The sequence below is a fragment of the Vipera berus genome, assembly GCF_964194415.1.
Source record: "Vipera berus genome assembly, chromosome: 1".
NCBI lineage: Eukaryota > Metazoa > Chordata > Lepidosauria > Squamata > Viperidae > Vipera > Vipera berus.
Window position 1 is genome coordinate 102107969 of NC_138202.1, and position 144179 is coordinate 102252147.

The 144179-nt window shown below is 39.9% G+C and overlaps 2 protein-coding genes across 4 annotated transcripts; one reads left to right on the top strand and one right to left on the bottom strand.

The window, feature by feature from the left end:
• The first annotated feature begins 15083 nt into the window (after window positions 1-15083).
• On the top strand, window positions 15084-30185 carry RIC3 (RIC3 acetylcholine receptor chaperone). Of its 3 annotated transcripts, none has more exons than XM_081325233.1 (6): window positions 15084-15295; window positions 22591-22820; window positions 24055-24133; window positions 25698-25791; window positions 28123-28271; window positions 28793-30185. In XM_081325233.1, exons 1-6 carry the CDS (start codon window positions 15151-15153, stop codon window positions 29287-29289), a joined length of 1194 nt encoding a protein of 397 aa, XP_081181359.1. In that variant the 5' UTR covers window positions 15084-15150; the 3' UTR covers window positions 29290-30185. The 3 variants fall into 3 exon arrangements, with proteins under 3 accessions (XP_081181359.1, XP_081181361.1, XP_081181360.1); XM_081325235.1 differs by having other exon boundaries at window positions 28979-30185; XM_081325234.1 differs by having other exon boundaries at window positions 28126-28271.
• Window positions 30186-40390: 10205 nt separating this feature from the next.
• On the bottom strand, window positions 40391-108081 carry TUB (TUB bipartite transcription factor; the record flags this gene model as incomplete). The annotated part of the gene is made up of 12 exons (XM_081313809.1): window positions 40391-40524; window positions 42814-42985; window positions 44566-44664; window positions 51554-51668; window positions 52866-52978; window positions 56129-56320; window positions 59202-59323; window positions 61088-61252; window positions 69630-69767; window positions 76035-76197; window positions 77993-78044; window positions 108044-108081. The coding sequence occupies 12 exons, from the start codon at window positions 108079-108081 to the stop codon at window positions 40391-40393; spliced, it is 1503 nt and encodes a 500-aa protein (XP_081169935.1).
• Between the last annotated feature and the right edge of the window lie 36098 nt (window positions 108082-144179).

The following is a 144179-nucleotide window of genomic DNA, read 5'->3' on the forward strand; positions in this document are numbered from 1 at the left end:
GTCCAAAAAGACTCACTTCAAGGACAACTGGTCATCTCAGTATCAACACAGTGTAAGATTCCAGAAAAGGATTTGATTGGCTTCCCAATGTCTAGCAAAAGGAGGAAATGTTTTCCTTTTCATCCTCACGTCCTTTGTCCAGCAGGCGTAGAGTTAAAATTAAAATACCGTCCAGCTTCTTGAGTATCTTTTTTTTTACTCAATAGTAGTTTTTCCAAACATACGGTTATTGTGACCTTGTAAATTGTCTGCTGCTTTATTTCCTTCATCTGTCGGCAGACTTAACAGCCTAGATTTACGTTGTTTAATTTATCTCCTCATTCCAGCAATCATATTTAATCCAACTCTTTCAAAACTATGCTCACTTTACTGTGTAAAGAACTCATCGTATGTTTCTAGGGTGAAATTTGAAAAGTGCATCATCATCATCAATTCTATATTATCGCTACCGTATCTTTTTGAAAACAAAGATTTGTTGGAAGAATATTGCAATTGCGAAGCCAATCTTTCTGATGCTGGAAAAAGTAATTTCATATACATGTAAGTACCATTTTTTGCAGTTTTTCACTGTAATTTGTCACATAGATGCCAAGAAAGTTAAATGTATTCTGTTTTCCCCCCCAGTTGTCCACATCCTCCTTTGACTGTTCAGATATCTGGTAACCCTAATTTTACAATAAATAAATGATTATTTATTTATTTATCAAATTTAGAGGCCCCCCATCTCCCTGGCAGAGTGACACTTTTACTTTTGCACTGTAATACGTGCTACTGGTGAATAGTGCAAAGTTTGAAGCATTCCATACCTTTATCAAAGAATCAAATTGAGGGGATTAGTTGATGGCTAGTTTAAATATTTTTATATATTCTAAAAAAATTAATACATTTGCAATTTCATCATTAATACTATGAAGTACAGCCATCCCTTCTCCCAAATATTGCATTCTATTATATTTTGAACCAACCTAGAACTAAAAAGAAATTTCCCAATAGAACAATTAATCAGTGGAACGGCTTGCCTTCAGAAGTTGTGGTTGCTCCAATACTGGAAGTTTTTAAGAGTTTGGACAACCATTTGTCTGAAATGGTATAGGCAGGGCTTTTTTTCTCATAGAACGCTCAGAACGGAGTTCCGGCACCTTTTTTGGATGGAACCTTGTAGGGTAGGCAAGGCGGGTTGTATGACATGTGTGAGTTCCGGCACCTTTTTCTTTTACAAAAAAAGCACTGGGTATAGGTTTTCCTGCTTGAGCAGGGGGTTGGACTAGAAGACCTTCAAGGTCCCCTCCAAGTGTTATTTTGTTATTCTGTTCTGTTATTCTATTAAAGGTCAGACATGTCATTTTTCCCAGGGGGAATAAGAGATGTACATTTTGCCCATTCTTACTTTTATGTTAGCCTTCTGTGTTCCATGTGAGCATTTCAATGACACCGACATTCATTGGTTGTATCAACCATATTTGAATTTATACAAACCAACTTGTCAGAATAGGCTGCAATAACAGCTTGATACAGTTTTTCTTTCCCTCCCTCTTATACCAAAGAGAATCAAGGCAGAACAATCTTGAGTTTCTTCCAAACACCCTTCCTGCCTTTCTAGGCTAAGCAGTTATTTTTGCAATGGGTGCTGCGTATTTTTCTCACAATCATATTTTATCTCCAGATTCTACACCTGGTGCTTAATTCTCAGGGAGGGGTGGGCCATCACTGTGGGTCAGGCTAAGAACCAGCTGCCTCCTAACCCTGAATCAGGATGCTGTTGTGGTTTGTCTGTGGGGATGGAGCTGCAGCAAGGGTGAGCTTGTTGTATACTTGTGAGAATCAAATATAGGTAGTCCTTGACTTACAACAGTTCATTTAGTGACTGTTCAAAATTACAACAGCACTGAAAAATGTGACGTATGACCGTTTTTCACACTTAATGACCATTGCAGCGTCCCCATGGCCATGTGATCAAAATTAAGACAATTGGCAACTGATTCATATTTACGACAGTTGTAATATCATGGGGTCCTGTGATCATCTCTTTGTGACCTTCTGACAAGGAAAGTCAATGGGGAAGCCAGATTCACTTAACAACTATGTTCGAGAGGGAGGAGGCAGCGGGGATGGAGCCGTCCCCCGACAGCCGTCAGACCCGTGCTCTATGACAGCGCTGAAGAGCAGGAGGAGGAACCCATGGTGAGTGCGCCAGTGTATCCCTTTGCGGTTCCGGTGGTGTTGGTGAGTCCACAGACAGGGCGAAAGAGGGAATACCAGGCGTTAATCGACTCGGAAAGCACACGTTGTCTTATCAGCCAGGCTGTGGTGACTGAAGTGGGTGTTTAGTTGGAGCGGTTGGCCACCCCACTTAGGTTCCAGCAGGTGGACGGGTCCCTTCTGGTGGGGTGCCCGTAACCCATGTGACAGAACCCATCCGACTGGAGATGGGTGAGCATTGGGAGACCTTACGTTTCATTGTGGTGCCCTCCATGACTGAGGCGGTGATCCTAGGGCTCACCTGGCTGGACAAATGGGGCCCAACGATCTGGCAGGAGGGGGGTTACCGTCACCTCCACCTTGGGATGGGACCCCAGCCCCCGGGTCATGCCCTTGCAGGACCAGAGGATATGGTCGGGCACCTGCCTGACTAAGACAATATGTTCCTCCACGGTATTAGAGTAGATGAGGATCGTCGAAATAGACAAGAACTCCGTGGTACAGATGTTCATGCTGGTTGATCAGCTGCATGAACACTGCAGGAGCCCCCTGTAGTCCGAACGGCATCACCCTAAATTGGTAACTGCTGAGCGGGCAGTTAAAGGCTGTCTTCCATTCATCACCAGCCTTGATTCTTACCCTGTAATACGCCTCCCTCAAATCCAATTTCGTAAAGATCCGTCCCTCAGCCAGGTGGGCTAGTAGATCCTTCATCAGGGGAAGTTACTAAGTGAACGACTGCAGTGATTCACTTAATCACTGTGGCAAGTAAGGTCGCAAAATGGGGCAAAATTCACTTAACAAATGTTTCACTTAGCAACAGAAATGTTGGGCTCAATTGTGTTCGTAAGTCAAGGATTTCTTGCAGGCAGGATTTCGAAGAGGCAGAGGAACTAGAGATCAAATTGCCAACATACGCTGGATCATGGAGAAAGCTAGGGAGTTCCAGAAAAACATCTACTTCTGCTTCATTGACTATGCTAAAGCCTTTGATTGTGTGGATTATAACAAACTGTGGCAAGTTCTTAAAGAGATGGGAGTACCAGACCATCTTATTTGTCTCTTGAGAAACCTATATGCGGGTCAAGAAGCAACAGTGAGAACTGGACACGGAACCACTGATTGGTTCAAAATAGGGAAAGGAGTCCGGCAAGGCTGTATACTGTCGCCCTGCCTATTTAACTTATATGCAGAGCACATCATGAGAAAGGCAGGGCTAGATGAATCAAAAGTTGGAATTAAGATTGCCGGAAGAAATATCAACAACCTAAGATATGCAGATGATACCACTCTAATGGCAGAAAGTGAAGAAGAACTAAAGAGCCTCTTGTTGCAGGTGAAGAAGGAGAGTGCAAAACTTGGGTTGAAACTTAACATTAAGAAAACCAAGATCATGGCATCTGGCCCTCTCAATTCCTGGCAAATAGATGGGGAAGAAATGGAGGTAGTGACAGATTTTATTTTCCCGGGCTCCAAGATCACTGCAGATGGGGACTGTAGCCAAGAAATTAAAAGACGCTTGCTCCTGGGGAGGAAAGCCATGGCAAATCTAGACAGCACACTAAAAAGCAGAGACATCACCCTGTCAACAAAAGTGCGTATAGTCAAGGCTATGGTCTTCCCAGTTGCAACGTATGGCAGTGAAAGTTGGACCATAAGAAAGGCTGAGCGCCAAAGAATTGAGGCCTTTGAACTGTGGTGCTGGAGAAGACTCCTGCGAGTCCCTTGGACCGCAAGGCGATCAAACCGGTCAGTCCTAGAGGAGATCAATCCTGACTGCTCTTTAGAAGGCCAGATCCTGAAGCTAAAACTCAAGTACTTTGGCCACCTAATGAGAAGGAAGGACTCACTGGAGAAGAGCCTAATGCTGGGAAAGATCGAGGGCAATAGAAGAAGGGGACGACAGAGAATGAGGTGGCTGGATGGAGTCACTGAAGCAGTAGGCGTGAGCTTAAATGGACTCCAGAAGATGGTAGAGGACAGGAAGGCCTGGAGGAATGTTGTCCATGGGGTCGCGATGGGTCGGACACGACTTCGCAGCTAACAACAACAACAACAACAACAACAAGTCAAGGATTACCTGTATATTTCATGACTGGAGCTTTTCTTGAGTTACGGAACCTCTGTGGAGGTGGAGGGAAGTAGAATATCACTTGTGGCTCTGATCCACAGCAGATTTATTTTTATTTGATAAGTGCAGGTGGCCTGTCCTAATATTCGCTTTGGTTCACTAGAGACGTTTCTGGGCAGAGGAGGAGGTTCAATGTTGAGGTCCTTGGTTTGGTTCTTAGGCAGACCTTGTAGTCATTTGAGTTTGAGATCCTTGATTTAGTGCGATATATGAGCCCAGATCCTGTGGTTTGTTCAAGCAAACCGTGACCTTGTAAAAGAGCATAGCTTTGTTGTTGGGTGTGAATACAGCCATTATGCAATACAAGGAGCAAACCTAAACTCTGAACAGAAAAAGAGCTTTGGCTACTAATCCAGGAACAGGAATAAGCAGTGATGATTGTCTCTTTTCTGGCATACGCATGTGATTAGAGTCTTGGGCTGCCTTTTGACCTTGATTTTTAATTGCTTTTGTTTGCTTGCTTGTTTTTTTCTTTAATTGCTAGCACAGCACCCTCCAATCTTTAAGTGCAGAAGATTGATGAACTGATTAATTAACTGACTACTTCTGTTTTTTTCCAGGACCCTATTAGCGCACACACTAAAATCTGCAAGTCCAATGGCAAAAAGTGCTCTCGGTTATCTGTGTCTGTTAGTTGTTCTTCAAAAAAAAAAACACCCTAAAAGCTTCCTATAGATTTATGGCATTGTAACTTTCATAGGACCTTTCTCCACTGCTGAGTTTAAATGGTCTCCACCCATCCTTCAAACTTAGCACTAAATTAACCATCCCCATTGTCAATCCTATCTTGCCTCTATTGCCCCTGATCCTGGCACAGCAGTCCCAACTTTGCCCTAGAGGACAAAAGTAAAACTAATTTTATCCAGTGAGATTGATCTTGGGTGTTTTCAGAAGGGGGGTGGGGGTGGGGAAGACTATTATGACCTTGATACAGCTAAGGGTAAGTCCACTTGTTTCACTCCAGCACTGAAGGTGAGTTGAAGGCAACATCATGGAAAAATGACACAAACAAAATGTATTCCTGCCATGGTCAGGTGTAAGTCAGGTGGAAAGACCCAACCCTTAAGAGTGCAATTTTATGCATAACTAATCTGTAAGTACAGACTGATGGTGTTTTTCCAGATCTTACCATCAGCATTCTAAGTAAGAAGGTCAAAAATCTGCCAAATACATGTTCAGCAAGTTCCTATTTTCTTCCTGAAAAAAGGAAAAGTGTGGATAATTGATGTGGCAATACCAGAGGATAGTAGAATAGAGGACAAAGAATTGGAGAAGATCAGAAAGAATCAAGATCCGAAAATCGAAACTGAAAGACTATGACATAAACCAATTGTGGTAGTCCCAATGATTATTGAATGCCAAACCAAAAAAGTGACAGCTGAGTGCAATTTGGAAAGTGTAGATCAGCTTTATACCAGGCAGAGTTTGTAAAATCAGATTTTTGCTTTTCAGATTAGCAATTAAGAAAACATGAATGTGAAAAATTTTCTTTGTATGTTGCTTTAGAAAAAGGGTCTGGTGTTCTATGGAATGTTTTGTATGAGGATGAAGGTTCATTTTCTGAACTAGTGGGTTGGTTTCCAAACATTTTGTTACCAGGCTAGGTGATATCTTCAGTAGGATTTAGGGGATGTCAGTATCAGTGTTCTTCTATTTATAAGGCCATGTGGTCAGTAGGTCGTGTGATGGGTCAGGTGTGGGTGTGTCAAGTGAGGGTCTTGTGATGGATCTTGTGGTGAGTCAGGTGTGGGTCATCAGTGGGAGTCTTGTGATGGAGAGATTACATTAGGTGAGGGTCATTGGGAGGTGAAGTACTGGTTGGGGGGGCTTGTGTGGATTGGTTGAGGGTTGGTGCTGTCTCTGATTAGCTCTGTGGTTGATTTGGATTCTGAGGGGTTCATACATAGGCTGCTTGTAGGTCAATGTGTCTGTTGATGGCATTGCTTGTGGAGTGCCAGGCTTCTATGAACTCACGAGCATGGTGGGTGGTAGTGTAGCTGATTATTTTTGTGTTGATCCAATTGTACTGGTGCTGTTTGGTGCCGGTGTGGGTAGAAATTAAGGATTTGGGATTGTGGCGTTTGACTGCCAGCCGGTGTTCATGGATCTTAGTTTTTAATTGATGTGATGTTTGTCCCGCATAGAATTGGTTGCAAATGTTACAGATGATTTTGTAGAATACATTGTTTATTTCATCCTTGTCTTTGGTTCTGAATAATTCCTGGTGGAGCATGGCTGTGGGTTTGTGGGCTATTGCTATTCCTAGAGGTTGGAGAAATCTGGCTGTCATTTCCGACACACCTTTTAGGGTTAGTTTTTGCATGGTGGTTGATTGTGTGATGTGTTGTGATTTGGGTGCTGTGTGTCAGAATATGAAGATAGCTGTTTAGATAGCTGTTACGGAGAAAGACATCAAGCAGCCATTTCTCTTCCACTTTTCTTAGTGTTGTGGTACTGCAATGTGTCCTGGCCTTTCTGAAGAGGGTCTGGACACAGCTTCTTTTGTGTGCGGTGGGGTGGTTGCTTGCAAAGCTTAAGATCTGGTCCTTGCACATGGGTTTGCAGTAGACACGGGCTTCCAGTTCTCCATTGTCTAGTCTCATGTCAATGTCCAGGAATGGGCGTCTGCTGACTGTTTCCTCTTCATGTGTGAATTTGATCCTACGGAATATTTATTTAGTAGGTGGTGTGTTCCTTCAATTTGGGAGTGTTTGATGATGAAGGTGTCATTGATGTAGCATGTCCAGAATTTTGATTGGATGGTGGGTAGAGCTATGGATGTGAGTCGTTGCATGACTACTTCTGTTATTAGATCTGATATGGGTGATCCCATCAGGGTAGCCTGTACTTGCTTATAGATTTTCCCATTGAACTTGAAGTATGTGTGAGGCATAGATCCAGAAGTTTCATGATGGTTTCTATGGACATGGAGTGTTTTGTGATGGCATCATCTTTGTGGGTATGGGGTTTAGTGAGTAGGTGGTATATGGTTTGTTTAGCCAGGTCGATGTCAATTGAGGTGAAGAGAGCGGTGACATCAAAAGAGACTATGGCTTCTTCCTTGTTGATCTTGGTGTGCTTGATGTATTGGAGAAATTGTTCTGGGGAGTTTATTTAGTTGGTTGAGTCATTGATCAGGTGTCTGAGTTTCCTCTGCGGGCTTTTTTCACTACTATTGCAAATGTTTTGTATTTTTGAAACTTGCAATGCAATAATGATAGCATACAGTAGAATTAAATCATGATTCGAAATAAATAGAATGCTTAGTAAATAGGTCAGCCTTGAGCAGAGAGTAAGATAAGAATAAATGATGTCCCTGTAGCTGTTCATTTTATTGATGGATTAATGTATATGAAATGCTTGTGGTGATATTAGAGGTGTATTGGTTGGGGACATGAATGTATGCATACTCTTATGTGCAGATTATGATGCATTGATGGCTGAGGACCTGATTGATTTGCAGTGAATGTCAAAGTGCATTATGCAACAAGGAATGTGGATCTGAAAACTGAGCTAGTAAAGAGCAAAGAAATTGTATGTGATGGAGTAAAAAAAAAGGTAATGGGGTCCCTGCATATTTTATTCCTCTATTTGTTTGCTGTCTATATGAGTTAGTGCTCATCTCCATTTCAAGGCCATTGAGCCAGCACTATCTGAAGATATTTCCACAGTCATGTGGTCAGCATGATGTCATGGAGCACATAAGTGGTACCTATTTATCTACTCACATTTGCATGCTTCCGATCTGCTAAGTTGGCAGGAGCTGGGGCAAGGATGGGAACTTATCCTATCACGTGGTGCTCGGGTGTCCAACCAGGGCTGCCGGCTTTCCAGCTGACAAACCCAGTGTCTTAACTGCTGAGTCATCATGCCACCGTCATGAGGAAATAGCAAAAATGATTATAAGTTATACGTACAAGGGGAAACTAGAGCAAAGAAAAATAATTTGAGTATCTTTGTAGAATATTTAGTAAAGCTGGAAAGTTGAGAATTTTTAAGATACGAAAATGTCGGCAGAAATAGACCATAATCTCCTGCAAGCAATATTTATTCAAAGAAATGCAAGTGACTGTGTTTAAGAGTAGGTTTCCACCATTTTCATTATATGGAAGTGGAAGTTGGGTATGTTAGGAATACATGTGGTGTCTACCAAGGACACTAAGAACAAGTATTTGAGTGATTGTGGATTGAATATAGAAGTGAATGGCCAGTACGAAAGAAGTACTTTGAGGTGGCTAGGTCATATATAGAGAACAAATGAGCATTAAACTGCAAAACACTTACATAAAGAATGAAGAGGGAGGGGGAAAGACACCTATGGCTAAATCAAGTTGATTAATTCCTCAAAAAGATGGGTGAAAAGTCTGAAAAAATCAAAAGCAGTATTCAGACATAGTTCAAGCAAAAATGGTTTGGTATGGAGAGAGACAGCAAACAGTTTGGGTGTAAAATGCTATAGTTTTAGTTGTATTTCCTTTTCTTTTTTAACTTACATGTTTCTTTGATTTAGTATTTCTTACTTCTTTTTTATCTGGTCACTGACTAAAATAAATATCTATCCCTCCTATTTAATTTTCTGCATTTTCTATAATGTTGTATATCTTGAAAGAATACTGTATACACCTTACAAAATAATTGCAATTTAAAACTGCAATGTGGTTCAGTTCTGGTTTAGCACAATACATGGACTCAACTATTGTGTGGTTTGCACTTAATGAAGTAGGCTGATGAAGTAGGCTGTGATCGTACAGTTGTGTAAGTTTGTTAAGATTTAAGGTATCATAAAACATTTTTAGTTGGAAACAATCAACACAACATGAACTAGTTCATGGCTTCTTTCAACTCAACTTTGAAGAAGCAAACATGCAGAGTGACAACAGTATAATTTCAGTTTTTTTCTTTTTCCTCTAGCTCCCCATAATATTCCATTTACTGAAGAAAGCACATTTACAATTCACTAAAATCCAACTGAATAACATTGTCAAGAAAAAAAAGCTTTGATTAAGTCTTAATTCTTCATAAGATTTTAATCCCCGGAGTTCAGGATTGAGTAGCATACAAAGAAGTAAATAAATAAAATGAAGTAGAATGGCATACATGGGAACACAGAGGAATTCAGAGTTGCAAAATCATGTTTCCATTTTCCTTTCATCTGAAGAACAGATACACTAAGCTGGGGAAATGTCATCAAAGAAAAAGCAATAGTAAACTCTAAGAAATGGATGGACAGGCCTCTCTCTTCTGTTGTTTTTTTTTAAAAAAATACTGGATTTCACAGACATCAGTCACTGTTCTCACTATTATGAATATGTATGGAAAATCATGGAAATCATAGTTCTTGAAAGCAAATGGAATAATAGAAACACCCTCATCAGCTTGTTGCAATTTACTTTAGCATATTTGATGCTTCTGATGAAGTTCCACATTCTTCATTAATTCCTGGCACATTTAGCTGACTTTTTAAAAGTTTTGCATACAATATTGGAAGTGCTTTAGTCAATGATCATCCCCATAAAACTGCAACAGTATTGTAAATAGACTGCGTTGTTGAGCATTAGGTATGACAGAAATATGCTCCTGGAAGATGTATAACTAAAATTAATTGTTGACAGAAATGGCTTGTAGAACAAGCATTCTCTCAATTTCAATTTGGAAGAATTATCATATTCAATGAATTTGTGGGAAATAGGCATACTTCAGAGTTGCAAAGAGAACATCTATATATATATATATATAATTGCTCTCTCTTCCTCTAATACGCCTGTGCTTCATTAGCAAATGGTTACAGAAAAAGAAATCATTACGGGAAGTGTTCCTGGGTGCTTTTCCAGAGGGATGCTGCCATCTTGTGCTGCTTCTGTGCACAATCCCATTTTCAGGATTTGGCATTTCATTAAAGGATTCTGCCATTGAGCGGTCAACAGATATTACAGAATACATCATTGTTTGGAACCTGAATTCATTTAGTAAGAATTTTGTTAAACTAAACCACGGTCTATTTAGTTCATCTTCTTCTTTCTCCTCAGTGGATATATAGCATCAGATACCTTGATAGCCAATGTCAGGAATCCTTGTAAGTAGCAGCTTCAAAAAAATGTTATACCTATCATTTCCAACTAATTCTCTATTTTTTTCATGGTCACATATTCTTAGTGTCTTCTCTTCTTAAATCCCACAATCACTCACCACTGGCCAATGAGAGTTGAAGTTCATCAACATCTAGTACTTCATTAATTTCCCAACTAAAAGGTATTATGTTTTATGGAAAATGTTGTATATCATGTAGATTAAATTTTAATCCAGTATTTTTTGCTGGCAAGACCATCTTGTTGCCATTAAAATCAAACTATTGATGTTTTCTCAAATTGTTGAGAACTTAGATTTAGATGTATCCTCTTACTTCCCCACACTGTCCTGTATGTAGAGAGCACCTGTGATTAAAGTTAGCATTATTAGGTCCCTTTAATCAACTGTAACAGTTTCAATGATAATCAACAGTATCATTAAATATAAGAACATCCCTATTTCATAATTAACATAAATGTTTTGCCTAAAGTGGATACAAATGTAATTTTGCCTGGCTCCATTGGCAGATGGTATGAAGGCAGCATTCTGTGATTTCTAGTATATTTTAAATGCATCCTGCAGCAGAAAGAAAAACAGTGATTATCAAAAAGTCAATTGTCATTCTGTCTTTAGAAAAATACCCATTAAAGATAAAGCCAGTTTTAATTAGATTAAGTATCCAATTACTGTAATTACATTTTTTTAAAAAAAAATCACATCATGAGGATGACCCTTTTCAAAAGGGTTGCAAGAATAATTAGTGTATTCATATTAACCAAAATGTATTGGATAATATTTATACCCAGTAGGCAAAGTACATTACACATATTTCACCTTTGGGGAAAGCTTGTAAATGTTTTGGCAGTAATATGAATATTTATAGGCAGGAATGTGCTTTAGTAAGATTATGTGAGAAAGCATTTATATGCTTACACTTTTTACCCAAGGGTAAAGTATACATAAAATGTATCACAGAGATTATGGATATGCAAAGTACAATTTAAGCCTGGGAATTTTATATTGGTTTGTTTAATTAATTGGTGCTGCCTATTTTTAATTTCTGCATCCAAAATGACCCAAGAATCCAAGTGCAGGTACCTTTTTTATTCAGTGACCATGTAAACAAATTTGGCAATGGAGGAGACAAGATGCAGCATTGAACTTGGGCATTACTTCAAAGCAACCTGTCTTTAGAGATAACAAAGAACAGGAATCTGTCCTTGCTAAGAACTGAGGGAATGTCATGGTCATTCTAAGTGGTTATTGTCTGTTAAGCATTACCACTGCCACTAAGCTAGGATACTGATTTTGTCTCTGGAGGACATAATTTATAGGTCCCCCTAACTCAGCGGTCTTCAAACTTGGCCCTTTTATGATTTGTGGACTTCAACTCCCAGAATTCTTTAGACAGGCACGCCAGCTGAGGAATTGTGGGAGTTGAAGTCCACAAGTCATAAAAGGGCCAAGTTTGAAGACCCCTGCCCTAACTGAAGAAACTATTAATCTTATGCATTATGCTGATACAAGTTTTGACATTCATACATCTTCTTCAAGGATATATAATTCATCTTGGGTATAACTGCTCAAGCTTAAGGTGAGCGAAGATACAAACTTGCTGTATATACCCTGAAGGGGATATATACTTATACTAACCACTAGAGCAGGGGCAGGCAACCTTGGCTCTTTTATGACTCGTGGCCTTCAACTCCCAGAATTCTGGGAGTTGAAGTCCACGAGTCATAAAAGAGCCAAGGTTGCCTACCCCTGCACTAGAGTATTTGACTTCTGTTAGAAATATGTTTGGAACCTGTAGTCCTCCAAATATTGCTGAAACAACAATTCCCAGCATTTTCCAACATTTGTCATATTGTCCAAGCCTAGTGGAATTTGTTTCATTCTGTCGGCCTCCAAGGGTTTCCCATAATAGAACAATTATCTTTCTTCCAATGGCAATGCAGCCTGCATCTGGAAAAAAAAAGCAGCACGGACATTTTTAGGAAGAATAGGAAGATAACTTCTTAAAGTCTAATAACATGCAGAAATTGTACTGCTGACTCCATGAGATACCTGGACATTTACTCTAAAGATATAGCTTTTTTGAATGCTCCCCATATTCATATGTAAATAGCAGAGACAGTACAATAAATATAGGTAAAGATTCCCCCGCACATGTGTGCTAGTCGTTTCCGACTCTAGGGGCCGGTGCTCATCTCCGTTTCAAAGCCGAAGAGTCAGCACTTGTCCGAGGACGTCTCCGTGGTCATGTGGCCGGCATGACTAGACGCCAAAGGCGCACGGAATGGTTACCTTCCCACCGTAGTGGTCCCTATTTTTCTACTTGCATTTTTACGTGCTTTCGAACTGCTAGGTTGGCAGAAGCTGGGACGAGTAACAGGCGCTCACTCTGTTACACGGCACTCAGGATTCAACCCGCCAAACTGCCGACCTTCTGATTGACAGGCTCAGCGTCCTAACCCACTGAGCCACCGCGTCCCTCACAATAAATACAGTATAGACTAATACTTAAGATTAATATAGACTTAAGGATAAGATGTAGCCAATAAAAAGTAACACTGGACTTAAACTGCACAGCAGATTCATTTCTAGGGTAAGGGTTACCAGGGAAATACATGTATACAAAATTTGTAGGGATTTGCCATGGAAATGCAGATCAAGGTACCATGACATTTACAATCTTGTTACATGTTGTTGCATATCTTTTCAGAACTGGAGCCAATCATTTTGCATTTGCTCAATAAGATACAAAGGTTGCATCTACATAACAAGAAAAGTCCTGATTTATATGTAACTTATCCCTTCTCACTTGAGTACGCATGATGATTGTGTAGACACAACCATGTAGTTTTCTTAGTAACTTCACAGTGGAGTCTCTTCCTACTTTGATCCTCAGCTAAAAGTCCTTTACCAAACCATGCTCTAAATTTATTATATTTGTGCCCAAATCTATACCTATACCCAATCAAAACATTAAAAGCAATTAAGCATCTATTCCAAGTTAAAAAAAAGAACTCTAAAGAGCAGATCCAATTTTACTATAGAAGAAACACGGCAGTGATGTCTGCTCTGATCATCAAGATGCAGAGACCAAGAGGGAAGGATAGGAAGAGCGATATGGCCATCACCCTCTCAATTCAGTCTTTTATACCAATTTTCATGTTCTGTCACTTCCCACATGCTGTCATATTTCTGTACAGGATGTCACTAAAGAAAACTCCTTTTAAAATCAATTTTCCAATCCAACTGCTATTGACATTATGATGGAAAGTTTTATCAAAATTAATTAAGGTAATCATCTTCCTGACATACTAAGAGATGAAAAGAGGAGAATAAATAAAACAAGAAAACTTACACCAGAACTCGTTAGATGTCCAATTATTCTTAAAAAAGCAGCAACAACTTAAATACAAAGTTTTATTAGGTAAAAGCCTTACAATCATGAAATTTTCAGAAGAATCAACTTCTTTCAACTTTATTTCTTCCCATGAAAAATATACTAAGCGGATCAAATAGATGCAATCTTTTTTCATTTAAAGCACTTACAGCTTTCTCTTGTAGAATTACCCCAAGTGTGCTCTCTTTTATCAAGTTGCTTGATCTATTGACTTCTCTTATTATTAAGTTATCTCTTTAGTCTCCTACCATCCGGTAGGAGATATAGGAATATAGCCAGCCATACCAACAGGCTGAAAAATAGCTTTTATCCGTGGGCTGTTAGGCTTTTAAATGGGACATAATCCTATGTAGAATTGACTTGGGAGGCCGGTGTGTGGTGTAGTTGGTTCACATAGTGTGGTGGGATGGAGGGTTTGTTGTCACTGTGTGTTGGGGGGAGAGAGCACGGGGGGGGGAGGCTCAGCTAATCTCAATGTACACATGTTGTACTTTGACAATAAAGGTTTATTATTATTATTATTATAAGTTGCTTGATCTGTTGACTTCTCATGCTTGGCTCTGCTTTCACCCCATCAGGTATACCAGAGAACAAAAACAAGAGACCAGGTTTCTATGGAGATTCTCAGTCATCCAGGTCATAGTTATCTCAAAGGTGCTTTTTCACCAGGCAACTGGACTTTCTTGTTTTTCTTTGAAGACATTTCACCTCTCATCCAAGAAGCTTCTTCAGCTCTGACTGGATGGTGGGGAAATGGAAAGATTTATACTCCTTGCAGACAGCTGTTCATTTGCAATATAAATTTTCTAAAAAAATGAATGAATGAATGAATGAATAAATAAAATAAAAATAAATAAATAAAATATCTGCACGGTTTCAGCTCCAGGCAAGGGAAGTGGTGAGTGCTGCCACCAATCGGTCACAACAGGCGGGGCACCCATCAATTGGACAGAGCAACCTTTGCAGAGGAGCAGGAGCACCAGCTTTAACTCTAGTTAAGAGTCCAAAGACCCGGAGTCTTCTTCAAGTGCTGCCGCTACAACGGCGGCCCAATCATAGCAGAGCGATTGCTTATATCCCCGCCTTTTCGAGTCAGCAGCAGTTTTCTATTGGCAGGCCCTGCGTGGACAACTAAAAGCCTCGCCGTGTCTTCCGAAGGTGCACACGCGCGCACGGCCAGGGCTCCTACGCAAGCGCAGCAAAGGCACGCTTCTCTCACGACCCTGAACTCTATGGTAGCGCCGTGCTTAGTGCTGCAGGGAGAAGCGGGTGGATGTGACGCTAAAGGGAAATAGGCCGGGTCGATCCCGTTTCCGGTTGTGGCCAGTGCGAAGTTGTTGCCATGGCGTATTCTACGTTCCGGAAAGTGGCTTTGGCTTCTTGCTTAGTGTTGTGCGTGTCGCTGCTCCTACCGAAGTTTTTCCGTTCGCGGGGCTGGAGGCAGCCGGAGCCCTCCAGTGTCTCCCCGTCCACCGCCACGCCCGAGGGTAAGAGGCAGCTTGCAGGGCTCCCCGGAGCGGCTCCTCTGGATCTTTTCCTAGCATTTGCGAAGGAAGCTGCACGGAAGACGGTCGCCCTCTATTTCGCCTTATGCTGCAGAGGTTAGGCGTCTAGGAAGGATACAGACAACAGTGGATCCCCGCTTTATATTGAACAATAATTAATAATCCTCGGGAAAATGATTAATGTTGAACTGTATCTTTGATAAATCCTGAAAAAGTGCGAGGTGAGAAAGAATAGCAGGTGTGGTTGTATCTCTGGGCACAACCATACGTATTAGAGTAGGTAATACAGTAGGTAATACAGCAAAGCCATCTATATATAGCCCTCAGCTAGTCTTTTCCAAATCTTCAGATTTGCTTTAATTCCCCAAACTGCGAGCCAGATTGGCTGGGAAACCTGGAAGTTGCAGGCTCAACATATCCTGTTTAGGTTGGGATAGAACAGGGGTAGGCAACCTCGGCTCTTTTATGACTCATGGACTTCAACTCCCAGAATTCCTGAGCCAGCATAGCTGGCTCAGGAATTCTGGGAGTTGAAGTCCATGAGTCATAAAAGAGCCGAGGTTGCCTACCCCTGGGATAGAAGGACTGATGTTGCCCTTCTTAATTTTTGCAGTGGCATTTTTGGGGCAGCAAGCTCAAATATTAGAGTAGGTGATACATTTGAAAATGTAGGCTGTTAATCTGTGGATTCTTGTCACAAGGGGCTAAGGAATGAACAAACCATGATTCTCACAAAGTAACATTTTAGTTTTAGTCATTTTTCACAAAGCTATTAAAGTCTGCCAGTTATTTTTCTTTTACCAAAGGCGCCTACGAATTTCTAGACTAGCATAAAGATGTAAAGGAGGAGAGGACCGAAGAATTCACCTTTTCACTGGTTGTCTCATCATTGTTTGAAGCAGTGCCACTCTAATTGGTACAGTTGAGTTTTAGTCAGAGCTAAATAAAATTACCAGTTTGATCTGTGAATTACTTTAGGTCTTTGGGCTGTAGATCTAAAATGTTATTACTTAGAACTTTTTCCTGTATTCTTTGTGCCTGTTCAACATTCAAAATCTTCTGTAAACTACATTATAGGAAGTGTGAACAAAGCAATTATTACTACTAAACTAATTCCATACACTTGCATTTACAGTATTTTATCTCAGTGTTTGTGATCCTAAAATGGGATTAAGATAGCAATAAATTCAAAATATATTTCTAAGAAAATTTGTTTTATTTCATTTCTTTGAATTATTTCATTCATAAGCACTTGTTTTATCTTCCATTGCATTAGTTTCCTACCTTTTTGTAATGATCACAGTTATTTTCATACATGTTATGTTCTCATGTCCATTATTATTTGCTGATTATACAATATTTTGGATGTTTTATATTAAATATAAATAAATATAAAGATTGTTCAAATGACCCACAATGTGTTTTCCTACTTATTGTTTTCCTCAACCCTTTTTTACTGGACATGCATCACTGCCATTATTCTAAAGTGTGTTTACTGTTGCTGCCCAAATCATTTAAAATATACATGTATAGGGAAAATGGTTATTTGTATTTTAATATAGCTTATCTGCACCCTTTGAATCTTAGATGTCACCACCATATCATTACTCCCTCATGTCATTTTTAGAGTCATACTTTTACTACCAAAATGGAAGCAGTAAATATTTTTCATTGCAACAGAAATTCAATAATATTTCTATTTCAGTTACATTTCCATAAGCCATTATTTAAGCAAGTTCACCTTTTTATTTTATATTTTTTTGTATTTAATTTGGGAGAGTTAACAATGAATATATGTTTCTTGGTCTGTTTGAATGGCACCAATTTTGATGAGATACTGCTTATTATGCTTTTCCAAAACTAAAGAACTTCAAGATCTGAATATTTGCATAGGCAGATGGATATAAAATGTGTATGCATTCTTCTTGAGTTGGTTTTAGTTATTACAGAATCAGTAATTTTAACTACTGATAATAAAACATGGCTGCAAAATATAAAGGTTAAAAAAGAGAGCCACAATCAGAACATTTGAAGAACACTCAGTTCAATCAACGATTTGCTGAACATGTGGTTATTTCCTTTCTTTTAATCTTCCAGTAATCTGTATACCTAAGTGGATAAAAGTATCTCAAGTTATTTATGCTTTGAATATGTCAGTATTCAATAGAATTATAGTTTTGTAAATGGGGAAACCCATTAGTTTGGCTGAAATTTCCCATCAAATGCACTGCATAAATGATAATGTGCAACAAGATCATTGGAGATTAATAAGTACTAACTTTCTCCAGAATTCTTAACTAATAATTCTTACCAATCTTTCATTGGTTTTATGCAGTATTTACAAGATGTTTTTTTAGAAGAAGATTCTTCTACACATTTGGAAATATCTTTGAACGGCATACCAGCAGCAGTAACAATTAGAGGGCCCTAGTGAACAACCACTTAAATATGAGCCAGCAGTGTGCTGCAGCTACCAAAAACCCCAGTCCATTCCTAGGCTGCATCAACAGGGGTAGTATCAAGATGATGTGAAGTGATGCCGTGGTAAGACCACACTTGGAATATTGCATCCAGTTCTGGTCACCACGATACAAACAAGATGTTCAGACTGTAGAAAGGGTGCAGAGAAGAGCCAACAAAATTGATTAGGAGCCTGGAGGCTAAAACATGATGGTTGCAGGAACTGGATATGTCTAGTGCAGGGGTCGGCAACCTAAAAAAGAAAAAGAGCCACTGGGAACCGGTTCCATCACAAATTAAAGAGATTTTAGATTTTAGATTTAGATTTATTGAGATTTTTATACCGCCCTTCTCCCAAAGGGACTCAGGGCGGTTCACAGGGCATAAATATAAACAACAGTACAAACATTAAAAGATAATTAAATTAATGCCCAAGTTAAAACCAGAATAATAAAACAAACCTATAAAAAACCCAAGTACCCCCATCAGGCCAGACCCGCTAGTTCGAATAAATGGGTCTTCAACCCGCGACGGAAGGATCGGAGGTCTGATGCCATCCGGAGCTCAACCGGCAGTTGGTTCCATAACGCCGGAGCACCCACAGAGAAGGCCCTCCCCCTGGGGGCCACCAGTCGACATTCCTTGACAGGAGGCACCCTGAGGAGGCCCTCTCTGTGGGCGCGCACAGGGCGGAGGGGAGTCGACGCCGGCAGCAGGTGGTCCTCGAGGTATCGCGGACCCATGCCATGTAGGGACTTAAAGATCATAACCAAAACCTTGAACCTTACCCGGAAGACAACTGGTAACCAATGCAGCTCACGGAGCAAAGGTGTAACATGGGAGTACCGGGAAACTCCCAAGACAACTCTCGCGGCCGCATTCTGTACCAGTTGGAGCCTCCGAGAAGTCTTCAAGGGAAGTCCCATGTAGAGAGCGTTACAGTAGTCTAGGCGAGAGGTCACGAGCGCATGAGTGACCGTACACAAGGCCTCCCGGTCCAGATAGGGCCGCAACTGGCGCACCAGGCGAACCTGGGCAAAAGCCCCCCTAGTCACGGCCACTATGTGATCCTCCAAAGTGAGTCGTGAATCTAGGAGGACTCCCAAGTTGCGAGCCCTATCCACAGGGGGTAAAAGCTCACCCCCCATAGAAAGAGGTGGAACATCCCAGGTGTCTCGGGAAGCCGGAATGTACAGCCACTCAGTCTTGTCAGGGTTGAGTTGAAGTCTGTTCCTCCCCATCCAGACCCGAACCGCCTCCAGGCAACGGGACATCACAGCGAGGGCATCACTGGGGTGGTTTGGGGTCGAAATAAAAAGTTGGGTATCATCAGCATATTGATGATACCCAACTCCAAAACCACGAATGATCTCACCCAGCGGTTTCATATAGATGTTGAACAGGAGAGGTGAGAGGACCGACCCCTGAGGAACTCCACAAGCGAGAGTCCTAGGGGTCGACCTCTGCCCCCCTGCCAACACCGACTGCGAGCGTCCCAGGAGATAGGAGGAGAACCACTGAAAAACCGTGCCTCCCACTCCCAATCCCCTGAGAGGGAGGGAGCCGCGTGCGTGTGTCCATGCACGCGCATGCGCAAAAAGGTTTTTTGCGCATGCGCGGACGCACACGGCTGCCATTTTTTTAAAAATGAGATGGAACCGGTTCCCGGTTGCCCGACGGCGACGGCCCGTCTGCAAAGCTGCCGCTTTCGGCAGCTTTGCAGACGGGCCGTGGCAGCTTCCTCAAAGAGCGGCGCCCCTGCCCATTCCGAGAGGTGCGCGCGCACCTCTCCGAACGACCGGAGGTGCGCGCGTACCTCCGCGCGAATGGGCAGCGGTGCCGCTCTTTGAGGAAGCTGCCGCGGCCCGTCTCAGCTTCCTCAAAAAGAGAGGCGCCCCTGCCCATTCCGAGAGGTGCGCGCGCACCTCTCCGAACGACCGGAGTTGCGCGCGCACCTCCCCAAACCTTTGGGGAGGTGCGCGCGTACCTCCGTGCGAAGGGGCAGCGGCGCCGCTCTTTGAGGAAGCTGCCGAAAGCGGCAGCTTCCTCAAAGAGCGGCACCGCTGCCCCTTCGCGCGGAGGTACGCGCGCACCTCCCCAAAGGTTTGGGGAGGTGCGCGCGCAACTCCGGTCGTTCGGAGAGGTGCGCGCGCACCTCTCGGAATGGGCAGGGGCGCCGCTCTTTGAGGAAGCTGCCGCGGCCCGTCTGCTAAGCTGCCGCTTTCGGCAGCTTCACAGACGGGCCGCGGCAGCTTCCTGAAAGAGCGGCACCGCTGCCCATTCGCGCGGAGGTACGCGCGCACCTCTCCAAAGGTTTGGGGAGGTGCGCGCGCACCTCCGCCCATTCGGGGAGGTGCGCGTGCACCTCTCCAAACGGGCGGTGCCACTCTCCATTTGGAGAGGTGCGCGCGCACCACTGCCCGTTGGAAGAGGTGCGTGCGCACCGGGCGGCTGGGAGCCGCAAGAGACGGCTCAAAGAGCCGCATGCGGCTCCGGAGCCGCAGGTTGCCGACCTGTGGTCTAGTGTAACAAACAGAAGAACTAGCAGTGACATAATACCAGTCTTCCAATATTTGAGGGGCTGTCACAGAGAAGTAGGGGTGTCAATCTAGTCTCCAAAGCACCAGAGGGCAGAACAAAAAAACAAACAGATGGAAACTTAGCAAACAGAGATACAACCCAGAACTAAGGAGAAATTTTCTGACAACAATTAATCAGTGGAATGGCTTGCCTCCAGAAGTTGTGCTGTATATGCTCCATCACTATAAGTTTTTAAGAAGAGATTTGACGGCCATTTGTCTGGAATGGTATAGAGCATGGGAATTCCTGAGCCTGCTCTGGGAGTTGAAGTCCACCAGTCATAAAAGAGCCAAGGTTGCCTACCCCTGGTATAGGGTCTCCTGCTTGAGCAGGAGTTGGGTTAGACCTCCAAGGTCCCTTCCAATTTTATTATTCTGTTAATATGGAAAACCAGCAAACCTGTCTTGTCTCAATAGATTTAATTTCTCTAATGGCAATCATACTGAAAAACATTATGGTTTATTTTGGGGGGGGGGGAATTTATGGACAAAAATCAGCTCAACTGTGTGGCGACCTAACTGCGGTTTTATCATTTCAGGCCTAATTTGTTCTAAGTAGCTATAAATTCAAAGGGTAAGTGCCAAATTAAGCTAAGAACTCCTGTGCATCTATAGTAATCAACATCAAAAGTTTCTGAGCACATTCTCAAATGCATACTAATTTCAACATAAACTGGAAAGAGCCAGTTTGGTGTAGTGGTTCAGACTCCAAGCTAGAAATGAGACCATGAGTTCTATTTTTCCGTTAGGCCCAAATTCCGATAGGTGATCTTAGGCCAGCCATACTCTCTCAGCCCTAGGAAGAAGATAATGGCAAACGGCTTCTGAAATCTTGCCAACAAAACTATTAACACAAAAAAGAAACAAAAAATGCTGAAATTGTCCAACCCTGAAAACCTTGATGGTCATTGCCAAACTATTCTCAAGTTTCTCCAGTGTCACTAATGGTTGATAAAAAGTTTCATAACTTGGGAAACCTGAAAATGTCCTAAAATGTAATTTCAATGCCTGCCCTTGACAAGTTCTGGATAATTCTATTTATATTTTAAAATGTATATACCGGTACATATCCTGACTTAGCAACTGGTCGCTTAGTGACAGTTTGAAGTTATGATAGATCTCCCCAGAGCTATTTACATCCAGGTCCAGAGTTCTAATTGCCACAGGTCACATGATCGCATTTGAGTGCTTGGAAACAAGCATGCATTTATGGTGGTTTGCAGCATGCCATGGTCACATGATTGATTTTTAGCGGGGGGGGGGTTTGCTGGTTTCTGGTGTTTACTTTTGGTTTCTGTCAAAAAACAACTATTGAAGAAAACAGGTTCGTTTAATGACCACTACGTTCACTTTATGGCCACCACAAAAAAGGTCATAAAATTGATCATGGAGTGACCCGTTAACAAGAATCATGACTTACAACCATGAATTCTGAGCTCAATTACAGTCATAAGTCAAGAGCTATCTGTAAATTGCAAAACTAACTGATCTGATTGGCTTGGTTATTGTTGATTTGAGTTTTCATCTTCATGAATAAGGGGAAGAAGCAAATATACTTCTATACCTGGGGGTGCTAATGTATCTTTTCTTTGTTTAAAAATGTTAGTTCAATACATTTTTTCTTCCAACTTTTCAACTTTAACTTTTTTTGCTACCTAAGGAGAACAGCAGTATTTCATGTAAATTGCGAACATTTGTTTTAAACAAGCTATCGGTATCATAGCTTATTACTGCAATTTTAAGCATTCCCAGATATATTAAACTATCTAGTGTCAGCTCAAAATATGTGTTACCAATTCATGGAGTCATTATCATTTGGAAAGACTGTTATGAAGACTCTATTCAATGGCTCCATTTAGCTTACAGTATGTAACCAGACATGTTAACATTTGGATTTCACCTATTGATTAGGATGTAAATAAAAACAGTGTCCTATTATAGATGGATCGACAAGACTATTTGCTTTAATTAATAGCTCTTAGCAATAGCACTTAGATTTATATACCGCTCCACAGTGCTTTACAGCCCTCTCTAATCGTTTTACAGAGTCAACACATTGGCCCCAACAATCTGGCTCCTCATTTTACCAACCCTGGAAGGATGAGGCTGAGTCAACCTTGAGCTGCTCAGGATCGAACTCCTGGCAGTGAGCAGAGTCAGCCTGCAAATACTCCATTCTAACCACTGCTAAGTTCATTTTCTTTACTGAATACATCTTTATGATTTGATCTTTTTCAGGAAAAAGCAGTGGCTACTTTCCTCCAACAGCACGTCCCCAGATGTCTCCAGAAGTCAGACCACCTGCTTCCCAGTTTCCAAGATCTCACCTTGCTGAGGCTATTGCCAAAGCCAAGGGCGGAGGTGGCGGAGGAAGTGGAGGCAGCGGTACTGGGAGAGGTCTTGTGGGACAGGTCATCCCAATATATGGATTTGGGATCCTGCTATACATCGTATATATTCTGTTTAAGGTAAGATATTTATCTTCACCCTTAAATTAATTCTTGTGTCAAGAAAGTACATGGCAAATCGTGGGTCTTGAGGTCACGTTACAGGAATCTTTATGGTAAAGACAATATTTATTTTTCCCCTGTAGAAAATTATAGAAGAAATGTAGAAGAAATGGCTGAGCAATAAACAGATACATTCCATCAATTGTTTTTGCTTCTGTCATTGTGGAACCTAATTGGTGCTATTTAAGAGCAGTTAAACAGCCAGCACATGACAGATTCTGATGTTCAGAGTTCAGCCTTTGAACTGCCAGATATTCTCCCCCATTTAAAGGAAAATAAATAAGTAAGGATTTAAAGCTGAAACTGATGCTCTCTGTAGAAATGTTGCACATGTTAGGGACAAATATCAGAATATCTAGTTATTTTCCCCCTTCTCTTTATATAATTTGCATAAAACATTTTGGTAAATAGAATTTCAGTGGCTTCTGTCAAGTTTTGCCAATGTTTGTCCATTTTTTTAAACAGAGTTTGAAACTGTTCATTTAAGGATGGCATCCAGTATTGCCTAATCAGAAATGACAATCCTACAATGGAAATATCTCTTCCTTTTGGCAACCTCTTGCTCTTTCTGAGGAACCTTTCCAAGGACATGTAGGAAGATTCTAGTAATTGGGAGCTTATGGAATAGTTGATATTGCACACATGGGTACTTTTTCAGGCATTGTCTCACACTGCAACCAATTAGTTTGGAAATATGGGACAGAAGGGGAAAAATTCATATTCTTTCTGACTACGCAATATACTTTCTGCCATTCTGCCAAGTAGCACTATAAAATACGTAATCTGTTGCTTAGTCTTTGTTTCACTTTAAGCATAACAAGGAACCAGAAATACTTGCCAAAATATAAAAAAGGACCTTTTAAGACTGAGTTTTGAGAATGTGATTTTAAACTAAGATCAAACCATGTTTTTCAAGGCTAATTCATTTGTTAATTTATAAGTTTAAGCCAGAGATTCCTCAGTTTGGTCATCTTAAAACTGGAAGAAGATTTTTATGACTTCTCCTGGTATACGAAAGGGGATGGAAATGGAGTTACTAAATCCAAGACTTACAATATCAACAATTCATTGATATAATTAAAATAATAGTTTCTAATTATGGTTAAACTGGCCTTTTTCTCATTCTCATGAGGCTTTTTAAAGATGCTATTCTCACTCTTTCTACAATAGTAGCTTTTCTTCCAATTAATAGCTTTCCTCTAAAGGGATGATCTCAACAGCCGAGCACAAATGCCCTCCTTCAACACCTGGAAATAAAAACCGGAATATCAGTAAGTACCATTTCAGATTTGAGATAGAATTTGTTTATCTGTGTGGCTTAAAAGACCCTGAGAGGCTTACTATGCTAAAAGTCAATACAGTAATAAGGAAGTAAAAAATAAAATAAAATCCAGAAAATCCCTCAACAAAATTCTACACAGGGACTTAGCATGTACCCTAGCCCAAGGCTTGGGGAAATAACCAGGTTTTCAGAGCCTTCTTCAATATTATCAGGGTTGGAGCTATAGAATGTCTGGGGGGATGCTGGGTCCCGATAGATGAACCTGATTAATCAAAGGAACCCAGAGTATACCCACTCCAATTATATTTATTAATGAAATTTATATAGTCACCTATCTAACAAGAAATGATTCTGGCTGGTGTACAATAAATAAAGAAGAGTAGAGCTATAAAACAAAACATTAAAAAATATAAACAACGTTTTAAAAAAGTAAATTAAAGGTAAAAATATATCCAGGGAGAAAGAGAGAATGAGTATATCCATCTTACTAGTGGGGCCATGTAAGCACGTCTCTGGTTTTCAGGACCCCGATGCCTGGAACTTCCAGAACATCAGAAAGATGGAACTGACCTAATTGGAGGGCCACAACATGCCTTCCTCCAGATCTAATGTGGTAGGCTGTTGTAACTAGGGAGAGGTGGTCCCTCAGATAACCCAGTCCCATGCCAAGCAGAGCTTTATAAGTGATAATCAGCACCTTAAATTGCATCAGAAGGTCAACTGACAACCAGTACAACTTGCAGAGCAGTGGTGTCACCTGGGCAGGCCAAGGCATGCCCATTACTTCCCACACCACTATATATGAAGCAGCTATAGCTTCTGAGTGGTCTTTAAGACAACCCCATGTACAGAATATTTCAATAATCCACTCACGAGATGACTAAAACATGAATAAATGTCAGAAGGGCCTCCCAGTCCAAAAATGTGTGTCTGTGTGTGTGTGTGTGTGTGTGTATTGAATATGTCTGAACTCTTCTACTGTATATACAAGTAGAAATGTTCTTTGCTTCCTGAAGCATAGTATAAACCATTTTTACTGTACTTCTATTCTTTATATGTTTTACAAAGAATGAATCCCCATCTTTTTGACTGATTGTACTGTATTTATTTTTCACACAGTCCTAGACATATACGTTTTAAAATAAATTTTACCCCAGCCAGTGAGATTTATTCTTGAGACAGGCTGTAACCTTGTTTCTCCTTCTTCTCATCCAAAATAATCATTCATTTTCTTCTTTTGCTGAATATTATATGTGTCACTAGATTATGTTTCTAACCATGATAGAGCCTTGCCTTTCTTTAGGCAATAAAAATCAGACAGCGAAGAAAAATTGAATGCAGCATATATGATGCTTCTGGCTTTAGGGATAATCCTTTCCCCCTCTTTTTCTGTTTGGAAAGAATAAAAGATAAGTCTGCTTACTAGCATTCATGGTTTAGAACAAATTCCATTTTTTCTTGATGTACATTTAAGACAATCCATGCTCGTTTAGTGGACTGAACTGCTTCAGCTGCAGCTAGTGACACCTCCTGGAACTGTGTTTATATTACAGCTGACTATGAACTTGCTCAGCTTCAAGATAAACTGAGAGAGACCGAACAAGCCATGGAAAAAATAATCAACAGAGTGGGACCCAACTGTGAAAGGTATTGTTCTTTGTTGAACGCTCAGTTTTTATACTTACATACAGACCGGGCCAATTCACATTTTCAAATGTTAAGTTTCTGGTCTTTCTCTCCTTTCAGAGGATGAGCTGTCTTTGACTTAATCTGAACTGATGTGGAAGATATAGTGGGAATTTTGGAGGAAAGCAGATAAATAATTGTTGGAAATTTGGTATTAAGACAAGCTAATGTACTATAATGCAATTGAAAACAATTTTAATAAACTTACAGAATTCCATGGCAGAAAAATCTAATGGAAAAAAACCAAAATTACAGTAGAGGGAATTCTTTCAAAGTGCAAGTGCAAACAATCCCAAAGTTTGTGTGTTTTTTTAAAAAAGGGAGACATTTAAAAAAAAACAATAAGACTGGACAAATAGTTGGTGAAGGTTACAGACATATATAAGAGTTGGGGGGGGGGGGGGAAAGGGAGAAACCACCAAGGAAGACTGCAACAAGACAGGTGGACCAGATTTATAGAAATGCTAACAGGGAAAGCAAAACTCAAAATGCCCTCAGGCAAAGGAAAGATGCCAATGACAAAATGAATTGCTTCAAACATATTCCAAAGTGGAAAGGGTAAGAAGAAGACAACTTACCAACTTTTCAGTCCAGTGACCATGCAAAATGGTCAGTGATGGCTTGGTCAGAGAAGAGGTGAAGGGGAGGCTCTCTTGAGCAGTCAAAATTACTCTTTTCTAAATCTTTTCCACCTGCCTGACCAAATGCTAAGTTGCAGTGTCTTGAAACAGATTTATTTATGCCATTCCCTTTCTAGATGAAATAGCGAAACCAATATTCAAAATGAAGCAAAACCGCTTATCATTCCATTTCCTTTCAGAAATGAGTCCCACGTAGCCATTTTTAAGAACAGCCATGCCATTTGGGATGGGGGATAATCAGTTGAGATGACAGCAGTCCCCCTAGCGGGCCCACGGCTCTTTTGACTCTGATGGTCATTCCTCACTATATCACAACTTGAGTTTGAGTTCTTCACCCTAATCTACAGCTTCTGAGCCGCATTTTCATTTGTACCCCATCCCATTATGTGGCATGGTGATGTTTTTTTATTATTATTATTTCTTGAGAGAAAGTTGGACAAGCATTCTGAATGCTTTCTTCTTTCTTGTGATATTTAATTAGCATGGGAGAAAACGATAAAAATTGTAAGTCACTCAAGAGATGAACACATGTAAAAGGTCCCTCGTTCCATTTATTTCCCAATGGCCAATGCCTTTGGGTCTATTGTATAATTATTTAGTGTCATTATTTTCTTTAGCAATAATGTGAGTCACTAAATAAATGGAAAAAAATAGACCCTCAGTAAAATATTTGGGACATTATTTTAAGTCAGTACTTTTTAGTCCCCTGTCCTTTTTTAGTTCCATTGTTTCATCTTTTACCTCTTTCAACGGAATTGTGCTGATGGAAAGGTAGCAGAGACCTTTCCTTGCACTAGTAGTACAGGTGACAACCAAAGTGTGACCTTCCAGATACTACCGTACTTGACTGCCACTCCCACCACTTCTTCCTATTGGCCATGTTTGCCGGGATGCTCAGATTTCATCCTAATTCTGATTTAGGGATATTTTGGACTATAAGAAGCCAGAGTAGTCTGATTTCAGAGGATGGGAAATATTTAAATGATCATCAATATAATTGCTTTACATGTTGGTCATTGTAATAATTATATTTGGGCTGAATCTAGAACAGCTGAAATGTTACAATCCGTATCATATCAAAGTTTGAGTAAAATTTATTTTTCTCCTTAAAATTAGACCACTCTGTGGCTGAAATATATTTGTGGAGGTCAGTTTAAACTAACCAACCAAGATTTCCTGTTTCAAAATAAGCTACCATGAAACTTGGGCCATCATCTCTCCTCCTCAATTTCACATGCTACAAGACAAAAACAGAAGTTTCCACTTCTGGTCTAAAACTAATCAGTTTTCTCTGGCATCTGAATCTGGGAAACTGTGACTTACCTTCTATCTTGATTCAAGTCGTTGCATGACATAGTAGATGTTACACCAAGATATCAGTATTTTCAGTGCCCTTCCTGTGAGAGCATTTAAAACATACTATGTCACTATGTAACCTCACATATTTTTTCTGTAAATCATTCCTTCTCCCAAGAAGGAAATTGCAGTGAACACTCTTTTTTTTCCCTTTGGTATTGAGATTGCCCGCAAAGACTTATGGAATGTGAAGTTCCCCCCCCCCCAGGAACCCTCACCTGGACCATTCCATTAAAAATATGTATAAATATTGCCAGACACTGCTACTGGGTGTGTTTTAATTCCTATTCCACAGCAGGTCCCCAAATGTCACAACTGATCAGGAGAAAAGACTTCTTCAACAACTCCGGGAAATTACTAAAGTCATGAAAGAAGGCAAACTCATTGACAGCATCTCCCCAGAGAAAGAAGCAGAAGAGGCTCCTTATATGGAAGACTGGGAAGGTTAGAGTGAAGCCTGCTCAGATTCATACCTTACCATTTACTCCCTTTATAGTGAAAAGGGCACTTTGCAGGTGCAAAGTGAAGTGTCTACAGGTACCACATTGCATGTCTCCAATAGATAGTTGACTCATGGCAACTACTTGGGCTAATCTTGGCAAGGTTTTTCAAAAGTGGTTGCCATTGCCTGCTTCTTAGGGCTAAGAAAGCATGACTGGCATAAGGTCACCCACATGTTCAAGGTGGGACTGAAACTCAGGGTCTCCCACTTTCTAGCCTGGTGCCTTAACCACTGCACCAAGCTGGCCCTCCTGACTCCAAGTAAGCTGTGTTAATCTAGAATTCCAGCAACACTGGCTTGAAAGAAAATGTGACTGCAATTTAATGTTGGGTAAATGCATTTACCACACGGCTTCCCCAAATTCCCAAAGTCTGGAAACTTTTATCAGAAATTCTGATAATATTGGGAATAAGTTGTTTGGATTCACTGCATAATCTAAGATCAGTTCATTTTATGTCTTAAGGTTATCCAGAAGAGACCTTTCCTGTTTATGATAATTCTGATTGCTTCAGGCACAGACAGGACACGATTCTGGTAGATTGCCCAGATCCAAGCCAGCCTTCTGCTGAAGAGATAGCTGAGCGAATGGAGTTTCTGGACAGTGAGGACTGTTTATATAGTGAAACCCTTTTATCTGCTCTTGCCATAGCGAACAATGGCTCTGCAGCAGGACCTGAGAAGAGCCAGCAGACCACGTTCAGTGCTCAGAGTGGGACTGGCCATAACTTTGAGGAGTGCTACTGTTGCCACTATGAAGAGGATGATCCTGCTGTTCTAGCAGAAAATGCAGGATTCTTCTCTGATAGCTGCAGCGAAACAGAAGAGGTAGTCAAAGGGGAGCTGCCGATGGACTGCGATTATGGAAATATGGTATCCACAGAGCAAAAGGATGAGGATCCTGATGAAATTGGTATCCTGAGAAAGCGAAATACAAAAGTCACCGAGTTGCTAGGACACTGAGGATTGTGTACAAAGAGGTCACTTCCACAGACTGTGATTTTTGCTTTTTGGACCAAGCTTAACTTCTCTGTTGTGTGCCCAGTTGAAATCTTGCAACAGTGTTCTTTGTCTCCCTTGCTACGGCCTCCAAAGATTTTGAAAACAAAATAATTTTACATAGTTTTTTTATGCACTTTTCTTCAGCTTTTGCCTTCAAGAGTGCAGCTTAGGTTCACTGCATTAACCTAGTCCTGTAAAAAATGCAAAAAGCAATCCAAGAAAAAAAATGTTCTCATTTTTCTCAGTGTATTTATGTATTAAGAGCAAAACTTGTCCTACATAGACTGATGTGGTTCATTTTTAGTAACATACAAGGGCAGCAAACGATCAATACAATTTAATCATTATATAAGAAGTACAGTTTAGACAGATTTCTTTGTTCATTTTGCTAAGAGATAAAAACCTTTCATATCTTAAAATGAAGAAATTACAGCATGCAAAAGATATTTCATAGGCCATTCAGTTGATGTAGTGGTTTGATTCAAATTTCCAAGCTGAATCTCTGAAGGGATGTGAAATATCAAATTTAAATAGATGTTAAGACTGTCCAGTGATCTGGATTTGAATAAGAAGAGATGTGTTGGATCACACAAGAGTATGACACCTTCCTGTGATTCATTAAAAATGGCCTCATTTTTATAGGATTGTGCAGCTGCTGCATGGAAACCTGCGCTGCAATCACACAGTCCTGAGAACAAATGTGACTGCTTCCTAAATGAGTTTACAAACGGACACTGAGTTTGCATTCAGGCTCCTATGGATTCAAAAAACATGACTTGTGGGTCAAATTTGAAGTGTTGCACATTGATATTGGATATTTGTGAATCAATCTGGAAAGAATAAATCCTAATTTGGAAATTTAACAAGTTTTTGTGCTTTTCTTTCCTAATAGAACTGAAAGTCTAAATTGATTTTCCCAATCAGTTTGGAAGTAGAAGAGGTGCATTTTTTTCACAGGTTCCAAAATCTGAATTGGTTCAAGGTCAATTTGTACATTCCTTGTACTTCAGTATCACCCCATCCAGAAAAATATCAGTTGATCATCTGGCCTGGTAGCCAGAATTCTCCATAATTGATTGGTTGCTTCATTCAGTCCCAGCTGGGACTTTCAAGATATATTAGGTTGCAATTTCTATTGTTTCCTGGCAGTTTGATGAATTGCCATTGGATGTGAAGTGACAGGAATTTTTCCCCATGCAGTGACACAGATTGGGGCATCTAAGTATCTTTTTCTCTGTCTAATTAAAAAAAAACCAGGTGGTTTCATTTTGGCAAAGATTGCTAATATTTTTTTAAAGGAAACAAGCAATCTTGCTCATCTCACTGGTAGCTCATTGTTTGCTATCTTGCTTTTACACTGATGGTTTCTATCACATCTTGTCAAATTACACTTCAGCCTGAGTATGTTTGGCTATAATCTAGATGAAACAAAGTCAGAATAAGTTTTGCAAAAACTGACACAGAACTTAACAGCATTGTGAAAATCTTAAGAAACTAGGGGCTTATACTTGATATTCAGGATAAAACTAGATGATGGATAAACCAAGCATTATTATATCCCATTTCTGCATAGTTGCAGAGCATTAATAGCCTAATACACTGGGATTTTTTATTTTTATTTTTTTGCTTGATGATTTACACACTAGTGACTTACAACATTTGCCCAGCATCACTCAGCTACTATCAAAGTGATGTAAAGCTTTCCCGCATTACTGCCATTTTGAATAAGAGTAGATGATCCCAGAAGATGCTATAAATTACCGTGCAGAAATGTCCTTCGTGTTAAAATTCTCTGTAAATTATAAATAATTGGTTTTTAAATGTGCTGTTTTATGCAAGCTTGCCTTCAAAGGAATACCCAAGAAGGAAGAAGGGTCATACTACATCTGCATTACAAGAGAATATTTGAAGCTCAGGGCTGAACTGTGGGGTCCTTGGTGCTCTCTAAGCTTGATTGTTTGCTTGCAGATATTTCAGTGCACTGATGATGTTACCTAGCCAGGTTATGTAACACCTGCAGGCAAACTATCAAGCTCAGAGAGCACCAAGGACTCCATATGCCTGCTTTGTTCAGCCTAAATATATCTCTTTGTTTTCAAGTCAGAACGGGAAAGACTGAGCCAATGGACATTGGTTGTAGCTAATTCCAGGTGTAATGTTTGGATAGGTTCCAGGAATTATATGTCATGGCATTGTTGGGAAGCTTAAGGAAATTGCCTTAGATTTTTGTCATTTACTTATTGGAAGAATATATTTAGCTTTTGTAGGTAGAACTTCTTTATGATCACTGAAAAATGTTTTTACAATGACTTCACCCTTCCTCACAACCTGGTGTCTCCCAATGTGTTGGAATGATATTTTCAATTCCCAACTAGCATAGCTATTGGCTAGATATTGTGGGAGCTATAATCCCAACAAATAAACAGCATCAGATTGGGAAGGGCTATGAACAGTTTTGTGCCTTATCAGTTTCTACTTGAGTTACAAAGGCATTAATTACTGAAAACTTTAAGAAAGGCCTTGTTTTGTGAAGTCCTCCCATTCGGCATAATTTCATGGCTTGTGCTGACCCCCTTGACACAATAATAAAAATAGTACAGGTAGTCATCAAGCCCAAAATTTCTGTTGCTAAGTGAGATGTTTGTTAAGTGAGTTTCCCCTCATTTTACAACTGATCTTGCCACAGTTGTTAAGCGGAACACTGCAGTTGTTAAGTTGGTAACAGGGTTGTTAAATGAATCTGGCTTACCCATTGCCTTTGCTTGTCAGAAGATTGCAAAAGGTGACCACATGACCACATGACCCCAGGACATGGCAACGGTCATAAATATGAGTCACTTGCCAATTGTCTGAATTTTGATCACATGACCATGGGGACGCTGCAATGGTCATTGAGTGTAAAAAACGGTCATATGTCACGTTTTTCAGTGCCATTGTAACTTTGAACTGTCACTCAACAAACTGTTGTAAATCTAGGAATACTTGTAATAGAAATGCTGTATTATTCTTCTAAACATGGTATTTTTATTTATGGGGATAAACAGTAAGAAAAAAATCCAGCACATTTTTTGTGTCTCTGGGTACAAATGTCAATGTTAAAAATACAGAATCAGTTTCTATTTTTCTATTGGTGGCAGCGTGAACGTTTTCCCATTTCATGCTTTAAACAAATGACAGGCAAGGTTTCAGATAAATATTTTATATAATTCAGCTGGACCAATCAGCAAAAATTCAACTGAAAGAAGTTGGCATTTGTTAAAATCCTCCATGCAAACAGGAAGTGCCAAGACTACAGCTGAGGCAGTTTTTGTTAGAAAAGTAAGTAATTTTAATTTACATTCTAAAAGAGAGAGAGAAATAGAAAGTGATAAATATGGCTGTTTTGAAAAAATACCACCATTGTTTGAAACAAATTCAAGTTTTAATTTTTTCTGCAGATTTTTCTGTATTGACATATACTGTAATCTCTACAACATACACAATGTAAATTATGTGAAAATACCAAATTAGTTATACACATAAATAAATACATTTGCTTCAGAAATACCAAAGTATTTTTTTTAAAAAAATCGGCATCATAAAACCACATTTTCTCAGATTTATCTAAAATTCTATAGAGTTTGAAACAAACGAAAGAATGCCTGACTGCTTAAACAGGACAAGACAGTCTTGTGCAAATTGACATAACACATTCTAAGCTTTATGCAAAAATACAACTGCTTAAATATTTGTTCTTATTCATAATTGTTCTTAGATGCCCCATATCCCTCCCTCCTTAACTCAAACACCATTTAAAACAACTTGAGACAGAAACGTGGTCAAAGTCTATTAGAATGATCATTGGTTTGTTTTAAGAAAGGCACAGTGATGAATTAGAAGGTGTTAGCCATGAGAGAAAGCATTGCTAGCAAATTTTGTTCACTTGCACTTCTGGTTCTGCTTTGTACAACTGAGAAGCCAACTGACATTTAAAATATATGTGCACATACATATTTTTGAGGAGGCAGTTAAATCTAAATATTTTACCTCGATGCTACACATTTGTCTGCAGCCTACTAGCAATATATTTTCTATATTTCACCAACCATTTAAGTTTGTGATGGGATGGACCCTTCAGAGTAACTGAATATCAGCATTTTGGCCTGGCAGCTTTTGCCTCAATCATAATTGGGATTTATAATCTTACCTTTTTCATTGCTTGCCATTTTTCAAGCCAAAGAGCAACAGCGAACCATTAATGGTGCAACTTCTTGAGTGTTGTATAGATGTGTGTATGTTGATGTTCTCTACAGATGGCATCTGATAATGAGGCACAACAAAATCTTGATGCTCCGAATCTCACTGAATTTTGAAGGGGTAATGTGAGTACTGAGAGAGGACGGGAGTCTAGCTATAACTTTTCCCAGGAACCCCCACATTTCATAACGTCTCAGAAAACTGGAAATGTTCTTGCCAGTTTTCTCAACAATAACAGATTGTTGTTGATGCAATAGTAATGGGTTTCAAAACAAACAGTGTTTATTTTTCCTTTTTTTGGCAAATCAATAAAAGTCTAAACAGAAAAGCAGCAACAATGCCAAACAATGCTCATATTACTTTTGAAATACACTATAATTCAGTGATAAAAAAAAACTATGGTCCTCTATGCAACGTTAGATTCAAAACCAAATCAGCTCTACTCAGAATGGCCAGAGATCAGGTTATTTTACATCAACCCAATTTATTCCTAACATGACATTAAGACTGACATAAGTTTCATTTTGGCTCAATTAAAATTCAGGGATTTATTCAGAAGGATTGGAACTAAGTAAATAGTAGAAGGGCAAATTCCCTCCAGTGAAGAACTGCATTAACATTGTTATAAAATTCCATAAGAAGGGAAATGTTACTAGGAATATTGTTCTGAGTGAATGTATAACAGCCAAGATGGACTTCACCCAAATATGTTGAACTGCAACCCTCAAAATGCCCTTAGTCAAGCTATCTAAGAATAATAGAGTCTCTATCCCAAAATCTGGAAAGCAACAGAATGGAGAAAAAATGAAAAAAAGGGAAAAGAATACATATACATATGTCAGATATCCTTAGCTTCCAAATAGGCCTACCGTGAGCAGCTGTGTTGATTTAGCTCACTTCAAGGGTATGTTGGTTGACCAGCACCTTCCCCTGGCATGTCAGTTCCTGCTGCACTAGATTCAATTAACAGCACCAAATCATGATATTATTTGTTCACTTTGAACTTAAGTGATGTTTGAACCAAATCTCAGCTTCTTCTGAGATCTAAACCACATTGCATTAGAGAGGTTCACCTCTTAGTAAACAAGCAGAGATCTGTATTGGGAATATTTCTTTTGGTAAGCACCAATGTGAATTTTGATTTTTTTTTCCTTTGGAAGCAGTAACTAGAACAAGACCTGCTTGTTCTCTGGGACAGGTCTACCCAACAGAGCGGAACTAGAGTATCAATGCAGTTGTGTGACTATTTTGTCGGAAATAAGGGTCACTATTCTTTAGGTTTTTCTCTGTGGTTAGAATGGCAGTCTCAAGATTCAAGAAAAAGGTATGAACAAGTTGCAGAATAAATTCCATTAAACAGTAATTCTTAGAACACCATAAGAAAGAGGAAATGAAATATAATTTCTCATGTGTTTTACAAGCTGGCTTTAATTTATTTGCTTTTAATTTTCATTCTGATGGTGCAGCAGTGCTACGCCTTCTTAATCTTTCATATCCTGACATTTACACAACCATCTTGGTATTTCTGCAGCCGAAATATTACAAAGAGAGCTAAGCAAAGATAACAAATTGTCTTGACTTGAAAAAGTATAGAGAATTTCTGGCTAACCTTCTTGATGTGCTTTATTCCAGTTCTACATAATATATGGAATCTGACTTTTAGACTTTGGCAGAGTTTGAACAGTGTGGAGAAGAGCTGAAATTACTTTGTACGCTTTATTCACTGCACTCTGTTTTTGGCCATGACTAAACATAATTCCTTAACAAAAGTGCTTTTAATATTATGGAATAAACATCCATATCATTTCTCATTTTTCAGTGACAAAATAGACAAACTCTGAAACATTATGACAACTCCTTGAATTCCTAAAATTAGTGCCAAAGATATACCAAAATTACAAAAGCACGTGGAACTATTTACACATCCATGTACATATGTTCCGAGCATTCAAAAAAGTTTGTGTTTTCTTAATTCTTTTACACTCTTTCCCCTGTTCACATTAAAGACATTTTTCAAAGTATCATTGATGCCCTACAGTATTTTTCACTAGACGTCCACAAACTCAAGTCAAACTGGGTGAGTGCTACTACTTGGCTGCTGACCTTGACTTGGGGAGTTTCTCGAAGACTTTTGATGAGGATGAAAATGTAGCAAAATATTGAAAAAGTAGTCAACACCTAATTTAACAAACAGACCTGGATTATTTTATTGAAATATGGAACTCAGAAAAATGTAATGAATAGCCTGCATGGGTCAATTGGAACATGGCCAATATTAGCTATTTTGTTTGGTTACTCTTCAGAAGGGTTAGGCTTAGGATTAGGTTTAGGTAGAAAGCTCTTGTAAAGAGCGATCATCCAGCTAACGTACTTCAAATTAAGAAAAAAATATCTTCTCTGAAATTCTAGAAATATTTTATAGGAATATAAGCAAACTTGGCTGACTTGGATTCAGAGTCCTTCGAATCCAATATCTCATTTTGCAAAATGGTTAAGATTCAATAATGGAGAATATCAAATATATTCAATATTCTCCTTTATTAAGATTATTGGTTAAGATCCAGTTTCAAAGTTCGCAAGTGGGCCCATCCATCTATGATATTCTACCAAACCACTAGCCATCTGATGAACTGCATACCATTAATATTTAGTCAATATTTTAAAATCACATTAATCAATGTTTTGCAATGCAATTTATGAAGGTAAAATCTGCTACACGCAAGTCCGTATGTTGCTTAAAGAAATATTTGCTGTACTGAATTAAGGACCAATCAACGCAGTTGCATGACTGACAGGAGGTAGTGAGGTGGGTGGTAGGAACATTAAATCCACTTTTTATACCACACATGCTTCTATTCCTAGTTACCAGAAATAGGTGCCCATAGAATCTGAATGTTTTATCAGAATGACCAAACAACTTTCACAAAGTCATAACACAAGCTCCATCCATGTAAAAGAAATTGGCAGTTTGCATCCTCAATTAAGAGGCTCATTTCATCCTTTGCCCGCCTCTCCCTTTTGATCCTTATGCTACTATGCCCCCTTTGCTTCTCTTGCCCACCCCCCAAACATCTGCATTGCTTTAAAACTGTCTAATGACTGACATGGTGAAGTACACAGATAATCTGAAAAGTATAGAAAACAGTGTCCCATTCACAATGTGAGTTTTCTTATGATTTGGGGAGGAAAATGTAAGATTAACCCAAATTATTTAAAGTACAAATCAGAAAGTAAAGGTTGCTGAGCTTGCTTTTTACAGTTTTCAGTCAAATCAGTAACAACAGCCAGTAGGCTGCTCTACACACAAACACCCACACAAATATATGTATCTGTACTAATGAGAAAATTATTTCTACTGTTGTTTAACTCACCTCAATGAAAAACCACCTATATTTAGGCGTTTTCTTTTTTGCAAAAACAAAGGACAAAAGATATGCTAAACTTTCCAACCCTGCCCCAAAACAACTTTACAACTCTCTGAAAATCATCCAACCTGCTCCCAAATGATGTCACGATGCTTCCCCAGGGTCAGAAAAACAATTGAAAACAAAATACGTAGCTCACAATCACAAAATTGCAGCTCCCCAGCCGCCGTTTAGATCACTGCAGATAGACTGGCTCAAGGAAGAATTTATCCATTACCCAAATTTGGTAGGAAGGATCATTGAGGCTCCCTTCTTTCCAAAAGCGTCAAAATCAAAGCAAAACAACAACAACCCAGCAATACTTTGAAATCTTATCTGTTAACAGTTCCTTAACTCAACTTGCAAGTATTCACTAAGAGAAAATTGAAACAGCATAAAATTAAAATAGTCCAGATAGGGACAAGCATTCCTCTTTGTGAACCCTTTTCAGTCTTGAACAAATGTAAGCCAAACAAGTGAATTTTATTTTCATATCATACAATAAATTAGATAAGGCTTCATCAGGCTTAGAGTTGACCCATTAAGATATTATGACTAAATCTTAGCTGAAGAAAGTCTGTTTGATTTCAAGGAGTTTAAATACACTAATACACTCATACTGGCAAGACTAATTTTTTATGACCAAGTCATAACATTTGAGGCCACAGCTTTAAATATACTTCCTAAGGAGTAATTCTAACCAGTACTCAGAAACAAGTGATATTAACTGCAAGGGGGCTTATCCTCAAATAAGTTGTCCAAATGGCAGCCTTAGTTTAAATAAATCTAATTTTGAGTGCACTTATTAATGAAAGATCGCTGCAAAATCTTGAAATGGATCTTCATGTATTCCACATTCTGTAATTACTTAACTCTCTGACTTACAAGTCTTTTCATCACAAAGTGTGTTATTGTACAAAAATTGTGGTACTGCTGGGTGAATTAGCTTTTTTTTAAAGGTTTTTCTTCCGCTGACAGAGTGATCACTTCGTCTTTGTCGTCAATGTTCTTTAATTTGAGAGAATGGCAGTTTCAAAGTGTACCAAACAGATTGCATTTTTGCATAGAGGTGTTCACAAACTACAAGAGGACCATTAATTATCTAAAACAAAAGAAGATTCACAGACCAACCACCTGCATTTCTATGCTGATATAAGCATCAGCAAAATTGTAATCAGCACTGGAGGCATCGGCACTTTGTCCTGTGCATCGGCCAGAAAGGCAAACCTGCTAAAATTAACCCAACAGCCCTTGTAGAATCCAGTGAAAATGTAGCCAAAAAGTATGTCTCCCCACCCCGCTTCAAATCTGGTACTGCCGAGTCTTAGTATATATTCCATGTATACCAGTCACATGCAATGTCACATTGTGGGAAACAGTCACAAAACTAATGCTAAATGGTCAGATCCCCTTCAAAGCTGATTCTGATTTCAAATTTTTAGTACGCTTATGTTTCCTAAAACAAGAAAGTGAGATAAGCCAGAGCTTGCATTCTGAAATATAATGATTTGTTAGTAATAAAAAGGCACAAACATGCATACATACCGGTAGTTATATCCAGAAAAAGTCTTCTACAGATAGAAGCATCTCCCTCTATTACCGGTAGTAGGAATAGTTTGATCCAGCAGAGGTTTTCTTCTGGCAGAAGAGATGAGATTCTCTCTCTCCAGGTGTTTCTATTAGGCCCTCCAAATCTGCTCCAAAATTTAATGGAGCCTCTGCAGTAGGGAAGTCCGTATAATTGGGGGCTGCAGAAATTGCTTTCTATGTAATACTCTCTTTTGCTACCAATATTATTTTGAAAAGGGGCGCCCTGGTGGAGCGTCCCTTTGCTTTGGGACAATGCACCAACAAAATAAAAGCTCTAATTCAACCCATCTGTTTGAAATCAAAAAGGCATTGCAATTAATTTCTGATTTTGGAGGCTTTCTCTGCATATAACTTTCAGTACAGGTAGTCCTCGATTTACAACGACAATTGAGACCAGAATTTCCACTGCTAAGTAAGCTGGTGCCCAATTTCATGATCTTTCCATCCTGTAGTTGTTAAGCAAATCACTGCAATTGTTAAGTGAATCATGTGGTTGCTAAGCAAATCCAGCCTCCCCCATTGATTTCGCTTGTCAGAAGCCAACTGGGAAGATCGAGAATGGCAATCACATGACCCTGGGACAACACAACTGTCATAAATATAGTTGCCAAGCGCTCACATTTTTATCACGTGACTGTGGGGATACTGCAAATGTCTTAAGTGCAAAGACTTGGTAGTAAGTCTCTGTATCCTCGAACGGTCACTAAACGAATCAATGTAAGTCAAGGACTATATTGGGGCAGAAAAAGAGCAAATACCACTCACTATTAGTTCCAGTTATCTTCTGAACAGTTTCTTAAAAGAGGCAGCTCTATCAAGACAGGTTTATTCAAAGACTTAGAAGTCATTCAATTCATTTACAGCAGATACAGGTGCTTTATTCAATGTCAACCCTTCACCTTTCTAGACCACTCGTGTCTACCCAAAGGGCAGCAGTTCTCCAGGGTAAAAGACAGAAAATTTTCTTCGACAGAACACGCCACACATGGGACCTGAGACATCATACAGGTTTGAAGCACATTTTCTCTTTCTTTTAGTTAGTATAATGATTCAGCATCATTTCTCTCATCCATTTGGTGACTTTGCATGATCAAACTTCCCTTCTTAAAAATAAGCGTGAACTGACATCGGAAAGTGAGACTTAAAACACAATCTATAAAATAACACCTTGGAGTACAAGTGAGTTGTGCAATATTAACTTGTGCTTCCGATTCCCTCCCCTCCCCCCATTCCATTCCCCATCAGGATTAAAAATCTATCAGATTCCTTCCCACATAAACAGTATCACAAATCAATTTCAGTCCTGGCTTTGAGAGTAAATGCTACCTTGCTTCTTTCTTGAAAAAAGTTTGCATCTTTCTCACAGTCTTATGTTTAAGATGGGTGACACAAAATTCTCAAAGGTGTGAATGAAATCTTGAGGTATCCTGACAGCCTCCGAATATGTCTTTAAATCCAAAACTAGATCTGTGTCGCGATAGCTTTTATGGGTTTAAAAAAAGACATCATTGATCCCAATGGTGTTTTCACTTAAGCCACAATGATGTGCATCTTTATAACAGAACTGAGGACATTTAGGTAGGACTTCTGTTTATAGAGCTCCGATGCCACTTCCAGAAAAATAGAGAATAGGCGGGGAAAACATTCCTGAAAGTCTTGAATTTTTAAAATATTTTCTCTTCATCAAAAAAGGTTGGTCCTTCAGAAAACAAATTTTACCTGCCTCATAAGGATGTGTGACCACTGATGACACTACAGAAAATGTGGAATGTATCTTTTCTTCTTCCAGTGGCACATGGTTTTGGCTGTAGTGAAGTTTAGGCATAACTTGTTCACTCACAAGCCAGCTTGCTGTCAAAACTGGACAGTGCAATAGCAAAGGCTTGTACTGCACACATAGGATAATTATAATCCATTGTAAAAATATCTTCTGCCACACGACCAAACTGCATCACTATGTAGTCGGCTGAAAGAATAAAGAAACATAGATACATCACTATGGCTTTTAACACGTTTTAGACTATGTGAATAGTACTAAACCAAACTGTAAAATTAGAAAAAAGAAGTAATGTGTATCTCCTAGATTAGCTGAAATCTGAACTAGGACACAGCGTTCTTCAGAAAGTAATGAAATGCAGGGCAGCTGGAGAATATGAAGCCACAGCAAAATTAAAAGTGTACATTCAGAATTGAAGTTTGACTAAAATTAAACAAGTAGGACTTGCCTTTATATTACAAATCACGCAACTAAGCTAATTCAGATGTTTAGACTATGTTTAAGGGGAAAATATTTGATGTAAAGATAGTAACCAGAAGCTATTTTAATGTTTATATTTTAATCACCAGATACTAGAGTAGAGAATTTAGGGTTAATATTGCTTTTACTGATTTTTTTTTAAAAAATATTTTCGTTTCTACAAGATCAAGTGCATTTATTTTAGAATAGTGGTGACACCTTTGTAAATCTAAATTTTAGTAGTGATTGTCAATTGTTTCTCAAGATATTATCAGTCTACTTTAAATTATTTCATCAATAAAATCATGAATTATTTCATCAATAAATGTTGAATTTTAAATATTATGACAATTTGTAAATTCTGCTTATTTACTTTTTGGGGGGTGGGGTTTATGTAATTCATTTATTTTGTTCCTTGAATGTTTTAAAATAGATAAAAAGAAATGTTCTGATAAAAAGGGAAAAAAAGAAATGTTTCCCAGCTGTGTGGTATCTGGCACTTCCGCACATGGCACAGATATTCTTATAAATGGCATTCTTTATAAGCCAGGAAACAGAAAAGGATCCAAAAACGTTGGTGGGATGAATAGAACAAAATCAGAAGACAGCTGCAGTGCCTGAAAAAGACTCAGCAAGCGACCCTTTTTCCTCCCTTCCTTTCCTCCTTCAGCTTCCATATTGTTAAGCTGGCAGATCCCCCAAATAGCTGCCTCCCAACATGCTTTGCGAACACACTGCTGAAAGGACAAAATTGAAGTCTGCCAACAAGCGGTTAGAGCAAAGTTAGGATGTGGTGAATGAACCAGTGAACAGAAGAACGACTTTCTAAGCAGGCATTTCGGGGGGGGGGGGGGCTTTCATCAGACTGATGATGTTTCTTCTGGCACACCAGAAGAATGGTGAAGGCACACCATCTGCCCCTGCATTAAATGATAGGGTCAAAACTTTATAGATTGAATTAAAGAGGAGAAATTTTAAAAATATGCACCCCACCAGAAACTATGCCTCCATTATAAAGATTCCACCTCTCTCAGAAATAATTATTATATTATGGTTTGTCGCACAGTCAGCCAAATGTCCAGACTGGATTTGGCATTTTTATCCACCTATCAAATCCTTCCCAATGTGATCTGGGATAGACAGATGTGGATGTTTTATGGCCTTAATGGTATCGTGACAGGACGTAAGCTGTTTTGAATAAAGCTGCCTTTTGCAATTGACTGACAGTGATTTTTGTCACTGCTGATAGTGTTCAAGTGATGTTCCAATTGTTTTGGGATTGCACCCAAGGTGCCTATTACTATTGGTGCTACCTTTGCTTTCTTTTGCCACAGTTGTTCTATTCCTATCTGCAGGTCTTTGTATTTTGTTATCTTCTCCAATTCGTCCTCTTCTATTCTGCTATCTCCAGGTGATTAAATTGTACACCGCCCAAAGCCTCTTTATGAGGATGATGGGCAGTTAAAAAGTTTGATATATAAATAGAGAAATACTGCCACGTCCTTTATCCAGACTTTTTTGTCTTTTGTTATTGACAAGTTGTTAAGTCTGGGGCATTATGTGGCAGGTGTTATGGAACGGGTAAATTAAATTAGAAGCTAAATTAGAAGCTGTTTATATGCTACTCTGAGAACTAGCTATTAGTGCCTTAGCTATTCATAACCCTAACCCCAGGTCCTTGAGCATAGATGGACTATACTTCAAGTCAGAAGAACAGAGATGAGAATTTTAATCTGAAAATAATTGAAAATAACTCATTAGAAAAGATTGCCTTAGATTCCACCCTTGCTAAAAACTTCATCAAAACATCAAAACAAATGAATGACAACCATCCAAATTGTCCTCTTCATAGATATGCTATCAACATCTGAGAACAGGAAACTATAGTAAGAGGAATACAACATGAATTTTGGGTTGAGGAAACCTAACACCTCTTTGATATCATTGTACAAAGGACTTAATTAGATTTCAGAAAAGCAATCTGTTTCCAACAAATTTAATTAAAGAAGCTATACTTACGATCATTGTCGTGAATAATTTGGAAGTTTTTCACAGAGGCCTGTGTTACACGACCATGGAAATTTAAAACGTAAGACTGAGTATCATCGTTCCAGACTGGAGTTTTGTTGTGCAGCTCAATGACACTCTCTGTGTTTTTATTTTGCCATCTTGAGAGGAGTGTTTCATGTTCCTATCAGAACCAAGGAGAGAAGCTTGGGTTCCCAGCAAAAATCTATCTTCCGCTCTTTGTATATATACCAATTTTCCATTCCAGTGTTCAAAACCACCCTAAAATAAAATCTCTGGCCCTCCCAAATCAATTGCTTAGGTTGTCAGAACCTAACTCCATTTGTCATTGGGAAGCATACTGAGATCAACTAACAAACACTAACACTGACTCTACTGCATTCTAGCTTATAACAGGAGCCAATGAAAAAGAAAATTAATAAATAGAAGAATAAATTTGTATTTCAGATGGTTTTCCTGGTTCACTTTTAAAACACGCAATTTTTTTTTAAAAAAGCTGCACATATTGTGCTGTCATTTAGGTTTTTCTCTCCATTCTCAGCATTTCTGCCAGAAGGACACTGATTGTGTGAACATGTAACCCTAGTACCGTCTGCAGAAGAGCTTGCGTAAACCTTGACACTCAGCACAGGGCTTTGAATACAACTTTTAGCAATCTTTTAGTACTGTCTGCAGAAGAGCTTGTGTGAACCTTGATACCAAGCACAGGGCTCTGAACACTATTTTAGCAAACCAACTCCTGCTGTTGACAAGGGCACGTTAAAAGTCAACATGCATAAATCCAATGAATACAAACCAATCAAATGATCTGTGGCCAATCACAGATCTAATAACTGTGCTAATAACTACAAATTAGCATATGCAGTATCTGCAATAGAGAAATGATTAATATCTTTCATAGATCTCAGATACACTAATTTGGGAAGCTACTGATCCCTTTAACTGCTTATACAATATAAGGGAATGGATTTCCAGAGGTCCCACCTCACCTGGTATTTTTTTCTAGTTTATGATAAGTATTATTTTCATCTCCTATCTCTTTTCCCTAGCTTGACAAATCTTTTAGTCATAACAGTGATAACAATTGTGGTTAGCAGCAGTCTGAGTAGTAGTAAATGGCTTTCTCTAGTTTTCCCTCTGGGTTGAATGAGGGTCTTTATGACAAAGTTAGCAAACCCCTGACTTCAGAACAGCCAGTTCAGGAACAAATGGAAACTAAAACCCCAAAGACCCGCCAGTCTCATTTTAACATGACAACTGGGCATTAAAAACCCAATCTACCTCTCAGGGTTGCTATGGAGAAATTGTTAGCAGAGCAAAAACACAATTTGGCTTCTTTCACTTCCTGGAGGAATGACAGAATGTAAATCTAACTAATAACGAATCCAAGAAGAAGAGATGGGATGAATTTTCTATTTTTTTTAAATCATTTTTTTTCAGATTAAAACAAAAATAAAAAAGCTGTTTTTTCCCACTGCAAAGAATATAAGTTATGCCAGAATCCGGGATAGTGTTATAGTATCTGCCCACCTTCTGTATTCAATCTCCTTTTTTTCCTATTCCCTGAATTTGTTCTCAGTGGCTAGGAAAATATTTGTAAACAAATTCTGGGCATACTGTTTCTTTACCTATGAAGAAGGAAATTAAAAAAAAAATCAATGTCTCCCAGGACTGGCATGTAACTGCATCCTTAAACTTGGTTGAGCTAGCTTATGGTTTTTGAGATAATGGTGACTGACTTACATTCCGTGGTCTGATGGAAACTCTCTCATGATCCATATTCATTCCGGGTATGATAACACTCATTTTACGAGGACCCTTAAATCCCAAAACGTTTGTTTCCTGTTTTAATACAATATGATAAAAATACTGAAATAGGCCTTTATCTAAGAGGGAGGAAGGGAAGGGAAGGGAAGGGAAGGGAAGGGAAGGGAAGGGAAGGGAAGGGAAGGGAAGGGAAAGGAAGGAAGGAAGGAAGGAAGGAAGGAAGGAAGGAAGGAAGGAAGGAAGGAAGGAAGGAAGGAAGGAAGGAAGGAAGGAAGGAAGGAAGGAAGGAAGGCATAAATATGCACAAAATTTGGTACCGGCTACAATTTAGTTGTGAGATTAATGATTTATTTTCAACAGCAGCAATATCAACAACATAAATTAGCACTTTAAACATTTATATAGTGCTTTGATCATTCTATTGTATTTGATACACGCCATGGTAATCTACTAAAGTTGTTCCTTAGCCTGATGGTCTCTAATTAAGGTGACCACATGAGCATTCTGGAAATTAAAATCCAAAACACTTGGGGGGCACCTAGCATTGCATCTATCAGCCAAAGTTGAGAAATAGTGGTTGCCTATGTAGGACACGGGTGTCAAACTTGCAATGTCACGTGGCGTGTCGCGACATATCGCGACTTTTTTCCCATTGCCGGCAATGGGGTGGGCGCGGTTTTGGCGTGGCCCATCCAGCCCGCAGGTCGGCAGTTTGACACCCCTGGTGTAGGAGATAGATGGGCTCAGCTCTTAGCCACCTAATTTTATATCTTAGAAGAGCACCATATTGAAAAATATGTGAAAAATAAAGAGGGGAAAGCTGCAGGGGGAAGGATTCATGCTTCTATCTTAATTTACTTCTTAGCGTAGTAAAGAAGTCTAGGCAGGGTACCTCTTGTTCCATAATTCCCTCCACTGTAACTGGCAGTTAGTGTTCAGATTCTGCTTATTGCTTATCTGAAGCAGATTTGAAAGTGTCAGGACTGCAAAATCCATCTGCTTATTTTTGTTATTACACTCTTTTCAACAGAAAATTAAAAGCATTGTAGCCAGTTGGTTAATCATGAGCAGAGCTCGAAATAACAGTTTTATGAAACTGATCCGTATTTAAATGGCCAAGAGATCAACAACAGATGGTTTCTCCTTCCAAATGCGATTCTATTTCTAAATGAACTATTTAGAATTTCTCTACCACTGCAATTTTGACAGTGACCATTAGGTGCCGTGGCAGCTGTGTTAATGACCAACAGCAACAAGGAAATTTTGCTCAATTTTGCTTTTACTTAAATAACATAATAAAAGGTCTCTGCATCTAGGATTTAATCAACAATTCAACCCTTAATGGATATGGGTCAGTTACAATAGAATAATTTGTAAAGATGGGATGAATTTTGGAAACTTTCTGTATGAATAGAAAAAGGTTTTATTAAAATGCATAATGCAGATCTTCTTACTACCAGTGCTATTATACTACCATCTTCTAAAAAGAATATTGGAATTTATTGTGTATGTGTGAGCAAGAGCAAGCTGCTTGAAAAAAAAGCTCTGCTTCTTCCTTTCCCTCTGATTTGAGCCTTCTCACCAGCATCAGTGTGGCAGAGTTGCCAATAAAGCTGCAACCTTGACACAGGTGTGGGAGAAGGCATGTGTTTTTCGGCTCTGAAGCCACCAGCAAACTGAGTACAGCAGCCAAATGAAAGGACAGTTTTTCCTTCAGAAGACATGGATGGTCCAAAAGAGAGGAGGGCGGGGCGGGGAGGGGGAGAGAAGTACACCAGCCCAGCAACACAGCACAATGCAAAAAAGACGCAAGAGCTGTACATGCCAGCCAGTAAAAGAAGAAATTTCAGAGAGAAGGGACTTAAGACAGTACAGCCTTAAGAAACATTGATACATGCTAGTAATGCTATAGAGTATAATATATAGGTACAGAGTACAGTAATCATAATCGTAAAGTTGGAAGGGACCTTGGAGGTCATCTAGTCCAACCCCCTGCTCAGGCAGGAAACCCTATACCATTTCGGACAAATGGCTGTCCAGTCTCTTCTTAAAAACTTCCAGTGTTGGAGCATTCACAGCTTCTGGAGTCAGGTTGTTCCACTGATTAATTGTTCTAACTGTCAAGAAGTTTCTCCCTAGTTCTAGGTTACTTCTCTCCTTGATTAGTTTCCATCCATTGCTTCTTGTCCTGCTTTCAGGTGCTTTGGAGAATAGCTTGAGTCCCTCTTCTTTGGGGCAGCCCCTGAGATGTTGGAACACTGCTATCATGTCCTCCCTCGTCCTTCTCTTCATTAAACTAGACATACCCAATTCAGGCAGCCATTCCTTATATGTTTTAACCTCCAGACCCCTAATCATCTTTGTTGCTCTTCTATGTACTCTTTTCAGAGTCTCAACATCTTTTTTACATCATGGTGATCAAAACTGGATGCAGTATTCCAAGTGTGGCCTTACCAAGGCATTGTAAAGTGGTATTAATACTTCACGTGATCTTGATTCTATCCCTCTGTTAATGCAGCCTAGCACTGTGTTGGCTTTTTTGGAAGCTGCAGCACACTGCTGACTCATATTTAAGTGATTGTCCACTAGGACTCCGAGATCTCTCTCACAGTTACTACTATTGAGCAAGGTACCCCCTATACTATACCTGTACATTTGGTTTTCCTTGCCTAAATGTAGAAGCTTACTTTTCTCACCACTGAATTTCATTTTGTTAGATAATGCCGTGTTCAAGTCTGCCCAGATCCTCCTATATCTTAAGCCTGTCTTTTGGAGTGTTGGCTATTCCTGCCAGCTTGGTGTCGTCTGCAAATCCCCTTGGCCAAATCGTTGATGAAGATGTTGAAGAGCACCCCACTACATACTTCCCTCCATGTAGATGCGGTTCCATTGAGGACCACACGCTGAGTATGGCCGGTCAGCCAGCTACGAATCCATCTGGTGGTGACTCTGTCTAACCCACATTTTTCTATCTTATCAAGTAGTAGGTTGTGATCTACTTTATCAAATGCCTTACTGAAGTCCAAGTAAATTATATCCACAGCATTCCTCTGATCCACTAATTTTGTTACTTGGTCAAAGAATGCGATAAGATTTGTCTGACATGATCTGTTTTTGACAAACCCATGTTGGCTTTTAGTAATGACTTTGTTTGCCTCTAGGTGCTCACTGATTCGTTGTTTATCTTTTCCAGAATCTTCCCAGCTATTGAGATCAGGCTGATAGGTCTGTAATTTCCTGGATCCATTTTTTTCCTTTTTTGAAGATGGGAACTACATCAGCTCTTTTCCAGTCCTTTGGTAGTTCCCCAGTGCTCTAGGATCTTTGAAAAATATAGTTCAGTGGTTCTGAGATCACACCTGCCAGTTCCTTGAGAACCTTGGGGTGTAATCCATCTGGTTCTGGTGATTTGAACTTGTCTAGGCTGGAAAGGTGCTCACCATTTTCTTGCCTATCTTAACTTCTGTTTCTATTCTTTTTTTTACGGCACTATTTTTGATAGGTTGGTCTGTTTTCTGCCTTTGTGTAAAGAGAGATGCAAAAAATGAGTTAAATAGTTCTGCTTTTTCCCTATTGCTTGTCACCTTCTTGCCACTTTCACCCACTAATGGACCAATCATTTCCTTCACTTTTTTCTTGTTTTTTTACATGTTGAAAGAAGCTTTTTTTGTTATTTTTCACTTTGGTTGCAAGCCTTAGTTCATTTTGAGCCTTAGCTTTCTCACTTCGTCTTTGCAGGCTCGGGCTATTTGCTGATATTCTGACTTAGTTATGTGCCCCTCTTTCCACTTTCTATACTTGTCCTTTTTATCTTTCAATTTATCAGAGTTCTTTATGCAGCCATGCTGGTTTCTTTTGAGAGCTGTTATTTTTCCTCTTTGTTGGTATTGTGCTAAATTGGGCTTTTATTATCTCACTTTTCAAAATTTCCCAAGCTTCTTGAGTTGTTTTCCCTTGAGGATTCTCATCCATGGAATCCTTCCCAAGCTCTCTCTAAGTTTATTGAAATTAGCTCTCTTAAAGTCCAAGACTCTAGTTTGACTGTGTTCTATTGCTTGTGCTTCCATAATGTTGAATTCCAATATTGCATGATCACTTCCTCCCAAGGTTCCTTCGGCTTCAACACCTTCTTATCATTTCATCTCTGTTAGTGAGAATTAGATCCAAAATAGCTAATCCCCTAGTTCCCTTCTCTACTTTTTGGGTGACAAAGTTGTCTGCTAGGTTTGTCAGAAATCTGTTTGATCTTCCACTTGGTGCAGAGTTTGTCTCCCAGTTGATGTCAGGGTAGTTAAAGTCCCCCATTACTATTGTAATGTGCTTCCTACATACCTTAGTTAGCTGACTAGCAAAAAGTTTCATCTATTTCCTCTGTTTGGTTGGGTGGCCTATAGTATACACCTATGGCAATGTCATTTCTTCTCCCTTTTATATTGACTCAAATGCATTCAAGTTTACAGTTTTCATCATGATTGTGCTCTATTTCTGTAGAGATGTAGTTATTTCTTATGTAGAGGGCAACTCCACCTCCTCTTTTATTTGGTCTGTTTCTTTTAAATAATTTAAATCCCTCTAGCTGTGTGTTCCATTTGTGGGTTTCATCCCACCATGTTTCTATAATTGCGACAATATCATATCTGCCCTCATTAACCTGAATTTCTAGTTCACTCTATTTATTGCTCATACTCTATGCATTGGTGTATAGACATTTGAGTCCTTTATGACTGACCCTGTGTTTACTTTCTACATGACCTGTGTGGTGCCTGAGTTCCCTTATTGTCTTACCACCTCTTTGGTTAGTGCACTTTGTGTGGCACTTGCTATTAGAAGCTTGATTTTGCTTGACAGCAAGGTTGATATTCTTGTCCACACACACATCTATGTTACATGCACTGATAGACCTATAATTTTTAGATTGCTGGGGACAGGGATGTTCTGTATCAATTAACTCACTGTCCTCGCTGTTTAGTTTAAATATTCAAATATATTCAAATAAATATATTCAATAGTAGTAGTATAGTAGTATAGAATATAGTTGTCTTGATAGTAATTGTTATTGTAATAGTATAGAGTAATAAAACAGAATATAGAAACACGTATCAGTTTTATATGTTTATTTTCACAAAATAAAACAACTCCCCAACTCTTCTAGGGAGAGATAAAGAAACTCCGTGCCCAGGGTCCTGTGCTATTGTGTTCCTCTTGATCCCGGGTCACTCCAATTGAGCATGGTTTAAAAAAGAATCTATAATGAGGTTTTTCTCCAATGTACCCAGGAATATTTTTAGAAACCTTCCTGATACCAAGCAACCCTTAAATATGTGACCTAAAAAGTAAACGAGTTGCTTTATTTTGATAATTTTTCATTTCTATTATTCTTCACTTAGATTATCTTGAATATTTTGAGGAAAAGGAAATACCTTAAAACTGTCTGAAAGAATTATCTGTAGCAAAGAATCCTAATTTTCTTTTAGCCTTTGCCAAACTGGAAATGGAAGGTGGTGTTTATTTTATTTGCAAAATAATGCTGGCTCAGGGCATCTAGATATTCCACCATTATCAAGAACAAGTTTGCTCACCTCTCCTGTCCCTCAAGTTTACAAGATATTTATGAAGATCCCAGCTTAGAAAATCAAGAAATAATTGCAATGTTAAACTGAAAGTATTAGTTCTCCAGATCTTGTTACCTAATTTCTTCTTCTTTTCAAGAAATCTGGTTAAAGACGTTTTTGTAAGAATTTTATTGACAGGGACTTTCCCTAGAATTTATTTTAATTATTTGTATATCTTTATGATCACAGACCAGTGATCAACATGAGCCAAGAGCAAGTGGTGTGTATATCTGAGTATTTGGTATCTTGTATATCAGAGAGTCATTCTTGCTTCAGGGAAACCCAGGGCTTCAATGGGAAAAGTCACTCCAGGGTGTTTGTTGTAGCCAGATGACTTATCCAGCCACTTTCATGAATTAATGGGTATATTTACCATTTTTAATTATGCTGGACTTAAAACCAGTATTAATACATCCAATTCAGTGCACTGTAAACTGTAGATGTTTTGCAGATGGTGACTTCAAAAGTAACTCCACAAATAATACCAAGAACCCCTTATTGAACAACACCAAATCCATGCAGCTGAAGAAAAAGAGCAGTCTTGCAAAGTGACAGAATGGTTAATTTCACAGTATTTATTAGTCTTTTATTCACTGCTTTGGCTAAAACTGAACTATGCTTCATACAGTGCCATGTTAAACAGCATCCTCATGCTGCCAGGCTAATACAGAAAGCAAGTACATGCTCAATCTATCTTTCATTTATGGTTGTACTCATGGTCCATATTCCTGGAAATGAGGGCAGAGGAGGAGATACATATCATATTAAATATTACTTAGCACAGGAATAAACCAACTGGATCAGCCTACATGTTGCATTTCCTCAGTAATTCCATTTGGGGCTGGCCCAAGATATCCATCATCCTGCATGAAAATAATTCCTTTAATATTGCATAGGCCCTTTGGACATCTTATTTTGTAAGAATGATTGTTCTATATAGCCTCTTTTTAAAAGACATTATATTTTGTTGTTTCACTGGAGAAGTACATAGAGTAGCATATGGATAAAATAAAGGCAATTCCTATCCATCCTACCCATAGTATAAAAAACACAACAGGAAAGAAATGAACGTTGGAAATTAAAAATAAGAATAATACCAGAATGCCATTTTATAATACTAATTCTAATGCAAAGACTATGCTGTTATGGTACTAATACACCCCTAAGATATAAGTGTGAAGATGCAAATCCCTGATGCAAACAGCCTATGTATGCAGTAACTATTCTTTATGTAGAGTCCATTTAGTATGTATTGTGGAAATACAAACATGTTGAAGTATTTTAATACTCAATCCAACAATTGTTATTTATTCTAATACATATTTGCTTTTTTGCATAGGAAAACTACTTACATAGCAAATAGCAGCTAACTCCTGGCGTAGGTTACTTGCCTCCAAACTCGATGTCGTTTTCACTGGGTTAACTCCATTATCGTAAACTGTAAACTTAGTCCCCATGAGATTTGACCTATTATTGAAGTAAAAGAATAATCACTGTCCAGTACTAAATATGGTACCTTCCAGAAGGCTGGAATTGTGTTTCTCCTAAACCAGGAGTGGGGAACTATGGCCCTTTTATGATTTGTGGACTTCAACTCCCAGAATTCCTGAGCCAGTGTTGTATAGGTATTGTATAACAACAGTATAGGCTAAAACTGGGGAAATTCAAGTCTGTGGAGTCCTTGGTATTCTCTGAGCTTGGTTATTTGCTTGCAGTTGTAATAACAACAACAACAGCAATAATAATGATGATGATGATGATGATGATGATGATGATAATGGAAGGGACCTTGGAGGTCATCTAGTCCAACCCCTTGCTCAGGCAGGAAACCGTATAACATTTCAGACAAATGGCTATCCAGTCTCTTTTTAAAAACTTCCAGTTTTGGAGAATTCACCGCTTCTGGTGAATTCACTGGTTAATTGTTCTAACTGTCAGGAAGTTTCTCCTTAGTTCTAGGTTGCTTCTCTCCTTGATTAGTTTCCATCCGTTGCTTCTTGTCCTGCCTTCAGGCACTTTGGAGAATAGCTTGACTCCCTCTTCTTTGTGGCAGCCCCTGAGATATTGGAACACTGCTATCATGTCACCCCTCGCCCTTCTCTTCATTAAATTAGACATACCCAATTCCAGCAACCATTCCTTATATGCTTTAGCCTCCAGTCCCCTAATCATCTTTGTTGCTCTTCTCTGTACTCTTTCTAGAGTCTCAACATCTTTTTTACATCGTGGTGACCAAAACTGGATGCCGTATTCCAAGTGTGGCCTTACCAAGGCATTGTAAAGTGGTATTAATACTTCACGTGATCTTGATTCTATCCCTCTGTTAATGCAGCCTAGCCCTGTGTTGGCTTTTTTGGCAGCTGTAGCACATTGCTGGCTCCTATTTAAGTGATTGTCCACTAGGACTCCAAGATACCTCTCACAGTTACTACTATTGAGCAAGGTACCCCCTATACTATACCTGTACATTTGGTTTTTCTTGCCTAAATGTAGACCCTTACTTTTTTCAACTAGGCAATATCATCAGTGCTAATGAGTATGGAGGTTATTCCCTATTACCTATATACAGAGACTATGAAAGTCTACAAATATCAAGAGGTTTGAATTACTTTAAATCTCAAACCATTTCACACATTAGCATACATTTTAAAGGTAGATGTTTACCTTAATTTTCCAATGAAACTCTCTCCTCCTCGTGACAGGTCCGTTGGGTCAATGGAGATGAGGTAATTTGAGGTTTTGCTTTTTTTCCGTTTCCTTCCAGCTAATAAAAATACCTAAAATATATAATAAAAAAGTCAAATTCTAAGTAGAATTTGGTGGAACCATTGAAAAAAGAAATCATGAGGATTTTTTCTTGACAATATGAGTAATTAAAGAAAATGCGAATTAGCAAAAAAGGGTTGAAAAGATCAGTAGAGAATTTTACTCTCTTGGATCCATTGTGGATGGTTTAAATAATTAACCTAGAACATTTTGTTAAAGATTTACATTCTGCTTAAATAGTTTCCTTTTCATGAAAGGAAAACAGATCAGAATGCAGAATCCTGTTGTAAATAATTTGAACAATACAAACATGGAATTATTTAAGAAGAAAGTAGACTTCAAATGGAATATTTAAATCATTGTTTATTCTCATTTACTCTTTTTTTTTTCCAAGGAGCTTCAATTTATCAACCACTTGACATTATATATCTAGACAACATAAACGGAGTGAAATTTCACCAGGCAAGCAACAAGGGATAATTTTCAAACTTATCTTCCAAAGCATTTACAGCACAAATCTACATCCATATTTTCTTTTCATGGAATGTAAGATGACCCGCCCCACACTTGCCTACCAATTCATAGCTAATTATTTGTCAGAAGGGGGTGGGATTAGCTCCCAGTTGAGCAAATACAGTACTGTGGAATCAGCATTAATGAATCCAACTATCAACTGCAAAGCATGACACAATATTTGGATATTTTAAAAATCTTTTTCAGCTTTAAGCTGGACTCATCTGGATAGATTGCAATGTACCAATTCACAATGCAGTTTCAGCCTGTATATCAAAGCACACTAAAAGAAAAAAGAGGTGCTTAATGCAAGAGTGCATGCAGAAATGATGCTATTGCCTCTGAAAATAACTTGGTGTACTGTTTATTGCTCAGGGAGTTATCATAACATGAATTTTCCATGCAAATTGGTTAGATGACGCATTACCTGTTTCAGAGTATTTAGAAATAATGCTCAAATGGAAGTGGGTAAATACACTCTGTATTTTATCCATATTTGAGACAAAAAAAGACCATCTCTGTAATGGAAGCAATGATTCCCATTCAATCATAACATACCCCAAAACTAATCTATTGGCAGCCTTGCAAGGTAGTCCAGGCAAAAAGCCTATCCAGAAATACATACTCTCACTTTATTGTAAGGTTACATTAACAGAATCTTGCAGGTCTGAAAATGTACCTCTTCTTCCCCCCCCCCCCCGCCCCTACCTTTACAGCTGCCCCTTATCTGACAATTGTCTAGTCTGAGGCTTTTCCTCCTGTCTCCCAAACACATTCTCACAGACTATTACACCTATAGACCAATTCCATCTAACTCTAAAGGGCAAGAAAAAGGGAAGATGGTTAATCAAACCTCTGAACAAGAACATTTTCCCTCTCCTTGAAGTTAAATAGCAATGAGTAGATTACATTATGAAGCTGGATTTGCCTGTAGGGAAAGGAAACAATAGACTACAGATCCCTTCCATGTTGTGATGAAATTTGTCAGGAAATAGAAACTTTAACCACATAGACCTTTAGGAATATTAAATAAATAATAGTAAGTAAATACTGTGGCGTCAGGATTTTATTTTATTGTACTCAAGGCAATCACCTGATTTCCTTCCAAGTTTATCTCTTTTCTGAAGCCTAATTAGATGCTACCTATTACCCTCTGATCATTTTTCCTCTTTTGAAACTTACTTTTCTTTTAGCCAAATATCCATCTATGTTCATATCTTAGTTTGCATTTTCTAATAAACTCTATTCTTTAAAACAGATATTCGTGTTGTGATTTGCAGCTCTTCTAGCTAGAATGCAAAGTTCACATTCTTCTGTATAATGGCCTTTTAGATAGTTCTAAATTGTTAGTATCATTGTCTCTCCTTAGCCTTTACTTTTGCAAGTTAAACATCTCTGGCTCCTTTAAGCCCTTGGATTTTTGACCTTTTGTCATTCTAGCAGCATTTCTTTGAACTCATTCCATCTTAGAAATAGACACAATTTTTCGAATGCAATCTAAACAGCACAAAATCCAGTCAACACTACTACCTTCCATATTCTGGATGCAAATGATTCCACAAATGCTGTCCAAAATTGTACCGCTTTTCTTAGCAGCTGCTGACTCTGGTACAAATGATGCTATTTCCAGATCATTTTCACATGTCTGCCGCTAAGCCAGGCTCCCCAACCTTATATGTACACATTTTACTTTTTTACATTTTACATTTTACTTTTCCAACCCAGATGTGGATAGGCTTACATTTGTCATGGCTGAGCATTCTCCTGTTCAGGTTTCCTGAGGTCATTTCTTCCATTCCGTGTAGGTAATTAGGATATTTGTCTGTTAAAATTACAAGCATGGCATTTGCCTGGCAAATCCCTATCACTGCTCCCTCTTTACTCTCCACTGTCCAGCATCTGAAGTTAATGTGTTCCTCTCCTTGCTAAAGAGCCACAGAAAGCTCCCCTATTCCTCTTTGCTTTTCTGCTTGTCAGTTTCCAACTGTATCTCCTTTTTCTAAAGACTTTGTCGTAGGGTCTGGATAAATTAATGGAAGACAAGACTTTGATATATATATATATAAAACCTATCTCTTATGAAGTTCAGTGTTAGCTGCACATCAGGAGCAGCCTACCAACCAGCTGCAGGACAACAATTGCAGGGGAAAGGGTATGTGAGCACCCCAGGACCATCTGATTGGTTACTACAAGAAGCGAAATGCTGCACTAAGGTAGACTTTGCCCAAACCAGCAGGGAAGTTCTTATTGTGGAGACGGAGTCTTGTGTAAGTACAGTAATTGAACGGCTGATGTGTGATAAACAATTCAGTACTTACACTGTGATCAGGGGAGGTTGAGATTCCAGTTCTGCAGTAAAATCTTCTCATAAACAATTTTGACTTAGTTTAATGGGACTTACAACAACAACAAAAGATTGTAGCCTAAAGCATGTCCATACGGTTTTATTTTTTTCCTCAGATATTCTTCCTCCTTTTCAGAATGTGCTGCATTTTCATCTATATTTTCCCATCATTACAAATACATGTGATAGGGATACAACCACACACACACACACACATTTAAAAACACCTATAATTATGCAAGTTCTAGCTCTGTGTGTTTACTATTGTTACTTTTTTGGCAGCCAAGAAAATAGGCTTTATGACCTTTTTACCATCCTCCCTTTCGAGATGGAGGTAATAAGTAGGGTACATTCCACGGTCCATTCCCTTCTTGTCTCTTGTAATTCGGCATTTGACGGTAGCTCCTTGAGGAGCAGGTCTCACAGCAAACTCCTCCAAATCATCCACATCTATTATCGGGTTATTGGTTGAAGGGCTGGGCCCTGATGCTGTTTCCTAGAAGAGTAGGAAAAGTTGCATCACATTTTAAATATACAAACAGCCATTAATGTGGAGATAAATCTCAACAAAAATCTGGTACTGTAAAGGCAACATAAGAAACCCAGGGGATACATGCATTCTGGGCAGCTAACTTTCCACACCAAAGAACACATGGGAGAATGCAATGCAGTGGAACAAAACTGGGTGTGACCCGGAAAGATGTACCAAATGTCCCTTGAAGAAGCACCCTGTGTTGCTTTTCAGCCTATTCACTGTCTCTTATCTGGCCTCTCCAGGTATTGCAAACATCAGATGAGGTTATGCAGCGCATAAATGAAACACAGTAAAGCAGCATAATGTGACTGCTTCTCTTTGATCCTGAAATCAAGGGAGTGGCATTGTTTTGCAAACCACGTTTCCCAAAGTGCTTCACTCAAACCTTTGTTGGAGCAAAAAAACATCCTTTGGAAATGTACAAAGTCTTGTTGGAAGATTAATGAAAACCAGTTCAGAAGAATCTTAATAGGTTTTAGTTGGTCTTAGACCTGCAGCCTAGCATAGCACCACTTAGTACTGCTGATAGCAGCTTAATGGGGGTCAAAGCCTGAAGAAAAGCAATATTTGTCAAAAAAAATTAGTCAACAGTATAATAAAATCAGTCTAGCTTGATGATTTGAAAGTTAATGATATTGAAATTCTCCCTTAACTGTGATTAATGCCTGGTTACTTATATATAAGATAAAATATGGTATTTGGTAAAATATTTCATCACCAATTATATATATATATATATATATATATATATATATATATATATATATATATATATATATATATATATATATATATATATATGTATATGTATATGTATATGTATATGTATATGTATATGTATACGTATACGTATACGTATACGTATACGTATACGTATATGTAATGTATATGTATACACACACACACACACACACACACACACACACACACACAGTTGCAAGAAAAAGTATGTGAACCCTTTGGGATTACGTGGAGTTTTGCATGAATTGGCCATAAAATGCGCTCTAAACATCATGTAAGTCACAACAATAGAAAAACACAGTCTGCTTAAAATAATACTACACAAACATTAGCTGTTGTCATGTTTAATTGAACATAAGATGGAAACATTCACAGTGCAGGGTGGAAAAAGTATGTGAACCTTTGGACTTAATAACTGGTTGACCCTCCTTTGGCAGCAATAACCTCAACCAAACATTTCCTGTAGTTGCAGATCAGACCTGCACAACGATCTGGAGTAATTTTGGACCACTCCTCTTCACAAAACTGTTTCAGTGTAGCAATATTCTTAGGATGTCTGGTGTGAATCGCTCTCTTAAGGTCATGCCACAGCATTTCAATCAGGTTGAGGTCAGGACTCTGACTGGGCCACTCCAGAAGGCACATTCTGTTCTGTTGAAGCCATTGTTTTGCTGAATTACTTCTATGCTTTGGGTCATTGTCCTGTTGCATCACCCATCCACTGCAGAGCTTCAGTTGGCGGACAGATGGTCGTACCTTTTCCTGCAAAATGTCCTGACAAACTCTAGAATTCATTTTCCCATCAATGACAACAATCCGTCCAGGCCCTGAGGCAGCAAAGCAGCCCCAAACCATGATGCTCCCTCCGCCATGTTTTACAGTGGGGATGAGGTTTTGATGTTGGTGTGCTGTGCCTTTTTTTCTCCACACATAGTGTTGTGTGTTTTTCCCAAACAACTCAATTTTGGTTTCATCTGTCCACAGTATATTTTGCCAGTAGTGCTGTGGAACATCCAGGTGCTCTTTTGCAAACTTCAAACGTGCTGCAATATTTTTTTTGGACAGCAATGGCTTCCTCCGTGGTGTCCTCCCATGTACTCCATTCTTGTTTAATGTTTTCCTTATTGTAGATGTGTCAACAAAAATGTTAGCATGTGCCAGAGATTTCTGTAGGTATTTAGCTGACACTCTTCTTTACTTCATTAAGCATTATGCACTGTGCTCTTGCAGTCATTTTTACAGGACGACCACGCCTAGGGAGAGTAGCAACAGTGCTAAACTTTCTCCATTTGTAGACAGTCTGTCTTACCGTGGACACATGAACATCAAGGCTTTTAAAATAATTTTGTAACCCTTTCCAGCTTCATGCAAGTCAACAATTCTTGATCGTAGGTCTTCTGAGAGCTCTTTTCTGCGAGGCATGGTTCACATCAGACAGTGCTTCTTGAGACCAGGAAACCCAAAACAGGTGTGTGTTTTTAAAGGGCAGGATGGCTGTCAGCAACACATCCAATATCATCACACTGATTGGAGTCAAGGTTGGCTCACTCCTGGCTCCAATTAGCTCTTGGAGAAGTCATTAGGCTAGGGGTTCACATACTTTTTCCACCCTGCACTGTGAATGTTTAGCTTTCAATGCTAAAACTTTCTATTTTGTATGCTATATTTTTTTCCTAAAAATATCCTTCATTGGCAGTGCCAGTTTCACCAATCATCCCCCATTCACAGAATACTATCAGATTCTATTGTGAAGTTTTTATCCTTTTATAAACAGCTTTAATTCAGCTCTTTGTATGCCTGAAAGAATTAATGGAATAAATTGCAAAGAATGTGTGGAAGCAATTCCTTGTTCCATTTCTGCATCCCGTGGAATATCATGCTGCAGATGTGGTGTTACAGCTGCATCAAAAAAAGTGAAAAGAGTAAATGAAATAAGAAATGGTTCTATACTTTAGCAAAGAGCTCAGGACAGACATGAAATATTTTGAGTGGAAAAATTGTTATGAAGACTCCATACAGACAAGATAAGTCTAAGTTACTGTAAATGTCTAGTTTAGGTAACTCTCAGGTCTGTTTAAGTCCAGCGCATCAGATCACTCACCTTATTTGACTTCTTGCTTGTTGCAGAACCTGGTCGGGTATTACTATTTAATTGTGAGGAACTTGAGCTATCTTCATCTTCCTCATCCTCCTCTTCATCAAAATTCATGCTACTTGAAATGCCTAAGAAACAGTCATTATATTTATAGACCATATGGCTACCGCATAATCAAAACTGCTTGCTCTCAGAACATGCATTTTATGTACTATATCAGAGCTTCTCATCTCCATCAGTTTTGAAGTACCGTACTAGGAAAAATCCACACCTTGGACTGCAGAAGAGTGAAACTGCCTTTATGCCCTGCCTTTAAAGGGCAAAATCCTGCTTAAGCAAACTGGTTCAACTCAACATGTCAAATCTTACGCCAATGCATTTTGCATCTTAGTCTTACATATGGGCCTTTCATAATTTCTTTTTCAATTGTGTACCCACAAAGGCTGGCACTGTATGGCATAATTCTGTACTTGCCAATTCAGTGGCACTGGATTCAATTGTTCTTAAATTCCTAGAGTGCATAGGTGCAAAACTAAGGTATTTAGGCTTCTCTTAGTAGTGCAATGTAGCAGTTATCTATCAAAATGATGCTTTTAAGACCATGTAAGATCTACTAATGTCTGCTCATATTCAAATTCTTACAATAACCGTATTGACAGTACTTAAGAAGTGGAACTTTGGTAAAATGTAACAAAATGTTATTTGTTCTTTTAATTTGCTTCATTGAAAAAGAAATGAAGAGCAGAATATTTCCTAATAACTGATGCTACTAGTGATAATGTTGACAAGAATATTAAATGAAACATTTGGTGCCTTTCTGCCTAATCCGTATTTCCTGTCCACTTAATTTATCTACCAAATTACAGCAAGTTTCTAGAACAGTGACGGCGAACCTTTTAGAGACCGAGTGACCAAACTGCAACCCAAAACCCACTTATGTATTGTCAGGTGCCAGGTGGGCGTGGCCCATTGAGTGGGCGTGGCTCATTGAGTGGGCGTGGCTGCAGTGGTAACGGCAGACTGGGTGGGACGAAAAAGTTCAATCAATCAACTCCAACTTTGCAAGATCTTTTTTTCCCGTCAGAAGTTGAAGTTGATTGATTGAAACTTTTTTTTTCTTGCACACGGCAGTGGAGGCCTAAAGCGAAAAGGTTTTATAAAACCCAGCTGAAGTCCTAGGACTGGGGCGATGGTGCGTGTGCCCACAGAGAGGGCTCTGCGTGCCACCTGTGGCACATGTGCCATAGGTTCGCCAGCACGGTTCTAGAAGCTTCATGGGGAAATAACATGTTAAGCAGATAAATTCAATCCAGGACTAAACAATTGTAAAACACACAAAATATCTGCCAGATATTTTTCTAATTCCCTTCTGTTGCTTATTAGATGGCATGTGGAGAGGCCCTGACACTGGAGGAATCAGACATATTTCTAATATCAGTTGGAGGCTGCCAAGCTCGACTATCTACTGTATTTTATGAATTTTGCTTATTGCTAATAGCATATCCCAGGCTTCAAACTAAGTTTTCCTAATGGATACATTTGATCACCCTGGGATTACAATACAACCCATTAGCATTTTTTGTATGGAGAGACAGGTAAGCATATAATGAACCTTCACCTTTGTACACTGCATAATTTACTTGCCCTAGATAATGCCTACGCACAAACTATATGAACCCTCAATCTTTTTTGTTATCCGACAATGCCATAGGGATGCATACTGGCACAATTTTGCAAGTATTTGTGTGTGTGTGTGTGTGTGTGTGTGTGTGTATGATCATGATGATGATGATTGATGATGATATTAAAAAGTATATGTTTACTTTTGCTCTTCCCTCATCCTGCAGACACCATGATGTCAAAAATATTTGAAAATATCACTGAGTTCTTACCTTTCTTCTGCATTGTTACTCTAATGTCTTGTTTGCCTTGTTGTTGGCTGGTAGCTATCATCTCTCCATCATCCTCATCATGGCAAGATTCTCCAACAGTAAGAATTTGAACTTGGCTCCCTGCTACCTGTACTTCATCTTGAAAAGCAGCTGGACCATCAATACCTACCAACCAAGAATTGCAGCAATGTCATAAAATTAATATAATATAATGTAATATAATGTAATGTAATGTTATATATATATATAATGTATGTATGTATGTATGTATGTGGACGGGGTGGCTCAGTGAATTAGGACACTGAGCTTGTCGATCAGAAGGTCGGCAGTTTGGCGGGTTGAATCCCAAGTGCCGCGTAACAGAGTGAGCGCCTGTTACTCGTCCCAGCTTCTACCAACCTAGCAGTTCGAAAGCACGTAAAAATGCAAGTAGAAAAATAGGGACCACTACAGTGGGAAGGTAACAATGCTCTCTACATGGGGCTGCCCTTGAGGACCACCCGGAGGCTCAAACTGGTGCAGAATGCGGCCACGCAAGTTGTGATGGGGGTCTCCCGATACTCCCATGTAACACCTCTGCTCCGCGAGCTGCATTGGCTTCCGGTTGCCCTCCGGGTGAGATTCAAGGTGCTGGTGATGACCTATAAAGCCCTAAATGACATGGGTCCGGATTATTTACGGGAGCACCTTCTGCTGGCGTCAACTTCCCATCGTCCTGTGCACTCCCACAGAGAGGGCCTCCTCAGGGTGCCGTCGGCCAGGGAGTGCCGGCTGGCGGCCCCCAGGGGGAGAGCATTCTCTGTGGGTGCGCCCACCCTCTGGAATCAGCTTCCTGTTGAGCTCCGGATGGCTCCCAACCTTCGCTCTTTTTGCCGCGACCTGAAAACCTGGTTATTTGAGCTTGCCGGCCTGGACTGAGGGATTGGGATTTTAAACTTTAGAATTTGTCTTGTTGGGGCTAACTTAACTTAATTTATTTTTTAACTTTGTATACCATGTTTTAACTGCCCTGTACACTGCCCTGAGTCCTTTGGGAGAGGGGCGGTATATAAATCCAATAAAATAAATAAATAAATAAAATAAACAGCGTTCCGTGCGCCTTTGGCGTCTAGTCATGCTGGCCACATGACCACGGAGACCTCCTCAGACAAGCGCTGGCTCTTCGGCTTTGCAACAGAGATGAGCACCGGCCCCTAGAGTTGGAAACGACTAGCACGCATGTGCGGGGGAACCTCTACCTCTCTCTATATATAAAAGTCACATCTTTCTTCAGTTATATTTGAAAATGGCTTTTAAAGGAAATCTGAAGTCCACTTAGGCAATTTTGGTTATTAATCTGATTGAAAATATAAACAATAAAATAATTTATGTCCACATATATTTTTCTAATTTGGAAAGAGGGAAGTGTATTTTGAAATAATAAAATATTTTGAATTTTTTGTAAAGCAGTTTATGCACTTCTCATTCTATAAGGCTTTAAAAAATGAAGAAATTGCAAACAATTAGTCATTATTACAAAATGTTAATGTTTTAACAACTTTTCATGCAAAAAAATGGATAATATGATCTATTTCCCTCTTTGGCTACTATTTTTTGTTTCATCAACAAAACAGAAACAAAAAGTAGATTAGAGGGTTGGGAGTTTTTTTTAAAGCCTATGCATATAAAAGACATCATTTGCCTACTGGACAGACAGAAGCAAATGAGGTTCTTTTATAAGGTGGCAACTATCCAGATAACCACTAGTTATGAGTCCTTCGGGAGATAGGGCGGGATATAAGTCCCATTAATAAATGTCAACAAAGATCCAGCCCAATTCATTTAATTAATATTTACAAGTTTTAGAATTATTTGTTAGCTAAGATTTTTAGTCTACTTTTCCTTCAGAAATGGTGTATATAGCACTCTCTATTTTTTTCTCCTCATAACTGCTGTGTAAGCTAAACTGGACTAAAAGAGATTGTAAAATCATCTCAGAGCTTCCATCTGAAGGTGGATTTGAACCCGTGTCTCCAGGTCTTACTGTATTATCTTAACTTCAGTACAATTTGAAGAACAGGGACAGGGCTCCAAGTGATATGCAGAGCAGAACATACCAGCAACTCAATTTCATAAATGTTAAGACAGAAGGGGGGGAAAAAGACCGGAAAAAGCAGTAAAATAACTTAGTGGAGGTGCTATACTATTGTTAAAGGTAAAGGTTCCCCCGCACGTGCGTGCTAGTCGTTTCCAACTCTAGGGGCCAGTGCTCATCTCCGTTTCAAAGCTGAAGAGCCAGCGCTTGTCCGAGGACGTCTCTGTGGTCATGTGGCCGGCATGACTGGATGCCAAAGGCACACAGAATGCTGTTACCTTCCCACCGGAGTGGTCCCTATTTTTCTACTTGCATTTTTACGTGCTTTTGAACTGCTAGGTTGGCAGAAGCTGGGACGAGTAACAGGCGCTCACTCTGCTACGCGGCACTTGGGATTCGACCCGCCAAACTGCCGACCTTCTGATCGACAAGCTCAGCGTTCTAACCCAGAAATAAATAAATACTGTAAAGCTAATTTGCTACTAAAACTACATTATGAAATTCTACCGCACACACACTTGACTTTCTTTAGTTTAGGATCTGCTTCCAATTAAAACAACACTGAACTTGTGTTAAGCAGTTTTGGTTCATCCCTACTGCATACATAACTGCAGAATAAACAAACTAGTTTGAGCGGATGTAGAGCCGGCTGCGGCTTTTTTCCTTGGAATATTTAATATACTCAAAAGCCTAGTGTCTCCACCATGGTGACATCTGCACATTAGAATTCTAAAGCATGACTAATAAAACTCCATCCCTACTGAAAGCTGCCTCTGTAACTCTTGAAGGAAAGGCTGGATTGCTTTAAAATAAGAATGATCAGAAAAGAGGGTTTTTTTAAAAAAAAAAAAAAAGACGCCTCATCTCTTTTTTAAAATAAAATTTACTTTTGCGTACAGCTTACCAGAAAGTCACTTCATCAGCAAGACTTCGATCTCATTCATATCTCTTGATTTTTAAGTGACCCATATTTTAAAACTGTAGACAGCTAACAGGAACATAGTATTTTCAATGACATGATTTCTATGAGAACGTGATTTTAGAAAAAAAAATTCGCTATCATCTACTTAATTTCCATAGCATTCCGCCAAAATCAGCACCTCGTAATGGATGAATTTAATGTAACTTAACAAAACAGAGCAGAATAACAGAGTTGGAAGGGACCTTGGAGGTCTTCTAGTCCAACTCCCTGTTCAGGCAGGAAATTCTACACCATTCCAGGCAAGTGGCTGTGAAGTCTCTTCAAACCTCCAGTGATGCATCACCCTCAACATCTGGAGGCAAGTCATTCCACTGATTAATTGTTCTAACTTCTCCTTAGTTCTAGGTTGCTTCTCTCTTTGGTTAGTTTCCATCCGTTGCTTCTTGTCCTGCCTTCAGCTGCCTTGGAGATTAGCTTGACTCCCTCTTCTTTGTGGCAGCCCCTGAGATAACGGAACACTGCTATCATGTGCATTGTTTCTTTTTATGCAGTAGTTTAATGAAAAAGCACTGAGATGCAGGGAATTCTCAAATGTTAAGAGTTGGAGTCAAAACTGCATCCAGTATCTCGGAGTCCTAGTGGACAATCACTTAAATAGGAGCCAGCAATGTGCTACACCTGCCAAAAAAGCCAACACAGTGCTAGGCTGCATTAACAGAAGGATAGAATCAAGATCACGTGAAGTATTAATATCACTTTACAATGCCTTGGTAAGGCCACACTTGGAATACGGCATCCAGTTTGGTCACCACGATGTAAAAAAGATGTTGAGACTCTAGAAAGAGTACAGAGAAGAGCAACAAAGAGGATTAGGGGACTGGAGGTTAAAACATATAAGGAACGGTTGCTGGAATTGGGTATATCTAATTTAATGAAGAGAAGGGCGAGGGGTGACATGATAGCAATGTTCCAATATCTCAGGGGCTGCCACAAAGAAGAGGGAGTCAAGCTATTCTCCAAAGCATCTGAAGGCAGGACAAGAAGCAACGGATGGAAACTAATCAAGGAGAGAAGCAACCTAGAACTAAGGAGAAATTTCCTGACAGTTAGAACAATTAACCAGTGGAACAACCTGCCTCCAGAAGTGGTGAATGCTCCAAAACTGGAAGTTTTTAAGAAGAGACTGGATAGCCATTTGTCTGAAATGGTATAGGGTTTCCTGCCTGAGCAGGGGGTTGGACTAGATGACCTTCAAGATCCTTTCCAACTTTATTATTATCATTATTGTTGTTGTTGTTTTTGTTATAATAAATACCAAGGAACTACATTTGTTATACAATCTAATAAAATAGGTTTCTACAGTAGATAGGATTAGTCTGAGATTTAAAGTCAGTGCCTACAGATCTCCAATCTATTCCTTATACTCATGCCCACATTTTAAGGTTGATTTTGACTATTACTGTGTAGCATATACTGTTTGCAACTTTTCTCCTCAGCTTTTTAAAAGTAATACCCTCTATTTGGAAGAAAACCTCTATATACAACTATTGTAGGGCCTATCTAGCAAATAAGTATAAATTCTCTGCAGCAAGAAATTCTTTGCATGTGGATCAGGGGCACAAATATCCCCTCATGTGCACAAGACAGTGCTTTCTCTACAGACATTATGTCTTTACCTGCAGTTCCTGTTTTCTGAGGATTTGAAACATTTGCGACTTTAGACTACAATTGAGCCCAAAATTTATGTTGCTAAGCAAGACATTTGTTAAGTGAGTTTTGCCCCATTTTACAACACTGCTTGCCACAATTGTTAAGTGGATCACAGCAGTTGTTAAGTTTGTAACACGGTTAAGTGAATCTGGCTTCCCCATTGACTTTGCTTGGGAGGAGGTTGCAAAAGGTGATCACATAACCCCAGGACACTGCAACGGTCATAAATATGAACCAACTGAATTTTGATCATGCAATCAGATGTTGACCATGTGACCATGGGGATGCTGCAACAATCTTAAATGTGAAAAATGGTCATAAGTCACTTTTTCAGTGCCATTGTAACTCCAGTCACAAAATATTATATATTTATATTTATTAAATTTTTATACCGCCCTTCTCCCGAAGGACTCAGGGCGGTGTACAGGGCAATAAATATTAAAAAACAAAGTACAAAAGTTAAAAAACAATTAAATAATTATGCCCGATATATACAATAATAAAACCATGTTTAAAAACCCAACCCCAACCCCATCAAACCAGGCCGGATTGCTCAAATAACTAAGTTTTTAGATCCCGCCGGAAGGAGCGAAGGTCAGGGGCCATCCGGAGCTCAACCGGCAAGTGGTTCCACAGGTCTGGCGCGCCCACAGAGAATGCTCTCCCCCTGGGGGCCACCAGTCGACATTCTTTGATCGGAGGCACCCTGAGGAGGCCCTCTCTGTGGGAGCGCACTGGACGGAGGGAAGTTGACACACTATGAAACATTATAGGTCAAGGACTACCTGTATTTAACCCCATCACCACCAATGGTGGAATCTCAGGGGGAAAAAATCATTCCTTCAACCTACAGCTATCATATTCCACTGCCTGCACAGACCAAGTTCTCCAAGTTCAAATATAGGGTACAAATAGAAAACATATTATTTCTATGTGACTGCTGAAATTGCACCCATCCATACATTAAAAAAGGACTTTCCCCTTTTTCCTTTCTCTTTATAGTATACCCTTTCCTTTCCACTGAACCTGGATTGTTCTCCAAGCTCTGGCAGATTGGGAGGGGGTAGGGACCATCTATTCTACCCACAGGGTCTGTCTTACCAGCAAATACACTTCAGTGAGTACAATTCTTAATCTTATCATAGTTTAGAAACATAAATATTAGCTATTTTATCAATGGCTAGAAAAACGAATTAGAGAGAAAGGAATGCAATATGTAATTTTGAATATATATTAGTAAGAAGAATACTATGGATTGATTAATTAACACTGCCTATGATAATTAATCATATTTATTATTGTTATCAATTATTATATCTATTACTGTTGTCTACATATATGTACCCAGACAATATCCTGTTTGCCAAATATTTAAAATGTTACTGAGGGAAACCCCAGCCCTAACGCCAACCTTGACCCCAACCTTGACCCTAACCCTAACCCTGATCCCATTTTATCCCCAACCCTATAAAAACTAATAAAACTTTCAAAAAAGAGAGAAAAAGATGGCATACATATGTAACACTGCTTCCTCCTCCTATTTTCCCCAAAACATCAATCCTGTGGGTGGTGGGCTGAGAGCGACTGGTCCAAAGTCACCCAGGCAGCTTTCATGTCTAAGGTAGGCCTAGAACTCCCAGTCTTCTGACTTCTAGCCCAAAATATTAGGCACTATGACAACATGATGCTGTATATTGCTGTTATACATTATTATATATTGATACACTAGTACTATATATACATACATTTAAACTTATTATTAACAGCTTTTCATTTCAGGCTTTTTACCCAATTTTGCTTCATTTTTAAGCAGAATTCTGCCTTTTCTTAATGTAAACTGGGTATTAAAATTGGCTTTTGAATACACTATTTGAAAATTAAATATCCCATTAATTTCTAATGAGGATAGATATGTAGCTCGTTGTTTAAAAAAGAAAATCAACTGGTTTTAAATTTAATAGTCTATAGGCATTTTTGGCCAGATCTGTAACTACAGTTAAAGAAAAAGTCACATTGTAGAAGAACACCTGCAGTATTTGGCTGTGTCCCAATAAATTTATAAGAGGGTCTTTCATGATTGAGATTCAGAAAATCATTCAATGAACATTTTGTAGAATCTAATGAATATAGAATTAGAAAATGCACCAGCACTTTGGCTAAAATGAATAGCCTTTACAGAGTCAGAAATCAAATGAATGTTTGTAGACTTAGCCAAGTATTGTATAATGTTATTTCTCCACATAACCTAAAAATTAATCAGAACACTTTGAATAAGAAGGTATGTTACCTATATACCTATTTTAGGACACACCATTGGAGGTAGCATTTTGCAAATCTACATGAATCTTCAGAAGCAGGGTACATTCAAGTGACATTTGTAAGTTCAGCAACTTCTTGTCCAAAATAATAAACCAAAGGATGAACTGAGTTACCACAGATAACATAGCAGCAATGTGAGAATCTTGAGCTTGTTGATCAGAAGGTCGGCAGTTTGGCGGGTCGAATCCCGAGTGCCGTGTAGCAGAGTGAGCGCCTGTTACTCGTCCCAGCTTCTGCCAACCTAGCAGTTCGAAAGCATGTAAAAATGCAAGTAGAAAAATAGGGACCACTATGGTGGGAAGGTAACAGCGTTCCGTGCGCCTTTGGCGTCTAGTCATGCCGGCCACATGACCACGCAGAGGTCCTCGGACAAGCGCTGGCTCTTCGGCTTTGAAACGGAGATGAGCACCAGCCCCTAGAGTCGGAAACGACTAGCACGCGTGTGCGGGGGAACCTTTACCTTTACCTTTACCTTGCATTTGTACAACAGAATCAAGCTTCTTGAGATATTATGTTCCCATCCAAAGCTGTTCTCATCACTAAACAGAGGTCTTTATGACAGGGTGGAAGAAAAACATTCCGGTATGAAAGCATACTATTTTTTAAAACAATCATGTGTCATTTGCAAAGGGCTTTATGGAGCTTTGCATATGCAACAAGAGATACATGTATAAACCTAATACTGTACTGAACCTTGCTCTTTTCCCCCCTAGTTCAAGCAGGATTGATTCAAAATGAAACAAGAACCAAAATGCTGGTTAAAACAAAGCTGATAAATATTGAATTAGGAGAGAGGAGGATAGCAGTTATCTTGATGGCTGAAAAGTATTCAGTTTCTGTTTCTAAAAACAGTAAAAGTCTCCTGTGCACTCACTGTGGTGTAAAGGCTTTTTACCCACAAGCATTGTACATTGTGTGAATGCAGAGGACTTACCAGGAAGCACTTCAGGAGGGGAACATCTGTATAAACAGCTGTTGTGAAAATGTATGCAATTTAAAGGCTTTTATAAGAGAAACTGGACCAACTCACATACATAAGTGCAACTGCTTTGACCATCACCCTTTCCAGCACCACCCGGTACAACAGATTTTGAACATCCTTTTGTGAAAAGAAGAATGGGGCAAAAGTTGGGGTTGTGTTCAGCAAGCTCTACATGTGATTACCCATTTTAGGAAACTAGTATGAGCATCCTTTCATAAGTTCCTTTCTTCATTTAGATTTGGAGAGCTGGGGTTAAGCTAACTTTAGGAAGGCAGAGAATTTTATTGATGTGCATTATTGTGACCTTGTTATTATTATTATTAGAGCGTCATGCTTCATGTTCCCAAAATCTTGTAATTTGTTTGAAGACATGCAAAAGGTGATAAGACAAATCACATCATAGCTCAGATGACTTTAGGGGATAACATAAACTCCTTAAGGATGTGTTGCTTAAACAAATCAGTCGGTTAAGTACTGTCCCCTTTTTAAATGATATGTCTTATTGTTATTCAGTGATGACCAGCATGCAGCCTACCTTTTTGTTTCCCTTTTTTCTCCTTCCTGGTACTGCTTGTTTGACAGCCTCCTGTCGCTGCTTTGGGTTTTTTAGTTGACTTTGGGCCCTGTGGGTCTGCTGCCATCTTGACATCTTCCTGCTCAGTCTCTTGTACTGCTTGAGATATTTGGAGTGATCCAGCCAAAGAGACAGATTAAAAAGAGAAAGAGAGAGAGAAGGAAAAATTTAAGAAAGAAAGAAAAGAAAGAAGTGCTACCAGTGCGTGAAGCCCCTGAGAAGCAAGTTAAATATATTGTCAAATCATTTTCTCAAGGAATTCAACAGGAGAAAAATACAGAATAAACCAGAATAGGACAAAAAGATGAAGCCTTTTTAATGGAATCCTTTACGGTTGGTTCTTATTCTCTAGGCAAGGTGTGGACTTGATGTCCTTCTTAAGGCCCACCTGGAGTGGTCCTTGGTGCTCTCTCAGCTTGCTTGTTTTCTTACAGACATTACCAAAACTAGGTAACATTATCAGTGCTAGTCCACCTGTGCTGTTTGCTATCTTCTCCTTCGTGAAGGAAAGCATATTTTCTGGGATGATGGGAGAGCCAGAATTTCCCACCGTGTACTGCAAGGAATAATTCTGGCAATCAGAGGCTCTGCTCCACTGGAGAAAACATGAAAAACTGAAATGTAATGACTCTTACAGGATCCCAAAGGAACACCTAAGTCTCAGGCATACCCTTAGAAACTAAAAATGGTGTGTGGCTGAAAAACACTGCTTATTTTGAAATCTATATATAGAGAGATTTTTTTTCTTCATAAATGATCCTATGAGAGTCATTTAATGAACTAACAAATTCTTCCCATTTGCTGAGAATATCCACAACACAGTTCCAAAAATTGCCAATATGCCCATTGCTCCAAACGTTTTGGCAATGTTTTCTGTAAAATAAATGAAAATCACCCAGTTCCATAATATAGTCAGGGTTCCTCTTTTGAAACCGATACATATATGTTTCAAAAATCTATGACAAAAAAGAGAAAGAAATTATAAATTATATGATTATGTTGGGCATTATAAATCCCCAACAGCATATGCCAAATATGATAAAACAGGGAGAAATGCTAATCTACGCCTAAAAGTTTTGTGAAAAGTGTAATATGACTCCCTGATCCTAAAATATGTTACAACTCTAACGCATAATACCTAATAATAATGTTTATTTATTTCATATTGCAATCATATCAACCTCTCAGCAGATCACAACAAAACAATTTCAACAACATTATTATTGCTAAAATACCCACCTTAAAATTAAACTAAACCACTTACTAAAACTACATTGCAAAACAACAGTGTCAAGGATGACATTAACCAAAATACTCAACAGCCTTGTCATACTTCCTATATGCTCTACAAAATTTCAAACAACATTGGGAAAGCTAATATGGGGATAAATCTGATGTCCCAGGGGTGGCGACTACTCCAGAACACCAGTGTTCCCATTGGAAGGCTTGTTGACCAAGGAATCCTTGGATTCCTTTTCTAAATATTACTATTACAATTTTAGACTTTTCCAAAGATATGCAGTTTCATAGATATGTCTGTTCTTTCTCAAATGAATCTTATTTATAAAAAAGTGTCTTTTTAAATAGCTTCAGTTATTTTAAATCTGGCAAGGAGGAGCAGCCTAAACTGACTTAAAAAACAAAAAGATAACTAGCACTGAAGTCCATTTTAATGGTGGAATAAACTTTATTTTTTTAAGGAATACTGAAAAACAGTATTATAATAATACTGAAATACAGTATTTCATAATATTCAGTAATACTATTCTATTTCTTTGTGAATAAAGCCCACTGAACTTCATATGATTTAAAAGGAAACTGCAAATGATTTCCCTGTTGACTAATAAATACTCCTAAAATCTGATGTAGATTATAGAATATATTACCTGTGAGAATGACTCACCATATCACTTACTTTCATAGATCTAAAGTGCTCCTAAATAAATTACTTTATCAGATGGTTATTACAAAGTGAATGTGTATTTGAACAATTCATATATATTTGCAATCATCACTTCATCTATGAACTGACCATTCTTAACACTGTATACTGTAGCTGTATGAATATTCAGATTTTTTTTTTAAAAAAAATCATTAGTCTTCTGAAATTGCCCAGGATGCACTTAAACCCAGCAAAGCAAAGCAAAAACATTGCAAGTAATCATAACTTCTGGTTATATCAAAACCAATGGCATCTTAATATGCTAGGATTTAGTAGCTAACCTTTAACACTGGCTTACTTCAAAAACATTAAGTACTGTATAGTTCCTTGTAATTACTAGTCACCAAACTATATTTAGCGATGGTAAAAGGGTAAGAAGTGGGTGCATGAATCTATTGCCTCATGGTTCTTATTGAACAAGTATCTGATCGTTCAAACTGAAGTTATAAGTGATTTTAGGAATATTTTCTTTCTCAGCATTCCAGAATTAAAGCTGGTGAATCCTAACAAATGTCAAACATTCATTAAAGCATGTAATCTGCAGACCTAGTTACATGTGTTGCTACTCTACTTATTCTAAGACATACACAAACTTTTTACAACTGCCACTTGTCTTCCTATTATATCAGTAATTGGATTCTTTAATTAGCATTTAGCCAGGAGCTATTACTGTGAGCAGCAGTTTGAGGAATTAGTATTAAAGAGAAGGAATTATTTCAAAGGTTATTAAAGCTTAAGTTTTCATATGTATATCAGCAAGAATGTGAGCAATCCACCTGTCTTTTTATGATCCAAGGTGGATCTTAATGATTTTATACAAAAGAGTAGACAAACAAAATTGTGGTCCAGTCCCAAGTGTTTTGGACCACAATTCCCAAACTAAAGGTAACAATGGTAACTGGGACCAGAATTTCTGTTACTAAGCAAAGTGGTCGTAAAGCATGATGTTATGAGCCAACTTCAGTTAACAACAATCCTGCACTTCTAGGTGCCATTGTAACCCCAGGACTGAGCAGGTCTCTAAGTTGGAAGATGTAGCAGTCCCAGGTAAGATGGCCAGAGGATGTTGTGGGAGATGCCAGGGGCAGAAACTAAAGCACAGACAAGTATCACAATGGTTGGGGTGTCACATGTAGGCACTATGGAGTGCAGGTGGGCAAAAAAGCAGCAGGAGTCAGAGTGACTTCTTGCTAGCTTCCCCACTGACTTTGTTTGTGGGAAGCTGGCAGGGAACGTCAGAATTACAATCATCTGACTGCTGCTCACTGCAACATAATTGTGAGCCAGGCACTGAGCAATCACATTACCACAGGGATGCTGCAATAATTGCAACTACACAGGCCAGTCATAAGTCTCCCTCATTCAGTGCCGCTGTAATTTTGAATGGTCTCTGACCAAGCAACTCGAGGAATACTTATAATTAATACTGTCGTTAGCTGTAGTTTAGCGAGAGGCAGTAGTTCAAAGCATTTGAAGAGCACAAAACATTCTCTTTTGGATACTTAAAATCACATCCTTTGTGATAAAAACAACAAAATGAGGCTTTGAAGTGGGCTTCTGCAGGACTGCGGTGTGGAGGAAGAGGAAAGGGAATGACCAAACATCCATGATAAAGTCATGATGAAATGCTGTTGACCTTCTTAGCATTTCTCCTGTATATTTGGGTCCTCCACCTATTCTTGCATTGTTCTTGTTCTTGCCTAACTTCTAGAGCAAAGCCATCAATAGTGATGCAATGATGGATTTTGTTTATCAGCTGGCTTGTCATAGAGCCTGATATGTATTAACATTAATATTAGCTCTATTATATTAATGTATCATTTTGTACTATTTGTTACTACTGTGATTTGTTTTACTATATTCAAACATTTATCAATGAATGGTTTATCAAAGCAGCCTCCATAGCCAATGCAACAATAGCAAAGATACAATAATATACAGTAAAACAGATTTATAATAAAAGTGCTTTAATCAGATTAAATATCAATATCATTTGCTACCTACAGTTTCCTGTGATTCAGGTCATAGTAAATTGCTTAATTAATAAATATAATTATTGTGAATATTTTACTCTGCAAAATAAAAATGCCATTTCTAGTGAAATTTTATATGTCTAACCAGAAGTAAAGCCCCAAACTGAGTTTAGTGAGGCTTCTGGCAGGTCAATAGAGAGAAAATTCTAGCCTAATTATATAGCTTTTGCGATTCCTATGGTCCAGTTTGTAACAAGCCAAAGATGTTCTGAATTGGTATTTCTTATTTTAGAAATCCCCCAGTACAGTGCAATATAATGCATAGTGTGGAAAGTATAGTTTTCTTCCATGACCAAAAGATACCCATTTGTGACTGCTGGTGAAACTAAAGGCACACAATGCAGTATCTGCCGACAAAAAGACAGCTATTAATTTGAGTTTAAAAAAAAACAACCTTCCATGCATCTAGCTTCGCTGATAAATTCTGAGTGAACTTTGGCAAGCTCCAAGGAAGCTAATTATGTCATAGTTTAAAAGCCATTCTTCTGAAGAGGTGGCCTTAAACCAGAATATAGAAATGATGGAGGGAAGCAACTTAGAAGACTAATCAATGGGACTATTGCTAGATTCCCGTTCCAATTAGTGTTATATTGTTAGGTCCGAGAATGACACCTAGAGATATTTCTGAGCAGTTTGTTGTTGTTCGCCTATAGAGAGAAAAATCTTGCCAGACTGAAGTACTTAACTGTGTAACTATTAGATGCCCTTGAATGTCTAGGCGGGGAAGAGGAGCGCCTTTTCTTTTTCCTATATATCAAAGATTCCAAGCTCCAATATTTTTTCTGCTGTCTCCCTCCTGTGACTCTAGACCACATTCCACCTCATATATTTTAGTATATTTTGATACGAGAAAAATATTTTTCTTGTTTAAAAAATAATAATCAAGGATTCCTTGATTCCTTCAACAATTTTGAGATGTGGCACAATTCCTTTAGTTGCCAAGTTCAAGGAACGCTACAGCAGGGATTGTATGTGGTGCAGGCCTCCACCCACATGGAGAGATCTTAGGAAGATCAGCCTGCAATCAACCTTACCAGTTTCAGGCCAAACAGCTTTACAACCTCAGGCAAGCTATGGTAGGGATTCTCCCTGTGCTTATTTCTTGATAAAGGGGTAAGTCTCAAATGGCTAAAACAGAAATGGTAAACATCTGTGCCCACAATATAGAATACTCCATCCAGAATCTTATGTAAACACTGCATAATCTAAGCCTACAGAATTTATAAACTGACTGCATAAGGAAAGTCCCACAAAACAAGTGGATTTTTGGTTACTGCATTCCATTAGGTTACTAGTTGTCGTCTTCTCCTTCTTTTCTTCCATCTTTCTCAACATTACAGCATTCTCCAGAGCCTGGCTTAATATATCTGAAGTAAAATAATCTGACCCTGATCATTTATATCTTGAGCGAGAACTCTGAATTGATTTGTTCAACGATCTGCTTGTTTGTTTTCTACTAGACTACAGCTTATTAATAAAAGCCTTTGTTCCCTGAGACAATTTGAGGGAGGAAAAAAAAGAATCTCTATGAGAGGGACAGAAGCATAAATAAAACATGATTTATGCTGAGTAAATTAGTACAGAATCCAATTACCCTTTGCCGAGCAGGGTATGAATTTATATGAATTCATTCTGAACTGCATAAAATAAATGATGAGGCCTGTGTGAAGCGGCAATGCTTCACGGAGCTGCCTCAAGTTAGATCAAAGGAATGATTTGATTTGTGGCAAGATGCTCCACCTCAGCAGCACTCATCAAAGGAAGGTATGTTCTTTCAGACGGCTGCTTTTCCAAAACTGCTGGAAGGGGTGTCTTTGTACCTGTGCAGATTGACAGAGGCCTTCCATGAGTACCAAGCACCTCAATGTTTTATAAATGTTTTATAACCAGTACAAGTAGTCCTCAACTTACAACAGTTTGTTTTAGTGACTGTTCAAAGTTACAGCAGCACTGAAAAAGTTACTTAGGATCGTTTTTCACACTTATAACCGTTACAACATCCCCATGGTCACCTGATCAAATTTCAGGTGCTTGGCAACTGACTCACATTTATGACAGTTGCAGTGTCCTGCGGTCACATGCTCACACTTTCTGACCTTCTAACAAGCAAAGTCAATGGGGAAGCCAGATTCACTTAACAATTGCAGTGATTTTTTTTTAGTTTTTAACAAATGTGGAAAGAAAAGTCGTAAAATGCAACAAAATTCACTTAACAAATGTCTCACTTAGCAACATAACTTTTGGGCTCCATTATGGTTGTAAGTTGAGGACTACCTGTATTAACTTTGAATTAAGTTAAAATTTATTCTTATTTTGTAAAATGAAATGATTCTCAAGAGACATTTATATTTTGCCAGTCCACATAACATTGTTCAATAAATTGCTATATACCATGATAGATAGTGCTGCTGTTACTATTGAGGTAAGACTCAACCAGTGGTGCTTGTTCTTCAGATTGTTTCATTCTACGGGTCCTTGTGCGGCTGTCTACATTGGACTGAACCATCATTGGTTCCTGACGTTTCTTCTTCTGCTTCTGTTCTAGCAATGCTCTCTACAAAGAATACAAAGAAACAAACAAAAAAAACCAGTTCAAATGCTATAGCAGGATGGTAACCGCAAATATAAAGTTTGTTATGTATCATGGTTGATGCATTGAAACAAATGTTATCCTGTTTGATTTTAACACTATCAAAGCATCATCACTTTTGCTACTACCTGTGTGAAAATAAACACTACTTACAGCAGGGGTGTCAAACTCAATTTCATTGAGGGCCGCATCAGCATCGCGGTTGCCCTCAAGGGGGCGGGTGGGTGTGGCCTGGGTGGGCGTGGCCTACTGGGTGGGCATGGCTAGAGTGTGTATGGCCTACTGGGTGGGCATGGCCAGCTCTACATCGTTCACATCAAGGGTGCCTATGGGGGCCTGGGCAGGAGTGGGACAGATCTGAGGGTCTCTGGGCCAGGGCCAAGGCAGTGGGGGCCATTCCCTCACTGTTTCCAGGATGGCTTCGCGGACCACATGAAACCACTTCGCAGGCCGGATCCAGCCCCCGGGCCTTGTGTTTGACATGTCTGACTTACAGTATTAAAGAGAAAACAATTGAAAGCTAGATGTTTCGAATAAAAACAAGAACAGGAAGCCCCTCAGAAGTAGATGTTGTATAGGACTGTACTCCTTTACCCACTTAACTGGAATCAATCTAAAAATATGGTACAAAATTATGGCTATCTTTCCCAGTAGGCTTAAAATGTAAGTGTTCCATTTCATGAATGTAGCATGAATTGTCAAGATTAATTCCTAGTTGAGATGCAACAAAAAAAATTTTTTTTAAAAAAGGAACAATATAGTGAACTCAGTAGACAACCCAAAAACATTTATGAAGGGGGCTTCAGTGACTCGAGTCCAAGCTCAGGGCCTTGATGACCTTCTGGCAGGAGGAACCTTAATCCAGAGGGCAGGAGTTTCAACAGAGAAAATACGCTTCCTGGGTCCTGATAACATTGTTTGAAACTTGAAGCGTGTCCACCCTGTCAGCTTGATTTGGCCACACAGATGTCATAGGAAATTAGTGAGCACCTCAACAAAGCTTTATGCCATGCAAGGGTTTATAGATCATAAGCAGCACCTTGAATTCCACTTGGAAACAAACTGGCAACCAGTACAGCTTGCAGGACAGAGGCATTATGTAGGGACACCAAGGCATGCTGATAACTGCCCCTTCTACTACCTTCTGAACCACTTGAACTTTCTATGAGGTCTTTGAGGGCAGTCCCAGGTAAACAGACAAGCTGTGAGGTGACTACACTACCTGAAGACCTTCTGATCTAGGAAAGTTCACAACTAGTTGTGGATGGAGCTGAACAAAGGCCTTCCTGAGCAAAGCTGTGTACACTCTTCAATGAGAAGATTAAGCCCCCAGCAACTTTGTCAGACCTGTCAAGTTGGAGTGGATGTGAGCATTTTTATCTGCCAGATAGCCAGAATGTTCCTCACAGCAGCCCACTAGATGATCCTGTGGCCAATCCTTACCTAATAGGAACAAGCATATCCTAAACAAGGCCACTGAACGACTATCCACCGATACAATAAGGGTAAAGAAATAATGTTTTGTCACTTACTACCACAAATTCATCCCTAAAATCCCTAAATGAGCCCATGTTGGGTTATACTCGCTCTGAATTCCTTCAAGAGAAAGGATCTAATAATTCATTCCTGATTACTCCTGTGGAAAAAATTAACTGTTCTCAATTAAATAAAATATATTTTCCTTATACTAGACAAGTCCAGGTACGTCAGCTCTATTTTTCATGAATGAAAAAGCACAAGCAACATTTTAAAAACTCACCTGTCTGTCAAGCTTTTGTTGTCGCAGGTTGCTGCTCTCGTCATCTAAAACACTGCCAAGATAAATATTGAAAAATATTAATTTACTCACAGAAGAAATTCTTGCTATTTAAAAAAAAACACATTAATACCCTCCATTTAAAATACCCCAATCCCATATACATTGGATTAGACGATTCCTCCCATTCTCCCTTGCCAAGTTCCAGGATAGAAAAGACTAAATTATAAAAACTATGTGCATTGGATACCAGTCTGATTCATGTGATTATCCATCTTTGGCTTGAGGAGCTTTATAAAATAGTTCTCAGCTTCAAGGAGATTTGAATTATGTATCCCTTCATGTAACACTTCTTCACTACATTCACCCGGCTCATCTATATACAGTTCTGATAACATTGCCATAGGAGAATATTTCAATAAAATACATAAGCAGAATAGAATAGAGTAGAACAGTTGTAGAATTCCAAATCAGACAATCAACTTCCTCATTAAAAGTGGAAAATGACCATGTAAACTGGAACTAGATGTACTAGATCTATGCACTGCACTATTCAAATGTTTCAATTTATTGAAAGAGACATGCAGGAACTTGGCATACGTAACTTAAGGAAAGTTGTCAGCCAGATCCACAATTCCTAATGATCATACCTAACAACTTCATACGATGTTAAACAGCCAGAATAAGAACCCTATGGTACCACACAGTATAGGCACTGCAGTATTCCCCAAATATCTCATCAGAAATCTGCCCTCCAGGATAGGAGTAGAACTATACTATCCTAGTAGTAGATAGTAGAGTCATGGCTTGCTTCTCTCTTCTCTGCCCCACCCCTCAAACCTTCCCAAGACAGTCCAGGAGGAGTCTAAGGCCAATGACATCAAAAACCATAGAAATATCAGAAGCACAAACATTCCCGTCTTAAGTCTCTCACATCGTCCACTAGGTCAACTAATACATCTATATGTCATGACTTGTCTTCAAATCAAATTGAAATAGACCTAGAAAACTACCCAGCTGTACTAAGAAGTGATTTACCACCACTTTCAGACCTACCTTGACTGGAAAAGATGAAACTAATCCTGGTCTAAAGTTATTTTAATGATAGGTATATAAAACTCTTTTTTTTTTAAAGAGTTATGTCATCATCTCCTTTAAGACAGGTGATATCCCCACCCAATGAAGAAAAATATGCATGATTTTTCTCAGCCTAGCCAGTAACAGCCAAGATAGAATTTGATGTCATAGATTCCTCCAAGCCAACTATTATCATTCAATAGTATAATTTATGCACAAGGTTCATTGTATGCAAACTTACAACAACATCACAGTGGGAATGGATTAATGTTGTAATTCCTTTCCACCGTAAGAAGAAGTAAAAGAATTTGGTATGATACTAAAAATTCAAAACAAATCAAAATAAAACCCCAACAGCAACAAGCTAAAACACAGTTCGCCTATACTCCTTCTGCAGCAGAGAGACAATGGAGGTTTAATATAAACAGCCAATTTGGTGTACCGATTAAGGCACCAGACTATAGAAACCAGGAAACTTTGTGAGTTCTAGTCCTATCTTAGGCACAAAGCCAACTGCGTGGCTTTGGGCCGCTCACTCTCTTAGCCCTGGAAAGGAGATAACGGCAAACCACTTCTGAAAAACCTTGCCAAGAAAATAGCACATAAGCTTTTGAGGAAAAGCCTATTCATAGATCTCTCACCTCATGCTTGCTTTGCATTTTGTTGGAAGTTGCTGGTACTTTCTACTGTGAAATGTGAGTTTTAGTGCATAACCAAGTTTTGCCTGATTAATGGGAGTACTTTCATGCTGACATTTAATATCACAATCTGGACCTCTAAAGCAGGGCTTTTCAACCTTTTCACTGATTCTACCATTTTTAGGATATGGCAATATTTGAGTACTACAAAAACTTGATGACCAAAAAAACCTGTTCAAAGTTGCAATTGCACTGAAATGACTTATGACCATTTTTCACACTTATGACCATTGCAGCATCCCCAGGGTCATGTGATTTATGTTTGGATGCTTGGCAACTGATTCATATTTATGATGATCACAGTGTCCCAGGGTCATCTGCACCCCTTTTGCAACCCTTTGACAAGCAAAGTTAATGGGAGGGCTGCTGGTGGCCAATAAGGCAGGACTTCCTTCCCTCCCTCCCTCCCTCTTTCTCATTCCCATCTCCTGCTGAAGGAAGAATTTGAAAAAAAACACCGATATTTTCCCTCTTTCATATATTTATCAAACAAAAAAAAGCCTCCAGACACAGAAAAGACAAGCCACTGAGGAACTAGCTTAAAAAGGCACATTCCCCTTTAAGAATTAGCTACTGGCTAGAAAGGAAAGTTAAGGAGCCAGCACTTAAGGAAGGAAAAAAAATGTAGTAAGTACTGGCTGCTGGCTAAGGCAGCCTCCCCAAATGGCTCCATTCATAATTCAAGGAATGCTACTGGCAAAATCCATTCAGGAGAAAAATACTTCAAAATCCCTTGCAGCAAAACTTACAGCTAACAATAGCAGAGCAATAGAATCTAACACGAGAGATCAGCCATCAGCCAAATAGAAATTGCCCACATTGCACAAATCCCAGAACTTCAAAGTCACAAAAGCACATAAGAATCTTTCCCTCTCCCAGTTTGTTGTTCAGCTGAAACAGCACTTTGCTTCTGCCATTAACCACCTCCTCCCTCCATCCTGCCCCTACCTCCCTCTTTCTCATTGCCATCTTCCTCCCTCCCTCCGTGCCTCACCTCCAGATGATGATGCCTTTCTTCATTCCTCATGGAGGGCGACCCCTCCCCTACCCCATTTCTTGCCTGTTTATTGCTGCCAGCACAGATGGCTGCCACAGAAGTTGTAGATCGGCTCATTTGATTTTGATTTCTCCTCTCCCCCCACTCTCCTCCTTCTTTCCCTTCAGTGCAGCTACAGCTGACTCCACCTCCTCCCAAAGCTACGTCTTTTTTTTCTCTTCCTCTCCTGCCCAAACTGCCTCCTTTTATAGCCTCTCCTGTCTCTGCCCCCTCTCTTCCACCTTTCTCTTCTGGGTGAGCCGGAAGTGCCGATCCTGGAGCCTTTGCCTCGCCCCAGCCACTCTGCAGCTCCGGAGGGCTCCCTTAAGGCAAGTCTGCACTACTTTGGCTCATTCCCTCCCCCACTACACTTGGCTGGGCAGGGCCACGTACCACCTGCCATGTGCTAATGTACCACCGGTTGAAAAGCCCTGCTCTAAAGGAATAGAATGATCGAATCAAATCAAATAATGAATAACATTGAAACTTTCTCTGAGGAGGCTCCAATCTATTTACCATGCTACCAAACTTTGCAGCTAGTGCTAGATACTTGACATAACATGATTCAGGGTTGATATAACTCACTTTTCAAAGAACAATCCCACCTTACTAAATATCTGACAAGTTTCAAAATAATTTCCTTTAAAAGGTTATGTGTTCATTTAAAGTTGATATCCTGCAGAAACAACAATGGTGAAAATGAAGTCAGAATTTGACCTAAGCGCATTTATATTATTTTAATAGATGCACTCCTCAACTTACAACCATTTATTTAGCGACCGTTTAAAGTTATGACAATGCTGAAAAAAGTGGTCTCGTGGTCACTTGATCACGATCTGGGCATTTTGCAATCAGCTCACACTTAGAACAACCAGCTTCCTGAGTTCATGCGACCATCTCATGGGACCGTTTCTCAGCCAGCTCCCGACCAGCAAAGTGAGAAAGCCGGTACGGAAGATCGCAAATCATAGCCAGCTGTTGTCTTGCTTAATTATTATAGGGACTTGCTTAATGACCATGGCAAAGAAAGATAATAAAATTGGGTGCAAAAAGGTCGTAAAATTGGATGCCTAACAACTGCACCACATAATAATGAATTTTCCAGTCCAAATTGTCTATATTGAGGACTACCTTTAGGGCAATTTTTGTAGGAAAGTTCAGTTGTTCCCATTGAGCTGGTGGTTAATAATTTATTTCATTTCATGGACTGTTTCCTGCAGATCACAACTGGTTTCATAGCTCATTGCCAGGAAGTTTTTTATTTTAAAATTCCATGTTTCTTATGCTAAGCCAGGACCCATGGCACGTCTTTAGAAATCCGTCACAAGACTTTTTTGCTCCTTTATCAGCATCTGAATATTTGGCAGTAATAGCTGAGGGGGTGGGGAATCTCCTAGCAATGAAACATGACCTAGAAACACTGACAGAACTTAGAACTCTGAGGAATCACTTGTAAGAAACACGACATAGGTACAGAAGCTGCTACTAAGCACATTTTAATTTTCCTGATCTGAATGAGGAGAAATTGAGTGGTTATTTCCCATTGCTTTTTCAGGACTGAGTGCTATAAAAAGAAACAAACAAAACCTTGCAGGTGATTCAAATTCCCAGATGAAGAACAAGGTCGATGCCACACTATAAACTGGAATAACAGCGCATCATTGCTTTATTAGGATCTGGAAACTGCACATTTGAGCCAAGATACAGCAGTAATGATGTCTAGCAAAACTCTACACTGAAAAAAGCTATTACACAACTGTTCAAAACTATAAGAAGCAAAAATTAGATTTTTACAATAATCATAGAATTATGATTATCTGGCTAGAGAGAAGTTTCCAGAAGATGGGCTCCAGCACAAGTCCAAAGGCTTAGACTCTGATCCCGATGACCAACCCAGATTGGATCCTGCAACATTATTTTGTGACACGTACATTCGCCTTCATTCATAATCATAAAATTAGTTATAGTATGGGTGGTAACTAAATGAATATTAAGGCTGATAGAAAATATTTGTAGCTCCAAGTTGAAGTGAGGGGTCCTTGATGCTCTGCGAGCTTGGTTGTTTTCTTGTAGATGTTTCGTTACCCAAACTAGATAACATCAGAACATGGTACTGTTACCTAGTTTGGGTAATGAAATATCTGCAAGAAAACAACCAAGCTCAGAGAGCACCAAGGACCGCCCCCCCCCCAATATACTAAGACTTTTCTGTTTTGCCCTCTTGAGCAGCCATGGAATAGTCATGTAAAAGATTTACTATTATAGCCAAAGGATAGCCATGTAAAAAGGGTATAATAAGGTCATCAACACTTTTGACTACAGGCATCCATGGGAAGAATAAGGAGGAGGAAAATGATGAGACATGATTAAACAACACGGTGATTTACATACTTGTTTCTGACATTGGAAAGCAATTATGAAAAGATAGGGTACGGATCACATCACTGGGTACGTATTTGTTCATCATCGTGGCCAGTTCCAGAGGTCTTTGAGTCTGATCAAGTTTTCCTATTACCTTCAGTTCCAAGCAGTTCTAGGTTTTGTAGTTTTGTTGACTGACTGAGCCTAAGCTGACCATAGCATATGTGCACCATGCTGTAAACTTGGAAAACTAATCCATACTTCCCCTCATTGGAATCTACCCTCTGAAAAACGGTAAGGTTTGGTTTATACCATAGATTACTTGACTATATTGCTAGTAGTATAAAGTACTTCTAACAGAAGAAAATTCAGATTTATATCAGAAATATGCTACATGTACAAGGAAACTTGTACATGTTTGCATGTCCTTTGTGCATAGGTAAGATTCTTTGAAGTACTGGAACATAATTTATTTAAAACTAAAATATTTATCAAAACTGGATACAGCTTACAATTGTAACTTTTGCTTTATTCCATATTTTTAACATTTGACTTTAATAGAACTTTACTGCCAGAAATGAATAGGATATGTGTTTGCGAAAGTGCATAAAAGTTCTTTTCAGAAACACCCAACAAACACAGATAAATGGCCCTTAGGTGACAAGTACAATGCAGAGAGTGTGTCCACTTCAGGTTGATATTTTCAAATCCTTTTCCACTCCACTGTAAATTTCAGGCACAGCTGGAAGTTTGAAATAGAGCACTTCACACTACAGTACGTATTCAAAGCCATACCAGGTTCTGGAGAACAGCTCTTTATCTACACAGAAATCAACACTTTAGACAACAAATTATTTTGAAGCGTGAGTATCAATATTAGAAGCTCAAACAAAGTCATGACAGTTTACTACTTTACCAAGACTTCTGGCAAAAATCCTTCACTGTGAACAATAGATATAGGAATGAAAATTAATATTTAACAATCCACTAATTCCAACAGTTTATCCTATCCTTCCCAGAACTGATACAAAGCACAATGCAAATTTAGAAAAACTTTCTCTTGCAGTTCTCCCAGGTGATTTTTACTTCTTTATTTACTGTGCAAATCCCCTTGGTCTCATGTGACAAATATTTACTTTGTGTATGGCATAATTGTGTCACCCAAAACACTCCAAGAAACCTGAACAGATGGCAATTCATCTTTTCTGCTAAAGCTGGTCCCTTTTGATATAACTGGTGAAAATCATTCAGCACTTTTATCATTTTTCCACTCCTTTGTTACAAAGATAGCTTCAGCCACTGGATAATTTTCTGTTTTACTAGCTACATCTATCAAACGGAGGGGTTTTCATGATTACTTTCCCCAAAGAATCAAGTTTTCACTTATCTTCTGTATTGTGTAAAATAGGGTGCTATTCAAGGAGAAAAAGAGCAGGATAAGGAAGGCGTATCTGACAACATCCAAGCAGGAAAATCAGATTACTTCTAATTATCCTTTGCAATGGACTTTCAACCTTTGCTGACACTAAGACTACTAGATTATCTAGACCAGGGCTTTTCAACCGGTGGTACGCGTACCACCTGTAGTACTTTGACACTTGGCAGGTGGTACACGACTGCTAGCCAAGTGTAGCAGGGGAGGAGAATGAGCCTAAGCGAGCCAAGCCTGAGGGAGAGGAAGAAAAAAAAAGGAGGGGTAGGGAGAGGCTATAAAAGAAGTGGTTTGGGTGGGGGAAGGGAAAAAAGACAACAGGAAAGGTTTAATCCGTTTAAACAAATGTAATTAGTTTTACCCCCTTTAACTGAGTCTGTCTATGGCTTTTAGAAAGTTCTCTTTGAAGGTAAACAGGCTTAATTTAAAGCTAAAGCTTTACACAATTGCCTCGCTGGAGCCTTTCAGTCTGTGATTGCAACATTGTGACACGTGACATGCCTGAGGCAGCTTAAAGAGAGAAAAAACAGAGTTTGTGTTTCTTGCTTTGCATTTGATTCCTATGTCTTTAAGGGTACAGGGAAGGGATTGAGGGGGTGCATTCTTACTACACTGTGGAAGAGCTCAGAAGGGAGAGAGGAAGAAGGGCCAACCAACTAGCTCAGGAGTCTACAAACTTAGCAACTTTAAGACCTGTGGACATCAACTTCCAGAATTCCTCAACCAGCCTTGAGGGCTGAGGAATTCTGGTAGTTGAAGTCCACAAGTCTTAAAAGTGCCAAGTTTGAAGAGCCCTGAACTAGCTGGTAGTGGTGCATATTAATAAACATGGATAAATTCATCATACATTTGTCAGTGCAAAGGGAAAGTGATTCAGCAAAAGAACAGCCACCGAAGAAATTAAAAGTGGTACTTTTTTCTCTTTTTCTACAGTTTGTAATATTTTATTAGATTATAGAATAAAATACAAAAAATACAGAAGCAAATGGTAGGACACAGTGGGGAGGAAAAAGGGGGAAAAAGTGAAGGGGAGAAAGGAAAAAGAACATACTTCCTCTGTTGCAGTAGAAGCAAGTATTAACATTGTACCTCAACTTTTTATCTTCCCATAATATTATAAACTAGGTAAAGGTAAAGGTTCCCCCGCACACGCGTGCTAGTCGTTTCCGACTCTAGGGGTCGGTGCTCATCTCCGTTTCAAAGCCGAAGAGCCAGCGCTTGTCCGAGGACGTCTCCGTGGTCATGTGGCCGGCATGACTAGACGCCAAAGGCGCACGGAACGCTGTTACCTTCCCACCGTAGTGGTCCCTATTTTTCTACTTGCATTTTTACGTGCTTTCGAACTGCTAGGTTGGCAGAAGCTGGGACGAGTAACAGGCGCTCACTCTGCTACGCGGCACTCGGGATTCGACCCGCCAAACTGCCGACCTTCTGATTGACAAGCTCAGCGTCCTAACCCACTGAGCCACCGCGTCCCTAATTATAAACTAGCCACTTCTATAACAACAAATGAATCTAATCAGTAAAACCCAAAATCCCCGCCCCCCCTTTTTTTAGTCATCAAGTTTTTGACACCTTGGTAAGCACTGGTGTTACTCAAATATTGTCATGTCCTAAAAGTTGTACAATCTGTGAAAAGGTTGAAAAGCCCTGATCTAGACAGACTGTACAGATTTTAGCTGGAATTCTGTGTGTGCAATTGTTGGCTCTCCTTGTTTTCTTGTGTTCCTCCTTTTCCAATATACCCCTTTTATATCTATACATTTTAAACAGGAATTCCTCATTAAAGCCTTCGCCATGAGCAAGACCTCACTGTTGTACAGCTACAACCTTTATATCTGGCACAAGGTTTGTTAAATTCTACATTTCTGGGGTTGGGCCAAAAAAGATTCAAAGCCCCTTCCTTTCTATTTTCTCTAGAGCTGAGTTGAAGGGAGAGGCTGTGGTAGAAGTATGGGAGAGCAGCTGAAAACTCTCTAGTAGTCAGAAAGACAAAGGTGTGTCAAGAGATTCACCCTGATTGATGTCTCAATTTTTTCTCACTGGAATTTTTGGAATAAGGTGTCTGCCAATAAGGTTTGAATTACTAACCCTCCCGACTCATAATACGGTAGATATTCATTGAATTTTTACATAAGGGAAGATAGCTTGGGAAGGTTCAAATGTTCTCATCTCTTATTTAGAACTCTTCTGCTTTTCCCACCAATTCCTTCAATTTTGTTTTACCAGAGAAAATCCAATAAGAAGAAAAAAAGATGAAATGATATCATGACAGGTTATCTTTGGAGTGGGAGGGGGACAGGATGTTCCTTCCAAACTAGCCCTTCCTTGCCTTTTGGAGAATAATGCTATATGGGTTCTGCATCCATGCTGGTCTCAAACCATGATGGTGCAGGATAGCAAAGGCTGAAAAATATTTAATAATTTGGGCAGTCCCCCCAAATATCACTTGCAAATATCCTTTAAAATAATGCAAAACACAATGGATTAAAAAAACAACAACAACAGGGATCTAAATCCTCAATCTCCTGGTAAATGAACAAAGTTCAAGAAGTGACAGAGTTATCTAAAAGGTAATGAAAGAATAATGCAGATTTATCTCTTTTTTGCCCCATTCAACTGAATTAACCATTTCAATGCAGGTATTATACTACCGCATTACCCATGCAAAGCTATCATTACAGCACTCTACCATAATAAAGATAAATGCTACAATGATCGATTTGAGATTACATTTTTTTCCCAAATGTTCTTAGTAAACTTGATTTCCGGGGAATCTGATACTTGAAGAAAACTAGAAAGGGGAAGTCACTCACCCACCCCAAGCTGTTTCCTTTTATCTCTTTATAAGTCTCTCTCTTATTCTTTTTTTTCCTTTTTTGCACACAAATGCAGCCCTAAAATTATTTGACAATTTCACAGGAGTTGGAGTTTAGCTCAAAAAAGTGTAAACACAGAAAATTTAAAAGTAACACTCAGACAATTCAATGAGAAGCCATTAAAAAACCAAAATTCTAAATAAATAAAAAAAATAAAACAAAGCAAACATCTAATTTATAAATAGAAAATACAGGGCGAATCTTAATCTTTGTACCCATCTAATCTTTGCCAAGCTTCTCAGGAAATACAATTATGAACAGAAAAATATGTTGCATCTCCAATAGCTCTGCAAGTCAGGAACTGCACATTTGGCCATAAGCACCATTTCAAGTAATATAACATTAGAAACAGAAAGTTTCATTTGAAATGCACTGGGTTCCTGCTTGTAGACTGAAGAAATTCTGTAGCATTTGGACCCAAAGCAGAAATGTTTGGCATTAGATGGGAGGAGGAGTGAAAACTTGTCATCTATTGAATTGCCATGATTGTGCTTCTATTTCAGAGCCCAAAGCCTTTCGTGGTTCATAGAAAGCAGAGAATGACAACATAAATGGCTATTGCACAACTGCTGCACGTCTCAAATTATATATATTTTCTAAAAGAAAACTAGCAAGGGGTTTTCAGACCATCATTTGTTTTTTCCACTGAAAACACAAAGGCTGAACAAGTATGCTGGCTAATCTGAAATGTATTAACCTATCAGAGCTGAATGGAAATAGTCTAAGAACTAGATATATGCTACAATAAATTTCTTAACTGATACAGTTTTGGATTTTATTTACCTTTCTTTTAAGTCTACTTTTAGAACCCAGTTTCAAGGGACATTTTTTTTTGGTATTTGATATTAGTATACGATATTACAATGAACATCCACATACATTTTAACTAAGTTTGCTATGCTGCTGAGTTGGAGTAAGCAGATTTTATATATAATATATATATATTTATTGTAATCCCAATACTTAAGGTGCTTTTCAAAACTGATTCAGAGATTTATTGTCAAATTCTACAGGCTCCTCCTGCAGACAAGAAAATGCTTGTTTCAGCTAGTCATTTTTATCCTAATTTCAGGGCAGAAATTAAGTTTCTAAGAATCCGTCTATTTGGGGGGAAATGATCAAAATTGCTGTGCTTATTCAGACAGAATAAAACCTCCCCGGAGATGCTCAAAAACACTAATAATTGAAATTATGTAACATAGCCAAAAAAACAACAACAGCAACAACAGCAGCAACAACAAAATGCTATGTGTTTCTGAACCATGAACAGTGACTTAATTTTTTTAATGCCTCAATTATATACGGTGGTGATGAAATATGTTAGAAAAGGGGTTTTTTCAGAATAAAAGCAAAATGATGATGATAGTGATGAATGTCTCCTTGTTATATGTCAAAATGTGTGATGAAATTACCATGAAGGTTTGGTTAAGTGATGTACAAATATGGTTAACTGACTACAATGTTTGGTATGCTCTTTGATCAGGAAGAGTTCCTGCAACATTTCCAAAGCTATTCTTCCACTTTGAGCTGTCATAACTTTCTTCAACATGCATTCCTTGGAAGCCACATCTGTACCTAATGTTATAATCCCTTATGCAAAGTGCCTAATTAGGAAGGGTAACAAGACAGAACTTGGGGACATTCTGCACCACTTCAGTTCCATTAGCTTTGATAACAATAGCAATAGCAATAAGACTTACATACCGCTTCACTGTGCTTTACAGCCCTCTCTCAGCAGCTTACAGAATCAGAATTTTGCCCCCAACAATCTGGGTCATTTTAACGACCTCGGAAGGATGGAAGGCTAAGTCAACCTTGAAGCCAGTGCGAATTGAACTGTCGAACTGCTGGCAGTCGGCAGTCAATAGAATTAGCCTGCAATACTGCATTCTGATCTCTTTTCATAATAGGAGTTTCATTTATACAGAAAGTCACAGGTGCTGCTGAGACCATTTTCCCCAAGAAGAGTCAAGCAGCAGGAGGAAAATGGACCGCAGTCTGAATTAAATCCTACAATGAAAGAGATCAGGCTGATGCCTTTGCCAAGCGCTACAGAGATAAAGTGGTATTTTTTATAAATACAGATTTATACATTTTCTAAGAAACTAAAATGTCATGCCTTTGCAAATTCAATGTAATGGCTAAAGAAGAATTGTTTAACCAAGTTTTTTTTTAAAAAAATTGAACTGCAGAAAGAGGTTTGTGTTAGATTCCCCCAATATGTTTCAGATATTCTGTTTTGACAGTCCCATTCAATCTACAACAAAAACGCATTATACCACAATAGCATGGCATTTTTAAAATACATACCTTTGAATAAAAATACAAGTATCTTAGCAGTGTGTGACCTACTGAATACAAGATAAGCTGCAACACAAGAGGTGTACTTCTGGGTCCCACTACTAAATGAAAGGGCATTCCCTTTATCTTTTCAGCAATAACAATGTGAGGTAGCTTGGGCTCGGAGAGGCTGACTGACCCAAAATAATTTAGGGAGCTCTTTGACCAAGTAAGGACCTGAACATGAATCCCATCAATCTATATCCAATTTCTTAATCATTAGGCTTAACTTTACAACTTTGTTCCCAAAGCAGCAGGGAGGATCGTCAACAATGTGTGCCAACTCCAAGTACAGATAAAATTACAAATATCAATGTATAGTATAAAAATAGATAGTGCAACTAATTTGAATATGCCTAAAGCAATTAAGGAACGCGGTGGCTCACTAGGTTAGGACACTGAGCTTGTCGATCAGAAGGTCGGCAGTTTGGCAGGTCGAATCCCGAGTGCCGCGTAACAGAGTGAGCGCCTGTTACTCATCCCAGCTTCTGCCAACCTAGCAGTTTGAAAGCACGTAAAAATGCAAGTAGAAAAATAGGGACCACTCTGGTGCGAAGGTAACAGCGTTCCGTGCGTCTTTGGCATCTACTCATGCCGGCCACATGACCACGGAGACGTCCTCGGACAAACGCTGGCTCTTCGACTTTGAAACAGAGATGAGCACCGGCCCCTAGAGTCGGAAACGACTAGCACTCATGTGCGGGGGAACCTTTACCTTTACCTTTAAAGCAATTACAGCAGTGTTACAAAAAAACCTAATAACCAAGTACTTAAAATAACTCAAGGAATCCCAGGTGATAATTTCCACGTTCCAACAGTGATTATGAAAATTGTACTAAGGGTGGCAGTTATTGCAAAGCACAAGTTCATTAAAATAGTTAAGAATGAATTCATTGTAGGACTTCCGGTGGTGATGCGACGCTGAAGACAGCCATCTCCGGGCTGTCCGCTCCGCGGCTTCGTAGAAGTGCTGAAAACAGCGCCGATCAGCTGTTTCAGCGGTTCGGAAGCCCCCTCCTCGGGAGAAGAGGAGGGGGTGAGGCCCCAGGTAGGGGTTGAGCTCTCTGGGGCCGCCTGAGCTTCTAGTTCGGGCGGCTGAAGGATCGAGCCCCCCCAAAGCCTGGGTTTGCTCCGGGCTGCGCAGCGTTTCTGCTCCGTGCTTTTGGGAGCAGAACTAAGCGTTAGCAACCACCCCTGCCAGAAGGATGGACTTTGGAGTGTGAAGAGGCAGGCAGAGCGATACAGGAGGTCAAGGTGAAGTGGATTTTTGTTCTCTAGTTCAATGGATTTTATGGACTTTAAAAGTGAAAGTGCGTAGCAAGTGAAAGTGGGGGAAGATGGCGGCTAAAACTTCTAAAGTTCTCCGGAGTGCGGGGGCTTCCCCGGTGCAACAGTCCTCGCTGCAAGCCTTATTGCCTCCTGCACCTGCTCCGGCACTGAAGGTTAAAGATTTACAGGATGCTTTGGAAAAGCACTCACAACAAATAGCAGATATTATAGATGGAAAGATGGAAAAGCTGGAGGAGAAGATGGAAAAGCTGGAAGAGAAGATGGAAGAGAAGTTTACAGCAATGAGGGCAGACATCTTGCGCGAGACATTTGGAGAGAAATACATCTACAAGAAAAGGATTATACTTTTTTTCTGATAGACATCAATCTTTCCAGGATTGATTTTATATTATTGACTAATGATTTTTTTTCCAGGATTAAAAAGATAAAGATTTGTCTAAGAACTATGTCTGACTATAGTCCAGTTTGGTTAGAGATTGACAAGAATAATAGAGATAGGCGCTCTTGGCGCTTAAATGAGAACTTGTTTAGAAATCAGAGAAATGTGGAAGAATGTAAAAAACAGATGAAGGACTTTTTTGAAATTAACATGAATAAGGGCACTTCTATGGATATGGTCTGGGATGCTAGTAAAGCTTATATGAGAGGGGTGTTAATATATATGAATAACAAATACAGACGTAACTTGGAATTTAGGAGGAAGGAATTGGAGAATGAAATTAGAGAAAAAGAAAAGGCCCTAATTCGGAATCCATCGGATGTGAAGATCAAAGAGGTTATTAATCTGTTAAGAGGACAATTTGATAAGTTGATGGCTGATCAGGTGGCAACTAATTTACGGTTTGCTAGGCACAATACTTTTTGCAATGCCAATAAACCAGGCAGATGGTTAGCTTACAGGTTAAGGAAGAAGCAAAGGGCTTCTAACATAGATAAAATAGAACTTAAGGGTTAGGTTGTGTATCAACAGGATCTTATCAAGGAAGCCTTTCTGGACTTTTATTCTAAATTATATGCTAAAGATAAGATTAATGAAGCAGATATTGATGTATATTTGAGGAATGCTAACATCCCGGTTCTTACACAAGAACAAAATGAAGAGATTAATCACATATCAAACGGATATATCTTGCATTGATAGAAATTGACTCACAAACAGAACTTGTTAAAGATTGTATGATAAAGTGGGCTCAGAATATTCAAGAAGTTATCACAATGGACACTTGGGAAAAGATTTGGGTGAGGAACGTAAAATTTACACAAGCTCAAAACTTAAGAGAGAACTTTTACAAAATGTTTTATAGGTGGCATTTAGATCCTAAAAAGCTTGCAAGTATGTATCCGAACTATCAACCTAAATGTTGGAGATGTGGTAGCGAAGACGCAACGTATTTTCATATATGGTGGACCTGTAAAAAGGTTAAAGCTTTTTGGATTAAAATCTGGTGGAATATGCAGAAGATATTTAAGCAAAGGATAAAGTTTTGTCCGCAATTGTTCTTATTGGGCATAATTACAGATACTACTGTTGTGGACACCAAGTTGATTTTGAACTTAATTACGGCAGCAAGACTTTTAGTAGGTCAATATTGGAAGAAGGAGGCACTGCCGACTATAGAAGAATGGACTCTAAAAGTTTCTGACCTGGCGGAAATGGCAAAGATTTTGGCTTATTTGAAAGACCATTCGCAACAACGTTATATTATGGAGTGGAAAAAGTGGATTGATTATATCCAGAACAAATATGGGACCAAAAAGTTTCATTTAGCATTTGTATAAGTTTTTTTTTATGTGATATTAGTATTGCTTGTAGTCATTTCATATGAGCTAGAGTGCGATAGACTTAATAGTTTATTGTTGTTAACATATGGTTGTTTATGATTGTTTCTACTTTTATACCTTGTATTTAGCTCTGGGAAGTCGGGGAGGGGGGAGGGGGGAAGGGGGGGAGGGTTAGGGAGGGTTAGGAAGGGTTGGGTGGAGGGAGGGGGGGAGGGATTGTTAAAGATAAAATGTATTGTAAAACTTTTCAATAAAAAAAAAGAATGAATTCATTGTACAGTTGCTTCCCAATGTCAACTGCGTTAAAAAGTTTTTGTGAGGGCAATAGTTTAAGATAAACATCTAAAGGCTTTAAAGTTTACAGTCCAGAGAAACCAACAGATCTTTGGGAAAACTATGGGACTTATAGTACAATGCTATATGTCTACTTAGCAGTAAACCTCCTTAAATTCAGTGAACCGTACTTTCATATACAGGACAGAAGCTATAAACAACTGATTTCTGCAAAATATTGTTTTATTTCATCAAGGAATATAAAAGCCTGAATTATTTCTGTTACATTGGAGAAAATATCCAATCTTCAGCTGCTAAACTCATTTCCACTGATATTAAGAACATTGATTGAATAATATTTACTGCTGCAGAAACATGTTATGATCAGATCTTGGGTCATATTTCTAAGCCTACTATTGAAAACTGCCAAGAAGTAATAAAGAAAATGACAGACCTACTAAGTAATATTAATCTATAATGCAGAGATGGAGAAGCCTCATCCTTCACAGTATGTAAACAGACTATCTGCCTAATCATGTCTTAACCCTTTATTCCTTCAGAAAATGTGCCTGAACACCAAGCAGGAATTTTACAGGGAGAAAAGGATATTTGTTCACTTAACGTTTACTGAAATAACAATGTGCCTGCATTTTTAATAGACTGTAGAGAAGACATATAGAGATTATTTATAATACCACAAGTTATAGTCATGTATTCCTAGAACTATGAGTAGCTATTTCTAAACATGGTGTATTTCCCCAGTTGGTACTGTTTTTATGTAGCCAAAGTAAAATTTTCCTGCTGTTTGTAACTGAAATACAAAACTTATTTCCTTGTGTGTGCTTTACAAATGACTACACATCAGTACATATTCCCAGAGTTCTCTGTGAATAACATGCTGGTGTTTACCATGACAAGTCAGGCATAATGGAAAGTCATATTCATGCATATCAAATTAGGCTAGTCTTCCCCTTGAAGGTTCCACCTCTGCAAAAAGCAGCTTGAATCTTCAGCTATTTATTCTGATTGGAATCAAGAAAACCACCTACTGTGGATGTCTTTTTTAAAAAAAGGCATACTGTTATTCAAGCACTACATGCATTAGGGCAGGGGTAGGCAACCTCGGCTCTTTTATGACTCATGGACTTCAACTCTCAGAATTCCTGAGTCAGCTTAGGCCCGGGATATTTGCAAGACCATCTGCTGCCGGGAACGATCTCCCATCGCCCAGTACGCTCACACAGAGAGGGCCTCCTCAGGGTACCATCGGCTAGACAATGTCGGCTGGCGACCCCCAGGGGGAGGGCCTTCTCTGTGGGAGCGCCAGCCCTAAGGAACCAACTTCCCCTTGAGCTCCGGATGGCCCCGGATCTCCGGTCCTTTCGCCGCGGCCTTAAAACACTTCTTTTCCATCAGGCTGACCTGGACTAACGACAGGGATTTTAAAATGTTTTTTAATTTTTTACTCCAATTTTAATTTATTCTATTGGGGCTGTTAATTTAATTCTTTTTAACTTTTGTATTGTTGTATTTTATTGTTGTTAGCCGCCCTGAGTCCTTCGGGAGATAGGGCGGCATATAAGTCCCAATAATAAATGAATGAATGAATGAATGAATGAATGAATGAATGAATGAATGAATGAGCCAAGGTTGCCTACCCCTGCATTAGGGTGAAATAGTGGCATAGATGTTCCATGAAGCACATACAAAGATCTCAGGTATTGGGGCTGATTTTATTGTTTTATTCATTGTTATTTTAACATTCAATTTCCATTTTTCAAATAGATTTCAGGATGCTACACAGAATAAATCAAAACGATAAGCTATTGTAATTTTATTATAAAATATTATACAAGTTTTCATTAATAAACCTGTTAGTTATTTCAAGATTTTGTCCTAGGTTTTCTTTTTTTAATTAGTGGATACCTATGCCTTCAGGCAAGATCACAAATGGATCAAGAACGGTTGACAACTCCAGGCTGAAAGTAATTAGGTGAAAGCCAATCCAAGAGGCTAGCAGTCCAACAAACAGGTAAGGATAATTAACCAGCTCAATTTCAGAGCGAAATTCCAGAAGTGGGTACTCAGCACGAAAGGCGAAAGTAGACAGGGGATCAGATACAGACAGGCCAAATCAAAGATATTCCTTCAACATTGACCTGATGATAGCCTTTCAAAATAGATCACAGTAGGAAACCAAAGTCATGCAGGTCAATACCACTCTTGTAAGATCATAGTGACAGAAGATCTTGGAAAAGGTATTCAAATGCCATGATACGCCTATACAAATATCAGAATTGTGCATGCCACGGTATTCTGTGACATTCTATGTAAACAAAAGCTGGACATTGAAGAAGCAGGACAGAATGAGTATTGATGCCTTTGAACTCTGGTGTTGGAGAAGACTCTTGAGAATACCGTAGAAAGCCAAAAAACCCGAACTAATGGATCACTGGACAAATCAATCTAGACTTCTTACTCAAGGGACAAAGGATCAAATTGAGATTATCCTACTTCAGACACATTATCCAAAGACCTAATTTTCTGGTAAAGGATATAATGCTGAGAAAAAAATGGAAGAAAAGAGAACAGGATGACCAGCAGCAAGCAGTTACAATGGTAATCAGTGCACTGTCGGAAGACCTGAGAGACCAAGCTAGGGATAGAATACATGGAGAAAATCTATTGATGTGGCTGCTAAGACTCAAAAACTACTTCATGGTATATAATCAATAAATCAATACAATCTGATTGTGCTTCTCCCTCCTTCCCTTTATTCATGAAAACTATAGGTCATTGTGAGAATTAAGGAGGGTGATTGTCTGAGACATTTTTCTCTAGTTACATTTCAACATGAACTCCATTTTTTTTTCAGTCTGACCCTTGTCTTGATACAGGCTCTTCCTTCTCTCCCTCAAGGTAATTTCTTCCTCCCATTATATCTGCCAGCAATTCCAGCCATACTAGCCATTAGTCTCCATCAGTTAACTCTCTAGAAGAGGTCCTTGAAAATAAAGTGTTCCTTCCAGGTAGGGTGCATACAGTTTAATAATTCTTCCCCACAATTTAGAACTTTTTAATGTACCAATCTTCTAAACCTCGGCCATCTTTCGTAACAAAGAGATGCCACTCTCTTCTTCAGCTCCTCAAAAAGTGATCTCCTTGCGCTATTCTTGGTGAGTCTGGTTCACTGGGAGGAAACGTTAAGCCGTGAACATTTTATGGCAATAACTCAACATGATGTTGGGTGTGAGTTGGACACCAAGAATGACTGATGAACTTAGGAATTGACACCTTTGAACTGTGGTGCTAGTGTAAATTACTGTGTATACCATGGGTCGGCAACTCGCAGCTCTGGAGCCGCATGCGGGTCTTTCAGCCTTCTCTTGTAGCTCCCAGTCATCCTCCACCATTTGCAGAGAGAGACAGAGAGGCACTTGCGCTTCCCTTCTCTCTCTCTCTCTCCCTCTCTCTCTCTCTCTCTCTGCACGCGCGCATATGTGTGTAAAAAAGAGAGTGGAGTCATGCTGTTCTGTGAGAAGCTGACAAGCTTATTGGCTGGGGCTCCTGCCTTTGCTGCGTCTCCACAGGAAGTAGGAAACAGCAGAAAGCAGGGCAGGAGAGCCAGCCCAATAAGAATGTGTGTCAGCTTGTCCGAGAACAGCGTGAAGCCAGCTTGCCAGGTGAGCAGATGATCAGAGAGAGAGAGAGAGAGGGAGTGAGAGAGAGGGAGAGAGAGAGAAATGCACAGCAGCCTCTATTTCTTTTTAATTAAATGCTTCAATCAAGCTCGCCCCCCCCCTCGCATGCGCACACACGAGTTTTGGGGCTCCGTGTTTTTTTTCCTCTGGGAAACGGGTCCAAGTGGCTCTTTGAGTGTTTAAGGTTGTCTACCCCTGATGTATACCATGGACAGCCAGAGTAACCATAGAGAGGTGTTAAAATTGTATAAAACCAGACACATTACTAGAAACTAAAATTATAAGACTACATCTCCTTTACTTTGGCCATGTTATGCATGCAGATTCATGGGAAAAGGCAATGAGGCTAGGAATGGTTAGTGGACAAAGGAAGAAGGGGCAAGCAAAGAACACACTGGCTTGATAATATCAAATCTGATACAAAGTTGAACATACAATTAAAAGAAGCTGTGCTTGACAGGGTAGCATGGACAGCACTTGCCTATAAAGTTACCAAGAGTCGGACACAATTAAATAGATTAAATAGTTAAAAATAGCATTTTTTGCTAGTTTACACAGGACAGATAAGCAGTTAATGGCTGCAGTTCAGAAGAGCACTTATACCAAACTATCTCATAGGATTGTTGTGTGGAAAATACTGGCTGTTGATGTATGCCGTCTTGAACATCTGAGGATAAAACAGAATGTGCAGTATACCTAATACATAAATATATTTCTCAGTTTCCTTCATTTGGAAAGGAAGAAATTTCTGCAGCAATAAGTTATAGAAAGAAGACAAAGACTGACAGAGGATTTACAGAAGGTTCATGACAAGATAAACCTCCTTGGGAGAAGTATATATATATATCATTATGAATCTGTACCACTCAGTTGGAGAAAGTATCACTAATTTTTTAAGTTGATGGTGCATGACCTCATCAACGAGGCAGCTTTCTTCAAAGTAAATTCAATCTTTAGGGGAGAATTCAGAATTAGATGAGGAAATTTCTAATTCTGAAAATGGACTTGCCATTCCTTTTTGTGGCCACCCTGTGCCCTTCTGCAGGTCTACAGACTGATTTTTTTCCCTTCTTTCTCTAATTAGTATAACTATGATTATTAAGTTGGAAGTTATTCCATTAATTCTATTTTCATACATGTTGATGCTATTTAACTTTATTAATTAGTTTACTATATTAAAAGTCTATTCTAAGAGGTTGGATGATTTTCTGGGACATATTTTAAAGATACCCAAGAGGAAAAGGGATTGTAGGGGAACAGGAAATCATCCCACTCTCTTTATATGGGAAGAAGATGCTGAAACACCAAGGGAGTAGATATGGATGCTCTGAGAGCAGGTTAGGTGAGCAGAATATGTAGCACTGTTTGCTATTCACAAGCCAGATGCTAAGTCCACTTCATATACAAAGGGATTTTTTTTTAAAAAAAAATCCACACTTCACAATAGTTTAAGAAAATGAGCAGAGAAGTCAGACTTAAATCTCCAGTATAGACAACACTGCTGCTACATCATTCCTTTCACAATAAAATAAAACCCTTAATTTTAAAAAAAACCTTCACTTTCACAAAACAGTTAAGGTACCATTGCAGTTGGGAAGGGAGTGAGGCCCAGGATCAGGCATGGAATGAAAATGAGTTCATGGGAGATTAAACTGCAAAGTAGGGATCTTATGAGTAAATCTAATGGATATGTTTTCCATATGATCAATGTAAACCTTATGATTCTTAGTTCTGGTATCAGTGCTAAAATTCACTTGGAAGATTTGTGCATATTTATGAGAAGTGCTTAGGTGCTTTTATATTTTTTTCTTCTTCATGCCCAAGCAAATCCATCCATCACACTGAACATAATCAGTTGGGACTTTCCCTCATTAATAGGTGGCAAAGAAAAATGTCAACTAGAGATTAGATCAGGAATGGATGTCAGCATGCTACATTCAGATTTTCTTTAGTCACCTGTCCTTACATTACTAATTACTTATTTGTAATATACAGGTAATATAATCCTATGCACTCAGTAAAGCATGAGGAAATTTTGACAGCATGAAAACTTTTTTTTAAAAAAAATACAATTAGCACAATAAGAATGCTATCATATTGTGTCAGGCTAGAAAATTTCATTTTCTCCATCGGTGTTTACTTAATGACAATTACATTTTTGTTAGATGTAAGAGATGTTTACCTAAATGATAATTAATGGAAATTTAAACTGATATATAATACAGCTGGGTAACAATTCTGGGAGAAGGCATTAAAGCTATAACAATGGAATGAACTCTAAAAGTGAAGTGTAGTGGGATTGGTTAATAGTTAGATGGGAGAACATGAGCTGATGACTAGGTTGGGCAGAGAATCTGGAATAAGGCAATAGCAAACCTCTTCTCAGAAATCTGCCTGGACATATTCATGAATCCATTGGAGTCAAGCTCATTATGACTGCACAAATGAATATAATTATTAAACTGAATCAATACAAACAAAGACTCATTCCAGAGAATACACAAATACTATTAATGAATAGATAGAGGGAAAGGATAGGGCTTCTGCTACACCCAGCTCTATCTGCTCTACAAGTCATTGCATTCTTCCTAGCAAAACACTCATTTTTCTGGCTCTCTGCACTGTTATCCACCAAATTTTAAATTTGCTGAGTATTGTAACATACTGTTGTTCCTGTTCCTTACAGATTTTACACCATTGTTTATTTCATCCTATTTCTCGTTACATATTGATTGATGTTTTATTGCTATAAGAAGCCCAATGATCTGATCAGCTACATGGACAATTGGATAAAGTACAGTTGCAAGAAAAAGTATGTGAACCCTTTGGGATTACGTGGTTTTTTGCATGAATTGGCCATAAAATGCGCTCTAAACGTCATGTAAGTCACAACAATAGAAAAACACAGTCTGCTTAAAATAATACTACACAAACATTAGCTGTTGTCATGTTTTAATTGAACATAAGATGGAAACATTCCCAGTGCAGGGTGGAAAAAGTATGTGAACCTTTGGACTTAATAACTGGGGATGAGGTTTTGATGTTGGTGTGCTGTGCCATTTTTTCTCCACCCATAGTGTTGTGTGTTTTTCCCAAACAACTCAATTTTGGTTTCATCTGTTCACGTTTGAAGTTTGCAAAAGAGCACCTGGATGTTCCACAGCACTACTGGCAAAATATACTGTAAAACATGGCGGAGGGAGCATCATGGTTTGGGGCTGCTTTGCTGCCTCAGGGCCTGGACGGATTGTTGTCATTGATGGGAAAATGAATTCCAGAGTTTATCAGGACATTTTGCAGGAAAACGTACGACCATCTGTCCACCAACTGAAGCTCAGCAGAGGATGGGTGATGCAACAGGACAATGACCCAAAGCATACAAGTAATTCAACAAAACAATGGCTTCAACAGAACAGAATACGCCTTCTGGAGTGGCCCAGTCAGAGTCCTGACCTCAACCCGATTGAAATTTAATTTAATTTAATTTAATAATTTGATTTCTATACCGCCCTTCTCCCGAAGGACTCAGGGCGGTGAACAGGGCAATACACAATAAAAATCAGATACAAAAATTAAAAAACCATTAAAAACCAATTAAACATCATGCCCATAAAATCAATACATATTAAGTTAAAAACTAATTTTAAAAACCCAACCCCATCCCGTCAGACCAGGCCAGCTTGTTCGAAAAAGAATGTTTTAAGATCGCGCCGGAAGGAGCGAAGGTCGGGGGCCGTCCGGAGCTCAACCGGTAAGCTGTTCCAAAGGTCTGGCGCGCCCACAGAGAACGCTCTCCCCCTGGGGGTCACCAATCGGCATTCTTTGATCGGCGGCACCCTGAGGAGGCCCTCTCTGTGGGAGCGCACTGGACGGAGGGACGTTGACGCCGGTCGCAGGTGTTGCCGTAGGTAATCCGGACCCATGCCATGAAGGGCTTTGTACGTCATAACTAACACCTTGAACCTCACCCGGAGAGCAACCGGTAGCCAATGCAGCTCGCGGAGCAGAGGTGTAACATGGGAGTATCGGGAAACTCCCAAGACGACTCGCGCGGCTGCATTCTGCACCAGCTGGAGTCTCCGGGTGGACCTCAAGGGCAGCCCCATGTAGAGAGCATTACAGTAGTCTAGACAAGAGGTCATGAGCGCATGAGTGACTGTGCGCAAGGCATCCCGGTCTAGATAGGGCCGCAACTGGCGCACCAGGCGAACCTGGGCAAAGGCCCCCCTAGTCACAGCTCCAATATGCTCTTCCAAGAAGAGCTGTGAATCTAGAAGGACCCCCAAGTTGCGGGCCCTATCTACGGGGGGTAATAGCTCACCCCCCATGGCCAATGATGGGATAATCGGAATTTCCCGGGATGCCGGCACGAACAGCCACTCAGTCTTGTCAGGGTTGAGTCGAAGCCTGTTCCTCCCCATCCAGACCCGGACCGCCTCCAGGCAACGGGACATCACGTCGAGGGCATCGCTGGGGTGGTTTGGGGTAGAAATAAAAAGTTGGGTATCATCAGCATATTGGTGATACCCAACTCCAAAACCACGAATGATCTCACCCAGCGGCTTCATATAGATGTTGAACAGGAGAGGCGAGAGAACCGATCCCTGAGGAACTCCACAAATGAGAGGTCTCAGGGTCGATCTCTGCCCCCCTGCTGTGGCATGACCTTAAGAGAGCAATTCACACCAGACATCCCAAGAATATTGCTACACTGAAACAGTTTTGTGAAGAGGAGAGGTCCAAAATTACTCCAGATCGTTGTGCAGGTCTGATCTGCAACTACAGGAAACGTTTGGTTGAGGTTATTGCTACCAAAGGAGGGTCAACCAGTTATTAAGTCCAAAGGTTCACATACTTTTTCCACCCTGCACTGGGAATGTTTCCATCTTATGTTCAATTAAAACATGACAACAGCTAATGTTTGTGTAGTATTATTTTAAGCAGACTGTGTTTTTCTATTGTTGTGACTTACATGACGTTTAGAGCGCATTTTATGGCCAATTCATGCAAAAAACCACGTAATCCCAAAGGGTTCACATACTTTTTCTTGCAACTGTATAAGTAGGATAGTCACAACATAAATGTGTAATTGTAAACACCATTTCAACGTATAGGATAACTAAAAAAATATTTTGAACAATATTGTTCTATAGAAGATTATCTGCAACAATACCTACTAACATTTCAAATATGCCAAAATGGTGTACAGTATTAGATATCACACTGTGGCTCAACCCACTTCATGACATGCTCTTCTACAGAATATTCTGTAAAATTAGCAGAGCTATAATGAGTAATTTAAACAATGAAGAACAGAGATGTATATTTTGTCCTCCTTTCTTCCACTTCTCAGTAAGGTTTGAATAATATACTGTATATTGTGTGTATGCTATTATATGTACTACCATCGGTAGCTATAACTAGGTTCATCTTATTAAACAGTTCAGTGGATAATTTTCTTAATGCCCAGCACACACAGACATATAAACTTATATTTCTAGCAGACACCCCTCCCAAACACACACAGAATTTCTGTATGCCTAACATTCCATGTTGTAATGTGTAAACAATTGTAGGAGGAGGAGAGACAGCCTGGGGGTGGAATCAAGAAAGGAATCATCCTGGAGTTATTACATTCCCACAAACAATCCAAGTCCAGCCCTTCTTGAATTCAGTTAATATAGTGCCAATTTAGTGCTGTTAATTGATTAGATTTTTGTTCATAGGCAAGAACAATAAAGTGTAATTTTTACTTAACATGTGGCTGTGATGACTAACCCCCGCCCCCCCAGGATACTTCCCCAGATACCTCTCCAGATGTCTATTCAGAGGAGGATAAACCAGTTCCAGGCACCTCAGGAGGGGAATTGGTCATTGGCTCCATGCAACTGTCTGAGAGGGGTTTGGCTGAAGCACAGCTGCAGCAGGACAGCCCTGAGGCTTCAGGTGAAGAAAGAATGCAGCTACAAACTATCAGTGATGAGCAAGACAGAGGAACTGCCTTCTGCACCTGATCCAAGAACACACAGGGCAGAGAAAAGGCAGGAACAGCTGAAGTCAGCCTGATTACTTGTGAAGAGGCAACCTCACCTCTCTTGATGAGCTGCACCAGAACCTGGCTATTTAGCCAGATGGAGATGATGTTAGGAACAATGTGTGTATTTCCTGGTTGTTGTGATCCCTACCTTGCTTTGGATTGACACCGTGCCTTGACTTAGATTGTGCCTTGTGAACCCTCATATATTGTGGATTTAATTTTGCCTTGTGGTTTTATCTTGTTTGGGAAACTTTCAAGTCCCTTGTGGACTCACTGACCATTGCTGTGGAATAACATTGGTCTACCTTTGGCTGGACCTAATTGGGACATTTAATTGGGATTGCTGGGGAATATTAATAAACCCGCTAAACCACTGTTTGTGCATGAGTGAGTGAACAGGACAGCACAGTGGTCCAGATTCTTTGTGTTTGACAACAATTTTAGATATGAAAAAATAAAATTTCATCTGTCCATGCATCATGAAACCAGAGACACAATTCTCCCTTTAGTGGTCTATTGGAACAAATTTTGCACTATCAGCATAACTGTTTGGATTCAAAGCATGTCTGAGATGTATGAAAACAAATGCGTGTAAATACAAATAAATTAATGCAGATGGTGGAGCTGATTAAATGAGCTGATACACACACACATATGCATGTGTGTATAATACACACACACATGTATACATAATATCATACCCAGATAGACACATAAATACATATTATTAAGGGTGCCATAATAAGGCAAGTGCAGATGATCCGTTCTGATTGACCACATTTCTGTTTTTAACTAAAAACACAGCTTTTGAACTTCCTGTAAAGACATTTCTTGTGAAGCAGAGAGAAAATTGAGGGTGCTGTTGAAAAGCTCCCTTCTAATATTGGCTCTGCAAAACTTGATTTTAAAAAAAAAATTCCCACCATTTCATCTTAACACTTATAAAACCTAATATACTGAACTATCCCTTAGAATTTTGCTTTTAATCAATCTTAATTAACGAAACATTTCTCATGGATTCAGATTATATTTAGCATAATTACTTAATCATCCAGAATGCAATACATTAGTTTTAAAGTTATCACAGGATAATATTCAGGGAAGGAAAGAAGGAAGAGATTGAGAACTATAATTTAGGTTTTTCCAGCACACAAAACAGGGAACAGAAAAAGGATACTTTGAAGTCAGGAAATGATTAAAATGTATTCCCTTTTTTATTCATATTCTAAAGCCCTCTGTAAAATTTGACTGCTAAAGTGAGAGCTGAGGCAGTTATTTCTCTCTTGATACTATCTTTCTACAAATCTTCAGGATAAACATAGGTTTGAGTTCATAGAACACAGAATACCAAGATTGGAAGGGACCTTGGAGGTCTTCTAGTCCAACCTCCTGCAGACCTTATACCATTCCAGACAAATGGTTATCCAGTCTTTTCTTGAAAACCTCCAGTGATGGACCACCTTCAGCTTCTGGAGGCAAGCTGTTCCACTGATTAATTGTTCTCACTGTCAGGGAATTTCCCCTTAGTTTTAGTTAGATCTCTCATTAAAGATCCTGCCCTCGGGTGCTTTGGAGAATAAGTGACTCCCTCATCTCTAAGACAGCTCCTTAAATGCTAGAAGACTACTATCATGTCACTCCCTAGTCTTTCCCTTCATTAGACACACCTAGTTCTCTCAACTGTTCATCCTATGGTTTAGCCTCCAGGCTCCTTATTACCTTTGTTGCCCTCCTCTGTACTCTTTTTGGGGCCTCAATATCTTTCCTGTTTTCTAACTGATCTACATTTACTGGAAAATATATTCAATGCTACTGTATTCTTAGTACAGTATTCTCATAGTGTAGTTAGTGTTAAACCATCAGTCAACAGAGATATTTATGCAAACCTTTTTTTTCCAGACAACTCAATGTGTTGTCAGTATACAGAGTTTCTGGCTGAAATTCTATTAAACTCAACCAGTTAATACCTTGTGGTTTCAGAAATTCTTTTGCACCGTTTGCCATCTGACCATGTCCTCAGCCTTCTGTTTTAGAACTGAAATTGCCTCTCTCTTTTAAAAATACAGCATGCTGCAATCTTTGCTTCCAAAATATTGTATGCAGTTTATTTTCACTCCATGCTGAGATTTGATTTCTCCACTTTGCATACAGAGTGCATTCTTTCTCTATGGGAGATAAAAACGCTGACTAGAATGGCTATAACCATACTCATAAAATTTGAAAAAAATGCACTCTCTAAGATTCTGTGCAAACAACTATGTGCTATTTTAAATGCCTCATGAGAAAAAAAGTGTTAATTTTGATTCACCCTTTAAAAATGTTACATGCATCTCAGCAAGAAAAATCAGTTACAAGTAAAAATTACATCTCTAGGTACTTCTACAAAAGAGCCATTAGTTATAAAAAATTAACAATGAACTATCCAGCCATGCAAATCTAATACAGAATATATTTACTTTCCACCATTACTTATTTAGCTCATATTTTCTTTAATTCAAGCTTATTTTCACAATAAGGAAGAATATTAAAAATTATACAGAACAACCACACACATAACAAGAAAACATAAAACAGCAACAACCACAAACTGCAGGTTAAAATGAACCAAATCTACTCAATTTTTAACTGACCTGGTTAAGTATAATATGTGAACACAGTCACACATTCCATCATATAACCATCTAACATTGAGTCAGGCTTTTAAAAAAAAAAGCAGAAACTTGACACAAGTTTAAACATAGGCTGATAATTGTGAAGTTCTTCTTGCATGAGGGCTAGCAGCTAATACCGTCTAATAATTTAATAGTGGCATTTTGACCAATTTTCCAAAATGCCATTGGGACTACTTTTAGTTTGTGTCTAATGAACAGTTATTACTCAAGTAACTACATTAAAAATGTCTCCATAAAAGAAAATACAGGAAAATATTACAGCAATATTAACAAGATATTGTCAGAAGAAAAATATCTGTCTAGAGCAGATATAATTTACTAGCAAACATGATTTTTTAAAAAAACTTAAGTTCCATTATATATGTATTAGAGGAAATAAAATTCAGTGTTCTCCTTTGGCTTAGAAATGTAGCAGTGCAATCTAGCTGCGTTCCAAAGGCTGTAAAACCTGGCTGAAAAGTCCAGAGAGCCTGCAAACCAGATGTTGACCACCCTCATTCAGCAAGTTATAGAAAGCACCAGTTTAGGGGAAAAAATACCCCCAACTTGGTTCTTAGCAATGAGCATGGATAGTGATGATACTATACTTAGCATTATGGATGCAAAGTTGGGACGGGTAATATTGCTTAAGTTAATAAAGTTATTCTATGTCTATCAAGTCATGAATGTTTTACATTCTCCAAACTTCTACTGAATTTCTGGTATGAACAGAAATCCACTTCCTCTTGTAAACTTACAGATCCCAATCAAACTAGTTTATGCCAGATTATTAGGGGGTTTTTTTCCTGCCTGATCAGGAGGCATGATAAGCAAGGGGATTTAGTCCTCAGTGTCAAGCACTGTTCTTCACTTATTTTTGAGGCATGCATATATGCTTTCTCAGAAAGAGAACTAGCTGAGGCTTTGGTAGCTTATAGCAACCAAGGAACCAATTACTGACAATAGCAGCTGATGCTGCCATGGTGATTCCTGCTCGTCACAAAGGCAGCAAGAATGGTGGCAGAAGTACTTGACTGCCAATATTATAGAATGATAGGAGTCCAAGCCAAACAATTCAGTGGAGAGAGGAAGAATTGAGGTATCCTATGTAAAAAGATACTTGTTCACCCATTCCCAAATCAACAAACACGGGACTAAGTGGGGGGGAGGGAGGAATTTTAGTTGCTTATCTCTAAGGAAAGCCCCCCCCTTTTTGTGTGTGTGTCTCTAAATTTATATTTTATTTCATAGGATCATTGTTTCTGATCCTCTTAACCCAATGAAGGTAACAGAAGAGAAAAAATATTCAGCACGGGAAAACAAGATTCCTCAGATAAGTTCCAAAGAAAAATAGCTGCCAATAGCTGAACTGGAATTTGAGTCTATACCACAAGTTTTGTTTGGAATACTTCATACTGAAACAATTCTTTGTAGGTAACTGCATGAAAGCTGTATGCATTTTTATCTGTGTTTATGACAAGGGATCTATGTATTTATCATCTGTGACAAATTATTCATCAATTTCCTATCCAGAAAGAATTTAAGTTTAGACATTAGTTTCTGAGAAGACATTGAAGAACAGAACTGAATTTCAGATACAAGGCAGTTGTTAACCCATCAAGGATCTTGAATTACCATCAAGATTGACCTGCTAAAGCCCTCTGCTCCTGAGGGTAGCAGGTAACATTTAATTAAAGAAAAGGAGATTTCACAGGTGTTGTGAGTATTGCAATGATCTTGGAAATTATTTTAGAAGTCATAAACTTTTGCAGATAAATAAGGGGAAGAAGTATGAAAACAGAATGGATGCAAATAATAATAGAGCTACATAAGATAGCACACTGGCCTGATACATATTCACTCCTATTACTATCTGAAGAGAAACTGGGACAGTAACCGGATATGAGAATACCCCATCACGATCTGACCCACTGAAATAAATCTACAAAAGAATTACCCTGTAGCAATCCTACCAAAGCAATAATAGAACTGGCTGCATAGCTCAAGTTCCGAAAATCAAAAGATTTTCAGCCCTTCCAAGGACTGTGATTTACAATAGATTAAAAATAGTTCCAGACATCTGGAGCGTGTTATTATTGGCGTTTTTTACAGGATACAGTTTCAAAAGTGCAATGGCCACATCTTCTCAAAATGAAACTACCTCTTATTTCTTTGCCACTTTCATTCATGAAACCTCCTTTCCTATAGGGCTTGTTCTTAAGTTATCCCTCAGCTTGGTGCTCCTATTCCTCACCTCCCAGAAGCAAGTTTGTTTAATCCTTTAAACTAAAGAGTGTCAAAAGCACTTTCCTTACAGCTTCATTTAATTAGGGTGTGTGTGTGTGTGTGTGTGTGTGTGTGTGTGTGTGTGTTTTCTCCAGCATTAAATACAAACTTCGGCGAAGATGGCACGCTTGCCTACTACAAGCACCCTTCCCGGCCTAGGGAGTGGGGGGTGGGTGGGGAAGGTAGCCCAAAGTGGCGCCTCGGGAAGTACCTGTAAGGGATCCAGTCCGCCTGATGCTTTGAAGTCATCGCTCGGCGAAGGAGCTAACAACCGCGGCACGGAGAGCCCCGGGAGCCGGAGTAGCAAGAAAGGAAACGGCCGCCGATCCCCTGGTCGCGGCCCCGCACCAAGCAGGGCAGCATCCTCTACCCGGCCTGCGAAGCAGAGCCACCGAAGACGGCGGCAAGAACATGGGGAGGAGGAGTTAGCCGAGCCACCCTACATTAGCCGCGGCAGAGGCAGCGGCGGCGGCATCTTCTCCGGCAGGGTTAGGCGGAGGCAGGCAAGGAGGGAGCAGGCACCCTCCCGGCCGCTGCCCCTTCGAGCTGCAACGGGGGCCGAGAGACAACTTGCGAGCGAGCGAGCGAAGCGGCGGGAAAGCCAGAGGAGAAAGAAGAAGGAGCGGGGCGGGGCGCGCGAGAGAGAGAAGAGACGCGGCGGCGGCGGCGGCGGCTACTCCTCAGCCCGGTTCTTTGCCGCGGTTCCCTTTCTTTAGCCGAGCCTCCGCCTATCCGAGTCCGCGCGTCCTCCCGGGGGCCGAAGGGACGCCATTGCCCCAGTAGCGGCGAGGAAAGGGCACTGCACCGGCCCAGTTGGGCCGGCCCTCTTCTCACCCGCCGCCCTTCGCCAGCCAATCGCCGCGCCCGCTGGTGCTGCCCCCCCCCTCCTCCTCCTCTCCCCAACCTCTCTGCCCCGGCCGTCTGCGTGGCTCGGGGAGGGGTCGCGGGCGGCGCGCGAGCCCCTGCTGCCTTGTGGTGCCGAGCGAAGCTGCGAAGCGGAGGCCGCTTTGCGCGGGAAGCTTTCGGAGGGAAGAAGGAGAAGCCGAGCTCGGCTGGAAGGGAGACGAGGAGGAGGAGGAGGAGGGAGCGGCTGAGTTGGGATGGGTTGGAAACGGCGCGCACGCGCGCGCTCTCTCCAGTACTCGGGCCCGCGCCGCCGGATTATAATAAATAAATAAATAAATAAATTGCCTAGCAGACAAAATAATTTAAAGCTGCAGAAAATTCTTCTGGCTCCCGCGTCACGCGTCACAATTCTCGCGCAACGAACTATATCTGGTCCTCTTGAAAGGCGCCGCGGGATGCTCGGGTGCTTTTGCTGCGCGGAGCAGGGGAGGGAGGGTTGGTTTGTTTTTGAAAGGGGGGGTGGGGGTGGGGGTGGTGGAGGGGAAATCGTCACGAATGGATTTGCCAAATCCAGAGTTTGTAATAGCAACATTGGAACTTGAAGCATGTTGTCTTTTGGGGCGCTACGGTTAATCGGCGGTCTCTGCTTCAGCAGAATACGTTCGTTAAGCTGACGGTGTTTCATGCGTGTACTAAATCCACGTGGGGTTATGGCATGTTTGGGTGTTTAGTGTGGCATGGGCTTTTCCTCGCTGCTGAGCTGAACGTCTCCATCCATCCTCGAGCGAACAGACAACTAGACTGGCATGAAATTTATTGACCCTGTTGTCCCCTATTTTGCCTCTGTTGCCAGTCTTTGCCACTCCCAGCTTCTTTTCAAGGTAATGAGAGACAAAGCCCAAAGGAGTTTATGTGGTGGGCGGTGCCATAATGAGGGGGGAAATACGGTAGTATTTAAGCAGCTGACTCACTCTGGAGACCATTAATGGGGACTCAAAAGAAGAAGAATGGGAGAATATTGCCAATGTAAGCGTAAAGGCATTGTGAAGCTATTTCCCATTCTTAAATCACTGACTAGATTTCCTTGTGGGATAAGATGAAACAAAGAGAAAGATAAACAACTGGGAAAATTGCAAATAGAAATTAAGTACTGTATATCTGGGTACCTTCACAGGCATCCAGAGCAAATGAGGATGGCATCAAAATGACACAACTGCAGTGCAAATATTGCCCTTATTTATTTGTGTGTGTGGCATGTGTACCTTTGAATCAGTCTTGGCTCTTTTCTGAATGCCTGGAAAGACTGCCATTTTCTTGGCAAGATTTTTGGAAGTGGTTTGCCATTGCCTATTTCCTAGGGCTGAGAGTGAGGGACTGGCCTAGATCAGTCAGCTACCTTCATGCCCAAAGTGAGAGTAGAGCTCACAATCTCCCAATTTATAGGCTGGTATCTTTAATAATAAAATCAAGTTCACATTCTTGGGAAATCATCTCTTTATCAAAACTCTACACAAATAAGTTTTCTCTGCTTATTTCATTCAAAGAAAAAATTAATGTCCATTGTAAAGTGAGCATTTCAGACTTTTATTTAAAAAAATTAAGATGATCTTTTTGATTCTTAGAAAACTTGTTTTATAAAACAAAACTAAATTCAAAAAACACTAGAGAATTCCTGGAAATCTGGCACTCAGACAAATTAGCCATCAAGAAGTACATAGACATATGCAATATTTACATGCCATTCAAAGGGCCGAGACAATAAAAAAGCAAGCAAGATCAAAAAGACCTCCTCACCAGCAATCAACATCCAGATGAGCAGAGAATATAAAGCTTAAAACCAGACTGACAATCAAGCGGTAAACAATATCCCTAATCAAGTAACTACCAAACCAGGCAATCAAGCAGTAAACAACAACCTAATCAAGGTACTACCAATAAGAAAACAGCACTCCCACCAACAGTGAAGGGCAAGCCATTGTACATACATAGAGTAAAGCCCACTCTCTTCTAGCACTAATGAGGTTACCTAGGACTAGGTGGATAATGAAATGTCTGTAAGAGAACAAGCTCAGAGAACAACAAAAACTCTGTAAGACATAATGAAAGCTAGTTTGATACTGTTTGGGGCATGGATAACATGATACAGATGGGGTGTGGAAATTACAGAGAGATTGTCTAAACTGCATATGAAGAGGCTAGTTATAAGAATTAATAATTAAATATTATGGATAAGATCCATTTCATGTTTCACACATTGAAATAAACTTAACTGGGAGACATATGCGCACAAAGATTGTTGCAGAAAGTCAGATTTTGTTCATTTGAAAGACTTTAAAAATAAAGCAGATGTCTTGGAAAAGATGTACAAGCTTCTTATGAAAATGAAGATTAGCTATTGAGGGATAGACATTAAAGCAGAGGTGTCAAACTGCTGGCCCAAGGGCTGGTTGCATTATGCAGAGGCCGCACCCATCCCAGCTGCAGCAATGCAAAAAAAGTCACGATATGTTGCGACACATCACGTGACGCGGTGAATTTGACACCCATGCATTAAAGTAACACAAGGAGATTATGCTACCATGAGGACATTAAGCTCTCAAGAGACCCAAGCTATATACTAAGCTTGCTCCCTTTTATAGATTACAATCATATTTTGATAGCATATTCTTTGTGTTTGACTACTAGGTAGCACAGAATACAAACTCTGCCCTGCCCTGATTATTTTAACTCTTTAAGAGAAATATCTGAGACATTTGGGGTCAGAGATTCACAGAAATTGTGGCTGAAGCTTCATCCAACTATTTTCTTTAATTTATTTCGGACAAACACCAAGAAATCAGCTTGCCCACCCTTGCCTTAAATGATATAGGGCTGAAATACCATAAAGCTAATTATAAAATCTGGTAGCTCAAGGTATTTTGAATTCCTAAATTCTGCCATTAACCATTGAGATATTAGGAATTGTAATTTGAAATATTTTAAGAACTCCAGATTATCCATCCCTGAAGTGCCTTCTCTCACATATAGCAACTCTGTCATCCTGTGGTTGTATTTGTGTAATACACTATTTCCCATGGTTCTCTCAATTCAATCATTTGTATTTGCATAACAAATGAATTATAAGGAATCAATCACACGGCCATCTTTTACATAAGACACTAGGTTGCAATGTGGTTGACTACGGGACTTCTGGCTGGAACATGGCAAATTAGCATGTCCCTAATTTCCTGGGCTCCAAGATCACTGTAGCCAAGAAATTAAAAGACGCTTGCTGCTTGGGAGGAAAGCCATGGCAAATCTAGACAGCACACTAAAAAGCAGAGATATCACCCTGTCAACAAAAGTGCGTATAGTCAAGGCCATGGTATTCCCAGTTGCAATGTATGGCAGTGAAAGTTGGACCATAAAAAAGGCTGAGCACCAAAGAATTGAGGCCTTTGAACTCTGGTGCTGGAGAAGACTCCTGCGAGTCCCTTGGACTGCAAGGCAATCAAACTGGTCAGTCCTAGAGGAGATCAACCCTGACTGCTCTTTAGAAGGCCAGATCCTGAAGCTAAAACTCAAATACTTTGGCCACCTGATGAGAAGGAAGGACTCACTGGAGAAGAGCCTAATGCTGGGAAAGATTGAGGGCAATAGAAGAAGGGGACGACAGAGAATGAGGTGGCTGGATGGAGTCACTGAAGCAGTAGGCGTGAGCTTAAATGGACTCCAGAAAATGGTAGAGGACAGGAAGGCCTGGAGGAACGTTGTCCATAGGGTCGCGATGGGTCGGACACGACTTTGCAGCTAACAACAACAACAAAGTGGAGACAATGACCATGGCAAAGACTGAAGAACTAATAATAATAATAGTAATAATAATAATAATAATAATAATAATAATAATAATAATAATAATAATAATATATTATTTGTATACCGCCCTTCTCCCGAAGGACTCAGGGCAGTGAACAGGGCAATACATGTTAAAAGACAAGAATATAAAAATTAAAAGAGATTAAAGAAGATGCCCAAGAACTATAACAATAAGTTAAAATACATAAAAAGCAATAAAACCCAAACCCATCACCCATCAGGCCAGGCCAGCTTGATGAGTTGACCAATTCTAGGAAACCTCTCCAGAGAAGGAGAGGACAGGAGATTACCCCCATATGCTATGGACAACTGCTCCTCATGAGGTGGTTGCATGTGGTCTGTTGCAGAGTTGAGAGCCAGGAGACAAAGGTATCAGTCACAGTGGATTTTTTTCATTTCATTTCATTTATTGGATTTCTATACTGCCCTTCTCCCTAGGGACTCAGGGCGGTTCACAGGGCATATATAAATAACTGTACAAAAATTAAAAGAGAATTAAACCATGCCCAATTAAAATACAGCAATAGTAAAATAATAAAACCAATTAAAAACCCATATTCCCCTTCAGGCCAGACCAGCTAACTCAAACAAGTGGGTCTTCAACCCGCGACGGAAGGATCGGAGGTCCGATGCCATCCGGAGCTCAACCGGCAGTTGGTTCCATAGTGCCGGGGCACCCACAGAGAAGGCCCTCCCCCTGGGGGCCACCAGTCGACATTCCCTGACCGGAGGCACCCTGAGGAGGCCCTCTCTGTGGGCACGCACAGGGCGGAGGGGAGTTGACGCCGGCAGCAGGTGGTCCTCGAGGTATCCCGGACCCATGCCATGTAAGGACTTAAAGATCATAACCAAGACCTTGAACCTCACCCGGAAGACAACTGGTAACCAATGCAGCTCGCGGAGCAAAGGTGTAACATGGGAGTACCGGGAAACTCCCAAGACAACTCTCGCGGCCGCATTCTGTACCAGTTGGAGCCTCCGAGTGGTCTTCAAGGGAAGCCCCATGTAGAGAGCATTACAATAGTCTAGGCGAGAGGTCACGAGTGACCGTACACAGGGCATCCCGGTCCAGATAGGGCCGCAACTGGTGCACCAGGCGAACCTGGGCGAAAGCCCCCCTAGTCACGGCTACTATATGGTCTTCCAGGGTAAGTCGTGAGTCTAGGAGGACTCCCAAGTTGCGAGCCCTATCCACGGGGGGTAAGAACTCACCCCCCATAGAAAGCGATGGAACATTTTGAATGTCCCGGGATGCCGGAATGTACAGCCACTCAGTCTTGTCAGGGTTGAGTTGAAGTCTGTTCCTCCCCATCCAGACCCGAACCGCCTCCAGGCAGCGGGACATCACAGCGAGGGCATCACTGGGGTGGTTTGGGGTCGAAATGAAAAGTTGGGTATCATCGGCATATTGATGATACCCAACTCCAAAACCACGAATGATCTCACCCAGCGGTTTCATGTAGATGTTGAACAGGAGAGGCGAGAGAACCGACCCCTGAGGAACTCCACAAACGAGAGACCTAGGGGCCGATCTCTGCCCCCCTGCCAACACCGACTGCGAGCGTCCCAGGAGATAGGAAGAGAACCACTGAAGAACTGTGCCTCCCACTCCCAATCCCCTGAGACGCCGCAGCAAGATACCATGGTCGATGGTATCGAAAGCCGCCGAGAGGTCTAATAGGACTAGGACAGAGGAATATCCTCTATCCCGAGCCCTCCAGAGATCATTCACCAGAGCGACCAATGCCGTCTCCGTGCTGTACCCGGGCCTGAAACCCGATTGGTAAGGGTCCAGATAATCCGCTTCATCCAGGACCAGAGGGAGCTGATGCGCCACCACACTCTCAACAACCTTCGCAAGAGGGTTTTTAAAGTACAGTGTGGTTTGCCAACCTTGCTTAGTAATCACTTTCAGAAATTACCTATTTAAATATCTTAAGGATATTAGAGGTCTTCAGAACAACAAGTTTGAAAAGCCATCTGGTAAATTTATCTTCATTCTTGAGCAAAATAAAAATTAACTATAAGGATTTAAAGAACTGGGAATAAACACAAAAAGCTAATAAAACTTTGATCTAATAAAATTATAAATGAATTAAGAGTCCCAAAAGCTGAAATAATGAAAAGTTGAAGTCAAAATTAACTCAAAGTAACTACATGGACACAACCATCCATTTTACTGGCAATAGTACAGAAATATTTTCACTGTCTTCATACAGGATATTTTGCAACTTTCTAGTCTAGTCTATAGATCTGAATGTCCTTGGTTGTTATACATTCAAGTAATAACCAGGCGTAAAACTTACTGTCATTTGATAAAAGCCATCATGATCTTACTCACATCATCATGACACTGCACAAATGACTTGAGTTATAGTTTGCATCAGTGGCATCATGAAACAAATTATGTACAATGCATCATTTGACATCAAGATGGAAAATGTCATTTGCCCATGTGTCCCAGCCCCACAGATGCACATGAAGATGCCTAGCTTTGATCCCTGATAATGTTGGTCACATACTGCTACCTTCTGAGACTTGATATTAAGAAATATTCATAAAATATATATGAGATAGCCTTCTGAAGCAGACAAGTTTGACATTAATTGAGTTGAGGGATTTCAGATACCTTTGAGGGTAATACATAATTAATAGCACTGCTGTCCTAATTAAGTTTGATACCAATGGCTCTATGTTCTTGTTCTCATAATTTTCTTTTGACACAAGGGAGTCTTTTCCAAAATAGCTAAAGACTTCATTCACTCCCTGGAATCTACTGTTTCTTACTCTTTTTCTCAGTTTTATCTCTCAGCCAGGCATAATTCAACACTTTGTATTGAGATACTTCTCATACTGGAGAACAGCTGATAGACTTGAAATATTAGCTTTTCAGGTACAAATTTCCATATGCAGTATTACTGCCAGCATAATAAATTCAACATGTTCGTTCCTATAATATTGGTTGTTCTTAGGCAGAAATCATTTACAATATCAATTTTTATCCTATTTTGTTTTAAATATTCACTATTCTTACAGCAGATCAGATTATCAAGTAGTTAATGCAAATTGAAACCTAATTTGATATAATTAAAACATTTTGCCCTCAGAAGTAAAGGCCAAAACACATAAAATGATTTCCAAACTTATAAATGAATAGCTGAAATAGTACACGAAAATAAATCCTTGCCTATTAAAACAAGAAATTTAGCAGTAAATAACTTTTGTATTTCATTCAAAAGAACAACTATAATTTTTCCATTAAAAAAAAGACTGAAAGCAATTATTCAACAACAAAACACACAAGAAAGCTAAATCACCAAATTGTCAAATATTACAAAATAAGGACCAGCAGATAAGACTGCCATGGGAACAAGCCTTCTTTGGACAGATCTTGTTCTTTTGAATTCTTGGAAACATCAAGTTTTTTATTTTGCAAATGAAGGCAAATATATGTGTCCTGGGATAATGTTGCAGGAACTAATCTGAGTTTGGTCACCAGGACCAGAGGTATCTTCTTCTAAGCTTTCAGACTCATGCTGGAACCCATCCTCAGGTAATTATTATTATTTATTAATATTTTTAACTTGTCTTTGTTTTTATATATATCTAGGTGTTCAGTTCTGGTTTTTTTTAATGTTACAGAAGTTGTTTGCTGCTGCTTTCTCCCAAAATGATTGTGTTTTTCCCCCATCCACCCCCATTTCCCAATCTGATCAGCAGCCTGGAATTGCCAGGAATTGCCAGGCAGTTACTCATCCAAGGAACAACGCTGCCTAGCAATTAGCTAGCTGCTACTATATGCTGAAGCTATTAAGGTTTTATAAGCCAGCAAATTAAAATGATCCCACGTGCCCTGTTTTCTGTTATGTCTCATGTTAAGTACTTGCTTTATTCAGACCCTTGGGGACAATAAGCAAAAGCTAACATGAATCATCAGCCATTCCGTTCATAGCCATCATGCAATAGGCATCCAGAATTTGAATCGTTTTGCTGTTTCAGGAATACATGCATATTTTGTCGTATATTTCAGTGCCAATCTGAAGCAAGAAGTTGTATGGCTCTTAATTCTATTGACAACTGAAACAATGCAGTTGTACTGTATACAGTCAGATGTTTCAAAAATTATGAATTTGGAGGACACCACTACCAAACCTATGCCCTAGGCTATCCCTCCAGTAGACCTCCCTCTCCATCTTCCTGTATTATATATCACAGAAGGATATATTCAAAATCATATTCTTCTGTGATATATATAATATAGAAAGATGGAGAGGGAGGTGTACTGGAGGGCTAGCGTATGGTATAAATATTTTTCTCAAGCAATTTATAAGAGGAAACAAACTAATACGTTGGTTTTGCTTAGAAGCCTTTTGAGCATCCTATTCATAATTTAAGGACTAAGAAACCATAAGAGCTCTTTAAGGTTGTCATGGAAATCAATACAAGGGGGTGATCAGCCCCCAGGAACACCAACTCCTCATCGGGTCCTGGCCATGGGACCAGCCCTGACTGTTTTGCCAGTGAGGCATGACATCTTCCACACTCGGCTTGTCCTCAAAGCAAGTCCATTAGTGACCCTTCCCTTGCTGCCAAAATAGGAGGACAGGCTTAGCTAACTAAATCACAACAACTTCCCTATCTACCTACCCAAAGGTCCCAAGGAAATGGGGCCTTTTGATTACCTCTGATCCAAAGTAGATTGTGAGTGCTTGGAGAGAGCGGGCTGGTTACCTGTGACCCAGAACCACAAAGTGGTCAGAAATCCTAGCTGGACAGCAGGTGACTTCCAGCATCTATCTCTTTCCGGCCAACACACCAAAACTGTTGTGGAAAAACCCAATGAAAGAAACAAGAGACAGCCACACAAAGCAATAATTCTTACTTTAAGATTCAGAGGTTTATTTCAACAATAATTTAGAACACACATTTACGTTAAAACCCATTGCAATGAGGTCCAATGACATAACAGTTCCAATAAGGACAGCTATAGGCCAATGGCAAATCAATCAGGTCCAGACCCAACTTTTTATACCCTTTCCTGTCCTAAGACTGTAGACAGATGGTCAGCAACCTTGCACTTTCTGCAGACTTTCTGCTGACCATAACTTTCCTCATATACCTGTGTAGATTGGAACCCGCACCCATCAGCTACTTTCAGTTTCCCTTTTCTCACACTTCCAGTCCTTATGTTCTAAATATATTTGAAACAAGCAAGCTTAGCAAAATCATATTAAGTAAAGTACAGTTGCAGTTTAGATTACAAATAGTTCCCCTGGAATGCATAGCACAGACTTTGGTTGAATACTTTTTCCATGATGCCTAATTTAGTTCACCTGGGCCTAAATCTTGCATAGAAAAACAATAGCCAATATTTTTTGTTTTCCATAAGGCCTTTAAGGCACAAAAAGTATAACAAATATTATGCTATTCCCCTTTACAAGTACTAAGAAATCATGTTCACACACTCCAATTTTCCCCTCTAACTGACAGTACATTTATTTGGAGGAAAACAGCTGTGTAAGATAAGTTCTCCCTTCCTTCTCTTTATAAAGCTTTCTACATCTGCACACCAAGATTCTTAAATCTCCTTCAGTTGATGAATATTGACTTCACATATTTCATATTTCAAAAAGGAAACATAGAATCAGTATAGTTGAAATGTATTTCTGCGATTATCAAGTCCTATTCCCTACTTGATCCAGGTTGCCTACATCAGGGCTTTTCAACCAGTGGTACGGGTACCACCTGTGGTACATTGGCATCCGCAGGGGGTACGCAACCATCCTAGAAAAGTGGTAGCAGGGGAGGGGAATGAGCTGAACCGGTGGCAGCATCGCACAAGCCTGAGCAAGAGATGGCTGGAGCTGCAAGGCTGTCAGGGCTCAGTGAAAGCACCAGGATCAGCGCTTCTTTGGGACTGTCAGGGCTCAGCAGAAGCGCCAGGATCAGCACCAGGCTCCAGCTGGAGCTCGGCGCTGATCCCAGAAGAAGTGCCAATCAGCTGGAATGTTGCAGCATCTCCAGGGTCTTGTGATTCAAATGCTTGGCAACAGATTCATATTTATAATGGTCACAATGTCCCAGGGTCATGTGAAGTGATCAAAACCTGCTGCAACTACCCAGAAGACGGGGGAGGGAATAAAAACCAAACTCCACCCCACCCCACCCCCGCTGCCAATCCTCAACAGAAATGCTCACAACAATAAAAACCTTGGACAGGAGGAAGAGTGCTGCCGGGCAGGCAGGCAGGTGTCTTGCTCGGCTGTGGCTTGCGGGGCATTTTTTTCAGTGGCATTGTAACTTCAAACAGTCACTAAGCGAACTGTTGTAAGTTGAGGACTACCTGTACTCCATCACTTTTTTCCTTTTTTGGGGGGGGTCATTGAGTTTTTGACATCTTGCTAGGTGACTGGTGGTACTCGGATGTTGCCATATCCTAAAAGTGGTACAATGGGTGAAAAGGTTGAAAAGCCCTGGCCTATATCATCTCTGAATGATAACCATCCAGCTTCTCTAATAAATTGCTAGTGAAAAAAATTAAGTTTGCATGACAATATTCCATTGCACTGAAGCTTGTAGACCTGCATTTATAGTCAGGGTAAATCTCTCTTTGTGTTAAAATGGAAATCTGGTGTGTTAAAATGAAAAGTTACATGGACACAACAAGATGCTGTTGTAGCAATCATATGGAAGGCATTGGCCTTTGCAGGGCTTTTTTTCTCATAGAACACTCAGAACGGCATTCTGGCACCTTTTTTTTGCAAAAAAAAAAAGCTCCCTCTGAAAGCCTATTGCAGGGCTAGGTAATCTTGGCCCTTTTTTATGACTCATGGACTTCAACTCCCAGAAATCCTGAGCCAGCCATGCTGAGGGGAAAGAGAGAGGTTTCCAAGCTGAGCCATGCTGGCTCAGGAATTCTGGGAGTTGAAGTCCTTGAGTCATAAAAGAGCCTGCACTAGAGGAGGACATTAAAATTATTTACAAGGTTACTTCTTTAGGAACTAAACTTTTAGAATCTAAAACAGCTAATTCAAAAAAGCCAGCAGGAAAGAACCTCAAATTTTTCATCTGTTTCTGTCTTTTAGAAGGTAAAATTAGATAACAAAATAATCTATTTTCTATGTTAACATCTCTGCAATGAAATTAATAAAGGTAACAGGAAAGAAATGAGAAACATTTTTCTCAATGTAATATGTCTAATTTAGCTGATGCTAGAAAAAAATAGTATCTTTTGTACATACTCTTGAAAACTATTTTGAATCTAACCATCTATTACAAGTAAACCACTTTAAATTAAACAATTCTTAAGAATGAAATATTCTTAATTTGGACTTTACTTTTACTGTTTGGACTGTTGTGTGTTTTGAAAAATAGATTATTTAGAATCTAGTTATGTTGCACTTCAGTCTTTAAATAATTAACCTAGTATATACATAACAATGTATGATGTTTTCCATGGTGAGCTTAACATCAATAACAACATTTATTTAAAAGGCTAAAATAATTTCTGGTGGTATTATCTGTACATTAAAATTTTGTTTAGTCAGAATCTTTCACTTTTCACATTCTGGAAAAGCAGTGGTCATGTATCCTAGCAAAAGATGTTACATATGTGCATACGCGTAGTCAGTAGCATATGCCTTTTTAAAAATATCAACCATGCAAAGAAACAAAAATAAGTCCAAAATATCTGTATTACATCCAGAAATGCCAACTTTGCAACCAATATTTCTCATCCATAACTATGGCATCCTAAAGATACCTGCATACATGCAAATGCTTCTCTGGGATCAGTAACGCAGCAGGGATTCCTTTTTCCTTCCAGTAACAGATTGCTGGGAAATACCAAACATGGCCTTAAGAATTCCAATGTTTGTTACTAATTTTTCTGGGTGTGGTTGGAAAGAGGCCTAGAAATGCCAGCACAAATACATCACACTTGCTGAACGTACACACGCAACTAATTACAATCTTCAATTATATGTGATATATCCATGCTTTTTTTCCCATAGAACGCTCAGAACGGCGTTCCGGCACCTTTTTTTGCACACACACACACACTTGAAAGAAACTGTTCCAGAGAGCCAAATTCTCCTCAGGCAGCCAGGTTGCAGAGCAGCAGAATGCATCGCAGCGACAGGCCTTCAGATGGCTCAGATTGACAGGCTAATTTAAAAGTGGGAGGGTAAGAAGGGCCGAGTGTGAACAGGTTGCTTAGCAACCTGTTTAAACAGTCTCTGTAACTTTCAGCTCCCTGTGCTTTGCCTTTTTTAAGCTGGGAAGTTGAAAAAAAGGCTAAAAAGAAGGCAATAGAGTGCTATCAAGGAAAATGTATAGATATAGCCAGCAGACATTTAGGGAACCTTTATTTTTCATACACTGTTCGAATTTTGTTTTAATGCCATAGTGATACACAATCAAATGTAGTCAGTCTTTTTTTTTAATCCCAAAGCATCTGTTCGTTAAATACAGTATAACAAAGTTTTGGATGATGAAATTATTTTTTATGTAAGGATAACTAATGATAACAGCTCTTAAATCTGTTATTTTGTTTTATTTTTGCACAAAAACTTGTATAATTTGCATTTGCATGCATTTACAAATAGAATATGTTGTTAAAATGTATTGGTGTTGAAATAATTAGTGCACACATATACCTAAAACCAGTTTATTGCATTTGGAAATTGTACAAAAAAAATCTCATTGTCAACCAATATAATTCATTTAATTTGAAATCAAGTGAAAAATTGATTTAAATTATTTTATTAAAACAAATTAATGGCAATTCTTTTATAAGAAGTTGCCTCAAACAAAATGAGTTTGACATGCCTGCTCTAGATAGTTGAATGCTCCAAAATAAATTCTAGACCAGGCCTGTACATGCAGCCTACCAAGCATCCTTGGACAGAGCACAGACTTTAAAAAAAAAGTAATAAAATCACCACGACTGCCCTGAAGGTCATGTTGCCTAGTGCCTCCATGGCTTACCATGACCACGAACTCCAACACTGTAGATGCTCCTCTAGTCACCAAATCATTGATTAGCCCACCAGCATTCCTTTGCAAACCACAAAGATTTTTAATTTATCATTGTGGGCCTTTCCCTAATACATGTTGCACAGACCTCTTCTAGATTTTCCTCTTGACTTTCTGAATTAACTCCTTGGTCTGTCATTGAGCAAGAATTGACTTTGTAGGAAAGCATATTATCATTTGATGTATATTTAACATATATTCTACCTTTATTTACTGATTATATAATATTTATATGCAGTCCACATGGCGAGGTTTGGGGCAACTTACAATATTTTTAAAATCATAAAATTAAAACATAAAAGCAGGGCTTTTTTCTCATAGAACGCTCAGAATGGCATTCCAGCACCCTTCTTTGCACACACACACAAAAAAAGCTGTTGCACAAGCTATGCTACTCCCTCTATTGGCTTTCAAAAGCCAATAGGAATTGCTGCTGAGCATGCCAAAAGACCTGGCTGGCAAACGTTGCACCGGCAAGTTGTCTGCAACGAAGACAAGTTGGCAGGAACTTTGCATCCCGCCCTGCTGCCGAACTTCACCATCTCAACTAGGTAAGTAAGAGAGGACAAGGAGTGGGAGGTGGGTTCTGCGGAGTCCATGTGCACTCCTTCCTTGTGCTCACCCATGTCAGCCAGGCTGGTGGCCTACCTGGTGCTGGACCTGTGCCACCGTCGCCTCACCCTGCGTGCCTAAGTGGCCGCCCTGCATTGCCTGGCCCACACTGCCTCCGCCGCCCACCCCACGCAGCCCCGCCATATAGAGCGGGCCCCGCTGCTCCAACAGCACCAGCCGCGCCGGCTCCGGCCCCGGGGGGCAGCCCACCACCAACACCCCTTGCACCCGTGACTGCAGCAGCGCCGCCTCCCGCCCCCCTGCCTCCTGTACCCGCCAAGATGAGAGTTCTGGCACCTTTTTTTTTTTTTAGAAAAAAAGCACTGGGCCTTTGTCTTCTGATATGTTTTGGCCTACAGTCTTAGTGATCTCCCAGCTTAGTTTTAACCAGTTCTAACCAGCTTAGTTCTAACCATCAGATGTTTAGGCATCTAATAATAAAACACCCCATCCCTAGTTTAGACCTTGCACTAAACATCTGTGATTCTCAGATATTCCCTAACTTTCAAGGAACTAGATAAGAGAACCCATATGATTTTTGTGTTGCTTTTTCAAATTTGTTTATCAGCTTTCTCTCAGGTGTGCTCTCTCCTGGCAAGTTTTTCCATTAGGCATAGGAAATTCTATTTTCCCTGAAAGATGGTAACAAGGTTGGAGGGTGAAGAAGGAAGCTGAGTAAGAAGTATTTTGCTCACTCCAGTTCTGAAATATGGAGAGAGTCTCTTTTTTTGTGTGCTTCTTGGAAAGTGTGTCAGCCACCCACTTGATAGAAAGGCCTGTCATCTTCCTCATGTGACTTAAAGCATCTACAAAAGGAAGGAGGTCTTCTGTCAAGAAGCAGAAAATTAAAAGCCAGGATTTTACTAAAGCATTGTTAGCAAAATTCATGTTGCTAAGTGAGAGATTTAATAGGATGCAGGAGGACCACTACAAATTCGATCTATTAAGTGCAGCTCATCAGATATGTGGTAGGGCCGGGATGTTCTGGGAAGGAAAAGTTAGGCTTTTTGTTTCCTTTTTTAAAAATCACTCTGTTTGGAAATGCTACAAAAATGCTGCCCTAAAAATGTCAGGAAATCTAAATAAGAGCCTTGGTGGAGCAGTGGGCTAATGCCTCCTTAAGTAACACCAGCTGCCTGCAATTAGTGCAGGTTCGCATCCCACCAGGCTCAAGGTTGACTCAGCCTTCCATCCTTCCGAGGTAGGTAAAATGAGGACCCAGATTGTTGGGGGCAATTAAGCTGACTTTGTAATAATGCCGCTTGGGGTGTGTGTGTGAAAGCCCTAATAAGCAGGCATATACATAGAATGAAGGCTACTGCTAAGCTTGTAAGCCGCCCTGAGTCTTCGGAGAAGGGCAGGATATAAATGGAATTTTAAAAAAAAAATTCACTGGTGCATTTTGGACAGATTGGCTACCATATATAGCAGTGGAAACATAGAATGCCCAGATATTACTACAAGGTCACAAGTTGAAGAAGTTTCAAGCAATTTGGATTGATTTACAGGACAGCGCACCTCATTTGTCTAACATCACCATCAGATTAACACCCCAAAGGTGCTTTTTCAAGAGGCTACTGGACTTACTTGTTTTTCTTTGAAGACATTTCACTTCGGATCCAAGAAGTTTCTTCAGTTCTTCAGCTTCTTGGATGAGAAGCGAAGCATCTTCAGAGAAAAAGAAAGTCCAGTTGCCTCTTGAAAAATCACCTTTGGGACAACCATGGCCTGGATGACTAAGAATCTCCATAGACATCAGATTAACAGTTCACTTTAGGTACCCTTCTAAGCAAATTCTGTTTGTACACCTTCTCTATCAGGTAACTGTGAGAAGGTATGATATGAAGATTCCACACATACATTTGTATGCATTTTAGCCCTAGTCATAGGACTAGAAGGAGCCTCGTAGGTCTTCTAGTCCAACCTCCTGCTGAAGGCAGGAACTTTATACCATGCCAGTCAAATGGTTGTCCAATCTATTTTTGAAAACTCCAGTGATGGAGCAAGCACAACCCCAGGAGGTAAACTATTCCATTGATTAATTCTCTCACTATCAGGACATTTCTACTTACTTCTAGCTTGAATCTTTCTTTAACAAGCTTCACCCATTACATTTTGCCCTGCCTTAGAGAATAAGCCAATCCCCTCTTTTTGTGACAGCCCCTCAAGTAGTGGAAGACTCTTATCGTGTCCCCCCAATTCTTCTCTTCAATAGGCTAGACATATCTCGCTTCCTCAACCGTTTGTCATATGATTTAGCCTTCTTCCCCTTCTCAGAACCTTTCAAATTTTGAGCCCAACCTTGTATCTCAAGATCAACTAAACTGCCTGATTATTTCTAGCACATTCTGGTTTTGCATGCAGAATTGTGGTACCAAGTCTAAACCAGCCTAGATTGCTGGTCTTCAAGGTTCCAAATCTGCTCTTTACTGGTGAGGATTGAATAGTCTAACACTTCTGCGGGATAAAAGCCAGGGCCCTTTTCATTAATAATCCGTTGAATAATGTAGTAAGTACATTATAAAAAAAATCTTCTTTGTGCTTTATGCTTTGTGCTTTGTGCTTTATGATGGATTTTTTTTTTGCCTTCCCTAGAATGTTATACATTTATTTTGCAAGAAATGCTTTTCTTTCTGGCTTACTCTCTAGCACTGACTCTGCATCCTGATATTTCAGGTCTGAAGCTTTAGCAATAAAGAAGGGCATCTTGAGGTATTGCATCTTGCTGTGTCATACATCATTTTAATAGCTTTCGGGATTTAAGAAATTTGCAGCGAATAGCTGTGAAGTTTTGGCACTTCAAAAAACAAATGTTTATGGACTACCTGCTGTTCAACAAATGCTGTCAGGATGTTTTATTATTCTGTCAATAAGTACTTTGTATAGCCATGTATAGTTTAGTGCTTTTATTATTTTGGGTAGGGGCGGCACCATTTTGCCTTATTCTATGTGATTTTGTACATTATGTGGGCTCCTTCTGTCAGCCATGACCACTTGATGGCAGAGTCATGTTGCTGCAAATGTTCTCTAAGTTGATCAAGGATACTGAACAGAAAAAAACATGGGAAGGTAGTGAAGTTAACAGGCAGGTATTGTTACAAAGCTTTAGAAGTTAAGTATTTGAATCAGTTACAGAAAGAAGCTTTTGGTGGAGTCAGATTGGTGAGAACTGAAAACATTTTCACCCTGCCTCCTCTGGAGGGAAAGGATAAACGATGACTCAAATCTAGCAAGATCAGGTCGCTTTGAGTTTTGGACTTATTGGATCTGAATAATTTTCATTGTTAACTCCTAACACTAGAAGCACTACCACATTTCATTTTATTTATGCAAACAAATTAAGTCTAGCAATATTGAATAGAAAAACCAAGAGATGATATAAATATAGTATGATATCAAAAATTAATCTGTCTCTACATGTAATCATCCAGCAGAAAGCTTACTGTTATCAACTTACACAATGAAAAGGGCCCCTTCAGTGCAAGACAACAGCAGATCAGTAGTAGAAACAAGACACTGAAACAGCTAGTAGTCATTCAAATTTGGAGATGTCTGAATGTAGATGGTGGGTTTGTTGACACTGTGAGTTGTGGGGAGGGCACAAAGGGAGGCTCAGCCAATCTCAATGTACACATGTTGTACTTTGATAATAAAAGGTTCATTCATAAATAAAGCTCTTGAATAGCCAAAGGACAATTTATTCTAATACCAGGTCCCTACTTGCATCTGAGCACAGCACAAAAAGTCTTGGCAATTTTCTCCTGTGTCTCCTTGATACCACCTTCATCTCATCCCCAGACTATGACAACAATAAGTCATCATTGATGCTGGTACGAAAGTAGGTCTTTCCATTTTATTTAGAAGCCAGCCTCAAGTGTGTATAATCTATTATTTACTACCTTGGAAGGAGTCAATGTATTGAGAATGACAGTGAAAAACAGTAATAGAACAGAGACAGGCAGTAGGGTTGGCAAATTTTGCACTAACTTGCTTTCTACCAACTTAAGATTGTGTAAAAGAAAGGACTATATATTCTTTTGTTCCATACAATTGTGTCCAATTTTGGATATTGCAGGGATAAATCCCTGCAGTTTTCTTGGCAAGGTTTTTCAGAAGTAGTTTGCCATTGCCTCCTTCCAAGGGTTGAGAGAGAATGACTGGCACAAGGCTGCAGGACTAGAACTCTGATTTCTAGCCTGATACCTTAACTACTACACCAAGCTGGTTCTCAGGATGAATGAGTTAGACCTTCTCATTGTGACTAGCAAAGTTGTGAATAGTCTAACACAGTTGCAAGAAAAAGAGGGGGAGTGGAGAAGGGGAGAAGTTGCATAAAAGTAACCATGGTCCATCCTTACCGACTGGCTATGATTTGTCATTTTATGTTTTGGAAGCATAAAATAGTCATTAAAATGACAACAGCCATAAATAAAAAAGAATTCTGGGAGTTGGAATCTTAAAGTTATCAGGTTTGAAAAACACTGCTCTAAATTAAACCCAAATGTTGCACTGCCCATACAATGGTCTTCAGCTGGGTAAGTACTTCTTGCAATCTCTTTCATGAGCTGAAAGATCTGCAGAGATTTTGTAACCTCACTGATGTGCCATTATACTCCAGAATATTCCATTTAGTGCTTTTTTTTGGTATGTGTAGCTATATTGCCTGAACACAACTGGTATTTCAGTTAAATCTTTTATTATTTCCTAATATATTTGTGCTACCTCCTGTTGCTCCTGGCAATTGAAATTCCAAATTAGTGAAGTTTCAGCCAGATGTGAAACTTGTGAAATCAACCTTTGCAGTTCCTGGACTCCTCAAAAGGAAAGTCCTCAGTCTCTGCAGTCTGGTGGCCTCCAAGTGAATTAGTGGAAAAGCAGTGGTGAAATCAAGAAAAGCTACCTCTTGATCAGTTCCTCAAAAGGAAATAAAAGGGCTCCTAAGGAAAAGGAAGGCATGAAGTAAGACCAATCTCACAATAGCTGTTCATTAAAAACAAGGCAGATTATTGAATTACCCAGTTAAATTTCCTTTTTTTTAATCAGCTAAAAAGGTTTTTTCTTTTCAAAACTGATTCTGTACTTTAGTCACATATCCAATAGTGCTACAGCCTGACCAAAAATAAATCCTGTTGCTGACTGATAAGCCAAATCCAGTCATCATTTATACTTATTTTCCTTAATAGAAAAAGGCAAAAAAATTAAAATGGCAATTGTTATCTGACTCCTAAAAATTAAGCTGCAAGGTGACAGAGTAATGTATGAGATTGATATTTTAAACAGACTAGCTTTTAAATCCATCCAGAGTGACTAACCATGGCAACTGGGTTTTTTATCCCAAGGAAAAACTATGTTAGTTTTACATGCTTTTGTGTTTTATACAACAGGATGCTATGCTCTTATTTTATACTGCTATAAGAAAAATAATCCAGAAGCACTGTAGTGTAGATTTCAAATTTTGACCGGGGAAATAGTAGATGTTTTCTGGTTATCATATTCCAATTGCACAACTTGGTGGCTAATTACTTTTCAATGTCATTTTTCAAGTCTGCACTCAATTTGGTGCCTTATTGTCTGAATTACTAATGGTCAAGGCAAACTGACACGAAATAAGAGTCAAATGGAATTTATGGCTGGATTTAGGTCTCTTGTGGAAAAGCGGTGCCCCAAACTGATGAAGATTGGACTCCACCCTAGGGTTTAGCCTGCTCATCCCCTACATCAGACTTCCTATACATTTGCAAACAATGTTTATCTAAGTTTTGAAATCACATGAAACACAGATGTGAGACAGAGGCATTTCCTTTCTGCAAGTCTTCAGTCTCAACTGTTTGGCTTCAAAAGCAAGAAAGTAAAAGTGTGTTGTGCTTTCATAACTGGGTATGTCTTAAGACTTATTAAATCTTGGGAAAGGGTAGTCCTTAAAGCCACCATCTGAGAAGAGAATTTGCAGGAGAATTGATTGAAAGAGGTTTTTGGATAACAATTAGAAAATATGGTTCTGGGGCTCTGTGGCTGGGCATTTTCCCTTCATAACAGTTTCTGAAATTTAGGATTAACCACTATGGAAAAAGCCAAGGCTACTGAAAGAGCTACATTTCAAATACAATCCTGTAAACCTTGTGGGAAGCGCAGGATATAAATTTCAGTCGGATGCAAACAAACATTGAAAGAAAATATTTCCTGTCTCATAGACTCATTGTGACATACAGTAAATGACAATGGATAAAGTCATACACTCCGAACTCCAAGATAATAAAACAAAGGCTGTGAAAGAGCAGCATCTAAAGCTTCCTCCTTCAGTATGTATTCAAGATGAACAGTGATTAATATTTATATGTTACTTATATGTAAGAGTACAGGTCTATACATATGTTGTATATAGGATGTTTAAATGTGTGTTATGTATGTGTATACTTTGAGAGCAAGCAACTAAATTTCATTTTTAATGTGTGCCATTGTGCCCACAGTAAAAAATGACAATAAAGGTTTTCTCTCCCTCTCCCTCTCTCTCTCTGTTATGTTTTGCGATTGCTGAGACATTGAGAGGCGAATGGTGAAAACAGCAACATGTTTATTAGGTTAACACAAAGCTATTTATACAGACCACCGCTAGGTGGTGGCCAATGAAATTAAAGCAGTCTTTCCCACTCAAAACACAAGTAACAACTCTGGAGACAAGCAGTCTCTGGAGTTTAAATAAACACAGTAGTTAACTGTGTTTTGGATGTACAGATGGATAAGGCTGGAGCTTTTAAGCGCATTCCAAGTCATGCTAGACTGCCTAAATCTTTTTTTGAAATGAAGGATGACTTGGAACTGCGAGATATTTGGCGTGAGAGACACTTGCAGGAAAAGGATTATACTTTTTATTCTGATAGACATCAATCTTTTTCGAGGATTGATTTTATTTTGGTGACTAATGACTTTTTTTTGAGGACTAAAAAGGTGAAGATTTGTGCAAGAACTATCTCTGATCATAGTCCAGTTTGGTTAGAGATTGATAAGGAGAAAAGAGACAGGCGCTCGTGGCGCGTAAATGAGAATTTGTTTAGAAATCAGAGAAATGTGGAAGAATGTAAACAGCGGATGAAGGATTTTTTTGAAACTAATATGAACAAAGGTACCTCTATGGATATGGTGTGGGATGCTAGCAAGGCCTACATGAGAGGGGTGTTGATATATATGAATAATAAACATAGACGTGTTGTGGAAGCAAGGAGGAAAGAACTGGAGAATGAAATAAAGGAAAAAGAAAAGGCTTTGATTTTGAACTCAGAGGATGTGAAAACTAAGGAGGCTATTAAATTGTTAAGAGGACAATTTGATAAATTAATGGCTGACCAAGTGGCAACCAATTTGCGGTTTGCCAGGTATAATACTTTTTGCAACGCTAATAAACCAGGTAGATGGTTAGCTTATAGATTGAGGAAAAAACAAAGGGCTTCTAATATAGACAAGATTGAGTATAAAGGAAGGGTTGTGTTTCAACAGGACCTTATTAAGGACGCTTTTGTGGATTTTTATTCTAAATTATATGCTAAGGAGAAAATTAATGAAAAAGACATTGATATATATTTGGAAAATGCTAGCATCCCGGTTCTTACGCAAGTACAAAAAGAAGGGATTAATCAATTGATTACAGAAGAAGAAATTGTTACAGCAATTAAGGAATTGAAGGTGGATAAAGCACCAGGTACGGATGGTTTGACTGCGGCCTATTACAAAAATCTACAAATAGAGATGATAAAACCGTTAAAGGAACTGTTCCAGACAATCCAGAGGGGGGGAAAGGTGCCACCGTCTTGGAGAACAGCTTTTATTTCCTTGATTCCGAAGGAAGACCAAGATGCTACTCAAGTTAAAAATTATAGACCGATATCGCTTTTAAATACAGATTACAAGATATTTGCTAAGGTTTTGGCTAATAGATTGATGAGGGTTCTGCAACAGGTGATTCATGGGGACCAAACGGGGTTTATTAGTGGTAGGCAAATGAAAAATAATGTGAGGCATATAGTTGATGTGTTAGAGTTTTTGGAAAGGAACAACCAGATCTCTGTGGCGCTAATTTTCTTAGATGCTGAAAAAGCTTTTGATCAATTGAATTGGCAATTTTTGTTGAAAGTTTTAGACAAAATGGATTTTGGGGAAAAAATTTTGCAACCGATTAGGGCATTATATCAAAAACAAACTGCCCGAATTATAGTTAATAATAGCTTGACAGAAGCATGTAATATTGAGAAGGGCACAAGGCAAGGCTGTCCGTTATCGCCCTTGTTATTTGTGTTAACATTAGAGATATTATTGGTTAAAATACGGAATTCGGAAAAAATTAAGGGGATACAAATTAGAGATCAGGATTATAGATTGAGAGCATTCGCAGATGATCTGGTTGTTACAGTGACCCAGTCAGAGAACTCTGTTGTGGACCTGATGGAGATAATAACACAATATGGGAAGGTTTCTGGATTTAAAGTTAATATACAGAAAACCAAAATTTTGGTCAGAAATATGACAGTTTCGCAAAAGGCTCTTTTAGAAGGACTAACTGGATTTGAGATTGTTAAAAGGGTTAAATATTTGGGGGTGTTTTTGTCGCCCTCTAATACAAAGTTATATAAAAATAATTATGAAAAACTATGGGGGAAAATTCAAAAAGAATTGGAGAATTGGGAAAAATTGCAATTGTCTTTGTTGGGACGGATTGCAGCAGTGAAAATGAATGTCCTGCCTAAATTTTTATTTCTATTTCAAATGATACCGATTCTTAAGAAAGATTCTAATTTGGAGGAATGGCAGCGAGGTATCAATAAATTTGTGTGGGCAGGGAAAAAGCCACGAGTTAAACTTAAGATTATGCAGGATACTCGTGAGAGAGGTGGGCTTAAAATGCCCAATCTTAAACTATATTATGAAGCTGCTGCATTAGTAGGAATAAGTGATTGGATTAATTTGACACAGAAGAGATTATTAAATCTTGTTGTTTGGCTGGCATGCATATTTGTTGTATGACAAGAAGGTAGACAATGTGTTTAGAGTGCATATTTTAAGACAGGCATTGCTGAGAGTTTGGAAGAAGTACAGACATAAGCTAGATTGCAAGATACCACTGTGGGCAATTCCAAAACACGCAATAGAAAATATACATGCTGGTTTCAAACATGATGTGACTATGTACAAGGAGATCCTAAGTTTGGAAAGAAATGTATGGTGTTTGAAATCATATAGTCTCTTGCGAGAAGAGAAGGTTGTTCAAAACTGGTTCCAATATACTCAGTTACGGGCCAGGTGGAAAGAAGATCAGAAAAATGGTTTTACAATGACTGATGAAAATTTGATAAAGCAAATTAGAAATCAGGGACCGGCACATATTAAACGGATATATCTTGCATTGATAGAGATTGATTCAGAAACAGAACTTGTTAAGGATTGTATGATAAAATGGGCCCAAAACATCCAGGAAGTTATTACAATGGACACGTGGGAAAAGATTTGGGTGAGGAACGTAAAATTTACACAAGCTCAAAATTTAAGAGAAAACTTTTACAAAATGTTTTATAGATGGCATTTAGATCCCAAAAAGCTCGCAAGTATGTATCCGAATTATCAGCCTAAATGTTGGAGGTGCGGTGATGAAGATGCAACATATTTTCATATATGGTGGACATGTAAAAAGGTTAAGGCCTTTTGGATAAAAGTTTGGTGGAACATGCAGAAGATTTTTAAACAGAGGATAAAGTTTTGTCCGCAACTTTTTTTGTTGGGAATAATTACAGATGCTACAGTTGTGGACACTAAGTTGATGTTGAATTTAATTACGGCAGCAAGACTCTTGATAGGTCAGTATTGGAAGAAAGAGGAATTGCCGTCTATAGAAGAGTGGACTTTAAAGGTTTCCGACCTGGCAGAGATGGCGAAGATTTCGGCCTATTTGAAAGATCACTCGCAAGAACGCTATATTATGGAATGGAGAAAATGGATTGAGTTTATCCAGAATAAGTATAGGGTTAAGAAGTTTTATGTAGCATTTGAATAAGTCTTCTTTCTTTTTTCTTCTTTTTTTTTCTTTTAGTTTTTTTTATATATATATTTAATATTACTAAGGTTTGTTTTATCCTATATAAGCTAGAGAGTGATGGATCTTAGAGCTTATAGTTGTTAGTATATGATTGTTTATGATTGGTTTTTTTTATATATACCTTGTATTTAGCTCTGGGAAGTCGGGGGGGAGGGGGGGGAGGGGGGAGAGGTAGGGGGGGAGGGTGAAGGGAGGGGGAGGGGGGGTTTTAAAGAAAAATTGTATGTTAAAACTTTTCAATAAAAAAATTAAAAAAACACAGTAGTTAACTAACAATAACGGTTTCCAAGTATTTTACACCAATACATAGCAATCTCTATATCTCTATCTATCTATCTATCTATCTATCTATCTATCTATCTATCTCTATCTCTATATTTAGATAGATAGATAGATAGATAGATAGATAGATAGATAGATAGATAGATAGATAGACAGATAGACAGATAGACAGACAAACAGACAGACAGACAGATAGATAGATAGATAGATTTAAAACTAGAAACACGGATCACCAAGACTAAAAATTTATTACAACTGAGCTTTCATCAGCGCCTGCTGACATCGTCAGAGTGTAAACCAGGATTGGGAAATGTTTAGTTCAGACAGACGAATGACTCAGTGAGGTTTAACAGCAAAAAGGTTTATTCAATACACATATGTCAACTGACAACTGTCAAATAACTCTGGCTTTTATACTCGAGCTGTTTAAACTGTATCCAATCACAAGCCCGGGTTTTCCCGCCTTTACAACATGAACCAATAATTGCACCAGAATCTCCCGCTTCAAAGGAACCTTCTTTGCAACAAGCTACTGACATATTTGCAACAAAGCTACTGACATAACACCCCTTCCCCCCCCAGTTGATGTTATTTGTTGACGTAATCTCTCAAGTATTTGGGTGGCCTATGGACCCTAGATGGGTATCTATTGGTTTGGTTACTTAAGTCATTGTTAACTGACTGTCTGATTGGCTGGCTTATATTTATGGGTCTGGAATTTTGAATCACAGGCTCTGAAGATTCCCTACTAACAGATTGTGATTGCAGTTGTGTTTGTTGTTGTTGCTCAGGTACTGCTGGCCTGTTCATAGGGGACAGCTCCCAGTCAATTTGACAATGTTGTGTGTTAGCTGTAGTCACACTGGTTTGAATTTCCGCTTCACCGCTAACTGGCAAGTTGTTTTGATTAAGCCAAGATGCAGTATCACCCCCGTGTACGTTTTGACCCCCATCAACTGGCATACTTCCGGCAACTCTCTTCCTTAATTGATCAATATGTCTTTTACTTATTCTATTCCCTTCCCCCTCAATGGTGTAAGACAACGGCCCCATTATGTCAGTGACTACCCCAGGAACCCATTTGTCCCCCTGTCCATAGTTTCTGGCCCAGACTAAGTCTCCGATTTTGAAGGACCTGTTTGGGATGTCAGGTTCAGCACTTGAGGGTAGTTTGTCAGGATGTAACCTGTCCAGTTTGGTGGTTAGCCGTTTGCCCCACCTCATTTCCGCAGGGCTTTTCCTGGTAGCCGTGCAAGGGGTTGTGTGTTGGGTCAGCAAAAAGTCTGCAAGTCTTTGGTGCCAGTCGCCACGGATGATTCGCTTCAAGGCGTCTTTGGTGGTTCTCACGTTACGTTCAGCCAAGCCATTGGTGGACGGGTGGAAGGGTGTGGATGTTGCATGTCTAATCGAGTTGGCCCTGAGGAAATCCTGAAATTCAACAGAGGTGAATTGGGGCCCATTATCCGATACAATCACATCAGGTAACCCGTGAGTGGCAAAGAGGCCCCTAAGAACCTGTATTGTTCTACTAGATGTCATTGAATTAACAGGCACTACCTCCAGCCACCGAGAGAAGCTGTCCACCACAACTAGGAAGGTTAAGCCTTGAAATGGCCCTGCAAAATCAATGTGAATCCTAGACCAAGGATTCCTGGCCAATTCCCACTTATGTGTGTGTGTGTGTGGCAGCTCTGGTCTAGATCGCTGACACAAATAACATCCTGAAACGCATTCTTCAATATCTTTATCAAGCCCTGGCCACCACAAATGACTTCTAGCTAATGCCTTCATTCGCACAATTCCAGGGTGACCCTCATGTAATTCCGTTAAAACTGTAGTTTTGTGAAGTTCAGGAATAACAACACGGTTGCCCCACAATATACATCCCAAATGGGATGATAGTTCATTCTTCCTCCTAAAATATGGGATGTACTTGGCATCAGGGTTAGTACTAGGCCAACCGCCAAGAACCCAGGTCATAATCCTTTTGAGAATATGGTCTTTTTTAGTAGCCTCAGCTATTTCTTTAGCAGTTAAGGGGCATTCAGGAATTTCCTGTAATGACATAATTTGTCCTACTGGGGCAGGGTCCTCCTCTGTGTTGGTTAAAGGCAGTCTACTAAGGGCATCTGCATGGCCCATTTCCTTACCAGGTCTATGTTGCAGTGAGAATGAATATGCTGAGAGGAAAATTGACCACCTCAGCATTCTGGGAGACATTATTTGGGGTGTCTGTTTATCAGTGGTAAACAGTCCCAATAATGGTTTGTGATCAGTGAGTATGGTAAAGTTCCTACCATAAAGGTAATCATGGAACTTTTTTACTCCTGCCACGATTGCTATTGCTTCTCTATCAATCTGTGCATAATTCTGTTCAGCTTTGGTAAGCGTCCTGGAATAGTATGCAATTGGCTTTTGAATGCCCTGACTATCCATGTGACTGATAACAGCCCTACACCATAAGGTGAAGCATCACAAGCTAAATAAATTGGTTTATTCTCAATAAAATGAGTAACTGTGGATTGGCTTGAAAGAATATCTTTTAATGTTTGAAAACTGACTCTATGTTTATCTTGCCACTGCCATGGGGTTTTTCTATCTAATAGTCTATGTAGTGGTTCCGCGATGGCAGCTTTATGTGGCAAGAATGTATGATAAAAATTGACTAATCCTAAAAAGGCTTGTAATTCCGCCTTGTTTTTTGGTTCTGGTGCCAATTTGATTGCCTTAATTTTATCAGGTGTAGGGTGAATTCCATTTTTATCTATCCTAAATCCTAAAAATTCTGTGGATTTAACTCCAATACAGCACTTTTCCTTTTTTAATTTAAGTCCAGCCCCCCTAAATCTTCCCAGTACCTGTTCCAGACGCTCAGCTAATATTTCTTCATTTCTTCCAGCTATTAGAACATCATCAAAGTAAGGGCATACACCAGGTATGCCCTTTAAGGTCCTCTCCATCACCTCCTGGAAGATACCTGGAGCTGCTGCAATACCAAATTGCAGTCTGTGGACTCGGAACGCCCCCTTGTGGGTAACAATAGTTTGAGCTTCAGCAGCCTCCCTGGAAACAGTAAGTTGCAAATACGCCTGCGCCAAGTCTAACTTGGCAAATATGGCGCCGTCCTGTATCGTGGCGAGGACCTGCTTCACCGTTGGGACCGGGTAAGCATGCTTTTTCATTCCTAGGTTCAGGGTGGCTTTGTAATCAGCGCAGATCCTCACATCCCCATTAGGTTTAAGGGGTGTGACGATCGGCGTCTCCCACAAACCACCCTCGACCGGTTCTAGAACGCCTTGGCCTACAAGCTTATCGAGCTCGGCCTCGATTTTTTGCTTAAGGGCGAAAGGCACCCGTCGGGCCTTAAGCCTGATGGGTTTAACCGATGGGTCTAAATTAAAATTAATTGGGGGTCCTTTATATTTACCCAAAGACCCATCAAATACGTCTGCGAATTCATCGCAGACAGATTTGAGGGTCTTATTATTAATAACGGTGTTTATTCCCCCGACCCAAATTCCCAGGGCAGGAAAACAGTTAAGGCATATTAAACTAGTTCTATGGCCTTCTGTAACTATTAAGTCTAGTATTCCATTAAACCCCTTATATTTAACTCTAAGGGTAACTTTTCCCTTAATTTTTATTGGGGTTTTTTGGAAGTCTGCCAATTGAATTTTGGTTGAACTAAGTGGAATTTTGCGACCACTTTTAAGTTCAATCTTTTTAAGGGTCTCACTTGAAATTATGGACACTGAGGCCCCAGAATCAATTTCCATTTTGCAAGGAATTCCTTGCAACTGGACTACGATTTTTAATTTTGATCCCAAAATGTGATTTATTTTTCTCTTCCCTATGTGATTAACTCGCGCCACCTCCCCGCGGTTGGGGTATTGTGCCCAAGGTCTAGGGGTCTCCTTGCCACTATAGTGAGGGGTTACCTTACCTTCGGGCCAAACATCGATTTTGTGTAGACGATTGTCGCGTGCACGACCCCTGCAAATGGCTTGAATGTGGCCGGTCTTTCCGCACAATCTGCATCTGGCAGAGCGGAATCTGCATGTTGCTCGGGCATGATTTCCCCCGCAGCTTCCACATCGGTTGTCGCTGTCGCGCTGTCTAGCTGGAACTTCTCTCGGTTGTCGTTGCGGTGTTGTTGGTTGTCGTTGTGGTGTTGTTGTTTGGAATCGGCGACTCGGTTCTGGTCCTTCACTGCGGAATGGTTTTGCCGCCATTTTTCCAAACCGCCTGGTGACTTCGGCTATGTCGGCTTCCCATTGTGGGTCCACCTCCCCGCAGTCCACAGGGCTTTCTTGGTTTATTTCAGCAGAAGCAGCCATGCTATTGCGGGGGGGGGGGGGTCGCGATACCCAGTGGATTCATAAGTCAAAAGTTCATCAAGGACTTCTTGCAAGTCGCTGGTGGGCTTAGCGATAATTCTATTTTGTAACTGCTCGTCGCGTAACCCGAGCACCACTCTGTCCCGGATTCTTATTTCTAAGTTATCATATTTACAACGTACCGCTGCTTCTCTGACTGCCGCAACGAATTTTGTTATTGACTCGCCCGGCCTCTGATTTCGTTTTTCAAAGATGCGCCGCCAAAAGAGTTCTGATCTTCTTGGTGTAAAATGCACCTTTAATTTGGCCAGTAAGTCGGCGTACGAAACGCTTGATACTGGCAATGGTTGACAAAGTCCCACGGCAACCCGGTACACAGGTGTACCACAGATAGTCAGTAAGGCAGCCGCCTTTTTCCGGTCGTCGGTTATGCCGTTCACTAGCAAAAATCCTTCGACCTGTCCCACATATTCTTCCCAGTCCTCTGGGAAGTTTGGATCGAATTCTTTTAAAGAACCAATTTGCGCCATTCGGAGGTTTGAGGATTCCGCCGCGGCCGCTTGCGGTTGACTGTGATTTTTTTTAAAAAATTTGCCGCTTTACGCGCAGCTGCTTGTCACCGATCCTTCACTAGTCCGCCGTCTATCCCACCTTCATCGCCAGTTGTTTAGTTCAGACAGACGAATGACTCAGTGAGGTTTAACAGCAAAAAGGTTTATTCAATACACATATGTCAACTGACAACTGTCAAATAACTCTGGCTTTTATACTCGAGCTGTTTAAACTGTATCCAATCACAAGCCCGGGTTTTCCCGCCTTTACAACATGAACCAATAATTGCACCAGAATCTCCCGCTTCAAAGGAACCTTCTTTGCAACAAGCTACTGACATATTTGCAACAAAGCTACTGACATAACAGGAAACAAGTTTTTATAGTCTCTGTGAAGCCAGTAGTTTAGCTAATGAGCATGTTATGGGTCTGTTTGGCCCCCGCCCTCCCGTAATCAATTGCATTGTTCCTTTTTCCATCGGACTCACTGACAGCTGTTTGAATTTTGGCACTCTGCCTCTCTCCACTTGCCCTGCCGGCTGGGAGCGTTCGTCCTGCCGCGTGTAGTCATCTCGCTGCTTGTCTGACATTTCTGTGTGCGCTGCTGCCATCTCAGCCAGTCGTTCCTCTCTGGTGCTGGCATCGCTATCCACATTGGTCAAATGTCCTCTCTTGCTGTCCATGGGCTCGGTCTGCCTTCTCATTAACTCTTGCTGTGCCATGCATCCGTTGATGAGAGATTATGATCCTCTATTCCCTTGTGCAAGTGGGGAGGAGGTGGTTGTTGGTTCATCCTCTCAGTCATCCTGCATGGTTATTCATACTGGCGTAGCATCTGGTAAGCTGGTAATAGCTCAATGTGCCGGTTCACAGAATACTGGTTGGATAACCAAGCCTCTTTTAACAAGCGGCCACCTTTGGTTGCGTCATGAGCAATGACTCTGGCCTCTGTGAAGTTGAAAGTGTGGTTGTGCTCATGGTATGAGCCCATACCTGGGATCATTTTTCTTGATCTTGTTTAATGGCCAGTTCATGCTCATGGAGCCTTGGCTGGAGGCATTTTGTGGTCTCCCCAACATAATTGCATGGACAATCATTGCAGTTAATTTGGTAGACCACTGATGACATTTCACCCGTGGATAGGGGTTCTTTGGGGTGCATTATTCATGTGCAAAGGGTCTGATTAGGTCTGTGCGCCACTCAGATGTTATGAGCTGATAATATTCATGCTGCTGTTTCCGAGACACCATGGATGTAGGTGATGGTACTTGTTCTGTCATCCACAGCCTGTGATGCCCATTGTGCGTGGCAATGTCGGATGAAATCAATGGGATACCCATTTTGTATGCATACTTGATAAAGGTATGCATGCTCCTTAGATTTTTCCATTGCTGTGCTGCAATGTGTGTTGATTCTGTTGAAGAATGTGCATACGCAGCTGAGTATTGTGGAGTATTCTGTCGGTGTGCGTGGCTTTGCGATAAACGCTGGTGGTAAGCGTGCCATTATGCTCACGATGAATCAGTATGTCTAGGAAGGGTAGGATGTTGTTCACTTCTTCCTCTGCCATGAAATGGATGTCAGGGTAGATGGAATTGAGCTTTTCCATAATAATAATGTAAAATTATTACTCTAACAACTTTTTCTATTGCTTTGGGTTATACATAAAAAGGTCAGTATTGAAGCATGACAACATAAAGGACATTTAATGTTTTCCCTCAGCAAGAATTATTTTGAGGAAACATTCTCCCGTCACATCTATTTTAAGCATACAACAACACCCTTGGTAAAAATTATTAACTTCACAAATGAGCAGAGGTTTGTATTTTAACCTTTCAAAACCATCTGGTTACTTATACACCATATTTTAGAGGATGTGAATTATATAAACTTGGCAGAGGAGAGGGGAAGAAAGCCACCAGCTTGTAGATGATGGATAATTTTCTTTGAGTGTTACAGTTCAACGTACAATATGCAGTCACTATTCCTTTTACTGTTCCTTAATATACCTAGACATTTGGGTTTAACTGCTTAACTTAGTAAGCATTTACCTATGTAGTATGGCTGTATTACTATTATCCTTCTCATCTGTTCCGCTACTTTCTCTTCTTTCATTGTATCATTATTATGATTGCTATTACTTTTTTATTATGATTATTATTACTTTATGGTTTTGCATGTACATGGAAAACTTATGTACCGGAGACAAATTCCTCGTGTGTCTAATCACACTTGTCCAAATAAAGTATTCTATTCTATCTAGGTCACGGGTAGGGAACTTGGCTCTTTTATGACTTGTGGACTTCAATATCCAGAATTCCTGAACCAGCCATGCTAACTCAGGAATTCTGGCAGTTGAAGTCTACAAGCCATAAAAGAGCCAAAGTTCCCTACCCCTGATCTAGGTCAACAACAAAAAAGCAGAATAGGTACAACAGTCCATAGGCAGGCCAGTTTGGATGACAGTAGTTCCCCAATAAATTATTTAACTTAATTGTGTGGAAAAAATGTTTACCAAAATTCACTCTCTAATTATTAGCTTGTCAAATCTCCAGCTTGCTTAGTAATGAATTCTGATCACACCAAAGCCTTGTATTCTTATTCTTTTGCCAGTTCTACACAACCTTCTCTCGTTCATCCTTCTGTGGCAGAAGATTGATGCAGGTATTCATTGATATCGGTTAAACTAATCATTTCTGGCTGAGGTGACCATTTCTGGGAAGTTATCAGATTGGAAATTGCTAGTTTATATAATCAATCCAGTATACTTTAAACACAATACATTTTCCAATCATTCAGTAATGTTACTCTCATGGAGCTGTTCCTTCCCCATACACACACATGCACACTTGGTTCTTAGCTCTTCACTTTGTTCCTCCTCACTGACCCAAATCATTATCCAGTTGACCGCTGCAGAATGACTCCTGGGAAATAAGCTATTTTATTTTTCTTCACCTAGGTCGCATGCGGCTCTTTCAGCCGTCCCCTGCAGCTCCCAGTCCTCTGCCATGTGCAGTCCAAAAAAAAAAAAGTGGGACTAAAAATTCAACCAATCAATTCAAATATGCAGGGTAGGTGCATATCTTGCCTTGGCTCCACTCTTCAGTCAAACCCTGTTCTGCACATGCGCGCATGTACGTGCATGCGCACACAGTTTTTGCGGCTCCCAGTTTTTCCTTTTGTGAGGGAACCGGTTCCGAGTGGCTCTTTCACTGTTTCAGGTTGCTGACCCCTGACCTAGGTCATAATTCACAAGTAATTGTACTACATGAATTTGAACTGCTTGAATTGCTCCCCTCAAGTATCGTGCATTCTGAAATGAACAAAAGTTCATTCCTGAAATAAATGAAAAGTTGACCTGAATATTATGATTACACCGTATCTGTAATGTATTGGGCTTTGTCTTGCTTAGGAATATCACGTGGGGTTAATTGCTGGAAAGTTGTTCAAGCAGGGAAACTGGCTATCGTCTCCCAGCTCCTCAGACAACCCGTCTCCAGCACCGCCATTGGCTGCTTCTAGGGTGGCAATAGGTTGCTTTAAACCTATTGGCTGCCGCCTAGAAGGCAGGGTATAAATTGCTGCATTCGCAGCCCTGTTTCCCAGTTCAGTTCCTGCAACCAAATAAAGAATGTTTCTTGCTGAACTCACTCGTCTCATCTCATCTCGTCTTGTCAATCAAGCAACGAACCCATTATCTAACACTGGCGACGAGGATGGGATCCTGCTCCTCCAACTGAGCTGAAGAATCATTAGGGGAGAGGCCGAACATGCCTGGCGGGAAAAGCAATTCCCCCCCTATGGTTGGCCTAGCACAGCCACGCTAGCAACCATGCGCCCAGAGGACCAGTCCCTAGGCAACGGAGGAGCAGGACAAGAAGACAACGAGCCCCAGCTGCAAAGACCAGCAGAAATGGCAAAGGTCGGAAAGCTTGAAGAATTTGATATAGCTCACCTGGAAAGATGGTCTTCGTACCTATCCAGGGTCGAGAACTATCTACACGCGAATCAAGTTGCTGAGGATGGCCTGAAGGCCACTACACTCCTATGTGTGTGCGGCCCAGCCACATTTGACATCGCAGAGAACTTGTTCGCGCCATTGGAGTCCATAACGTTCACGGACTTGAAGAAACGGCTCAGAGACCACTTCCAGCCCAAGCTGTCGGTAATCGCTTGGCACCATGCATTCAAACAGAGGGTTCAGCAACCAGGTGAAACAGCGTCTGAATTCTTCATGGCGTTGAGGCAGGCCACATGCCTGTGCCAGTTCTCCAACGTCAAGGAGAGGCTACAAGACCGGCTTGTCTGCCGTCTCCGGAATCGAGAGTTACAGCAAAAACTGTTCGCCAAAGAAACTCTGTCATTCCCAGATGCGCTGAAAGAGATCATGGCAGACGAAGCCGCTGGCGGGGCCGTACAAGCCATGTGGCCCACCAAAACAGCACAGCACAAGGAAGCAATCCACCACAAGGACACCAAACATGTGGAAGACCCAGAAGACAACACAGAAGTCGACAAGCTACAAAGACACAACGACCAACAGCGTCACAGCAACAAGCAGCAAGGGTCAACTTACAAGGCAGATCCCTTCCTTAGGTGCCCAGGATATGGCGGCCGCCACCAACACATGGACTGTAGGTTCCGGACAGCCACGTGTTAGGCCTGCGGAAAGACCGGCCACATCGCGTCCATTTGCAGAGGTCACCAAAGGGGCCGGCAATCAAATTGCCAGTCGGACATTTCAATGAGGAGAGGTACCGGGGCCCCGGGACGGTATAGTGTAGGTTTTTGCTCCAGCCGCAGAAGCATTTGCCACACGGGAACTCGCTGCCCTATTAAGCCAAAGTTTACACTTCAGGTGGAGCTGCAAGGGGTCCCTGCAAGATGGAGCTGGACACGGGCTCAGCTGTATCCATTATTTCACTTGAGACATTTAATTTTGTCTGCAATCACAGCAAGAGATGGGCCAAGCTGAGGCCATCTGACATTATACTGACTTCCAGAATGCTAGAGTCGCAGTCAAGGGTGAGGCCACACTAGCCATTAAATTTAAGGGGTTTTCTGGGCACCTGGATGTTGTCATAGTAGGAGATCAGCGAACGAGCCTGATTGGGCTCGACTGGTTTGATGCACTAGGCATCCAAGTAACTGGAATCAACCGGACGCAAGTCGCGAGTCTAGTGACAGTATGTGACGAATTCGCAGATGTGTTTGACTCAGCTCTGGGGACATACACGGGCCCGCCAATAACATTTAAACTAGATCCTACTGTAGTGACAGTCAGGATTAAACCTCACAGGATGCCATTTGCTCTTAAACACAAAATAGACGCTGAGTTAGATAAACTTGTAGAACAGGGAGTACTTCAGCCAGTAGATGGGGGTGAATGGGAGACCCCAATCATAACGCCACTAAAAGCCAATGGGGAAGTCTGCATCTGTGCCGATTACAAATGCACAATTAATCGTGCACTCAAACAGCATGCATACCCGGTGCCAGTAGTAAGCCACATCCTGGCATCCTTGCAAGGTGGTACAATTTTTGCAAAATTAGATTTGGCTCAGGCCTACCAACAGCTTCCTGTTGACAAGGCCACAGTTGCGGCACAGACAATTGTAACCCACAGGGGGCGTTTAAAGTAAAACACCTGCAATTCGGGGTCAGCGTAGCCCCTGGCATTTTTCAAGGTATTATGGAGCGGACGCTCTAGGGCATTCCGGGGGTTTGCCCCTATTTTGATGACGTGCTCATCACCGGTGAGTCCACTGAGGTGCTAGCAAGGAGGCTCAAAGCCGTCCTTCAAAGGCTGCGCAAAGCAGGCCTCAAGATTAAAAAAAAGGTGTAATATTGGAGTCCCTTCAACTGAGTTCTTGGGGTTCTGTATAGATGCCGACGGCATCCACCCTGCTGAGTCAAAAGTAAAAGCCATTCAGATGGCACCCAACCCCAGAACGAAGGGAGAGCTTCAGGCATTCCTAGGCCTCCTAAATTTTTACCACGCGTTCCTTCCTAACAAGGCTGCAATGGCAAAGCCATTACACCAGCTCTTGGACAAAAATACTGCGTGGAAATGGACTAGTGTTCACGAAAGATGTTTTCAGGAATTGAAGGCTCTACTGTCTGTCAGTTCGACGATCACTCACTTTAAGGAACCGATGCCGGTATGCCTTGCGTGTGGGGGCTGTCCTAAGTCACTTGGAGAGTGATGGGACTCAAGTTCCAATTGCTTTTTATTCTAGGACACTGTCCTCCACTGAGGGTAATTATGCACAAATTGACAAGGAAGCATTGGCCATTGTAGCTGGAGTAAAAAAATTCCATGACTACTTATACGGCAGGAACTTCACGGTCTTCAAAGACCATAAACCGCTACTAGAGTTATTCACTACAGACAGACAGACACTCCACATCTTATCCCCTAGAATGTTAAGATGGTCCATTTTTTTACCGGCTTAGAGTTTTAAGCTAATTCAGAAACCCGGTAAGGAAATGGCCCATGCAGATGGCCTGAGCAGGCTTCTGCTGCCTCACATCAAGCCAGAGCCGGCCCCAGCAGCCCGCGTTTTGTCCATTCAGGACTTGCCGGAGTTTCCCCTTCACGCGGGGGACATAGCTGCAGAAACGGCAGCAGACAAGACTCTAAGCAGAGTACTATCTTGGGTACACACGGGGTGGCTAGAGAAAAGCCCAGGTCCTGAGTTCCAGAGCTACTTCACAAGGAGACGTGAGCTCTCAGCTCATAAGGTT

Coding starts and splice junctions, on each gene's coding strand:
- RIC3 (XM_081325233.1), top strand. CDS start 15,151: ATGGCGTATTCTACGTTCCGGAAAGTGGCTTTGGCTTCTTGCTTAGTG. Junction 15,296..22,590: donor GTCCACCGCCACGCCCGAGG/GTAAGAGGCAGC, acceptor GATCTTTTTCAG/GAAAAAGCAGTGGCTACTTT. Junction 25,792..28,122: donor GTGGGACCCAACTGTGAAAG/GTATTGTTCTTT, acceptor CCTATTCCACAG/CAGGTCCCCAAATGTCACAA.